This window comes from Solea senegalensis, linkage group LG13 (genome assembly GCF_019176455.1).
Source record: "Solea senegalensis isolate Sse05_10M linkage group LG13, IFAPA_SoseM_1, whole genome shotgun sequence".
Classification (NCBI taxonomy): Eukaryota; Metazoa; Chordata; class Actinopteri; order Pleuronectiformes; family Soleidae; genus Solea; species Solea senegalensis.
In genome coordinates, this window is record NC_058033.1 from 18,636,716 (window position 1) to 18,758,611 (window position 121,896).

Consider the following 121,896-nt stretch of genomic DNA (forward strand, 5'->3'; position numbering starts at 1 on the left):
AAAACAAATTGCGTCTGGTGTGCAAAGGGCTTTAGGAGCCAAACAGTCAACAAAAAGGTTGGTTCTCTCTGTTAAGAAGGCTGTTTGTTGGTGAATAAATTCCCCATATAAAGGAGGAAAACACTAATATCAACAATGGATGGAGAGTTTGTAGTTTCTAGTCACGCTTTCTACAAGTTGATTTACTGGTTGAGAAGATGTAATGGTTTGTTTTGTCATTTGGCACAGTCGTGATTTCCAGTGCAAAGTTTCTTTTTGGTTTTCTCCAAAATGCTAAACTGTTGTTGGGATCATATTTCACAGCCTGCTCATGATCACATTTAATAACAAAGTGTGTCGTTAAGCCTGCTTCCTTCTCTAGATTCTCAAAATACCTGAAGCAGCCCATGTGTAGGCAGGAATCTGACACACCCCTCTGCATGCATAGCTGCTGCTTTTTCCACTTGGTTCAACATGCACACACACAAACAAACAAACAATCACCTGTCATGTTATAGCTGAGTGGGCACACATGACGGGAATGACAGATATGTGGAGTGCCCTGATGAGGACGAGGAATTATGTTCTTCTAGCACTTTAAAGAAATTCATGACGAGGGTGTACCTGGACTCGCTTGAAAGGTATTCATGCTAAAGAATGATCTGCACGCAGACGTCCATGCATTTTCCAGGCGATTTAGCAGACGAGACACCAAGTTCAAATGCCTGGCAGTGACCTTTAGTGCCCTTTGTGTGTTGAAAGGTTTTCCTGTGTTGCTCTCGTCTGTGAACTTGTAATGGTATTTTTCCACACCATTGTTGCCTTAGTTAAAACCTGCTTTAAATTCCTTTTTTTTTAATAACTGAACTGCACATCCAACTCTCACCTGATACAGCAGTTTTGTTAAAGTGACTTCCGGAGGGGAATACATAGATTACTGAAACACAATAGTTTTGTATAGAGCTGCATAATAAAACTTGTAAAGAGAAGTGTGTACATCCTACAGGAATATGAGTTTGATCCTTGTTAATTATCGTCTGGTGTGTCTAATGGAAATGTCTCCCCTCTGTTCCCTCGATGTCCACGCCAGGCTCTTTATCCTCTGGTGACCTGCCTGCTGTGTGTCAGTCAGAAGCAGTTCTTCCTCGGCCGCTGGCACATTTTCCTCAACAACTGCCTCTCGAACCTCAAGGTCAGACCCTCTCTCTCTGTCTCCATACCACCGTGAATAAAACAATTGTCAGATAGGGAGTGGTTTGTATGGATTACCAGGAGTGTGCAAATGCATATCTCAGTGGAAAAAAGTACATGTACAGTAAACAAGCGCCTGCACTATCATGACTCAGCATCTCTTTCTCGGCATCTCTCAGCATCAAGGAAAACGCTGCAGGTTTTCCATACACATTTGATTCTGTAAACGATACTTTACTCTCCCATTTCTTTCCAATGAATTGTTTTAGGTGAAGGTCTATGAAAAACTGTACACAATTAAACATTGTTTATTTTTTTCTCTCCATGTTCAAATGCAGAATAAAGATCCCAAGATGGCACGCGTGGCTCTAGAATCCCTCTACCGCTTACTGTGGGTTTACATGATCCGAATAAAGTGTGAGAGCAACACTGGAACACAGAGGTAACAGTTGTTTGATGCTTGCATTGAGTTTAACATCAATATCTAACATGTTATCTAATAACTGTATCAAATGACTCTGCTTTCGTCCCTCAGCCGCCTGACGTCCATCACCTCCACTCTGTTCCCTAAAGGGAGTCGAAGCGTTGTGCCCAGAGACATGCCGCTTAATATTTTTGTCAAGATCATCCAGTTTATTGCTCAGGTGGGTGTGTGTGTGTGTGTGTGTGTGTGTCTTTAGGCCAAAATAACAAGAAACCAAGTGAAAAACAAAATGTAGGGTTTCAGTCAATTGCATAAAAAGATTATCTAGAATGTAGGCCATCTTTTTTTTTTTTTTTGAATTTCACCAGAATCCATTATCATAATTGATTACATTTCATCTAATGGCTTCTTTAGAGGCTGAGGTTATGAAACTAACTGTGACGTTGTTAAAATGAGTGTATTATTAGCTCTTCATGGCTTTGTGGAAACGACTGTAACAGAACACCGTGTGTCATTTAGCAACAGAGCGAAAGCCCCAGCATGTGTTTTCATGACCGAATGAATTACTTACAATAATAACCTTACATCTTTTGTTTGTTCTTCCACTTCTTGCATTTTCTTGTATTATTTATTAGTTTTGTAGTTCACGTCCAACTTGCTGCCTCGGACACACCAGTATGTTTGTTTTCTGTTTAGGAGAGACTGGATTTTGCCATGAAAGAGATCATATTTGACCTGCTGAGTGTTGGGAAACCTGCCAAAGCCTTCAGTCTCAATCCAGAGGTAAAATAACACACAAGCACACCAATAAACCCTTCTGAATATTACACACTGGAACTTTAACAGACTGTCTGGCATGTAGTAAGGATGCTGTCCTTTGCGTTTGTTCCAGCGTATGAACATAGGTCTGCGGGCATTTCTGGTGATAGCAGATGCTCTGCAACAGAAGGATGGAGAGCCTCCAATGCCCAACACAGGGGCCACGCTGCCCTCTGGAAACTCCCTAAAGAAGAAGAAAACATATCTCAGCAAGACTCTCACTGAAGAGGAAGCCAAACTAATAGGTCAGTCTGTGTCTGCTGTAGACAGTCAAATCAGAGTAATTTGACTCTGGTCTCTAACTCCGTGTCCTGTCTGCTTCTGTTGCACATAGGCATGTCTTTGTACTACTCGCAGGTGCGAAAGGCTCTGGACAGCATCCTCCGACATTTGGACAAAGAGGTGGGACGTTGCATGATGCTCACCAGTGCCCAGATGCTCAACAAGGAACCAGAGGACATGATCACGTATGTATCTGCAGAGTTCACACCAATCAGTTATTGTTTACAGTGCGTAGTGCTGTTTAACTGTCTGAGCTTTTGTCTGGTGTATGATGATTGATGTCTTTCATAATATATCATTGTCAGGGGTGAAAGGAAGCCTAAAATCGACCTGTTTAGGACCTGTGTTGCTGCTATTCCTCGCATCCTTCCCGACGGCATGTCCAAACCTGAGCTCATTGACCTGCTGTCACGGTGAGTTCCCGACATGACTTCAGGTTAATGTCTTTGTCTAAGGTCTTTGTCTAAGGTCTTTTGTTAAATTGTGTTAAATAGGTTTAAATAGTGTCAGATACAACCACAATCACCTTAAGTTTCTATCTGCGTGTTTATTCGGCTTCGTCATTGTGTCTCCTTCTCTCCCGCAGGCTCACTGTGCACATGGACGATGAGCTCCGTCTCATTTCCCAGAACTCTCTGCAAAGTTTGTTACTGGATTTCTCAGACTGGAGGGAAGATGTCCTGTTTGGTTACACACATTTCCTTCTGCGTGAGGTATAACTGAACTTGACAGTAACCTGCAGCAACACTGACAGTACAACAGAAAATCTACAAGAGAAAAACTGCAGTACCAATTGAGAAGTTGAGCCTAGTTTTGACCAAGAGTCATTATGATACGGCTATATCATTTTATGGAGTGATTAGTGGTGATGAATCCTTTTTTTAATCACTTTTGAAATGTCAAAACAATTACAGTTGTATTTGTTCATTAATCATAACATGACAGCCAACGTGGATATAAAGCCTCACGTTTCTTTTTCAAGTGCTTGTTAATTACCCCATAAAACATTCCCGTTTCCATGGTTTATGATCCGTCTGCAAAGTTATCCTCTGTGGCACAGGAGACAAATTAGCAACCAGCAGGAAAATCATAATTGGAAGATTCATAAAGCATTAACCTCCCTGTAATGCTTGACACTGACGGCCCTTATTCACGTCTGTCCAAACTCTTTCAGGTCCAAGACACTCACCAGGGTCTGCAGGACGCATCTGTGAAGCTCTTGCTGCAGCTGCTCACACAGTGGAGGTTAGCGCTGCAGCTCCAGGGAAAGATGCGAGGTGGAGTTGAGGTTTGTAGGATTTAACTCGGCATCAGTCACAGTTCAACAAACTTTTCCCCTGGCGCACTGTCATAACATGACTTATGACATCTATTACAAATGATCTAGTGATGTGGACACTGATCTTCCTTCTCTGACTGCTCTCTCTTCCCTTGCCATTAGGCCAGCCCCAGACTGCCAGATCGAAGCCCTCATTGCTCAGTGCTTCACGCAGTTGAAGGCCTGGCTCTGCTGCTCCTCTGCTCATGTCAGATCAGCACAAGGAAGCTGGCAGTCGGCGTGTTAAGAGAGATACGTTGCCTGTTCACAGCTCTGGGACATGCCGAGGTACAGTACCTGTATTCAGACGAGTAAAACTGTTCAGTGACAGACAGCTGGTGGCAAATAAGTCGCCAATGTAAGAGAAGGGACACTGAAATAGCAGGGTGGCAGGCGAGGCATCTGATAGTAGGTGTGAATGGAAATGCACCACATGCTTCCTGTGAGTTTTCTCACACTGTATGATGCCGTTTTAAAAATAGCTGATTCTATAAATGTCTCTCCCTCCAGGATGATGACAAACCCATGATAGAGGTCATGGACCAGCTGAGTCCAGCTGTAATGGACAGCTTTGTTCACGTCGCTGTCTCGGACTCGGTAAGTGCATCTGAGTGCATCGGACGTAGTGAAGTTCGCCACATCGATTATTTATATCGAAGTCTCCCGCATCCGTTTTAATCTCTTCTCCCCTCCAGTCCACCCTGCCGCTCAGCCACCACGTTGACCTCCAGTGGCTGGTGGAGTGGACGGCTAGACTGGTGAGCAGCTCCTACGACGTGAAGAGTCCGAGCCACGTCTGGATCTTTGCCCAGTGCTTGAAGGACCCGTGGGTGCTCTGTCTGCACATCTTTTTGCGGCAGGAGCATCTACCAAAGCACTGCCCCACCGCTCTGGGATACGCCTGGCCCTACGCTTTCACACGTCTACAGCTGCTGCTGCCTCTGATTGACCCCAAGTACAAGAACACACATTAATGACCTTGTACCTTAGCATTAAACTGTCATCTGTGTCATATGTTAATAGTATTTTTTGTGATATGCTTATTAAAGATGTTATACCAAGCTATACCTCCCTTATTGACCTTTTCACCTTTTTTTTTTAGCAGTCCAGTGAATGCTAAGAAGACAAGCACAGCAGGCTCCAGCGACAGCTACATCTCGCTGTGGCGCAACTACTTGATCATGTGTCTCGGTGTGGCTAAGCCAAGCATCATGTCCCCGGGTCACCTCAGAGCTTCCACACCAGAGATCGCAGCCACCACACCTGACGGCAGCGTTACTTACGACAACAAGGTCGGTGTTCAGATAAAAAAATGAATGTGTTATACATAGTGACCATGTCAATACTTATGATTCTGTCTTTGTAATTCTTGCTCAGGTGATTGGTACTCCTTCAGTAGCCTGGCTGTTAAAGCAGCTTGTTCCGTTGATGCGAGCCGAGAGTCTGGAGATCACAGAGTCTCTGGTGCTGGGGTTCGGTTGCACGAATGCTCTGGTGTTCAGGTACTGCAGCAGCAACACGCACAGATACACAACTACAAAAAAACACACACACACACACACATTTGCAACTTGTATCTTGTACAATAAACATGGGTCAAGTCACAAATATGTCTGTAAACATGTCAAAATATAAGGGATAAATGGAGCGCTACTGTGTGATTAAACTGTATATACACAACAACAGATTTGATAGTCAAAGAACTCCTTCTGTGGAAAAGCCTTCACTATTTTGGCTAATATTAATACCATACATTAACTGCACTCGTTAAGGCCTTTTTTTAACTGTTCTCTTGGCTTTCAACTGTCAAATAATTTCTTTATTATGAAACTATGAAACTCAGACTTATTGACTGTTCCAGGATCATGAAGCATTTGTTTGCTGTTTTGACCCCGGTCAGTTCTTTGCGTGTGCGCCGTTGTTGCTTTGGCATTAAAAACACAACAGACTGACTGCAGGACTCATTTCAGATTTAGGTCACAAAAGAAAATGGACTGTGTGCCGGATTATAGTCTTTATATCCACCAAAAGAAAGTCACTATCCATTACCATCAATTTTGTGCTGCCTCGATCTATTAGTGTCTTCTGTGCATTCTCCTCATAACTGAGATGAGCGACATACCTCCGTGACATTCAGGCAACAAACTCCATTTCTGTTTTTCATGGGAATTATTCGACAAGACAGTGATGTATTGCATTTTTTTCACAGCACAGTGGTTCCATTATGGGAAGGAGATTTGTCATTTTGAAAGAGATAATCTATTTTTAATGTGAAACATTTTTTTCTCACATTTCTGTGTGAGAGGATTAGTGGTTTTACTGTAGGGCGTGTGGCATTTGGGTTGCAAGTCAAGTCTGTCACAAACACACTCTGTTACCTTGAGTAAGAGAATCGTTTGTGCACTGGGAAGGGAAAAAAAGTATTTTATCAGCTCAGAAGATTGATCTGTGCCCACTCTGATTCTGTGTGTCTACAGGGAGCTAGTTGAAGAACTCCATCCGCTGATGAAGGAAGCACTGGAACGGAGGCCTGAGGTAACACACACATAAACACACACAGAGTTTGGGAGAAAAACATTGAAAAAGTATTCATCTTTAACAGGAAACTGTGAGAATATTCCACACAATGTCAGCTCTCTTTTAAATTGTTATGGGTGTAGAAATCTTTCAACTTGAATGCAGTGTATGTTCATGGAGATTTCCCATAAGTGAAACTGGCTCATGCTAATGTAAAGTAATGCTACTTCTTACTGTAGAGTAAGGTGATCGTAAAACTTTCCTCTTCCAGAATAAGAAGCGCAGAGAAAGGAGGGATCTTCTCAGGCTGCAGCTGCTCAGGATCTTTGAACTGCTCGCTAATGCAGCAGTAATCAGTGACAGGTAGCACACTTTTTTCTTTTTTTTTTTTATTAAAACACAGTTTTTTGTTTTGTTTTTTCCTTATGCACTTTGTATTAAAGACCTATGCAGTTATACAAATATAAAATTTTTCTTCTTCTCCTTGTCTTTAGCACCAACGGAGCACTGGAGCGTGATTCCCTGGCACTGGGAGCCTTGTTCCTCGAGTATGTGGATCTAACGCGGATGCTCCTGGAGGCTGAGAGCGAAAAAGAGCTGGACGTGCTCAAAGACATTAGAGCCCATTTCAGCGGGATGGTGGCCAATCTCATCCAATGTGTTCCTGGTAAATTGATTGGTCTTTTAGTAGTTTACGTTTCTATAAATTGTCTGTATTCCATTTGACCTCCATGGCTCTCTCTTGCATTTGTGCAGTCCACCACAGGCGCTTCCTCTTCCCTCAACAGTCTCTGAGGCACCATCTCTTCATCCTCTTCAGCCAGTGGGCCGGACCCTTCAGTGTCATGTTCACCCCCCTCGACCGATACAGTGACCGCAACCATCAGATCACCCGCTATCAGTATTGCGCTCTCAAGGTGAGTGTTACCAAAACACACAGTTGTTTTTGTTTACTGAATCTGAACCTGTAATTGTTTTGTTTTTTGTGACTTAGGCGATGTCAGCGGTTTTGTGTTGCGGTCCAGTGTTTGACAATGTGGGTCTCTCGACTGACGGTTATCTCTACAAGTGGCTCGACAACATCTTGGCCTGCCACGACCTGCGGGTATGTCAACTCCGAGACCGACTGTACGACAGTACCTCAGGACCATACATAGAGTAGATACAGAGCTTACCACCGTTTACCTGGATACTGTTGCTCATTTTGTGCTCATACCAATCTTGGGAGTAGTCATTTAACATGGTGTTTGTCACAGGTGCACCATCTCGGGTGTGAGGTGGTGATTCTGCTGTTAGAACTGAACCCTGACCAAATCAATCTGTTCAACTGGGCCGTGGATCGCTGCTTCACGGGGTCTTACCAGCTGGCGTCTGGCTGCTTCAAAGCCATCGCCACTGTGTGTGGTAACAGGTAGGGAATCTGTCTGACCCTGAAGAAAAATTGTTTTCACCCTTTTATTTTCCATGTTGAGTTAGTTTTCATTGCAACACCTAACAGCCATTTCTATATTTTTTGACAGGAATTACCCATGCGACCTTGTGACCTTGCTCAATCTGGTTCTGTTCAAAGCCTCGGACACCAGCAGGGAAATATATGAGATATCCATGCAGCTGATGCAGGTACATGCACACACACACTCAACACAAAGATCCAATGTTAAATCCCACACGCAGGTCAAAAGGGGAGCACAAGCGCGAAGCCAAAAAAACCTGTCCGTCTACTTGTTTGCAGGTGCTGGAGTCTAAGCTGTGTGCGTACTCTAAGCGCATGGTGGAGCAGAAGCCTGGTAATATTTTATACGGAACACATGGCCCACTGCCTCCCCTTTACAGTGTAAACCTGTCGCAGCTCTCAATCCAGCTGGCCAGCATGTACCCGGAGCTCACTCTGCCTCTGTTCTCAGGTAAATACCTGATTTATCAGGTTATGTTTTTTCATGTATATCTGTTGGTTTGGATGTTTGTGAACAAGATTATGGGCTTCAGGAAAAATACATACAATTGGAAATAGTTGGAAATATGTTTTTATCGCTTTTTAAAGGTACACAAATAGCGTATTGTTAAATTTCAGGGGATTGTTGGTCCTTGGTATGGGTATGAACACCTTGAGTCAAATGTTTCATTGCGTTTCACCTGCTATTGAACACCTTTAACGACACTCAGCTTCCTTGACATTTCTTTGCTTCTTGCAGAGGTGAGTCAGCGTTTTTCCACCACCCACTCCAATGGCAGACAAATCATGCTGTCCTACTTGCTACCTTGGCTCAGTAACATTGAGCTGGTGGACAATGGGCTCCTACCGCCTGCCTCGAGCCCCTGCACCCCAGAGGAAGAGCCTCGGGGTCAGGCACGGGGCATGGGTCTGTCCCCGAGTCTGAGAGGAAATGGCTGGGGCTCCCTGCAGGCGACCTCGTTGGTGCTCAACAACCTCATGTTCATGACAGCTAAGGTGAGAAGTTTGTGTATGTTTTTTTTTTAGTCCCATTGATAACTCCTGCTTTTCACTTAACATTTTTTTTTCTTTCCATATCAGTATGGAGACGAGGTTCCTGGCCCAGAGATTGAGAACGCCTGGAACGCACTGGTGTCTAATGAGAGGTGGAGCAACAACCTACGGATCACGCTGCAGTTCCTCATCAGCCTGTGTGGAGTCAGCAGTGATACCACACTGTTGCCTTATGTAAGACATTTAAACTCTGAACTGTTGTTAAACCATCGCAAATGTCTAGAGATAATGAGAAGTAATCCATTGAATCTTGCATGTATTTGTCGCTGTCTAGATCAAGAAGGTGGTGATCTACTTGTGTCGCAACAACACCATCCAGACAATGGAGGAGCTCCTGTTTGAGCTCCAGCAGACCGACCCAGTTAATCCAGTGGTCTTGCACTGTGACAACCCTCCCTTCTACCGCTTTGCAGCCAGCAACAAAGCCTCCACATCGCAAACAGGTGATGGGAAAAGCACCCGCTCTCCAGTGCCTGTCTTTCATCTCAACTCTGACATTATCTTAGAACTTGACACATGATTGACAGTGCTTGTGTGTCTGTTGTGTGTAGGCACCACCTCCAGCAGTAACACAGTAGTGGCTGGTCAGGACAACCTGCCAGACACAGACGAGAACAAGCTGGTCCGAGAGGAAGAGCGGTCAGTATTAATGCATTTTATTTACAACTTCTTATGCCCGGAATTTAGCAAAGTATGGACCTCTGAAAGTGCTCTTGCATTGATACCGTTCTGTATTTCAAATTGCATAAACATCAGACTTTCTTTACTTTCTCTTTACAGAAGGGCCAGGGCTCACAACAGAGTAGAGTCTCGCTACAGCAACAGCTCTGGAGGCTCCTACGAAGATGAAAAGAGTAAGTTATCATGCAAATGAATGTATCTACACATTCTGCAATGGTGCCCAAGGGTACTCGCGGCTCGCTGTTGTTTATAGAGAGCTCTAGGGATATGGATTCCTCCTGTCAGTTATCATTCACACTCATTTAACCTTTTTGTATAGAATGTATAGAATGACAACAGACAACTGACACGGATTGCACTGCTGTCTGAACTAGTTAAGCTTGTGTTTTACATTTAAATCTTTGTAGTTGTTTGTTTGTCTGGACTCAAACCCAGAACCTATCTCCCAGATACTACACAGACACAACCCCGGCATTGGTATTTGGTCTATCTTCGGCAAGCATTTGTTTTGAGAGGCTTCCAGACATGAGTCTGCTGTCGTAATTCTTATTTGACTGAGCGCAGCCGTAACAGGCCAAGTTTTTACAAATTTCTCTGGAGCTTTAGTGCACTCACATTCTCCGTTTTGAATCAGTCTTTTAAAGTTGTATTTACTCTCATTTCTCATTTCAAAAGCAATACAATTCTTTAACTCTTGCATACATGTCTGTATTTTCCTTTTTTTTTTAAAAAAAAAAAACAACATTTCAGACACTTGCCAAATGTGGAACACGAGGCTCTCACCACAAGCTGGCAAACTTAGCTTAGTATAAATACTGGAAACAGGAGGAAACAACTCTCCTGCTTCTCACTAAGGGTATAAACCCATTCACCCTCTGGCTGCTCTCTCTAAAGAAGCGAAACCTTTTCTTCATCGAAGAGGATTAAAACTTACAAAGTAACATTTTGCTGTAATGTGGGTGAGATTATTTGTCCAACCAGCATGAGTTTGTCCAACAACTCTCTCTACCCCATAATCACCGTTGCTTACTGCAAATTACTGATGTTATGCTTTGGTTTTTGTCTCAAGTAAACCAACTGTATATAAACTGTTAATTACTATACTGTAAATGCATGATTGGTGTGAACGGGTGAATGGCAATACTGTTATGTAAAGCATCACCAAGACTAGATTAGTGTTAGATAAATACAGGCCATGTACCATTTAGATAAGTTAGACATGTGTTAACACTCTCTGTGTCTCCATATTTAATAAATATTGTTAAAAGGAGTCCAATAAATTGTCTGTTTTTGTAGCTGACCCACTCCCACCATATGCCGGATGGCTGCTGAGTGTTCTGGAGACCAACCACCCCCAGCCGTTGCCCATGCCCGTGAACGGAGGATGCTGGGCTCCTCTGGTCGACTACCTCCCAGAAACCATCACACCCAGAGGTCCACTGCATAGGTACGCACAAACAGACAGACAGACATCACATGGACTCACACCGCACCCAACAGACAGCGTTAACAAGGGCGTTATTATCAGCAGTAGCTCGGCAGAGTCAGCGGAGCGAGGTCATTTCTCAGACGGGCTTGTCACATCTGCTCACAGATGGTCTGATAAACTCCAGCACAGAATGACACTTAGTCCTTAGCGTGTTCTGTTTCTCCCAGGGAGAGAATACACATTAGACTTGAAATGACTTACTTGAAATTTCACAGAAATGACTTTCAGGTTGGTTGTTACACAAGTTCAATTGAGCTTTATTTTCAAGCAAATTAGCTTTCTGTATCTGGAGTTTGTCATGTCGATCACCACTGATTTATCTCTGTCTTATAGAGGTAAAAACCTCTAATAGTAAAATATTGTCACTGCTCTTGGACTCATGGAAGAAGAAAATACTGTTGATATAATTGCATGTCTGCATGTGTTGTTCCTCAGGTGTAACATCGCTGTGATATTTATGACTGAAATGGTGGTGGACCACAGCGTAAGAGAGGACTGGGCTTTACATCTGCCCCTGCTACTACATGCCCTCTTCTTGGGTACGTATGTGTACATACAGGAACGTCAAGTGTAGTCTTTGTTTGTTTAGTTTTGGAAAAAAGGAAAAAAGAAACTTGTGCATGACCCCCTAAATGTCATAATGTCATAATACATACCTGGGTGCATCTAAACTTCATCCTTCCATGTTCCTTTATACAAGTTGTTTACAAGAATAACCTTAAAGGTTGTAGATGTTGTCCGTGACGTTGTAATTAGCTCATGGCGTGACAGAGGTTTTTATCTCCATCCCACATAGATATGGTATTTCAGGACAGACCGCTCTCCTGTGTCATCGCAGACAGTAACACATTCTCCAGGTCCTGCATTTCTTGCCAAGACCTTATCTTACATGTTGATGCATACCTGCCCCGTCAGAGATGTATTATGTGCTGCATGTTCAGCATACTCGCCCTCAAGTTCCGGGTTGTTAATCATTCAATCTTTGTTCATGTGCGCATGAAGTTGTCCAAGAATCCATGCTGTATTGTTCCATGAACGTCTTACAAGCAGTGAATTAGGAGGAATGTATTATTTATAGTTTTGTGCAAACGTTTTACATGGAAAAGGGAGACAGCAGCTCATTAGTAAGGAGTTGTTGTAGCAACCATTGATGCACAACAAGGCATTGTGGCCTTTTAAGAAAGTACACGCCAGCATTTCTGGGCACAACAACTGTATTTAGCATTAATGCTGGAAAGGAAATCATTTCAAACTTTGATTTCAAGAGAGATGAGCACATAAACCCCTGCTAGATTAGTTTTGTTTCCGCTTTCCTAATCTCACTGGGTGTGTGTTTTATTTGTCAGGTCTGGACCACTACAGACCAGAGGTTTATGAACACAGCAAACGCCTCCTTCTCCACCTCCTCATAGCCCTTTCCTGTAACAACAATTTCCAGGTCAGTGTGGCATACATGTAATTATTAAACACAACAATTAAGTCTGAGTCATCAAGGCACTTGAAAGTCAAGTCAAAATTGCATATTTTCAGGTTATAGCGTCCGTTCTGATGCTGACGAGAGAGATTAGTGACAACAAGACGCTCACCATTAAATCCAGCTACCACACAGAGTACCAGCAGTCACGTGAGTTGTCTACATGTCTTCCTGTCCGTCCATCCATCTGCCATTTTGCAAATATTGCAAACATTCCCACTTATATGAATCAGACTGTGAAGTAGCACCTCTGGATATTTAGAGATAATGTCATCTCCTATAGGTTCTTTTCTCTTGAATAGAGACATTTACCGGTATATGGAAATTGCTGATATAACCTTTTGTCACAACCTTGAGTGTCTATGAATGCATAATTGAACATTCTGATACGGTTGTTTTACATAACTGAGCTACTGTAACATATTCATGACCTTGCTGTGACCTGTTGTTACAAACAAGTGGTTAGTGAAGTATTTATGTGATATTCAGGGTTTCTGGATAATATTGGATTTACCATTACTGAGCATTGTATTACCTCATCCATATTCATGTTCACAAAAAGCTGCTCATACAGTAGTGTACGGCGTGATAAATCCAGCGGTAACAATTAGCAACAGTAGACATTACCATCCCATTATGTTTCCTTAGATGCGCCTGACTTTCTCCGAGAGTGGCAGACGTCTCCGGTGGTCGACTCCGGGCTGAGCTCCACCTCCAACTCGTCCTCTGCCAGTCTGGGTGGCTGCAGCACTGCAGGCAGTGTTGGCAACTTGCCCCTGGTGACACCGGATGACCTGGAGGATCTTGAAGATGCGCCCAATGAGACGGACGAGAAGACAAACAAACTCATCGAGTTCCTTTCAACAAGGTACGCACACCAGACACGCTGTTGTCTACGAAGTCTACGAGGCACTGCTTTTTTTTTTTTGCTGTGCAGATGTTGGAGCAGGTGTATGCGTTTGTTTGTTTGTATGTGGAAAGCTCACTGTAGTGCGCACTGTGTGCACTGTGCACATGCTTCAGTGCTTGTGTAACATCTATGTGGTGGTACTGGTGGTGGGTATACAGTGCCTGGAGTACTGTGTTGTCGTTGCTCAGAGCTTTTGGGCCACTGTGGGCGCACGAGGACATCACACCAAAGAACCCGAACTCCAAGAGTGCCGAGCAGCTCTCCAACTTCTTACGCCACGTCATCTCCGTCTTCAGAGAGTCCAAGTCTGGTGAGAAAACATTCTAATTCTCATTCTCATCTCGTCTTTGGATTCATGTTACGGAAAACCTGTATTCCATTTTCCAATTTCACAAAATTTCATGTCTCTCGTATCCAACTGCTTACGCAGACTTCCACCTGGAGCAGGAGCTGAGTGACGTGGCTTTACAGACAGCCCTGTGCAGCTCCTCACGCCACTACGCTGGCCGCTCCTTCCAGATCTTCAGAGCCCTCAAACAGCCCATCAACAACCACGCTGTCTCTGATCTGGTCTCACGACTGGTTGAGGTGGTCGGGGAACATGGCGATGAGGTGCAGGTAAGAAATACATTGTAGTATACAGTGTAATGAAGATTCCAGCAGTCTTGGTCTGTGTCCTCATGTGTCAACTACACATGTTTCAGGGCTATGTGATGGAGGTGCTCCTGACACTGGAATCAGTGGTGGTGAATTTATCAGAATGTCTGAAAAACAGTGACCTCATGGCAGCTCTGACCAGGTAGGCCTCTGCGCTTTCAAAAAAATCTAGAAATACATTTAAAAAAAATTGATGGTGCTTAGGTGGTTATTATTGTCTTATTTATTGTCTTATTGTCCAATTTACTGTCCTGTTGTCTTATTTACTGTCCTATTTATTGTCCTGTTGTCTTATTTGCTGTCTTATTTATTGTCTTAGTGTCTTATTTATTGTATTATTGTCCTATTTACTGTCTTATTTATTGTCCTATTTACTGTCTTATTTATTGTCTTATTTACTGTCCTATTAATTGTCTTATTTATTGTCTTAGTGTCTTATTTATTGTATTATTGTCCTATTTACTGGCTTATTTATTGTCTTACTGTCTTATTTACTGTTTCATTTGTTGTCTTATTTATTGTTCTATTTACTGTCTTATTTACTGTTTGTTATTGTCTTATTTATTGTCTTATTTATTGTCTTAGTGTCTTACTGTTTCATTTGTTGTCTTATTTACTGTCTTATTTATTGTCTTAGTGTCTTATTTATTGTATTATTGTCCTATTTACTGTCTTATTTATTGTCTTAGTGTCTTATTTACTGGTTCGTTGTTGTCTTATTGTCTTATTTATTGTCTTATTTATTGTCTTAGTGTCTTATTTATTGTATTATTGTCCTATTTACTGTCTTATTTATTGTCTTATTGTCTTATTTACTGTTTCATTTGTTGTCTTATTTGCTGTCTTATTTATTGTCCTATTTACTGTCCTATTTATTGTTCTGTTTACTTTTTCATTTACTGTCTTATTTATTGTCTTAGTGTCTTATTTATTGTCATTACATTTATTTTTGCTGTTTTTTTTTTATTGACAGGACTTCCTCACCAGACTTTGTGACAAGTGACAAACTGATGAACAGAAAGAGCACAGGTCAGCTGAACTTCCCTGGCCCGGGATTTGTCGGGCTGTCATCACAACGCCATCAACGCTCCTACTCGGTCCCTAAGAAGTTTGGCGAGTGCGCCAGCCAGATGAGCGATCCTCCACGCAGTGCAACTCTGGACAGAATACAGGCAAGGATGGACTATTCTTGGTTACTTAATCCTCAAGGAGCCTTGTTGATTTCACTGGGCTGCTTCCTGATTTGATTTTCAATTAACAGGCCTGTAACAGTCACGGCCTCAGTCGATCGGGGAGAATAGGTGGCTCCTGCACGTCGTCCACCAATCGCATTGATCCCAGCGTTCTGTCGGATCCTGCCCATGTTTCCCACCCGTCATCGATCCTTGCCACAGTCTTTTGGGTGGCAGTGTCACTCATGGAGTCCGACTTTGAGTTTGAATATCAGATGTCACTTCGTCTGGTTCACAAGCTGCTTTCAAAGGTAGAACAAATGTGTAGCATAGGTTTTGTAATTGCAAAACCCAAAGTAACAGCTATGACAAAAAATGCAGTTGAAATCTCCTCACTTTATCATCTTCTGTTAAACCCCACAAAAATCCTTTAATTCCCAGGTGCCCATAGAAAGACAAGAGAACCGTGAGCGCCTAGAGAAGCTGCAGGCTCAGCTGAGGTGGAGCGGCTTCTCCGGGATTCAGCAGCTTTTGTTGAAGGGTTTCACATCCCAGGCCACCCTGGACCTAACCTTACAGCTCTTCTGTCAGATCACACCCGTCTCCCGTGTGCCTGTCGTCGACAGCTCACAGTCTATAGGTAAAATGGTGGACAACACAACGCAACACAACACCAACAACTTTGAACCTGCGTTGTTCATATCATCAGTGATACAGTGTGTTGTTTGTATTTACACTGGCTCAACCTGTTTCCTCTGGGCAGGTTTCCCTCTGAACGTGTTGTGTCTGCTGCCTCACCTGGTGCAACACTTTGGCCATCCAAATCAGTTTTGTAAGGAAAGTGCTGAGAGGATCGCACAGGTACAAGCAATTGCTTTACTTTAGCTCAGTCTAGTATTGGGGTATCTTTATGATTTAGAGAATGATATTCTTCTTAATTTCTTCTGCTGCTCTCCTTCACGCTCTCTGTGTTTGTCCGTCAGGTGTGTTTGGTGGAGAAGAACACAAAGCTTTCCCACTTGGCTCACGTGATGACTCTCTATAAGACGCGATCCTATACGCGGGACCCTTTTTCTTGGGTCAGTGTGGTCTGTCGCTACCTCCATGAGGCTTTCTCTGACATCACTTTGAGCATGGTCACCTATATGGCTGAGGTAAGTGTTCATCACTTGTATTGCAATTGCCATTCTGCCATTGACGTGGTACATTTTTTGAACCCATACTTTGTCACATGCTGTGTTTCCTCTTCACCTCATAGCTCCTGGATAAAGGCCTTCCCAGTATGCAGCAGTCTCTCCTCCAGATCATCTACTGCCTGCTCAGTCACATGGATCTGACCGCTGTTCAAGTCAAACAGTTCAATGCTGACGTCATGAAAACTATTGAGAAGTTTGTCCAGGTAGCTAAAGCTCATTCCACGACTGCCCCGCGTGTTTAAGTATGTATTTATTTACACTCTTTCTAACACAGTTGTGTTTGACATGTGATCCCACAGACGATACACTGGAAGGACGCTTTGAATATTTTAAAGCTGGTGGTGTCACGTTCTGCCAGCCTAGTTCATCCGGTGTATGGCCACTCGCAAGGTGACCTGTCCAACTTGGAGGTCAGCAGGGTGTGGGACGGCTCAGCCAAGGCTCTGCCGGGGAAAACGCTGGACTTTACTTTTGACATCTCTGAGGTGAGGAAGCAATGAAAAGAAAATGTGAAATAAGACCGGATTTACATGAGCTAAATGCTTGTGATATTTCTTGACAGACTCCAGTGATTGGGCGACGGTTCGATGAGCTCCAGGGTTCAGGGGGCAGGGAGGGAAAGGCCAGAGCCATGGCTGTGACTCGCAGTACTTCCTCCACTTCCTCCGGATCCAACTCCAACACCATCTTAGTGCCCGTCAGCTGGAAGCGACCACAGTCATCGCAGGTAAAATTAGACTCTGCTTTTATTGCCATCAAGTGAAAATTGCAGACCTGTCACTGACCTACCTAACATATATTTAACACCAACAGGTGTGAGTGGTACTTGGCATTTAAACTAGTTACACTGTAACTGATTTATACAGTGAATAACATACCAACATCTACCCTTTTTTGGCATCAAATCATACAAGGTTTATGCCTTACTTAAATAACACAAACAAGCATAAACTATGTCAGATTGTGTGATTGTTTATGTAAATGGAACTCATATGATTTACGGATGATTTAAACATTTGAAGCAGGTTAAAAGCAGCTGGAGCCAAGAACATGGAGATTTAATGTCTTGCTCTTTTCCTCCCTCATACAGAAAAGAACCAGGGAGAAGCTGGTAAATGTTTTGTCTCTTTGCGGACAAGAAGTCGGACTCACTAAGAACCCATCTGTAAGCTACGTCCCATCACTTGTTTAAAACAATGCTACTACTCATTCACTTGTACTTATTTTAATATGAACATCTTTGTTGATTTTCCCCATCAGGTGATCTTCTCGTCATGTGGCGACCTGGATATGATGGAGGTGCGGGAGAGCGGCGTGTCCTCAGAGGAGGGTGGAACCAGGGACGACACGCTCGAAGACACTGCCAGTGAGCAGCAGTTTAGGGTTTTCAGAGACTTTGACTTCCTGGACGTGGAGCTGGAGGATGGAGAGGTGACATTGATTTATCACTCATGCTTATTTCCATTAAATATAGTGATAAGTGTCTCTTTTCCTCCATTTTTTTGTTACCTCTATTGTGTGTGTGTGTCACTTTTTCTGCCTGTTCTTTCTTTAACGTAAATATGTTTGAAATGTATTTCCCTGCTCCTCACCCCATGTCTCTCTCTCTGTCTAACTCTGTGTCTCTCTCTCTTCCCCTTGCTACCTAGGAGCTCCAGGTAAGGTGTCTCATACTGAGTACTTACATTAGCTTGTATCCGTGCTTTGGTGTTGCTGGCTCTTTTGTTTCCCACTGGAAAATGTGTTGATACTGCTTCATTTTGCTCTCACAGCTTGGTTGCAAAACTACATTTCTGACTCAATGATACTGTAAAGGGGGTAAAAAGGATGATGTTATGATGGTGACTCCAAGCAGCTTTTTCCAGCATATTTCCATGCCATGAATAACAGTTAATTAATTGTGCATTGTGCTCGTCGTCAGGCGCTCTTACACGGCAACCATTCATTCATTTATCTTGAATGTTCACATGAAAATGTTTCCCTCACAGCAGTAACAGTGACTCCAAATTATGTCCTTTGCCCCTGTGTTCTCTTGTGTATGGTGTGTGTTTGATCCAGGGCGAGACCATTGATAACTTTAACTGGGGCGTGCGTCGGCGATCTCTGGACAGCACAGAGTTGGGTGACCTGTTAGAGGAGAGCCAGCACTCGGGCAGCACCCCCAGCCTGGGTCACGAGGACCCTCACGATTCAGATGAGTCGTCGGAGGAGGAAGAGTCTTCAACGAGCCAGAGTCTCTCTCACTCTCAGCTCGTGAGTACCCTGGATGAAAATACAAAGACGCACCCCACAAAAAAGTTTCAGAAGTAATTATTTCTGGTCAAATAACCCAGACTTTCAGCAGTTTGACGAGATTGATACTTCTCGCCTCCGCCCACCCAAACACTCTCTCAGTCAGGTCTGATAGTATTGCCTGACGGAGCAACATTTTGTAACATGAAGGACACGGCTTACAAATACACTTACATCATTTCTGTAGACTAAATACAGGTGGAAGGATAAGATAAAAAACAACAAAAATCACCAAACAAATGATTTGACAGAATAAGTCACAGTTTAATTTAATTTGCCTCTTCTGTTTCCAGACGAACCCTTCTCCATCAGAGGAGACAATTCACACCGATTCCTTATCCACTTCATACGACACATCTGCCGACCCGCTCTCCCTGAGTGCCATCACACTAGGCCACGCAGCCCTCCACGATGACCACATTGGCCTACATGTGAGTAAAACATCTTTAGTAAATAATATTTTGTACTAGCTGGGTATTCAATGACGCCATATGTCCTGTAGCACTTAGACCTGGACTCAAAGCAAAACCACACCACATGACCGGGAAGATAAACAGATAGAGTCTCTAAATTATTGTATCGTACTGACTCAGGAAAATCCTTTTGTCTCCATAGGGGAGAATATGTGGCGAGGACGAGGACACTCAGGTCCAGGATGATGAGCTCTCACTGAGCGCCAATGAGGTTCCTCAAGGCTCAGACTGCGGCGAGAGCTTCACCCTGGAGCTGCCGGGGCAGCAGCTGCAAGACCAGCTGCCCAACCTGGACCACAGGATCAATCCAGATTACTGCCAACCACCGCTGGACTTTCTAGACCCCAACTGTCTGCCCAGGTGAATGTGACAGATGGGAGTATAGAACAGAACAAATGCAGTACAATGGAATATTGTTTCACTGGAAGGCAGAAATTGACGGACAATGGGATTACGTCTGCTGTAAACACATATTAAACTACTGCTACACTTTATTATTATTTTTTTATTATAATTATTCCTATTAAATCAACCCTGGTAACCTTGGTCCATGTGGTGCATTTGTTATATTTCTGCTAATTCTTGCCAAATAAAATCAGATCAAAAGAAGTAATCACTCGATTGTGTTCATGTAAGCACACGACATAGCCGGGCACTTGATTTGGATATAAAAACCCTCTTTTAGGGGAAAGGTATCAAAGTCTTTTTTTCTTTGTGCCCCCGTTTCTTTCTCATTTCTGTGGTGGCAGCTTACGTGATGATGTAGATGACTTGGAAGACCTTGGTTTTCCTCCTCCCCCCTCTCCATTTTTCTCCGCCATCTTGGCAGCCTTCCAACCCACAGTGTGTGACGACGCCGAGGAGGCATGGCGCTGTCACATCAACCAACTTGTGACCGACTCGGACGGGTCCTGCGCCGTCTACACTTTTCAAGTCTTCTCGTCTCTCTTTAAGGTAACGCACTGGAACTGTTTATCAAATACAGCTATAGTTTGTCACTATATGGCTTTTAATGCGTTTATCTAAACATCCTCTCAAATAGAACATCCAGGGTAAATTTTGCACCCTGACGACTGATGTTGCCACTTACCTTGGCGAGGGCCTGAGGGGCATAGGATCCAAGTTCCTCAGGTCCTCACAGATGCTCACGACATGCTCAGATTGCCCCACAATCTACATTGATGCTGACACGGTGAGTGTTTTCGTCATAGCGATGATTGTACAAGGTCACGGTGGTTGGTCACCTCACTAAGTTTCCACCGCCTCCATTTCCTTTGTTGGTTTCTAGATCATGTCCTATGGTCTCCTTGAGAAGATGAAGTTCAGTGCACTGGAGCTGCAGGAATACCTGGATACCTACAGCACCAAAGAGGAAGCTGCTGTAGTTGTACGTGATCCATTCAGAAGCAAAATGTTCTTATACCGTGTATGCCTGTAGGCTCACGAACAAACTTCATCTTCCCCCAATCCTTGTTATCTTTTCCTTCAGTGGTTGAGGAACTGTAAGGACACGTTTCCCAGGTGTCCCGGGGACAGCGTGGTCACCTGCCAGCCTGGAGACTCAGAGGAGAAGGTACACACACACACACAAAACGTATTCACTTTAACAAACATAATGGCAGGAACTCAAAAGCAAACTCACTCTATATACGTGTAACTTCTTCACCTTTGCTTCACATTTCAGTTTCTCTTTGCCACTTTGCTCCTGTGTGATTTTGTCACTCTGAACGATTTTTGCTCTCGTCGCATGTTGTGCTGTGTTTTTCTATTTCATTATTCAGACTGAGAACTAACTAAAATGTACAGTTTGTGCCTAATTCTTGGTAGCTGGATTGTGAACAGTCGTGTTGGTTTATACTGTGCTGTGCATGTGTTTGATTGACGCTTTGTCTTCCTCTCACCTTACTCTGACGCCCTAACACGTTCTCTCGCTGTCTAGCAAATGGAATCTCTTGCAGTAAGTTCTCTTACGAGTTTCTTCTCTTCACTGCCTTTTTGATAAACGATAAACTGCTCAGTCGACTGTGCACAGGACACCCGTGCATTGATAGTCCTTTGCATGTGCACATGTGCGTTACCGTGCCTGTACTAAATCTGACTCTGTTCCTTTTCGCCGATGTTTTCTAGCAACTGGAGCTTTGTCAGAGGCTCTACAAGCTGCACTTCCAGCTTCTCCTACTCTTCCAGTCCTACTGCTCGCTCATTGGCCAAGTCCATGCCATCAGCTCTGTGCCTGAGGTGAGCCAAGTCATGCTAAAGATTTTTACCACAGCAGGATCTGTAATTAGGTGCCTGCTGCTGCAAGGCATACTAGTCAGAACCCTAGGGTTCTCACTAGAATGCATTGCAAAGCAAGCATCTATTGATATTCCTACGCGTTTCTTCTTCTTATTCTCGCGTCCGCCTGTTTTTTGCCGCGCTACTCCTCCCGCAGCTTTGAGAAAACCCAACACAAGTTACATCAAAACGTGCGCCTTGACCGGGAATGGTGTACTATGACTTTTCTAAGACTTTCGCGTAACCATGGCGACAGAAATCGCAAAAATTTAAAATAATTTCCACTCACACAATAATGGGAAACGACCAAAAACCAAGCCCACTTTGGAGCATCACAGTGTCGTCATACTTTAACGCGGAAACGTGGTTGGAACTTTAAACGGGTCACAAGACTTGGGACTTTTCTGACCTAAGTCAAAGTTTTGATACATGTTACGGTTTTTAAACAATCGCAGTTTACGTTTTGTACTTTTTTTTTTTACGTTTTCAGATTTTATAATGGGTGTTTGAGTGGTGTGTAGGCGGCAGCTAGAGTGGCACACTCTAGCGAGAACCAGCAAAATAATCACCAAAAATTTCTAAACAAACTCCTCTCCTGCCCACAATTTCCAACCTACACGGACAAATTTTACATCAAAACGTTGCCATGGGTGTCGTGTAACCCTGTGTGTGTTTTCATGTTCATATGACTTGTAGTTATTCTTAAAATCACCTCAAAGCGCAGACAACTCGGGTCAAAGCTCCCATAGGCTCCCATGTTAAAATATCTGCTTTTGGGTTTTGGAAAAATCAAGACGAGGGTGATTTTAAAACTGTGATTACTCTGTCAATTCACGTCCGTTTGTCACCAATTAAAATGTGGGAGTTGCCGAAAGCCTCCTGACGCTCACAAACCAAAAATTTTATCTCTATCATCAACCGTTACAACTTTAAAACATGCTGTTTTCTCTGCTTTCTCTGCTGGTTTTGGAGAGATAGAGACAGGTGTGTGTGTGCGTGTGTGCGCGTGTGTGTGCGTGCGCGTGTGTAAGGAGCAGAGGGGACTTTGGGAGGGGCTTGTCAGTCTCTCTGTATTCTTCCACCCAAAACTTTGACGTCTAACTCCTCCCACAGTTTTGAGAAAACCCCCACACATGTTATATCAAAACGTGCGGCTCGACCGGGACTTGTGTGCTATGACTTTTCTAAGCGTTTCAAGTAACCATGGCGACAAAAATCGCAAAAAACGGCCATATAACTTTCACATGCCGCAAGAACTGCAGGCACCCTCGAAATTTCGGCACGGAATTGCCGATCTAGTTGCTTCTGCTTTGTATATGCGACAAGATACATCTGTAAACACAGGGAGCAAAAAGTGAAATATTTGCTTGTCATTGTCTTGTATCAAAACAACACTGCCAACATTTCTTCAAAAGCATTTTTGAATAGAGCCATGATAGCTCAGAAGTCATCATGTGGTCAGGTCCCTTTTAAAACGTCTTAAAAGACATTGAATTCATGAATCTAGAAACGAGGCCTAATTAGTATTAAAATGTCTTAAACCCCACTTTCAAAAGAAAATGTGAGCACATAGGAAGTAGGCTTTTTTTGTAAGTGAAAATATCTAAAATTGGTAATTGGTTACGGTTAAAAAATATAACGGTTTATAATAAATAAATATTTGCAGTAACATCATGCAGATTAGGACAGTGGAACAGTTTTGGGCCAGGATGTCACAATACCAACACCGGGAAGTAGTTTGCACTGGACCAAAAAGTCATGTTTTATGTTGAAATTAACATTTGGGCAAAGTTGTCCCTAACTAATATGTTTTGGGCAGCTTTGTTGTTGTTGTGTATTGTGAAATTGGTCTTAAATTTCACTCACAAGTGGCATTTAAAAAGTCTGAATTCCAATTGCCTTAAGCTGTAGGAACCCTGTAAAGACAAGAAGAGTTACGACAACATTTTGTGTGGACCTTGTGTATTGAATCAAACAATAAAAATGCACTTTTGGTATTATGAAAAAGGTTCTTATACACACACACACACACACACACACTCAACCACCATCTGTTTCCCCTTCCCACCCTGTAGCTGCTGAACATGTCTCGGGAGCTCACTGATCTGAAGACCAGCCTGCAGGCGGCGGAGGCAGCTGTGGCCAGTGACCTGGAGCACAAACTCCTGGCCCACACTCACGCACACGCCACCCAGGTCGCAGCCATGGTGGTGCCCAGCTTCCCGACCTCCGAGGCAGCCGTGCAGGCCATACTGGAGTGCCTTAAGAACCACGAGTTCACCAAAGCTGTGCGCTATATCCAGGAGTGCAGGTGAGTTCAGTTCAGTTCAGTTGTGTCTGTTCAATTGGCTACATATGATATGTGTGAATGTGAAAGCTGCAGTTACCCATACTAATGCAGGACCCACACCTGTAGTTTTTATCCAAACACCACCAAAGTTGGCACTGCACACACTGGTGTCCTTAGTAAGTTACCTGCCAAATGTGAACTGTTGGACAGTTACAGTTTACAGCTCATTTATTTTTATTTAATTCATTTTAACTTTCAGGAGGCAGTGGCCCACTGGAGTGTTTGGTGGCAGCTCAGAGACCGAGGTCCAGACCCTGCTCAACATCTATTTCCGACACCAGACGCTGGGTCAGACGGGCACCATTGCCTTGGTCGGTTCCCGCCAGGACCTCAGCCTGATTTGCTCCAAGCTGTTGGAGCTCAACGGGGAGATCCGCGACATGATCCGCCGCGCTCAGGGTTACCGGGTCGTCACAACCTACCTCCCCGACTCCAGCGTCTCGGGGACCAGTCTCTGACAGGACTTCAGGAGCTCCCCGCCCCCTCCTTCCCCACCCTTACTTCACCCATCACTGACCCTTTCAAAACCACCTCCACATCACATGGTCCCCTCTCTGGCAGAGGAGCCTCAGCACCCACATACCTGGCCATTGCCTCCTCCTGTGTGTCTGCTGCCGCGGTTACACACCTCCAGGCAGACACCTGCCTACCGCTCTGCCCAACACTAGAACCAGAACCGCATTTCGACCACGAGGCAGACCTCTCTCTGCTCTCCTCGTCCTCCACTGCAGACTCAGATGCCTCTTGGCTCGATTTTCCCAAACCCCCAGATCTGTTTGCGGCGCATAGTTGCTCAACTACTCCAGGCCAACCAGATTATAGGAATAATTTAATAAGTAATCCTCATGAGAATACTGATATTCACTGTCCCCATAGAGGACGTTCATCACACAGTCCCTCGCTGTCGCGTTTACACGGCAACAAAAAGTTCATATCATGTCTGCCATCTGACACACTGATGACCGTATCATCAGAGTCGACCTTACTCACACATCACGACACAAACACATCACCCGTGCCTCCTCCGGGCTTCCATCTCCCACATTTCCCCCAATCTCCATACAAGCACTCAATCCCATCACGTGTTATAGCCTCAGGCCGTAACACAGTCCTAACCCACGGCCCTGCCCCGTCACCACGTCCTCCTCCCCCTCCTCCTCCTCCTCCTCCCTGTCCCACCGGTCCAGGAGCGGCCACAGCATGGGGTTGCTGCTGCTCCCTTGGTGGAGCTGCTACGCCCTTGTCTCGCTACCTGGGAAAGGTGGGGCATGCCGCTCTCCCGCTATTAAAAGTTGGGGGGCTCCTGAAAGCTGAACCGTCAGACGTCCAGACGTGAGATGTCTCACCATTGACAGAGGAACTTAAGAGCTTAAGAACCAAACACGAAAAAAGGTCACTTGTTTGTGAACAACTGAGATCTTTGTATGTGAAAAGAAGAAGGCAATATGGCAGAGAGATCTGAAAAATGGTGAATCACGGCCCTAGTGTAATGGGATGAATCACCGAAAACCACTGGATACAACAAATCACTGTATGCTGACAAAGATGACCTGATGTGACACTATCACGAGCATGAGCTTCGCTTCACAGCACCATGTAAAAAAATTGATGTTGCTTCTCGTTCGAGTCCTGCTCGGCGGTCAGTCATCCATCAGCAAGCCGATCTCCCCTGCTTTGATTTTTCACTCAGCTCCGCCGAGGAACTCGAGAACCTGATTGAACTTGATTGACTGACGCTGTCTCTTTCGGCAGCGAGGACCTAAGTGTGCTGGTTGCATCACCAGAGACAGAGAGGAAACTACCTTTGACGCGACATGACATCACTGGTACGCTTTTCACTATTGCACTAAATGGAGTTTTGACGTTACGGAGAGTCAGTTCTGTTACTGTGTTGTTACTGTGAAGGGAAAGGCCCCCGTCGCATTTCCTGAAACAGAAAATCTGGAGTCGCGTTTCTCTCCTGTCGTCCACTGTTTTGACAACCTGTGCAATGCATGACCCAGCTGAATGCAATATCTACTGTACACCCGTGCCCCCCCCCCTTTTTTTGCTCCTTCAAGGTCTGCCCACTTCGGGACTGACGGAAAGACTGATCGAGACAGAGCGGATGCAGAATACGAGAGTTATTCCCTACGCTGCCCCGTCGCTCTGTTTATATTCCGTGTCAGTGAACCAGCTTGCCCTTCTCGCTGCTGTCGTGAACCTTGGTGGACTAATAATGCCCTTAATTGTGCGGCACACACTACTCCGTGGCTAGTTGTAGCATCGTTAGCGAGCGTGCACTCTGTATATTTGTCACTGTCCGACACTGTAACACTTTGACCCCTATTATGTGTTCACATGCCAAGAGGATGGTGCATGTATACGCGCAGATATTTTGTCAAGTCTGTATAGTGTTAATAGTTAGACACACAACCATAGTTAGCATATGTTTGTGTGGTTTGTAGTTACTTTTAACCCGTAAAGGGAATGCTGACATTCAGCACTCTTTGTGGATGTTCAAAACAAAACTTGTGCTACTACTGAAGTTGAACACTTCCCCGTCGTCAGCTCTTTCTGTGACTCTCCCCTTGTTCCCCCGCCGTACAAATGTCTTTTCCTATTTATATCCGATCAGCTATGAATCACTCATTTGACTTAGGTTTTATATCGATGTTTGTCCTCTGAACTCAAACTGCCATGCATGCATCTTCTGTGTACTGTATGGAGTGTTGGAAATAATATTTATTAGTCTAAAAGATGTGTTTGTATGAGGTGTAAAAGGGAGCTTTAAGCTCACGCGGGTATGTCCCCCCCCCCCCACCTCCGTGTGGGAGACTGTGCGTGTGCATGCCAAACATGAAATTGCACATTTTTAAAGCTTTTTAGATAAAGACTAGTTGTTTTTTTGTTCCATCATGTAAATACTTTTACAGCCTTTGTGAAGTTGTTCTTTTGAGTTGATGCTCTGTACAAGTCGGTGTCAAAGTAAAGACATGTCAACCATTTTATTGGTGTGTTTCACTCAGAATCCTCACGTCACATCTGCACATTTGATGTCTTTGCTTTTAATCACCAACACAATTTCTCAGTAAAAAAGGTCAGGGTTTTGTTTTTCAGGACACATTTAAGTCAAATCTACAGGTGTCAAGTTCTTCAAAGGTTTGTGCCAAAGTTAACACATCAAGATCTTTGATTAACACTCAATATCTACAAATATTTACATTTAAAAAAGAAAAAGAAAAAAGTGCAATTTAAGTTCATTCTTTATTTATTTATGCAAGAAGTTTCCATGTAAAGTTATGCTCCAGGAATGATGCAGGGGGAAACAAAGACAGTCCTTTTGAGATTCAGCCACTTCTCAACTCTGTTACTGGAGGCTGCTTCCATTTACGACATGTACACGTGCTACATGTGGGCTGAAGAGGTTCATTCAGGAATTTGGCAACTACCAACAGCCCCTGGAGCTCAGACGATGTATTTGAAGCTGTAGGTGGCGTCGCAGGACAGTCTCATGCACTTGCAGCGACAACACAGGTCCTGGCGGTGAGGCCTCTTCATGTTTATGTGCCTCTGCTTCTTCTCACAGCTGCAGGACGTCTGAGAGCAACCCTGAGACCACAAGGAGGCGACAGTTTGGGTATATGTTGTGCCAAAAAAGGCCCTAGAAAGTCAAATATATATAAAAAAAACCTTGCAGGTACCTTGCAGATGATTGGCTCCACTCTGTAGGGGTTAAACCCCACCTGACACTTCCGGCAGAGCTGCTTGTAATACACCTGACAAGATGGAAATGACTCAGAATTAGCATTATGAACACAAACATGGAGGTAGTGGTTGTTAATCATACCCCGGATCACTTCCTTACCTTACTGGTACCAGAGATGCACCATACATAAGCACTCTCCCACCGGATGTTGCACTTCTTGCAGTGGAAAAAGCCATACCTCTGCTCCAGGAACTAAAAAGGGAAACCGATTTTTACCGAGTCTCACTTGTTTTAGAGACTTTGTGCCAGATGATATTAGGTTAAACTATTTGGCATAGATGTCAAACTAGAGCTGCAGAGAACTGGAACAGGGATAACCTGACTTTCAATGGGCACAAAAGCTCCAGGATTACTCTTACATTTTCTACTTTAATCAATTTATTTCTGACATCTATCGCAATAATTATCGACATGACTGGACCTGTATCGATCGAGATACACGATAATATAATATTTTTGTTCCAAGCTGGTCTTAATTCAGGAGGAGGGGTGAGTTATAAGAAACCCACCTGAAAATGTGAACCCTTTGAAGACTGGCGGGACGTTGTGTTCAAGTCCTTCACCGTGTCTTCACCACTGTGTTCCGCTGCAGCATCTTTGTCAGACTCCGTCTGTTCGGCTGCTTCAGCTTCGTCTTCACTTCCACCGTCGTCGTCGTCGAGTTTCTTCAGGAAAAGCCTCCGGTCAAACACGGGAGAGTAGATGGACACGGGCCTCAGGAAGCGCAGGTGGCTCACCTGCGGCGGCGGTGTCTCGTACTGTGACCTCCCGCTGGACACGGACAGGTCCGGGCTCTCCGGGGACTTCGCGGACACGGGGAGCTCGTTCTCCAGGCCGAACAGCGTCTTGGGACCCAGCGAGCACTGAACGACTTTATCCACTTTGGCGTTCACCTGCACTCCGCACTCTCTGGTGTTCGCTCGCTTCAGTGGCGGAGGTAACCCGGGGTTGACCTGGGACAGAATGACCTTGCAGAGCTCCAGGTAGTTGAGGCCATTCGGGGTCATGAAGCGGCCCTCCCGCTTCCCCCAGCTGGTACCCGGAGGCGGCGGGGCGCAGGCCGGGTTACCGTAAACGTTGAATGGAGGAAACGTGGTCAGGAATCCCTCCATCCTGGAGCCATGAAACCAGTCCAAGTTCTTCCTTGTTGAGATTTATATGGCCGACATTTGCACCACTAATTAGGTAATTAGGAACAGGGCTTGCAAGTTCCAAATGGTCTGCCATTTAAAAACAACATAGGGAATATCCAAGTTCTATAGTTTAACCCAGAGTTTCCCAAACCTCAGAGGTTTGAGGCTTATTCTGAATCTCATGCACATATACACTGGCAATATTTCTACTCGATTATAGTTGATTATTTTAGTCAGTAAAAAGTAGCAAAAGGTCACAATTTGGTAAACAGGGGACTTATTTTGGCCCAGTCAGGGGCCCACCTGAGAAACCGAGGGCCCGCCAGTGAGTTGTGCTCCACCATTTGGGAAACACTGGTTTAAAAATGATGATACTGAACAAACAGTTCCCTCAGTGTTTGCATTGCAGTTCATAAAAGGTCATGTTAAATGCCTTTTTAATGTTTTCTGGGTCATTTTCAAATGAGAAAGTAATTAGTTTAATGTTTAACTCGGGCAGTTTAATGTGAATATAACATCTTAATTTGACTTAAATGTTCTGCCATTTTCTGCACCATAAGTTATCATCAATCTAAATCTTATTCAATCATTCAGAAGCATTAAACCCATGTTTCATATACAGTTTTATTTGTATAGCCCAAATTAACCAATCACAGTTTGTCTCTGAGGGCCTGACATTATTCTGTACATAGTTCATGTAAGAAGCAACTGGAGAAACCAGAGGCAATCAATGCAAAGTACTTTTAATTTAATGTAGTACGTTAAATGTGTAGGCCTAATGCAAATGTAAAACATTATATTGGAGCTCCCCCTGCAGTTCATGTTGACTAGACCTCCTTCATAAAAAATGGCAAAGTAATCTTTGATCTATTTTCCTTTTAGAATATCAAGAATATCTGCGTTTCAAAGTCATCTGGAAAAACAGTGCTCCAATCAGTTCTGATTAAAGGAGTGAGGTGAGTAGGGTGAGTAAAGAAAAGGCTCAAAACATTGCTATCTGGGCAAAGGCTGCATGAACATAGAGGTACATTTAACTTAAAATATGAGTATATCATGATGCACAGTTGATTGATTATTATAATGCTTTACACAGAGGGAACTGGGTTTTTGTGGCTTGATTATATATGAGATTATTGTTGCACAAAAAACTGCTCTCAGAATACTAAACTGACAAGTTTATTGCAAAAGACCGAAAATAAGGAACAGCTGTCAGAACTGTAAGATGTTTGCATTTCATTCTCTATAAACACGACTATTTATCGTTTGACTCAGGCTAACGTATTATAATAGAAATCATCGTTTGTCACAGTATTGTGCACATGGCGAGAGTGCATTGCTGAAATTAATGTAAAAATAACTTATTTTACAATAGTAATCTGAAAACATACCTACTATAATCCATAATAAAATCCAATGTACAACATCATTATTAATAAAACTAGACATGATTGATACATGTTTGCATAAACGAAGACAAATGACAAGATCATTTAAATACATTGGAAAGAACAAAACAAACGTTTAAATTGTCTTGTTTTATTCTATTTAATCACATTGTTTTGTATTTGCACCCATATATCAAAGCAGTAATGTGAATATATATGACATTATATCGAAAAACACAGGTTTGTAATATTTTTTGGTAATTATGAATTCGACTGTATCATATTGCCTAGTAGACGTATATGGACTCGCTCTATAGGTGGCGCTGTGCCCCCACGGATGGTTCGTACCCCTGGATCCACTCACATATTGGCGCCATTTTGGAGCTAGGAGGGGGAAGAGAGCTGCAGAGGAGGACACGATTGATCGCAATTCACCGTAACAGGTAAGAAAATGCATTAAGACGCGGGTTGTTTTTGATTCATATGGGGCATTAATCTCAGACGCTGCCGTGAAAAGCGGGGTACAGTCACGGATGTGCCCGCAGAGCAGCCCGGTTACCAGCACTGCGTGGTTGAAGAAGCAGCCCGCCTTGCTCGCCTCTGTTCTCGGGCAGCCGTGTTTGGACTCACGGCGATGGTTGACCTGCTGTTGCGGCGCTAGCTAGGGGGAAAACAGCCCATTATTTGGACCCAAACGTCCCAATAGCACGAGTAAACGGTGGCTTAACTTAGTCGTTCATCGATACCGGTATATCGATATAACGGCATTAAACCGGGATGATAAATCGGTGTTGCGTTGTTTGCCGTCCGCCCTCTGTCACTCGGATTGTTGCTAACGTTAGCTCCGCTGCGCTAGCGAAGCTAGCTGGCTAACTAGATTAGCAGCGTAAGACAATATAGCAACAATGAAGCCCGATAACAGCACAGTCCCTGGCCCTGACAGGCGACTGTACCATAACAATAAGAACCTTTGTCCGTGCCATATTCTGTCCTCTCTCGGTAGAAACGTATGCAATGATAATAATACTTCTAATAGAGATTATATCGCGGTGGCTCGCAGCGTTCACTGCAGTCCTCGTCTCGAAGCGTGGTTTGTTTTGTGGTTAATCGGCTGCATAACTTAACACATGTGTCACATTATACGGGTTGTTATCACTCCCCTAATGAGGACCTCGTGTTTTGGAAGCCGCACGCCACACAGTCATTGTTGTCTTCTCAATATAAGGTTTACAAACAACAAAAGGGTTTGAGCGAGGCAGGAGCGACACAAAGACAGAGGAGACACATTTATAAGACCGGGCACCACATGGTGTTCTACTCGGGAGACAGTTTTGACAGCTATCAGCTTCGGATTATTGATTGTTTAGTGTCAGATCATTTGACTACGTATTTAATAATTGGATTTTTAGACAGTAATGTCATTAGAACTTATAAACCAAACATGAACCTATTGATGTATTAACACATGCTGGTCAGAAGGTTTTCACGTGGTTGGTCACCAGATGTTGTTACAGTTAGGAGTCAGTTTTGACAGCTATCAACTTATGATTATTGTTGGTGCGTGGTGATCACTGGTTTACTCAGACTTTAGAAAGCTTCTGAAATATTGGACAGTTGCGTCATCACATATCACTTGTCAAATCCATTCAAGATTGTCCAAGAAAACGAACATTTGGATATAACATATTAACACATGCTTGCCTAGTAGACATTTTTGTAATCAAAGTTGTTGTGCACAAACACACACAGACGTAGTGTTTAATCAGAGACCACTCACTCTGAAGCAGTTCCGATTAACTGTAGTGTTTCATCCAGCAGGCATCCTGCCAACTTCACTTTCCCCCAGCTAAAAGAAAAACATAGCGAAATTATTATAAGGCTGGACTCTTCCTCTGCAAAGCTCCTTGTTTGTGTTAAATAGATAGTGGCGTGGGGAATCGCTGCACTGCCTAGTCACTGTAGATATGTGATTTAGCAGTGTATTCTGTTTAGTATTTACTTGTCATGGTGTTCCTTTAAGTGTGGCTTCCTTTGGGGCCTAACTCTGATCTCAGGATCACATTTTTGTTACATTAGGACATATTTTAGTCCAGCATTAGCTGCTTTATTATTATTACCCCTGGCTGTTCTTACTTTTCACCAATTTATATTTTGCAGAGATATGGTTGTTCAGTAAATTCTGTTTATTTTATGGTTTTCATCTGGGGAATCGTTCTCATCCTTCTTTAGTTGGTTGCCTTCAATATGTGTTTGTACTCGTGCCTGTGCTGAGGTCACTGAGTTCATCCTCTCAAACAGCTGGTGTCCAGTCTTCCCCGTTTGCTGCTTTGCTGCCGGTCACAGTCTTACCTAGACACCCACTGGGTTTAAAAATCCCAGTTCAGACATGGGTTAGTAGAGCTGCTCTCAGGCTTCATATTCCTCCTGGCATTTGTGGTAAATGGCTAAAGTGAGGAAGCAGCTGAGCCAGACAGATTGAAAATCCTTACTGGGGGGATAAATGTGTTTGACTGTGATAAACTAGTAATTGGTTTAAAGCAGCCCATGTTCAAGATGTTAAGTGTAGGTTAGAGCCTGCCTGGGTGTTGTTCTTTGGTGCAGCTTCTCAATCAAAGTGAATTTTTCCCTGACTTTGATTGGCCGCCAGTGCTCTCTGTGTGTCAGTGCGGTAGATGGACAGAGATATGGATAGACTTGAGTTTGGCAGCAGCTGTGGGGTGGAACAGAAGGTCAGAATCGAGCAATTTGGCAGCCTGCCAGTGTCCACTGTTTGTGTGTTTGGCCGCTCGGCGCTCATGGGTTTGTGTTTATAAAAGCTCAAGTACAGCTGCACGGAACAATTAAAAACTCAGGTAATTCAGTCTGGCCTCTTAATCAGATCTTCAAAGCACTTATGTCAGATGGTGAACCTATTGACCCACAGGCTGCTTCACAATAATCAGTTGTCCTTCAGTTTCGATTGAGTAATCTCTCAAATGATTGTAGTCTGTCTCTTTCCATTCAGTTAAGCATTTAACATTGCATTTAATATATATTTAAAATCTAGGTTGTGGTGGTTACCTAGGCTACCTTTGATGAAACACTTGGTAGAGTTGGGTTTTGTGATTTTTTTCAGAAAACAGTATATTTTAACGGACACTGATACACACTGCATTTTAGATAATCTTTGTACTTTATCAGTGAAGGCGACAAACAAATCTTGAATGGCAAACAAAGTGAAGAGTACTGATGAAATCATGTGGCGATTGTTGTCTGTGCGCTGTAGTCTGAAATCTTTAATTGAATATGAAATGGCCTTTATGTAAGCATTCCTTTCTCAGATTAGTCATTCATATAATGTCTCTTGTAAAACCATAATAATAAGAGAAATGTATAACTATATGACAAATTAAGGCACTGCATTTTACAACATTAAATGCTTGATAGTCTTTGCTTTAACTGACCACAAAGGTTTCATTATCAGATTAGTTGTAGATTAACTTGCCACTCGACATAAAGATAAGTAAAGATAAGCAAACCATCTTCAACATCCTTTGTCCAGTGTAATCACTATCCCTCCTCTGCACGTGACCAAACCATCTCAACCTGAGCTGTCTCTTGAACGTTCTCATTTCTAATCCTGACCATCCTGGTCACTCCCAAAGCAAATCTCAGCATCTTCAGCTCTGCCACCTCCAGCTCCACCTTCTATGTTTTCGATAGTACCACTGTCTGTAAGCCTTACATCATAACACTCTCACTACCATCTTGTAGACTTTCCTTTTCACTGCTATCCTGCTGTCACACATCAGCCCTGACACTCCACCCACTCCACCCTGCCTGCACTCCAGGCTCTCTTCCACCTGCTCCCCTACTCTCACTTCAGATTACAATATCATCCGCACACAACATAGTCCACAGTGACTCCTGCCTGAACTCAAGTGTCAACCTGTCCATCACCAGTGCAATATTGGCTGTCCCACTTTTCCTTTGCTGTCCTCTTCCTTTGGATACTTTCCTGCACTTCCTTGTTCCACCACGTTTCCTTGTCCAGAGGATACACTAGACACCTTCTTGGCTGTATCCCTCACCACTTTAGCTGTACTTTCCCAGTAATCTGGCAACTCTTTACCTGAACTGCGCACAACCTTCGTCAACCTTTTTCAGATTCCGTCATTTAATCACCAGCTCTCTTCCTCATAGTCCCTACTCTCACTTCCACACTGCTACCCTTCCTTCTCTTTTGCTTCATGTCATTGGCGAGCAATAATCCACTTTCCATTGGCACCCTGTTGGTCAGTAGCATCTGGTGGTGGTCCTTGTTAACCCGGGCCTTGACTGATCCAGTATGGCAGTAATGTTTTCAGTTATCTGTGATTTTTTTTTTTTTTTTGATTTGCCCTTCCTGACACAACCCTTGCATTTGGGTGTATTATTCCATCATAACTCAAAAAGTAAAGAACACGCATAGATGTGAGTTTTTTGCAAGATTGACAATAGAATGTATTGACAATAGAATTGGCTGAGGTTTGCACTCTCTCTGTATATAATAAACAGAATTGGCTAATTGTTAGACAAATTAGGGCACAGGATAAGCTTTATGTGTTTCAAGGCAACTATTTCAGTTTAATCAATAAAAACATCAGTAAATGCAGCCACTTATTTAAAGTTTTGTTGATGATGTGGATAAAAGTTAGTAACTATGAATTAAGTTTCAAATTTGAGACTTGCTTGTATATTACTCAGTGTTCGGGATTTGCTCCTCCACTCCTCATGTTGTCCTTTTTGCAAGGCACTGATCCCTAACTGTTTTCTGGTTGTTTAATAAGTTGGTCAACAGGCTACTCAGGTTGTGAATGTTTGAGACCAAGACATGATGCATGCAGGCTTGTTGTTGTTATTCATGTGCACGGTATGAAGTCTTACAGATATTTACAAAGTTTAAAACCTTATTTCTTTTTTTTTTTAGTAGAAACATATAAGTAGACATTTTCCATTATTTATGTGAAAGATTATCCGGTCAGTAGTTGTGTAGCGTTACGCAGCAGACGGGACAATAACTTTGACGGATAATCTTGCTTTCTAGAATAAAGGTAGAGGTATTATCATGTGTGCAGTCAGTGGGTTTAAGCGAGAGGCTTTCATGGAATGAGAATGTTTTGACCATCAGCTGCAAATAAGATGGGAATGTGAATGCAAAGAGCTATATAAACCTTTAATCTCCTGCCCAGGAATAAGGAAATGTGCGGTGGCCAAAATCCTTAAATATGAAGAAGCCAGCGAAGCGTCCCTATGTTTGTGCGTTTAGTTTTGTTTAAAGCAAACCTACTAAAGATCACCCAGCACCAAGGCGTAAGGCGACGTCGGCAGTGGCAGGGAAAACCACAGCTAATTATGATTATGTGTTGTCAGTGGTCTGAGTTGGTGTCCCAAATAACAGTTGGTTAAAACGCTTTGAGTCTTTCCTAATTTTTTTAATCGAGAAAAAGCAGTGACAGTTTAAATAGGGCCGGTTTAGTAACTGTTGGCAAAGAGCCTCGTGGAGTGCGGTGTTAATTATCTGGCCATGAACACAAAAACACATTTGCAGAACACCCCAATTTGAACGGAGCGTAATCCTTGACACATTCGTGTTGACAAGAAACTGAAATGTGAAACGATGCAGTTTGTCGAATGCTGTTGCTGTGCCCTGCTGAATATTTCATAGCTTCTTCTTGAGGTTTTCAAAAGATTGGCTGTGGGTTTCCAAATGATTACAAGGTACTTTCTCCCCCTGTATTGATCGGTTGACTTTCAGCACTTCTTCTCATGTTTCAGGGTTTTTATTCCCGGTTTCTGGTCTGTCTCGCCTTCTTTTCTTGCTCCTAGATTGTTAATTACAAACAAAGCATTCCCTTCTTTTCTTAGGCAGTGAAGAGCTAAAGAGGATGGCTCACTCTAAAGCTCGAGCCGTGGACGGGAAGGTGACCTACCCCCCGGGGGTCAAAGAGATATCTGACAAAATCTCCAAAGAGGAAATGGTCCGCAGACTGAAGGTCAGTATCTTCTACCCATCCGCTGCAATTATTAGTCATAATATATATGTTTTAGTTTAAGATTTAAATACTTTAAAGACATTTTTGCTGTGATTCATGCTTACAAATCACTGGACTTAATTAATAAACTAAATGAAGGTTTCAAACTAACCTTTGGCACCTGTCTTCCAGATGGTCGTGAAGACCTTCATGGACATGGACCAGGACTCTGAGGAGGAGAAGGAGCTGTACCTGAACCTAGCCCTCCACCTGGCTTCAGACTTCTTCCTCAAGCATCCAGACAAGGACGTGCGTCTGCTGGTGGCCTGCTGTCTAGCAGATATATTCAGGATTTATGCCCCAGAGGCGCCGTACACCTTCCCAGAAAAACTCAAGGTACAATACTTGTCTCCCGTCACGTCTGCTCCAGAGTGTTTACCTAACAATAAGTGACAATTTGATTTGTCCTCTCTGAAATTTGTGCGGTAGTCGACTGAAGACTTGTCATTTTTATACATCTCTCTATACACAAGCTGTCTGATAGACAAACAGAGACCAGTCTCAACTTGCAGCTAAAATTACTTTTCTTTTCCATGTTCTATGGCAACTGTAAAACACAGTCTTTTTAATTTGAAACCTTTAAATTAAACAAACCCTTTTCTTATTCACAGGACATTTTCATGTTCATCACCAGACAGCTCAAAGGACTGGAGGACACGAAAAGCGCCCAGTTCAACAGATACTTCTACCTGCTTGAGGTGTGCAACTGTATATGGATTGTTGTTTTTTTTTTTAATCCCTTGAGCCTAAATACTTTATAATCCGTAATTCAATTTTTGCCATCATCAAGTATCACCTTTTGTTGAGTGAAAAGGAAGGAGCTTTTAGCAGTGCTCACAACCTGTTGCTAGGTGAAAAGTAGATGAGAAGAAGTGTTCGTTCTGTGTGGTAGAGGATGTTGCTGCTGCTTTTCTGTTTTGTGCTATTATATTTATATGAACAGGGAGATTAACAAGGTTAATGAGGACAAATTAAGCTGTTAATGACATAAATTGACATAATGACATAAATTGGTATATGAATGTTGATTTAGTTGCTCATTTTATGCATAGAGAGAGTGGCAAATGTATTCCTTTCCTGTGATTTAAAATTTTCTTGGTATTTTACTTCTGGGAAGTTACTTTAATGTAGTTGTGTATTAAATAATAATGTGAAAGTGGAGCGTAGAGACACGGAAGGAAGCAGTGGTGACAAAAAAGACAAACACACACACTGTCTTCTGTGCTCCAATTGTCTTCTGTAGTCTGGCGGTTTTATTTTATGCTGCAGTTGATTCTCCATCTCATTTTTATTCACCAAGTCAAAACAAATCATAAAAATGTTATGTCCTTAAAGCTTTTACGTTGGTTTCACGTTGGTTTCCCCCAACACAGCTCGTTGATAAGCCATGGTTCAGGGTTTAAGGACTGAATGTCCTTGCGTCAGTCAGTGAGTGAGTGATGGAGTTGAGTTTGAGATTAAACTGCACCGTTGGAGGCTGAAGTGCTGTTTGACCCTCTCCCGTCCCACCTGCTCAAAAAGTCGCGTATCGTAGGAAGAAATCAGTCAGTGATTTGACTTTTAGGAACAATTCCTTCTCTCCTTTCACCACATTTTTTTTATTCCACTGTCCTAGTTTGCAGTCCCAATGTATTAACTGCATTGTTATTAACGTGCTGCCTCCTCTCATTGTTCAGAACATAGCATGGGTGAAGTCCTACAATATTTGCTTTGAGCTGGAAGACAGCAATGAGATATTCACCCAGCTTTACAGAACACTCTTCCAGGTCATCAAGTAAGTTGTTCCCAAACTCAATTTTTCTGTAATATATTCTGTTCATGTCATGTTGTAGTGTGTGGGTCTCGCCTATATTTCATTTTCTATATTCCCTCCTGAAATGAGTCAGTTCTTAACACCTCGCTTAAAGCTGCTTTCGGACATGGACCGAACTCTGAAGATTGTGTGGTGGTGGGTGGGTGTGTGGGGATGTGTGTGTGTGGAGATTCTCCTGCCAGCTCTGTGTAATCTCCAGTTTCAGAGTGAGCTTATGTGAGAAACTGCTGAGGAATGGGCCCAAATCTGCAGACATTATCCTGAGTTCATGTCTGAAAACGGCTTTAGTCTCCACTGCTACAGCTCAAAACACCACAGAAGCAGTCTGTTGTGCCCCCACCCCCCCTCCACACACACACACACCAAATTTCACTCTGCTCAACACAACCTTGTGTGCTGATTTCTGCAGTGCCAAATTTGGCTCTTTGCCACTGGAACCGAATCGTTGCTGGTGTGTGTCAAGGTTGTGTGTGTGTGCCAACACAATGCTCTTTTATGTAGGAGGTATCTAAAGAACTCTGCTTTCCAGTTTCCAGTGTTTGCGTTGAGCTTGAACGTGGGGGTTGCAGCCTTGTGTTTTCGAGTGCAAGTAACACACTCCGTGAAAAGGGTTGGTAATGAGAATAATAATAATGCCTGGCAGCGTGTTAGGGACGCAAGCTGAGATATAAATCTAGGTAATAACACTTCTCCTCTCCGTGTAATGTACATCATTATGAGCAAATGGAACCCTCCCTCTGCGTGTGTGTGTGTGTGTTCAGTGCATTACAACCTCATGGAAGGTTTGTGTGGCCAGTCATTTTTCGGAATGAGTTAATTGAACACACTTAATCCCCATCACCTGCTGTCTGTAAAGCAAATGTTGGCCTCATTATTATTATCATTATTATTATTGTTGTTGTTGTTGTTGTTATTATTATTAGGGTCCCTATTAGCAAATGCTTTTTCCACAACGCTAAGAATGCTATGTGTTGTGTTTTAAAATTACACGGCAATGTCTCTTTGACACTGCCTGCTTTGTTTTCTCGTCTCCCCTAGCAACGGGCACAACCAGAAGGTGCACATGCATATGGTTGACCTAATGAGCTCCATCATCTGCGAGGGAGACACTGTGTCGCAGGAGCTGTTGGATACGGTGTTGGTCAACCTGGTGCCGGCACACAAGGTATGTGGGTGCACATGCACTCAGCAGGGTCTACCATGGTGCTTAATGAGTGCAAAAGGCTTAGTAAAGAGATGATGATCTGAATTGAAGTGGTACCATGGCCAGACTAAAGCCAATATCATTCTCCATATCCTGTCATTCATTGAGACCCCTGCAGGAGAGACGTGGTAAAGCAGCTTTTGCACAGATGTGCGTCTGCTTCAGTGTCTACTGAGTGATGGGTAAAATAACAAAAAATTATGGCGTGCACACCTTTTAACAGTCTTTGTTATTGTACTGAAGTCAAATTTTGACATATCTGTACTTTGCTTTGTTATTTATTTTTCTGAAAACTTTTACTCCTAAAATAAATAAAATGTGCACTAGTTGTTTTTAGCGGCACCAGCTGTTAGCCACAGATTTTGGCTCCAGCTGGACTTAAAACACCCCGACAGGCTCGTTGTTCACTGTGTCCGACACCGAGGCTCTGGTCTCCTGTGTCCGGCTTTTTGTTGTTCACTCCGGAGCTCACGCAGATCAACCTGCAGATTTGGTCTTCAATTTGAATTTAAACACAACAATTACTGAAAATTACTTCTGATACTTAAGTAGAGTAAATGTCAGGTACTTTAAAACTTTTACTCATGTAATATTCTAAAAGGTGACTTTAACTTCTACCAAAGTCATTTTCTGGTCAGATACTTTTGCTCAAGTATCGCTTTCAAGTAATTTGTTCAAGACTGCTTTTTGACGCCCTGACATTTGTATTTTGTATTTCCTGACCTGCTGTTTTTGTTCACAAGTTGTTGTTTTTTAATTCCATCTATCTAGAATTTGAATAAACAAGCGTATGACCTGGCCAAGGCTCTGCTGAAGAGGACTGCTCAGGCTATTGAACCTTACATCACCAATGTAAGATTGACTGTTCGACTTGCTTATTGTTTTCTATACATGTTATTATTTATGCTGGATACAGATAATGTTTCTACACTTCTACCGCAGTAATAGTCATACAATATAAAAAAAAAACCCAGCTGTAATATATTAATGCACTGTAGCCTCAGAGTTTGGCCCTGTGTGTCTTAATGGGATTAATATGACGGTATCAGTGCCAGAGTGTTTGAACCTGGCCTGGCCTTGCTGGAAAACGTCTTGGCACTGCAGGAGGCAAGTTTTGCAACTATAAGTGATACATTAGGCATTAAAATGTGGCTGTGGAACATTAAGCAATGGAAGCATTCTAATATTTATGCACAGCACAACATCGCAGCCTCAGTGGTCGAGGTTTGGATTTAATTGAGGTTGCCTGATAAATGGTATAATTATTGGTTATAGAATTGACAGACCAAGGTTCGTGTAGAACAGCAGTGTGGTTGAGTAATAAAAAAAATGTCGTTTTTAGTTTGAGTTGCAAGATTGTCAGTCACCATTATTTCATCTTTTATTTTTTTTTGTTGTCAGTTTTTCAACCAGGTGCTGATGCTGGGAAAGACGTCCGTCAGTGATCTGTCGGAGCACGTTTTTGACCTGATCTTGGAGCTTTACAACATCGACAGCCACCTGCTGCTCTCTGTGCTGCCACAGCTGGAGTTTAAACTCAAGGTATCAAAACAACATTCGAGTACAAACTGCTTCATCGTTAAAAAAAAAAGGTCATGCTGGTTGTGATAAAATGGCATTGTAGATATCAAAATTGCATTATAATTAGATTTTATTGTGATTTTAATAGCTTTTACACAGACACAAGTGGCAGCGATTCTTGTGTCAATGTGTATTATGAATTTATCAACACACCGGAATTCTATGACCTATTTGTCCACAAATGTTTTCTCTGTAGATGCATCCTTGTTGTTTCATGTCAGACAGATAAAGCAGCCAGCCAGTCGACTTCATGTTGCCTCTGCAGCGTCTCATAAAGGCATCCCGCTGATGGATGACGCTCATTAACTGTTCAGAGGGAGCGTAGATCATTGCCGTCCCCTCAAAAATAATAGCCGCGATAAAGTCTCTCCCCCCTCAGACTACATAAGAGCTCTGTCTTGCTCAATCTTCCTTACTTTTGCTCTTTTTCGACACTGCTCTTGCCGCCTTGACTCCTTTCTCTCCCTCTCATCTTTCCCCCTCTGAACTCTTGTCATCCCGTGTCTTTCCTTCTCTGCTTTTTTTCTTCTTCCTTTCATTCATCTGGAAAAAGATTGTGCCAAATAAACAGCTGCCTCTGTGTGCTTTGAAAGGACAAGTTAATGTAAATGACTTGGCACTTCTCTCTCTCTGCCTTTGTCTCTGCAGAGTAACGATAATGACGAGAGGCTGCAGGTGGTGAAGCTGCTGGCTAAGATGTTTGGAGCCAAGGACTCGGAGTTGGCTGCACAGAACAAACCACTCTGGCAGTGTTACCTGGGCAGGTAGGCTTCACTGTTGTGAATGAAAATGTCTATGCATTTGTGAGATTGTCTGTTGTCAGGATGCTTGTGTACTGGTGTCACCCTGCTGAGATGCTGATGTTACTTTGTTTTTCCTCTCCCCCCCCAAAAAAAGGTTTAATGACATCCACGTGCCTATCAGACTAGAGTGCGTCAAGTTTGCCAGTCACTGTCTTATGAATCACCCAGACCTGGCCAAAGACCTCACAGGTAAATCAGCTGTGGAAAAACTCATCGACTTCTTCTTTGGGAAAATCTGCTTTTGTTTTTACACATCCCGCTCATTTGTTCCCGTTGTTTCTCTCCCAGAATTCTTAAGGGTCAGGTCACATGACCCGGAGGAGGCCATCCGCCATGATGTCATCGTCTCTATAGTAACCGCCGCCAAGAAAGACTTGTCCCTCGTCAACGACGCGCTGCTCAACTTTGTGAAGGAACGAACGTTGGACAAAAGAGTGAGTTGCAAACGCTGTGTATTTGTATGCTTGGAAATTAATTTTGTGTATGTGTGTGGGGGTCGTGGTCAACGGAGGCTTCAATCTGCCAAAGAACCACCTACCAGTTGTTACCTTCTATTATGCACAACAGCTGTAGATTGTTATGGTTTGCTGTTGCTTTCTACTCTGTAAACTCCACTGTGAACGGCTGTTCGTTGCCAATAAAGTGCTATATGTTTGGCAGGAAATAGCCCTGCTATAACATGATCAATTTTGTAAGGCAGACTGGATGTCCTGCACACTCTATCACTTCTGTCGCCCTCCCTTTTTTCTTTTGGGGACTGCGTAGAATCTCATAAATGTCTCATTAAACTTGTTGTCCTGATTTGCGGCGTCTCACCATTTACTTTAATCCGCTCTCTTCCCCTTTAATCGCAGTGGCGTGTGCGCAAGGAAGCTATGATGGGCCTCGCATCAATCTACAGGAAGTACTCGCTGCAGGGAGAAGGAGGGAGAGAGGCCTCTAAACAGATTTCCTGGATCAAAGACAAGCTGCTCCACATCTACTACCAGAACAGCATCGATGACAGGTCTGCGTGCACGTTTTTCCCCCTTGAAGGATGAAAATGCCCTCATGAATTGAAATATCTCTGGTACGTGTTTGATTAGATGTAGAGTATTTCAATCTCTAAATCTTCACCTCATGTTTGCACAGGTTGCTGGTAGAGCGCGTCTTTGCTCAGTACATGGTTCCTCACAACCTGGAGACCTCCGAGAGGATGAAGTGTCTTTATTACCTCTACGCCACCCTGGACACAAATGCTGTCAAGTAGGTTTTTCTTAATCACACGTTCTCATTTTCAGTCTTGTTTATTTGTTTTTTGACATGAATACACAACCTATTGTGCTACTATCAGTGCTCCGCTTCATTTATTTCCTTCCAACCTTTTCCTCCTCCTCCTCCTCCTCTGTGGCTCTCAGAGCTCTGAATGAGATGTGGAAGTGCCAGAATCTGCTGAGAAACCATGTCAAAGATCTGTTGGACTTGGTCAAAAAACCTAAGGTATTTACAACCAAAGAATAATGACTTCATAAAGTCATTGTGTCCTTCTGCTAATGTTCCTAAACGTTGGTTGTCTTGTTTATTATGCATCTGTTGTAGTCGGAAGCTTCCAGCAAAGCTGTGTTTGCCAAAGTCATGGTGATCACAAGTAAGGGACCCCTGTTCATACACACTAAATATTTGTATCTAGTATTTTATTGACTAGCACTGAAACGGAAACTTCACCCACTCAAAGCTTTTAATTGTGCGTGTCTAAAGGGAATCTTCCAGACCCGGGAAAGGCTCAGGACTTTGTGAAGAAGCTGGCTCAGGTCCTGGACGATGATGAGAGAATCAGAGATCAGTTGGAAACTTTAGTCAGTCCCGCCTGCTCCTGCAAGCAAGCTGAAGTTTGTGTGGTGAGTATTGATTTTTTTTTTTTACTGTTCCAGGACATGGTGTAGAAATGCTCTGACCTCTCTCCACTCGCTCTTGTTTTTTCCATTTTTATTTAAGTGGCGTGAAATTAGTTGGGACTAAAAAAAGATTTTGTTCTTCAATGGAATTTTTTGCTCGTCATCATAAGTCTAAACAAGTTTGTTCAAATACCATTGGTCACCTAAAAATGACCGTCCAACCCAAGATGGCGGCCTTCCTGTAGGTCTGACGGCAAAGCCCTCATCGACTTTTTGGACCATCCTGACGTGATTAACACGTGTACCAACTTTCATTCATGTACATGAATGTTTTTTTTTTTCCATTTTCATTAGCCCCTCCCACTTCAAATTTTCCACGCTTTTTCAACCAACAACTTTCTGATGATGCTTTTCCCCATTATTAATTTTTATAAAAAAAAAATTTTAATTCATAATTATTCATTTGTCTTCATCTCTTTTTAGAGAGACATCACCAAAAAGCTTGGCAGTCCCAAACAGCCAAGCAATCCGTTCCTGGAAATGGTCAAGTTCCTCCTGGAGAGAATTGCTCCCGTACACATCGACACAGAGTCCATCAGGTACTCGTCAGATTAGACGAGACAAAAAAACACCTGTGCCGTTTGAAACCGAACTGTGCCGTGCTTGACCTTTTTGTCTCTTTCATCAGCGCGCTGATAAAACAAGTAAACAAATCTATAGAGGGAACGGCTGACGATGAGGAAGAGGGCGTTCCCACAGAAGAGGCCATCAGAGCGGGACTGGAACTACTGAAGGTAAAACCTCTACATTTTGCTCTGTGTTTACTGTATAAAGTCACTTTTAGAGCTGCAACAAATGAATATTTTCACGATTGATCACAAAGAAAATGTTAAAAACTGCTCATCAGTGTTTGTCAAACCTAGAAATAATGATGTTCTCGAATGTTTTGTTTTGTCCACAAACAAAAAATGATCAGTTTTTAATGTTTTCTTTTTCGGAAAACTTATTTTGGAGCAAAGAAACTAGAAAATATTCACATTTAAGAAGCTAAAACGATCGGAAATCTTGTTTTTAATCATGAAAAAAAGCTTTGAAGCGATTCATCGATGATCACAGTGGTTGGCGACTCATTTAGTAATCGATCAATCAAGTAATTGTTTCAGCTCTAGTCACTTTATCTTATGTTAGTGCTCCATTTAACAAAAAAGTAAAGGCGATACACTCAAGATCATCTGAAACCTAAATATTAAATTTTTTCTGGTTGAGTTAAATCATTATGGAGTGAAATTACCATTGTGTGATGGATTATTCCACCCTGCAGTTTTCCCATGGAGGTGCTGGCCCACAGTAATCAGTGTCATTAATATGAAATAGCACGACTGCGAGTTAATGCTTAGTCGCCCTCCGTACGATTAATTCGGTGCGACGTAAGCGACGCCTAAATCCTTTGTTTCGTTTCCTCGCAGGTGCTGTCGTTCACACATCCCGTGTCGTTCCACTCGGCGGAGACGTTCGAGTCTCTGCTGGGATGTCTGAAAATGGACGACGAGAAGGTGGCCGAGGCCGCGCTGCAGATCTTCAAGAACACGGGCAGCAAGATGGAAGAGAGTTTCCCTCACATTAAATCGTACGTCTCTGCTGTAAATGCAGCCGCACTGTTAACGCTCACGTCACCCAATGCTGTTTTTTTTTAACGACATGTTCACTTCCTGCTCCCTCCAAGTGTTTTACTACCGGTACTGCAGGCCAAAGCCAAGAGAGGCCCCCCTCGCCAGGCTAAGTATGCAATCCACTGTATCAATGCCATGTTCACCAACAGAGACACACACTTCGCCCAAATCTTTGAGGTCAGTCAGTCCTGTCTTTTACCTGCATAATTTATAACACATAAATAATGATCTCTAGAAACAAAATCATGTTTTATCTCAGATGAATCAGTCTTTACTCTGTGTTTGTAGTTTTAATAGGAAAATACATTTCTGACACACTGAAGCATCAGAATCAGTGTGTGTGTGTGTGTGTGTGTGGCTTTGACGTGCCGATACACCAGTCTCGCCTTGACCACGCGATGAAATGCTCTGTGTTCCTTCAGCCTCTGCACAAAGGTCTGGACACGGCGAACCTGGAGCAGCTCATCACTCCTCTGACGACGCTCGGCCACCTGGCCCAGCTCGCCCCGGAACAGTTTGCGGCACCGCTCAAATCGCTCGTTGCCAACTTCATCGTGAAGGATCTGCTCATGAATGACCGGGTAAACACAAGTCTGTTCTTTTCAGTTGTTAATATTATGGTTATTTATACAAACACCGAGTCAGTGTTTCTCTTCATGCTATTCGGTTTTACAGATTCCGGGCAAAAAGACAACCAAACTCTGGGTTTCTGATGAGGAAGTGTCCCCGGAGACTCTGGCTAAGGTCTGCAGTGAACTCTCTGTGAAACTAATGTCAGAAAGATTGATTTTTGATTTTTTTTAATTCACTGACTCAGTAAATAAAAAGTGTCTTCCTCTGTTCAGATCCAGGGCATAAAGCTGATGGTGAGGTGGTTGCTGGGCGTTAAGAACAATCAGAGCAAGTCGGGCAACTCCACCCTGAGGATGCTGACGGCTATTCTACACAGTGACGGAGATCTAACAGAGCAGGGACGGATGGGGTAAATGATAAAGCTTCTTTTTTCTCCATTAGATTAAGTGTCGGTCAGCCTCTTGAGTGTCTTTTTTCTTCCGAATCATCTAATATTTAGTAAGGTGCTGGATTTTTATGGTTATTGTGGACCCTGAGGCGAGATCAGCTCAGATATAAGGAAATCCTTGTTGACCCCCCTCTTTCTCTCACCTTGCAGTAAACCAGACATGTCTCGGCTGCGGCTGGCGGCGGCATGCGCCCTCCTGAAGTTGGCACAGGAGCCGTGCTATCATGAAATCATCACACTGGAGCAATATCAGCTGTGTGCTCTTGTCATTAATGTAAGCTTGTTTTCAAATATTGTACAAGTAGCAATCGTTTCCTCCTCAGCATCTGTCACTCCTCCCCTAATCACTGCCATTTTCTCCCTCTCTTGCTCTATAGGACGAGTGCTACCAGGTGCGGCAGTGTTTTTCCCAGAAGCTCCACCGCGGCTTGTGTCGCCTCCGTCTGCCTCTGGAATACATGGCGGTGTTCGCTCTGTGCGCCAAGGACCCCGTTAAGGAGCGGAGGGCTCACGCTCGCCAGTGCCTGGTGAAAAACGTGAACATACGCAGAGAGTACCTCAAACAGCACGCGGCCATCAGTGGTAAGGAAATAAAATCACACGATAATTGCAGCTGTATTTCTTCTACAGGATATGTGCCGTACTGTGCTAAGGTTTTTTTTAAGGATTGTTAAGTCTTTTTAACTGATCTACAGTTAACAGCATAGTTCAGCTTGATTCTTGTGTCGGACGTCTCTTCCCGTGACGGCAGTCTGGCGATGTCCCGCATAGTATTGCCTCAGCTCGCTTGGAACCTCATCAAAACAAAAGTACCTGGTACTATGCTAGTGGAAATGCAACTTAACGGTGCATGGTGTTGACATCAAGGCTGTGTTGGGTCCTAACCATCTGTTGCTTTATGGTGTGACGGTTAAGAAAGTGACACATCTAAAACCTCTGCACAGATGCTTGGCCTGAAATCAGATTTAAAAGTGGAATCAGAGTAACTGAGTTAAAGGCGCTCATTTATATACCATTGTGTTTGGCAGTGTTGTGATGAGGACAATGTATTTACCACGTGTGCATCCACAGATAAGCTGTTCTCTCTGCTGCCCGAGTATGTGGTTCCTTACACGATCCACCTCCTGGCACATGACCCAGACTACATCAAAGTGCAAGACATCGAACAGCTAAAAGAAATCAAAGAGTAAGTAGTGAATGGGATAACGCTGGTGATAGTTAATAGTTTGTGTAATAAGAGTGATAATTTGCCATCATGCTTCTACCACAAACACGAGCGCTTTTTGCGTTAAAGTGGGAATCGCCGTTAATTTCAGGCCGAACATAACCAGTAAAATAAATAAATAAAATTAAATGTGGACTTTGAAAACAGAGATAAATTGCAAAATAACAGAATTTTAAGCATCATTAAATTCCAATTAAGGAAAGAATAATCGTTTGACAACCCTGATTACTTTTTGATTATTGTCATAACCTTTAGAACAGCATTTTACTTAGTATCTAAGATGCTGTCACACTTCCCGTCATTGTCAGGGCTCTGTGGTTTGTTCTCGAGATCATCATGGCCAAGAACGAGAACAACAGCCACGCCTTCATCAGGAAAATGGTGGAAAACATCAAACAGACGAAGGACGCCCAGGCCCCCACTGATGTCAAAACGAACGAGGTACTCACCCCACTCTCGAGATAACATGACCGGCATAAGCCAGTTAATGACCCTCTGACCAGGTTTTTATGTCCATTTACAGAAGCTCTACACGGTGTGTGATGTCGCCATGAACATTATCATGTCAAAGAGCACCACCTACAGCCTGGAGTCCCCAAAAGATCCCGTGCTGCCTTCGAGCTTCTTCACCAAACCAGACAAGGTTGGTGATTTTATTCAGAGCATTTATTTTTCCAGGATTAAATGTCCAAATTGTTTCTTTACTGTTGTTTTTCTATGTCATTAGCTGTGCATGACCTTCCAAAGTAATTAATACAAATATTTATTTCACTTTGTTAATTATGTTTTCGGGATACACACTGTTCATGGTTAAGGTTAACACAGAATTATTCCGAATTAAAACACTTTTGTACAAAATCATGTAAAGCAAGCTCTCCTCATGCATAAAAAATATCTTTTTCAGAATTTCAGCAACACAAAAAATTATCTACCGCCAGAGATGAAGTCGTTCTTCACACCAGGGAAGGTAAGTTTAATCAAGCCGTTGATCATTACTTTGATTTGTCGAAACGTTGAAACGTGTCAAATCTAAACTCTCGCTGTCGCACATTCCTTACTTCTCAAGCCCAAGTCGGCCAACGTTCTGGGCGCAGTGAACAAGCCGCTGTCGTCGGCGGGGAAGCAGCTCCAGAGCAAATCTTCTCGGATGGAGACGACCAGCAACGATGACCCCTCGTCGAACCCAAGTTCCCCACAACGCAGCAAGATTAGGTACAAAAAGCCATAATTAGGGATAAAAAGGCATTTACAAGATGCTGTCAAGACAGATGCTATATCCATTTTCAATGGATCTGTGCAAAAGTCTTGAGGCTCCACCAGCTTTAATGCTCTTGTCACTCAATTGGGCACATAAACTAAAAGCGTCCTCCGCAGCGACAATACTCGACACACAAGAGCATCTGAGAAGTGGTGTGTGTGTGTGTGTGTATATGAATGTTTAATTCTACATCACGATGGCGAAGTAATAAACAAATCCTGTTAGCTCCCCCAGTACGGCTCACTTGTTTTGATAGTCTCTTGATATCTGTGCAGAGGACACATGAAATAGGGATGTAGTGATATAAGGATCTTGACGACTCAATAGTAGATCATCCGAATGAATCATTAAATCTTTTTTTATTTATCTATTTATTTATTAACTCAGCCCTATAGCGTCATGTCTTGAATAAACCTGGCACATGACATAGAGGACCAACACAGTTTCTTACAAAGAACATTAATTAAGGTTCCACTTCAGGGTTGTAAGGGTAGGTCACATTCAATACTTGACGACGACAACAACAACAAATCTAATTGTGACCCCAAGACTTTTGCACAGTGCTGTAATCTCGGTTTATTCAGGACAAATGGCTTTTTGTATTTCTGTTCTCAGTTCATGAAATGGTTTGTAATCAATGGCCGTTTGTTTTATCTCAGGCACGACAGCAAAGAAATGGATCACAGTGAAAACGAGGACTTCAGCCTAAAGAGAGCCGACAGCACTGACAAGGTATGAAACATCTTTTATGTACCGATGAATCTACTCTATAAAATATGAAATAGTTTTGTGTGTCCAGTGTCATATAAAGAAACTTAAGTATTCTGTTATGTTGCTGCTTCAATAAACAGAAACGACACAGTAGCTCAGCGCAAGTAGAGAGACGGCTGTGTTGCCGTGATCCAGTGAAGAGTTGGCGACCGTAAACCCTTGTGTGTCTCTCTGTTTTGATTCCACTCTGTAAACACCAGCAGGATTTAACTTGAGATTAGGATTAGTAAGAACACGCTGTATAAACGATCGTAAATAATGGCCTTCAACGAGCATCTTTAAACTCTGTTTGTTATATTATATTGTATATTATATATATATATATGTGTGTATATATATGTAAGTATGTGTGTATATATATATATATGTGTGTGTGTGTGTGTGTATATATATATATATATATATATATATATATATATATATATATATATATATATTTATTCATATTCATACCTTATGGTCCTTATTTCCTGGTCTTTGTTAGCTGTAACACAACCTACGCTGCTTTTCTTCATTTGTTGATGTTGTTATCATGTTTATGTTCTTCTTTAGTTACCTTTTTAGTGTTTATCCTGAAATATTTTGTCTTATTCCATCAATCTGCCCATACGGACTACAGATGTAAATTAGCCATTATGCCTATAATCTGGCATATGAACATGAATAATAAATAAATATATACAAAGGTGGATCTAAAGTGGGTTCTCTTCACAATGAGGACTTTTGGCTGAGAAAATCTGAACAAACTCTGCTTCAACCATTTATTTGCTCTTTTACAGGATATTGAAAAGCCCCGCGGTCGCAAACGGGGCGTGGCCTCGTCTGACGACCAGGACAGCAAACCAAAGCGCGGGCGCAAAAAGGCGGTGGCCAACACGACTGCGACAGCGGGCGAGGCCGAGGACCAGTGGGACGAAGACAACCGGCCGGAGGACGAGCAGAACAGCCCGCCGAAAAAACGCAGAGGCCGGCCCCCAAAATCCGCCGCCAGTCAGGACACACCCGCCAAGGGGAAGAGGGGGCGGAAGAAAGCGGCTCCTCCGCCAGAAAACGACGAGGAGGAAGAGGAGGAGGATGAGGAAGAGGACAGGGTCGAGGAGGAAGCAACGGCGGAGGAGGAGGAGGAAGAGGACGACAGGAGCAGTGAGAATCTGGAGGTGAAGACCAAAGGAGGAAGACAAACGAGGACACCGCGGCGGTCACAAGGGTAAGAAAACCTGCCAAGCGTGCAGTTTTTAGACCTCATTCACACTGAATGTGTCACTGTTGCGTTACGTGACTGCAGCGTGTGGGTGTTCACTCTGGCGTGTGTGTGTGCGCACGTCAGCATTGTCCTTTTATAGCTATTAAAAATCGGTCACGCATTTTCTTAAATTCTCCTGCTTGTTTTTAGCAGCTGATTGTCGACAAAATTCCATTTGTGCAGAAAGTAAACTTCAGACAAACCTAGACGGTGGTCTGAGATAGAAGGAGCGCACGAGCGACAAAGAATTTCTCAGCTCTTCTCTGTCGACTTCGAGTGACTGTTGTAAATAAACACAAATAGCTTTATCGCTGATGACACTTGGGTATAAATATAATTTATCTGCCCTTGACCTGATTAAAACATCGCCTACACAAGGTTTTCCTTTAGTTGTCGTCTCCTCTCTCTCACACGGCTGCTCAAATAGTGTTAAAAATATCATATTTATGTTTTTTCATTGCCGGCACACTGCCAATATTATTCACAACAGGTGTCTATTTATGCAGGGAACTGTGTGCATCACACGTGGAAAATAGGCCAGAAGCATGAGCTCGAAAACAGCACCTTTGCATGTGCAGTGTGAACACTGCCCCCCCCCACTAGCTACTTTTTGGCAAACGTCGGCAGTTTCTCTTCATGATTCACTTTTTTGACCGACTCTGACTCCGCGTTTGCCTTCATTACACAGCACGGAGTCGACAGAGTCCACACCACAGAAGAGAAGAGGACGTCCGCCCAAATCAGCTCAGCCGCCTGCCAAGAAACCAGCGTAAGATGCTCACACACTCTTCTCATCTTCCAAATTCCATTGCACATCTCTACACCACCATGGAGATTTTTACTATCTGATGGAGGAAGTGCAGTCGACCAGCCAAGGAAAAAGTTACTAAAGTTTTTAGCTAGTGGTTTGTTTGTTTCATTTGTTCATTCTTAAGTTATGGACATGATGAGCGTCTCCTTTTTAAACCCTCTTATGACCATCAAGAAAATCAGGCTGCCTGGATTTATTTTGATAGTATTTAGTCAGACTCCAGCTGTGTTCCTATATTTCTAGTCATCAGATTTTTTACGTGATGTTTCACTGTTGCATGTTCGAACCACTCTAAATAATAATGTGTGTGTGTCTCTGCAGGCGTGGCGGGAGATCGAAGGCAGCTGCTGCTGCTAAAGAAGACTCTGAAGAAGAGGATGAAGAAGAGGAGGAGGAGGAGGAGCAGGAAGACGAGCCAACACCGAAGGTACGGAATAGAGAGTATTAATCATTTCAGGGAATTCTGCGTCTCTTAACTAAATCATGTGGCACATATTAATCTCTAAGTCGTTTCCTGTCCCGTTCTTAATGACTTCTATCTTCTCCCTAGGGTCGCAAGAAGGCAGCGGGGCGAAGAAGATGAGTAAAGAAAAGAGAGAAAAGAAATGACACCATCTACTCTAAAGTCGTAGAGGAACGATGTAGGAAAGAAAATATGGACTTTGAACTTTTTAAACTTTTCATACGCAGATGCTCCCTACTGTTACACACACACACACACACACACCTGCCACACTGCATCAGTACATCTGTATCATCCGCGGCGGGTTTGTTGCCTGGTGACGATGTTTCCGCCCACATTTACGTAGAAAGAGATCATTTTAACGACAAAAAAAGATCACTCTTGTAAATAGTCTCGTGTCTGTTCCATGTTCTGTTGTTGTGTTTTGACGCTGACTGGGAGGACACCGTGAAGCCCTTTACCCACTGATATCATTATTCTAATTATTATTATTATTAGTCTGATGAAAGTGCTCCCGCAGATCAATCTTCACCCACTTTTAAAACCCGAGAAACGACCGATTAACCCGCATCTTTTTGTGTGACGTTCAACTATGCCATACTTCAAAAAGACGACAACATGCATTTTTTTGTTCACAGCTCTGTATATTAAATAGTTTTTTTTTTTGTTTTTTTACTGTGCATTGAAAAGCTGAAGAGTAAAAAAAAAAAAACCCTGTCCAAACATAGAGTTGTCTCCGGAGACGATGACGGTAGTGTGTGTGTGTGTGTATGTGTGCGCGTGTCTCATTTTAGCGATAGACACGAGTCATGAGCAGCTGTGGTCGTAGTGTTTGTCACTGCTAATTAACTCGGCTTCACGTCCTCCCAGTCAGATCCTCTGTTGTATCAATATAATTCTCTATAAAACCTGACGTGCTTTGAGTTCTCTTTATTTTTCACTCTGAAGCGAAGTTGTTGCATTCAATTCCGGTTTTCCAGGTCGGATGAGATGATGATTTGCAAGATTCTTTGTGGGAAATCTACGTCACATTAAGACTACACCAGGTACTTACTTGCTGATCCACAAACTTCTCACTGAAGATGAGCAATTAATGCCGTGCATCTTGTATCTTTTGTCTGGCCAGAAACAGAAAAGAGAAAACTGGTCACCGCAGCTCCTAAAGCGATGAATCCTTTCATCCAACCAGAAGGAATTCATTCGTTCATGTCGTGAAGGTATTGCTGTACACAACACGGCACAGCACACATCTCAGTATTGAGTTTACCTCACCCCCCGTCTGTTCACATACAGTTTATACACTTTTATTGTGTTCTTCCTGTGTTTATATATGGGACACCTTACGTCGACGAGTGGAAAAACACAACGTTCCGGGCCCCGGGTTATGATTCATGGCCGATCATAATATTCACTTGCACGCTGCTTGGCTGCCAGGTGACCGTTCAACAGCATCATAAAAACCGTCTGTCTGAATTTAGAGGATGACGACGTCTGTTTTCACGTCCGTCCGGTGTCTGAAACGTGCCTGGACACATTCTCTGAACCCGAGAATTGGTTTAAATAAATTGTCGGTAACACTTTATATTAAGGAACGCATATTCACCTTTAACTAGGTGTAAGTAGCATTCTAGCCCTTTATTAGTAAGTACAAAGCACGTGTTAACACTTTACTCTACATAACCTTATTCTACCTCGATTATGAAACAATTAAGGTGTTAATAATATTGTTATTAATTAATATAATTGTAATGTTAATAATATGTGCTTAATAATAAAGTGTGTTAGTAAGCACCTAGTTAGTGGTGAGTATGTGTTCCTTTTATATAAAGTGTTACCAAATTGAATAATTATTGAAGATTAATGGCGTTTCATCAAGAGGTTTTGGATTTATTTTTAAGAATCTGAGACTGTCATTTTTAATTTTACCCTCTTTACATTTGAGGTTATACGTATTATTAGTTTTAGGTAGATTACTGGTTTATGCTTGAGGTCAAGTAATGATTGGCACAGACCCCTAACTGTGCATGACTTAAAACGCGGTTTTGGTTTTTGGTGCGTGTTAGGTTTGTAATTTTAATTAGGGATGGGATTCGGCATCGGTCAGATATTGGTCAAAATCACTGGATCGGATATCAGATAAATGTAAATAAAAAACAAGTTTTGTTCACGTACGTTAAAGCCAACACCAGTTGACCCGATAAAAGTATTTTTGCGTCAGTTATTAGCTCCGCCCACTTCCAATATTCCTCGATTTTTCACCGAACGACCGCCACGCATAAGTTTTCACCGGGATTGATACGGTCTCAAAAATCCATGAGTTTTGGTGTCTGTTCAGGTTCTCAAAAATGCGATTTTTGTCCTTGGACCCGAATCAGCAAAAGCATTTTTGCTGACTCGGCAATGAAAAAATGTGAATATTTTCAAGTTTCTTTGCTCCTCATAACAAAGAAATCATTAGAAACTGAATCATTTTGGTTTGTGGACAAAAATGAAATTTTGGAGAACATCATTTCCAGGTTTGAGAAACACCGATCAATATTTTTCAACATTTTCTCACATTTTATGGATTAATTGAGAAAAGAATTGACAGATTAACTGATAATGAAAAATGAAAACAATAAATTAAATGAGTTGCAGCCCTGAACGCAATTTTTACTTTGATTTAAACTGCTTAGTAAGGGTTTTTTGCTGTACAAAAATCTGTGAAATTGCCTATCACACAAGTCCTTTTCATTTTTTTTGTGTTAGATAAGCAAATTGAATCTCTGCTTGTTTCTTTTTTTATCCAGTAAAGCTAAAAGGATTAAAATTGCCTTAGCTCAGTTTCTGCTAGGTCATTATATTAATATAAAAATTCGCTGCCATTTAAAATAATTGCAAAATGCCCTTTATAGTGTTTTATAACATAAATATTTTTGCCAGGCTGTCACACTTGGTAAGTTAACACTCGTCTCACACCACCAGCCAACGGGTTCACACTCCACAGATATTTATGCCGCTGCTATTTGCACCGAGGCGAACCACGAGGCAGTTTAGAGGCCCGGGTTTCCAAGCAACCGAGCTGAGAGCTGGAAGATAAGGAAGTAATGTGACCGTGGTACAGCAGGTTACGCTCACTCTGCTCTCTGTTTGCATATCCCCTCCTCATCCTCATCCCCTCCTCCCACCACCCACCATCCTTTTCCTGCCTGTCCTCTCCCGCTCCTATAACTTTGATTCAGTGAAAGATGCAGATGAGTCATTAAGATGCACTTGCCATGTGACACTTAAATTGAGTTATGTGATTATCTGCCAGTGCAGGATGTATGGTAATGGTGATGTAGTTGAGAGCAGAGGCACCTGGGTCACTCTTCATGTCTGCCTGCAAGACGGTGGCCTCTGTTTAAACAAAAACAAAGCAAAAACCATACGTTTGTGTGGGATATTTGAGCTTTCAGTACGATTCTGCTCAGGCCCCAAAAGGCCTCTGTGTCTGAATGTTTGTTCTTGGTGTTTCTAATGTCAGTTAGCACTTTTTTCTCTCTCTCTCTTCATCATCTTCTTCCTAATCTGAGTGCTGAAATGGCAGAGATTATGTGTTTGGCAGCAGTTGGCATCTATAATGTTGCATCACTGCCGTCCTCCTCTTTGCCTTTTATTTTTCTTCCTTGATTCCCTCTCTCTGAATGAAGTTTTACGCGTAAATTCTCTACTTCTGTGGTTAAAAATACAAACAAATGTCATCAAAGTGAAACCTAAATTCACGTGGATGGTCCTCGTGCTGCCCTGCCCCCGCTGCTTTGCAGATGATTGATCCTTTGGGGCTTTTAACATCATGTTGAGCCCGCAGACCGTCGTGCGTCAGGTGCTCTGGCTAATGATTGACAGATTTGTCAGGACTGGTGTGGTGGTGGTGGTGGCTTCACAGCTGGCTGCCTGCCTCACAAACACTGCAGTCTTATCCACCGAGAGCCTTCCTCAAGCATGGTGAGGTGAAGAGTTGACGTCCCTATGCAGCACAGACCGGTGCCATGAGCGCTCTGCTCAGCCTCCTCGCAGGTGTCGTCCTCGCGGCCTCCGCGGCCGCGATACCCAACGCGGGTCTCAAAACGTGGGGTCGTTTCAGTAAACTGCCGTACCCCGGAGACCAGGCGTTCCTCTACGACACGTTCCCCAGAGACTTCATATGGGCAGTGGGCACGGCGGCCTACCAGGTGGAGGGCGCGTTTGAGAAGGACGGGAAGGGGCTCTCCATTTGGGACACTTTTACGCGCGGCGGAAACCGGATCGCCACCGGGGACGTGGGCAGCGACAGCTATCACAACATCCAGGCCGACGTCCGCGCCATCCGGCTGCTCGGGGTCAGCCACTACAGGTTCTCCCTGTCCTGGTCCAGGATATTCCCCAACGGCACCCGCGGGAGCTACAACGAAATTGGCACCAACTACTACCGGACGCTGCTCAAGAGGCTGAAGGAGATCCGCGTGCAGCCCGTGGTGACGCTGTATCACTGGGACCTGCCCGACCACCTGCAGCAGCACTTCGGCGGCTGGAGCAACCCGGAGCTGGTGGACATTTTCAGGGACTACGCCGATTTCTGCTTTGAAACGTTCGGGGACGACGTCAAGTACTGGATCACCATTGATAACCCGTTTGTGGTGGCGCGCCATGGTTATGGCACCGGGGTGGTCGCTCCCGGGATCAAGAGTGACCCTGATCTGCCGTTCCGGGTCGGACACAATCTGCTAAAGGTCAGTGTTGGGTAAAAGTTTGATGATATGCTATTATTATATTATTAACTGTGATATTAGTAATTAATAGCACATGTGTTACAGTTAAATAAGTGTATATAAATGAAATGCATTTATCTTTATTTTTCTTCTGCATTGTGTTAATTTAACTATAATAATTCATGGTCATTTTTACATAATTATTCTCATTTTTATATAAAAAAAACCCCACATTTAAAAGGATTAATGTGTGATATTTGTGCAGCGCTGTGAGAGATTAATATGTTATTTTCAGTCTGTAGAATGATGATGATGTGTAATAATAATTCATCTGAAATTATATTTTTACACACATTTTGTGGCTTGAACAAATATTGCATTTCCTGCGATTTGAAAATTGCACTAAGCTGTATTGCGATTTCGATTAATTGTTCAGCCCTAGTAGAAACTACATTCCAGGTCAACAAAATGAATGTTTGAGCCAGGAGAGTAATAATTGAAGCAGTCTGGCCTTGTATAGCCACTCATTTGATATTTTACGGATTTTATGCCAATTAGATCTGTCAAAAGAAGTTTTTAAAAATATCTGAAAGTGTGTCCCTGAAAATGATCAAATCTAGAGAAAAGATGTGAAGTTTTCCCACTGCCTTGTCTTCATTTCATCTGTCATCACTTAACACGCCTGTCTCTTCCCCCTGTGTCTGTCCTCTCTTGCTCTGTTGGTCCTGCAGGCTCACGCAGCCGCGTGGCATCTCTACGACCGGCACTACCGACCCCGTCAGCAGGGCAAGCTGTCCATGGCGTTGGCCTCCCACTGGATCAAGCCCAGTCGCACCCGCCTGGAGAGCCTGCGAGAGTGCCAGTGCTCCCTGGACCATGTCCTGGGCTGGTTCGCGCGGCCGCTGTTCACAGACGGCGACTACCCCCCCTGCATGAAGGCCCGCCTCGGCTCCCGCCTGCCCTCCTTCACGCAGGAGGAGAGGGAGCAGGTGAGGGGGACGGCGGATTTCTTCGCCCTCTCTCACGGAGCGGCCCTGAGCTTCCAGCTCATCAACGACAGCCTGAAGTTTGGGCAGCACGAGGATCTGGACCTGAGGATGCTGCTTTACTGGGTCAATGCCGAGTACGACAAGCCGCCCATCTTTGTGGTGCAGAGCGGCTGGTAGGTTTTAGATGGTTGTCGACTGCACGATGAGTTTTCCTCGGTTCTTGCCACGTTGTGGAACGTCTTTTTTTGACGCAGGTACGTCCTCGGCAACACCAAGACGGAAGACCCAAAACACATGTACTACCTCAAGAGATTCATTGCAGAGGCGCTGAAATGTGAGTCCTGACACAACAGCAACAGCATGAAGATACACAAGTGGAATGTTAGAAAAAGATGAAGCTGAGCATCTATTTTCCTCCACACAGCAGACAAATTCTTCTTCTGCTTTATTCTTTTGTAACCTTGCATTTTCCAGTATTGTATGAGATGGTACAAGAGTCTATACACTAGTCTAAAAGGTAAATTGTTAAGATTGTAGATTGACAGAACCTCTGATAATCTGTCAAGGTCAAGTACACAGTGAAAGGATTTCTTTGTGTGTGTGCTTAATTGTATTCTTTTGTCCGCTTTAATGTGTCCATTTATGTCTTATGCAAATTGGAGCTGCTATCACAAAAATACACTATTTTAAGATCCAAATCACTTTATTTGAGCATTCAGGATTTCACACAAAACACAGACAGACGTCCCAGTATTGTGTTTTTGTGCTCTGCAGCGATCGTCATCGATGGCGTGAACGTGATCGGATACACGGCCTGGTCCCTGATCGATGGCTTCGAGTGGCACAGGGAGTATGGGATACGACAGGGGCTCTACTACGTCGACTTCAACACGCCGGACATGAAGAGGGAGCCGAAGACGTCTGCCACCTTTTACAGGTAACTGTGGCAACGATTTTTATTTTACTCCTTTTTAAAAAAACAAAAAACACATCTGCGCATTTACCGTAACGACAAACACCGTTCTCACTCCTCCTGAAACCGCTTGTTGTTTTGTTTCCGTCAGGAACGTCATCCAGAGAAGTGGTTTCCCAGAGCTCCCGGAGAACAGACCGGCACAGGGAGTCTTCTCGTGCGATTTCGCTTGGGGCGTATCGGCCAACTCCATACAGGTACACACCTGTGTGTGTCTGTTGTGTGGTGTGAATGTGTGAGGATGGAAGGGAAAGAGTGTGGTTGGGAAGGAGAGACACTGGGAGTCATTTGTGACTTATACGATTGGACAAAAGACCGGGGATGTAAAACACAAAGAAAACACCTCCTCTGAAGGCCCTGTTTATCATATATATTGAACTCCCTGCTAATGTTTATTTTATTTATAAAGCTGAAATAAAGTGCTGTGTACATCAGGGATAAATAAAAGAGACCTAATAGACACAAGGAACGCACAATAAAACACACCATAAAATACTGTAGAAAGTATAAAAACAACACAAATAATCAAATCATACAATAAAACAATAAAAAAGATAAAAACCAAAGAGTAAAAATGGCTTTTAAAATCGTCCGTCTCCTTTCTTTCGTCGTGTCCGTGGCGTTGTTTTGAAGTTGCACTTTTCGTGGTGAAAGTCCAGCTCAGAAATAGCCGTGACGATGAATCGTCTCTTAATCATAAACCACATTAACCTCACAACGTCTGCTCACTGAGCTCAGCAGCACCGTCGCTATCTATCTGCCCTGTTTATTTGCCTTTGCATGTGTGAGGTAAACGCAGTGTGAGTCGGTCAGTGAGTTCATGTTTACTCTGGTCTGTTGACCTCTCCTCCTCTTCTTCTTCTTCTTCATCATCATATCGTAGGTGGAGACCGTGCCCAGCCAGTTTGCAGACCCCAGCGTTTATCTTTGGAACATCTCCAACAACGGAGCTCTGACGAGGCTGGAGGGCTTCAGTGCCCCGACGCTGCGACGCACCGCACACTGCGCCGACTACGCCACGATCCGACAACAAGTCTGTGTCTCTCCTCATCGTTTCAACTGTCGTGTTTTAGATGTTTAGATTCAATATTGTCCTGACCTTAGCACTCCATATTCTACAGACCCTTTAGCACATCAGACACATATGTCATATATTCATATGTTTGTACAAGTGTATAATTGCACTAAAATAACTCATTTATTGCACTAAATCACTAAATCTTCCACACTGGGCCCTGAATGTACCACAGTGACAAAGAGATGTAGGGACATGCGTCAGTCAGTTTTTCTGTGAGGGATCGCATAATTTTTGTTAATAAACACACATTTAAATGAAATTAAAATGACAGCACATTGATTTTTTCATTATTCCCCGATGATTGCTATTACTTCTGGTATATATTTGTTAGAAAATGACTACCACAAAATAGTTTTTGGCACATGTTGTCCCTGTAAAGTACTTTTTAATGAGTAATGATTTGATACACTTTGTGGTTTTAAGTACGTTTACTATTATATGTGTTAATCTTCTCTTCTCACTCTCTCTCTCTCAAAGGTGGATGAAATCCGGCAGGTGGGCGTGAACCACTTCCACTTCTCTCTGAACTGGTCGGCCCTGGTGCCGACGGGCGACGTGTCTCGGCCGAACGCCACGCTTCTGGGCTACTACCGCTGCTTCACCCGTCAGCTGCTGAAGGCCAACGTCACGCCCGTCGTCACGCTGTGGCACCACACGCGCCAGCGCAGCAGCCTGCCGGCCTCGCTGGACACGGCCAACAAGTGGTTGAACAGGTCAGGTCATAAAAGGGACGATAAAATGACATGAGAAGGACGATGGAAGCAGGTTTTCATGGTCGTTGATACCTGAATTTTTCCCTTTATCAGTCTTTACATTATTATATTTTGAATATTTTTGATAAAATAGGTCCACTCATTGTGTAACCATGTTGTAATATATTGTTTTAAAGGGACATTAGCAGGAGCTAAAACCCTACAACAATTATAATCTATTGAATTTACATTAGCATCTATATTCCATTTCAGATAAACGTCTAAAATGTTCATCAATAGTGTTTTCATCATATCTATCATCTGATTTCAGATGTTTAGGCATGAAAATTAACTGAAGCTAAATAGCTTATTATTTTCACTGAGTTGCCACTGAATGAGATTTCCTCTCTTGTGTGACTTTTTTCGCTCAGAGAGACGCCCGAGGCCTTCGCCGACTACGCCAGACTCTGCTATAGAGAACTCGGCGCTCACGTGAAAATGTGGATCACCCTGAACGAGCCCAACGACGAGACGGTGAGCTACGAGGAGGGTCACCAGATGCTCCGCGCGCACGCTCTGGCCTGGCGGGCGTACGACGGCGAGTTCAGACACACGCAGAGAGGACAGGTCAGCAGAAATACGTCTTTATTTTTTAATAGTAATTACTTCTTTAATTGAGGTTGTGTCTGTCATGTTAAGCAAGGGATCTGAAAACGGCACTTTTGCCGATGTTTTGGCTCAAATAGTCAATCGCTTACACCACATTAACATGCCGATCCATGCACTACGCTCAAAAAACTGCAGCTGAGGTCGGGTCGGGTCTGTTACCATCACACATTAGCAGATTTCTGTGTCAACCAGCCATGACGACTGTTGCAGATCCTGCTCAGCTGTGAATCGTGGGTAAAATCGGACAAAAAAAATCTTGTAGTGTGTCCCCATCTTAAGGTAGAAGTGTTATCATTTGAGTAAAAAAAGTGACTCGTCCCGCCGTGTTTGTTGTTGTGTCTCAGGTGTCTCTGGCTCTGTACATGGACTGGGTGGAACCAGCCTTCTCCTTCAGCCGCGAGGACGTTGAACCCGCTAAAAGGGTCTTAGACTTCCGCGTCGGCTGGTTTGCGGAGCCCATCTTCGGCAGCGGGGACTACCCCGTGGGAATGAGGAGCTGGATGCGACAGCTCAACTCACTTGAGTACAAATTCTTCACATCACGTCTTTACAGTTTATGTGTTGTTGAACAGAATGAAGGATCTTAACCATGTTTTGATGGATTCTCCAGAGGATGAACTGCTTTCATGATCCTCTGACTTTTAATCAAGCACCACTGTGAGATTGTGGCGTTTGAATAAAATTTGGGAATTAAAACGCAGAGATAAGAAAAACACACCACACATTGTTGTAGAATAGATTATTGAGCAGTAACTCATGCTTAAACATTTTGAAAGCTTTGCCATACATTTTACTGTAATTTAAATGTGCACTTAAACAGTTTGTTGTCGTGTCTCTTGTGTTTTTTCCTTCCACAGCCTGCCTGTCTTCAATGAGGAGGACAGACAGCTGGTTAAAGGGACATACGACTTCTTCGCCATCAGCCACTTCAGTACCAAGTTGGTCACACATGCCAAGGAAGACTCGTAAGATTCAGTCCTCTTTTTTTTTTCTGTTTCTTTTCCTTTATTTTGACACAACAAACCGAGACACTATCGGTTTCTGTGTCGTCTCCACATCTGCAGGTACACATACACGGAAATTTTAGAGGTCCAGCACATGATCGACACCACATGGATCATGTCCCCGAGGCCTGTTGTGCCCTGGGGGCTGAGGAAGGCCCTCAACTGGGTGAGACTGGAGGGACCCAGGGTCGTGCTCTCTGTTCTTGTACACAAGTGGGACGTGAGGGACTTCCACTCGGATTGTTGATTCTTCAATAAGAAAGAAGTGGTCGATCAGACACAAGCTCTCGTTCAAGTCTTGAGTATCTGTAAATTACACTGACACTGCTCCTCTGCTTTGGTAGGTGAAGGAGCACTACTGCGATGTGCCCGTCTACGTGATGGCTAACGGGGTCCAGGAAGACCCGGCCCGCTTCAAAGACAGCCTGAGAGTCTACTACCTGTACAACTACATCAACGAGGCGCTCAAAGGTCAGAACACGGAACACACGCACACACAATATTTGCTGTTGAGACTGCAAAAAAAGAGAAAAAAACTCTCATTCCACTGCCTCTGCAGAGCTTAAATATTAGACAAGTCTTCAGGTCACTGACCCACAAATCGTCAGCTGACTTAAAACACTGGTATCATCAGAGCTACACACTCACCTCTGAATCATAGAGTCAAGGTTACTTACTATCGATTTCCCCGTCCTTGTAAAGTTCGACTTAAAGTGACATAAGGTTGTGTACACACACGTGTCCTTATCATCATCATTATTATTATTAGTAGTAGTAGTAGTAGTAGTAGTAGTAGTATTAATATGATTATCATTATTATTATTATATGTCGCAGTGTCTTCTGTCACCACTGAGTGGCAGTACTGCGCACATTTGTCACTTATGACCACATGTTTGTGTGTTTATAGTGAGAAGAGGACAATAAATGGAGGGAGGAATAATACATCTTCTACTCAATATCAAATAGTAATGTAAAAGTAGATCAAACATGACAGTGTGCTTCATTTTTTTGCCACAATTTTCCTTAAATAACTGACTGAATTTCGTATATTTTGAAGAATTAGTGGCACAAAACTCAACATAGACAATATGGTATTCAATACTCAATAGTTCAATTGTAACTAACCAGTTTTCAATAGTACGGTAATTTTAATTTTAACCAGTTTACCCTCCTGCTTCCTAAATATCCCACAGCCAAGGGGAGCAGTGTCATTCTCAACCGAGTGGGTCAATCTGACCCACACAAGGTAGCAGGAGGGTTTATTTGTTTATTATCAACTTATTTTGAAATGTATAAGCCTATAAATATTTAACAAATGGCTCAAAACACACCAGTATTTAAAGATATTTATGAATCTAAACCTCTTAACGTGTACATGTGCTCAAAAAAGTTAGATTTGTTGAAAATACATTACAACAATGAACCGTAACATAACCATATATGTATATCACAATACACAAAACACTCCAAAAAGCACAAATAACTATCTAAAATGGAACATACGTGTTTAATAAACACTCTAATACTCTGATATTGGAAAATTTACACTGTATTTTTACATATGACCGTATAAAAGGGGTAGGTTAAACGTTAAGAGGTAAATTTTTTCTCTGAAGTAAAAGAAAATGACGCATAAGTTCAGTGTTTCCTCCTCCTCCTCCTCCTCCTCCACAGCGTATATCCTGGACGGCGTCAACCTGAAGGGCTACTTCGCGTACGCCCTGAGCGACCAGAGAGACCCCGGCTTCGGTCTGTACGGCCAGGTGCACGAAGAAGTCATCGACAAGGCCTCGCTCTTCAACTACCGCAACATCATCCAGCACAACGGCTTCCCCATCCAGGGCGCGGCGCGGCAGCAGTGTCCCAGCTCGCCGCCGCCATGCCTGGGCTGCTACGTTCTGGTGAAGAGGCCCGTGGTGGGATTCTTGACTATCGTGGGTTCGGGCGTGCTCATCACCCTGTGCCTCATCATCTACTACACGGCCAAGAGACACAAGGAGTCTTACTGAGGATTTTGACTCAAAGACTTGTTTTTTTATATATATATACTGTATATATATATTCTCCTAATGTGACGAGTTTATTCTCGAAAGATTAAATGTTTTTTTTCCTTTTCAGTTTGCCCCTAATACTCTGTTGTAGTTTCCCAATCCTGGTCCTCTTATGTCAGATGTTTCCTTGCTCCTCGCAACACACCTGATTCAAAACGAGTGCGTTGTCGTCAGGCTTTTGCAGAGCTCGACGATTTGAATCAGGAAACCTCTAAAATAAGAGGACCAGGATTGGGAAACACTGATATAGTTATAACTGATCTGAGGTAATCTCTACATTTCATTAACACATGTTTTTAGTGGCTTAATTGTACGTCTCCCTGAACTGCCGTGTGATCTGATTGGGGATTAAATGGGGCCCAGAGGAGTTGCAGAAGTGTGTCTTGGATTACTTTATTTAAATTATGCTGAAAAGTTATTGTGGAATTGTTGATTATTAATTAATCTGTAAACCTTTTGAAATAAGTACTTAATAGACATACCCTCACATTCCAACTGTTAATAAATGTTATGTACCTTTGGTGTACATTTATTTGAAAGGAGATTTTTAACAGCTGATGTGGTTTTGTTATGTGATGTGTTTAGAAATGACTGCTATTGAATGGCAACTTACTAAATGTTTTAACGTCCAGGCTCAACCTTCTCCTCCCCCAGCTCCAAGACAAAACTAGAGACAGAGACGACGAGAAAAAGCAACTTTCAAAGCATGATGAATCTCAACAGGAGTGTCACAGGATCGACGGCTGATGTCAACGACACATTTAACCAACCTGTAATTCCCTGATGAATTGATGGAAAGTTCAGGTACAAAGTATCAGTCACATGTGAATTATCTGCACATTATCTGTCCTAGATGATGCGTGTTATAAAATGCTGCTTGTTTGAGTGTTTTACTCTCCAGAAAGTGTTGTTTTCTCATATAATTCAAAGGAGGAAGAGGCCAGTTTGTTTAGTTCAGTACTTTAATGAATATGTGTAAATATCTCTTGCTTTTGCTCAAATATTGTAGACAGTATTGTGACTGTTGATGTGTTCTATATCAACAGGAGTGAAGGTCATTGAGGGTAATGAGGTTTATTCGTTTAATATACAAAAGGAAAGAAAGACGTCAAGAAAAGTATCCGTATTTACGTCCGTTCAGAGTCAAAACATCATGGCCTCCAGACCGTCTTCCATGAACTTCTTGTACATGGCCATGAACTTGGCCGTGAAGGCTTCCAGGTGGTAAATGGCTTTGTTGCCCAGCTGCAGCCTGTGTTCATAATAAGCCGCCATGTGGGACACTTCTGTCTTCAGCTGGCCATCGCAGTTCCTTAGCAGCTCCGTGACCAGTCCCTGATAAGGAGGATTTAGACAAAAGGGAAGGAATAAACTTGACTGCAAACTGCTTGAGTGGAGAGGAGGTGTGGTTAAACACGCGTGGTACCTTCATAATGATATCGGGAGGAATGCAGTGAGTCAGAAGCTCGTACAGTCTCGCTCGAACCTCCAACAACCTGGAACGGAGACAGACAGATTCAGGTCCAATTAGCTAGACGTCTAACAGGATCCGTTAACTCTCTCTTCTCTCAGCCTTTCCTACCTCTGAGGGCTCTGCTGGCTGACGATGGCATTAGCTGTTTCTCTGAGGTACACCTCCCAGTCCGTCTCTGGGACATCTTGGTCCGCTGAGAATGGATACCTGGAGAAGATGACCACATCCACAGTAAGCACACACACTTTTATTTAATACTACATATTAATCCACAGATAACGCTGTCGGAGAACTTACTGCTGCACTCTGCAGGCCTCGCACATCAAAAGAGCTTTGCGGAGGTTGCGCCCCGACTTCTCACTGATTTGCTTGGCCAGCTCGGGTGGGAGGAGCAAACCCTCCTTTTTGCAGACTGATGTCAAAACATTACAGACCTGAAAAGGGGTACAACATAAGTTAAATGTCCTGATTTATGCAGAAAATGTAAAGACTTTCTGTGACGCTTCTTTCAGATCGTGTCCACTTCACCTCTTCCGTGCTCGGCAGAGGAACCCTGATGGCCAGGCAACGGCTCCGGATCGGCCCGATGACTCTGGAGGTGGAGTTGGAGCAGAGGATGAGACGGCAGGTGGACATGTATTTTTCCATCGTCCGACGCAACGCGTGCTGGGCGTCCTTTGTGAGTCTGTCCACCTCTGTCAGCAACACCACTAAGAACAAACATTGTGCCAATTACGACAAGAACAAATCTGATTTATGGCTCATAGAGCCAGGAGATGGCGTCACAGGATGACCCTCAGCGATAGAGATGATTATCTGATTATCAGAGACTTCTCACAACATTCCTATCTGCTCTCAAAACAAAGGTTCAGCAACAGAGTGATAATAAAAAGGCACAGTTTTCACCGTTACAAAATCAGTGTTCAATCAAAGTTATTTTAAGCTTTTTTAAAAGAAAAAGATGCACAGTGTTGCATTAAATGTCTCTTTTCTACCTTTGAACTCCCTCTGTGTGCTTGACTGAATCTGCTGAGACTGAGCGACAGTTTTAATCAGCTCTTGAATCACCACGCGGTCCTGGTTTCCTGCGTCACTGTACAATACAAGACAGAAAAACTTAGGTCTCGTAACATACAATAATACCTTTCTTTAAATGCAGTAAAGAAAACGCTTTTAATAATTTCATTACAAAAGTGGTACCTTGCATTAACTTCCAAGTGATAGTTGCTCGCTATCGTGTTGATCTCAATTTTCTTCTTTGAAGGAGCCTGCAGTGGAAAATAAAGAGCAAAATTAAATTAAACTGTGAGGCAAATGTGGACAGAAACACTGCATGTGAGTTATGTAATGGTTAGTGACTTCGTCTCATTATTTCTCCTCTCACCACGATGGTCTGGTGCTCTATGCGGAGCTTCTCCACTCCAGCTCCGTACAGCTCCCTCAGCAGACACATGATGCGCGTCTTCTTCCCCGCGCCTGACGGACCGTACACCAACAAGTGTGGAAAGTCTCCACACTGGACCTGAAACAATCGTTTAAAGAGGTTTACGTCACCTAACTGGAAGTGATGGACACTGACGTTCTCCAATAACCGAGGTAAACATGAGACAAATCTCACTGATCAGCTGTAACAAAACAGTTATCTTGGAATGGAAATTATCCATTCGTACCTGTCAGGGCTGCAACAATTATTCAATAAATCACCAACTATTTTAATAATCGATTATTCAGTTTTAGAGCTTGTTTTTCTCTCGCTTGGTTTTGCAGCTTCTTAAATGTGAATATTTTCCAGTTTCTTTGCTCCATTTGACAAAGAAAGCATTAAAACTGAATCACTTTTGGTTTGTGGAGAAAACAAGACATTTGAGAACACCGATCAACATTTTCTGACATTTTATGGACCAAACAAATACTCGATTAATCGAGAAAATAAGACAGATAAATTGATTATGAACATAATCGTTAGTTGCAGCTCTCGTGTCTACATTGGCTTCTTTCTGTGTGTAATACGAGTTAATCGTTAAGTATTGTGCTTTTGCAAATGCTACAACCTTCGTACATACATGTTGTGACTTGTACATATACATATACACAAATACATGCATACATACACACACATATATATATATATATATATATATACACACACGGTCTACGTACTAAAAGAACATTAAAACAAATAAATATTACATTTAATGGCTTAGCGTTATAGCTAAACTCCACTTGTTGTGTGGGGCCTGAGCTGCTAACAGAGAAGATGCTAATATAGAAGCTGCTAACTCGTTTCTCTTCTTACCAGGTTTTTAAGCTGAGACGCTTGATCTTTGTGATAGTCGAGTTTCCCCAGAGAAGTCGGCCGATATTTGTCCACCCACAAACTCATCGTGGTTTGTTTGTTTGTCTTTTTTGCTACAGTTTTTACTATGCTCCGTGTTGACAGCAGTCGCTAACTGTCTGACACTGTTGAGCTCCCGCGAATATCGTTCACATCAACTGTGTCGCAGTTTCCTGTCCAGCTACGGAAAGTCGAAGGGGCCAAATTAGAAACAGGCGAGCGGGAAATGCACGATGGACGATGGACGATGGATAGCTAGATAAAGCACTTTTCATCCAGAATGGTACAGAGAAGAAAAATATAAAACTACATATGGACAAGAAAACAAGTTTGGGTTTAAAATAAAAATAAACTACAAATACAAAATATGTAAACTTAGTAAGTAATACAATTTACAAATAAATGAATAGATAAACATATTTCACCTTGGTGGGATATTTATATCCATTTTATATTATGCATATTTGTCTTTCACAGTTTCATGTCATTGCATTGTAAGTGCCATTTACATCTAATGATTATATCTTTTTTGTTGTATAATATTAATTATTTTATGTTGTAATGTTGAGAAACCACAGCTGAGTAATTCAGATTTCTTGTGTTTTTTATTTAATTGGAGTTATTTGTGTCTCATGAGGCTTCCGTAGTTTACTTGTAGAACAGGAGAATTAGGATTGGGATTATACATTTTTCTGTTGTGATTAAATTAGCAGGCAGCGCAGCGAAGCTGTCTTTGTCGTCCATATGAGGCTATATAATATAACCACCACAGTACAAAGATCAACTTCTGTTATTGTATGAATATTATTAGAGATTTGTGTGTGAAGCCCGGGATAGTCATTGTGTGGGTGGTGGATTAAAATCGGCTCACGTACAGACTGTTATGACTGCGTCCTGTATTGTACTGGAAAGATAACATCATCGTTTTTTCTGTTGCAGCAGATCTGCAGATGTTTGCACTGAAGACACTCAAACTGTCCGATTCCTCCGAGGAATGTAACAACAGAAATGTCACTGCATGTTCAAAGTCATAGTGACAGAAAGAACACAACTGTGAGTGGAATTAAAATGCATTTATATATTTGCTTATTTGACAATATACACAGATTAATTAGGTTTTCCTGTCTTTCATATTTATATAATTCAGTGTATTTTACAGTTTTGTTTCCGCCGTTAATGCACATGTGTACTTTAGCATTTTCTTTTCCGTACTTGTTGCATACCGCACGTACCTGTCAAATTCACTCCACCTTACCTCCATCTCTCATCACTTTTGTTGCTTTTTCTTATTCCTGTGCAGGAATGTTCCATATGGAGGAGCGTGCCTCAGCAGGTCAGTGGTGCTTGTATTGAAATGTTTGAGTTAAATTAATATGCGTCCATCATTGTGTAGGACAGTGTCAAAAAAAAAGAAAAGTGAGGTGGCCTGAGGGTGGTGGAGTTTATTCATAAGTGAATAGATGAGTTTTGATGAATCAACTGCCTAATAGTTAAACTTGTGCAGACGCTCCACTGACTCTTAAAACCAAGTATTTGACACGATCACGTCATCCTAAAACACAGAGAAACTTTAATTTGGATTTTTGCTCTTTTCTTTGTTTGACTGTCACAAAATCAGAGGTTGAAAGTAATGAATTAAATTTCAGAAAGTTAAAGCATTTTTTGACCTTTGACCCATTTTGACTGACACATCCTGTGTTTACATATTTTTTTTTGTCATCACTTTTGTAAAGGTTTGCCTTTAATTTAAAAACATTTAATGAGAGATTTGTATCCTCTTTCCATCCGTATTACACTATACATAAGAAAGAACCCCAACCTTTGAACCCCTAACATTTTATACAAGCTACTACTACTAAGTACTTTTATTTGTACTTAAGTAAAATTGTATCAAAAGAGTGGTATTTTTACTTTAGAATATTTCCGTACTATTTCCACCTCTGCACAAAACTCCAAAACCCTTCAGGAAATCCATTAATAAATAATTTTATTGTTATTTCTTTTATGCTATAAACCTACTCTACCACTACTAACCACTTAATGAATTCCAGTGTCCATAAACTGCAGTATCTGTATGGTATACTATATCTTTATGTAGAAAATATCTGAAATTTGCTAGATAGTTAACATCACTAGCACTTGTGTTTGTGGATGTGGAGACATGACACTAAACACTTCAGATACGCATCATTACACTCAACCTTGGCCACGTCTCCCGTCCACCAGCACCTGGATGGTCAAACATGCCTCGACAGGCACAGTCTCCGTCTCTTTAGACTTGACCCAAGACGTCGTCCTCGAAAAACATGAAATTCACTGTTTGCTGGGGCATTCCACAGTCTGTCGACATCTTTTCTTGTTGATTAAGACTTGCTGTAGTTGCCAAACACATGAAAGCAGAGCGAGAGATATTTGAAGAGGGCCACGTTTAAAGCATTACCTCATGTGCTGTCAAGGAATGTGCGTCTGAGGTAAAAAAAAAAAAGAAATCCTTTGCCTTGAGCCACGTTATGCAGCAGTGAGTGAGTGGGAAAGGAGGAATGGGGATTTTAATCAAAGTCTGTTGACTTAACACTAACGTACATGCAGCTATTTAATCCGGTTTCATCGTTTCTGCAACAGAGCTTTGCTTCGAGTGCATAATTTTCTCCCCTTGTGCAGCTATTATTCTGAGGTCACTGCTTTTGGACAGCCTGAACACAGTGTTACCCTCTAATTTAGTGCCTTAACCTTAAAATGAACCTCACCACAAGTCAAATCTTAGCCCTAAACTTCACCCGTTCTTCAGAAATCAGGTGCTGCCTCATTGGGACCCGCATTTTAGGTTTCATTTTCTGACTTCTGCCAAAAAAGGTCCTAAAGAGGTCACAAATATAACTACACACACAACAAATGGCACAAACACCTGCCTGTGGAGCTCCCTGTCTTCTGCACTGAGGTAATGTAGGAGGGGAAAAACATTCCATAGCCCTTTTTCTCTCTCTCTCTTTCTCTTTCTCCTCCCCCTCGCAGCATTTCATATACTTTCAGACATTAAGTCACTCATTCCGCATCATCTGTGTCATAGAGTATACCAGCTCTGTGGGCTGCTGCGGCTGGATCCTCGCGTTATCTCCGGGGTTCTTCCAGACTTCTGCTGCTGGTGGACTTCTTCCTTTGATGACACAGCTTTCGCCAGAGAAACATCTGGTATGTTCATGAATCGTGACTTTTTGAGCTTATTTAAAGTGTCCTATAGTTTATTTTAACGTGAATGTGCCCTTGTTGATGTTGATTGTTAGGCATTTATCTGCAGTCATGGATAAGACATTCTTCACAGACTGACTGACTCATGGTCTGGGTATTAAATTTGTGAACAAGCATGTACATTGGAACAAAAACCTAAGATCGTCCGTTTTTTTGTTTTTGTGAGTAATAAAACTGTCAGGAATTCAAGGCAAACCATTGCGTGTTTGGAAGACAAAGGGAATGTGTCAGGCAAGGAAACTTGGGTGTGTTTGCTACAGCCAAAAATATCCCATCAGGAAAAAACAATGAGGCAAAAGGCTTTTTTTTTGGACACGCACAAGTCTGACAGTTTCATGCTGTGCGAGGGTTATGAGGACTGTTTCTCTCCCCTGGAGCAGTGACTTATGTGGTTCGTTTGGCCACAAATATCCCATTAAACCCTCATCCAGTCAGAAGAGTTCCACTGTTTCTACACTCTTGAAAATAGTGTTCTCTAAATTCTGTAAAAAAGGATGTATTTATTTTAGTGTGGCACACAACAGGGCCCCGTCTTACTCTCTTTATGAATAGACAAAAGTAGGAATCACACCTAAATTAAGACGTGCAGTATAAATTTGAATCATATACATGCTCATGTGTGCATGTACGAACACGAATCCTTCACCCAGATTTATGTCAATTCTCCTTCTTTCTCTCTTTCTCCAAGATTTTGACGGGGAATTTAAATGACACGGCACCAGAGAAGAACCAACAATGGATGAAGGTCCAGTAGCTGCACTGCCTGTTCAGCAGCAGCAGTCGAACAGGCTTGTTTACCCCCAGGCTGTGGGTGTCTCACCGGATGGCCTGCAAGGTCAAGTTCCCTTCCAGACTCAACGCTCCGGCAGACGTGAAAGAACCATGTCTGAACGCGCTCCTTTGTTGAACTGCGCTCCTGCTCTTGTGGCTGGTTGTGGCCAAATGTGTGATGAGCAAAAGATGGATATCAGCTCCTTTTGTGAGTCAGTCAAGCAGCGAAATGGACACTGTGGAGACACTGTGGTGTCTCAGGTGGAGGCACAATGTGGAGCCACATTACCTCGACAGCAAGAAAAAAGAACCACCATGTCCTCCCGTCCTGATAAGTCAGTTTCTACCTTCTCGCCAGTTGAGGGAAAAAGTGCACGCAAGCATCTGCCAACATCAGAAGACTCTTCACTGGATGTCCTCAGAATAGTCAAGCACCAGCCGAGCGTCATTGTGTTCTGTGACTATGACGACCAGCTGTTCCTGTCCAATGGGAGCTCCGACAGTGGCGAGGCCTCCTCGTCCAGCGCCGGCGAGGGTGACAGCGACGAGGATGACGACTTTCCTGAGACGTTACAATATAAGGAATTCCTGGTCAGTCGTCGCCGGAGAAACTTGAGCAGGAACAGGAAGTGCTTGAGGAAGAGACAGGATGCCCAGCCTAGTAGCTCTGCATCTGACCGGCAGACGCACAGCAGCCAGAGCAGAGAGGAGTTCACTGCAGGTGGCGAGGAGGACGAGAAGAGCAATGGAAAGCAGGTAAGAAAAGAGTTTTGTTATGACAAAGAATGTGAAGAGTTGACGGAGAAAGGAAGTCAGTGCCTGACCTGTCACAGCTGGACATTTGTGTGGTCACAGCAGCTGAAGCACAGGCATCACTGATAACTGCAGTGATTCATCTAACCTCAGTCAGTGACAGTGAGCCAGCGCGGACACACACGTCAGTCGATTCTAACTATCTACACCTGTGATGTAACGACTGCCACATACCAGTCATCTCTCCAGTGAGTCCTTCTCACACCAGCAGAGGGCAGCAATGCCAAACTCTTTCAGAATGAGTTCTCCAGTACAGTAGGAACATCTTCTTTGATGTATTCAGTCCTGTATTCAGTCCTGGTCCAGTGAAGCAGATAGTTCCAACTGCAGGCTCCAACAACTTTATTACAATGCACAAAATTTCTATTTTGGGTTTGGTCAAAGTTGCGAAATGAAGGAATGCAGACATGTTGTCGTAATGTCCCTGGCTCCTGTTGGGCAAACCTTTAGATTTAAAGCTCCAACACACAATTTTTGTCGTGGATTAAAGTGTTCTGCCCCTCTTTGGTCTTCATTAACAGAAACGATGTAACATAAACAGCAATGCTGTCACACGTGACTGGTATGATGTTTGTGTTGTCATGTCAAACTGCTGAACAATCATGTTTCAAGCAATAGAATTCAATTCTGAAACTGGATGGTGGATGTGGTCCTGTAATGCACTGGTGACCTGTCCGAGGTGTAACCCCGCCTTTCACCAACTGGGATTGGCACCAGAGAACCCCCGTGACCTTCATGTGGAGGATAAATCAGTAGAAGATGGATGGATGGGCGATTTGGTTGTCTAATTCCTGTTGGTTCACTGTATTTGCTCTCCTAAAAGCTTATGTTACCCCTCGACTACTCCATTTGTCAAAGGATTGGACAATCCAGACTCTTTTCGTGCTACCTGAAGCTCTTGAAGACCCAGCTCTTCCAAGAGCATCTTCTGTCCTATAGCACTTACTTCTGCACGCTCACCCTCAGTCAGTCCACTGTTCCTATCGAGTGGATTTCTTTCCAAGACTTGTGTGCTGAATAAATGGGAATGTTTTTGTTCGCTGTGAAACTCTTAATGATAAATTCCTCTCAGTTTTCTCCTGGCCTCTGCTGGCATCTCCGCCTCCCAGCAGGCACTTCACCCACTGGGCGTCTTTAATAGTGTGAGCGGGCTCCTGAGCGTGTTCTCACACCTGTCAGAGCGGCTCTCGGCCGCTGGTGCTTTCTCATCATGGTCCACTGGCACACTCTCTCCCCCCTCGACCTGAATTGAAAGGATTTGTTCTCGCCGCCGCCGCCGCCGTGCTCCTTTTGTGAACTCGTTCTCTCGCCGTTTGACCAAGTGGCCTTTAAAGTCACTCGCTGACAGGCCTCGGCCAGTGCTCATTTAAATACCTGTTAAGTCAAAGTGGTCCCATTGTGCTCGCACATTCCTGGAATAGCTTGGCCCGGGTAGTTTCGTCACACTCCTCAGCGTGGGTAGCTAGATGAAATAATTTGAGGAATTCAGGGTAAAGATGAAGTTATTAAGCGGCGTTTAATGGGACATGAGATTTAGGAGCTTCGCTGTGATGCTGGGCGACGATCTCGTGTCAGTGTCTCCTCCTGTTTCAGCCTTGATCTCTGTGAGATCTGTTCAGTCTATCATAATATGATCTGTTATTACAGGAGGACACGTGCCTGTTGGGGCTCATCCTAAATTCCTGTGGTATATTTAGTCGTTTATCTCTTTCATCATGAGCAGGAATATCACTGCTGCTTATTTATATATATCCACCACTTTAATAATTGACAACAGGACTGAAATATTTCCCATATTGTTGTGTTTAGGGCTGTGGAGTCATACGTCAGACACAAATGACCCGTCATCATATAAGATAAAAAGATCTTTGAAGGGATTCTTGGGTTAATATTACACACTTTATAACTGCACTCACACTGTGATGCATCATATTAATTCAAGCCAATAATAAAATGATCTTAAAGTGGAGATACAGATGCATTAAGAGCCCGGTCTGCTGTCGACAGGAGCAGATTAACAATTCATGAACTTTGAAAGCACAGTGTGTGTGTGTGTGTGTGTGTGTGTCGTGGTGTGTATTTTTTTGGGTTGTGTGTGTTCATGTTTGCAGTCACTCAAACTCCACTCCGCTCTGGTTCTGTCCCTCATAGTGAGGGGTAAAAATAGCACCCTGGTGCACATAGACAGGCCACTGTGTTCCTGTGTGAAGGAATCTGGAGATGTGGGGGCTGCAACACACAGGAAATGGCTTTACTGCCAAAGCCCTTTCTGCAGATTTTTTTTTTTAACTAGCCAGCATGAAGAAGGGTTTGGGAATAGAAGTGGACAGAAGGGTGTGTTTGTGTGCGTGAGTGGGTGGATGGGTGGGTGGGTATGCATGTGTGTGAGAGAGAAGGGGGCTTGTTTTTGGACTCCCAGCTCCTCAAAGAGGCCCTATTTGTGCTATCAGTCTCCGGGACTCTCGGGGATTGTGCGGCCGAGCCCAGAAAACAAAGCGGTTTGTTCATTTCCTGCACGGCCAGTGAACAAGTGTCTCAGTCAGAGTCAAACGACCAAAGGGGGTGGAGAGGGGAAAGCGGTGAGGGTTTAGGCGCAACACATTTACACGACGTTAAAGCAACATATTCCTCACAAGCAGCCGGCCTTATGTTTTATTCTTCATCCTTTTAAAATCATCTGATTAAAAAGGTGTCACTTCCTCCTCCGTGTGTGACCATAAGTAGACGTAAAGAACACAACCTTCATCTGTTATGAGCCTGGAGGCAAAGACGTGTGCAGTGTAGACATCTCCATATTTACCTCCTTCAACCTCCTCTTTTTTCTCCCCATAATGCTCAGGTTGCCGTGTGTGACTCCATGACCGTGCTCATGAGCAAGTTGGATCATCTCAGTGACCGGAGGCGAGACGACGTCCAAGGAGCCGAATCGTCCAATCCAGACGTGACTGATGCTGAGGCGGGCGAGCAGCAGAGCAACATGGTGAGTGAACGTCACTTCACCTAGGGTGGGAAACACAAAATAACATCAGTGATCACTAATCACACTAATCACTCTAATCCGAAAAGATGAACCTAAAATGTCGTTTTCATGTAAAGACATGGAGACCAACAGGTGAGCTGCGAGAGGTCACACAAATAAAGTTGGTAAATAAGGTTTAAGGGTGTTTAGTTTTGTAATAAAGCTTCAAATTATGTAAAAAATAAAAAATATTAATTCTGTTTAAACAAGTTTATTTATCTTGCTATTTGTAAGTTGAAAGGATTTTTACAAAATGTAGTAACTTCTATTAAATCTTGAGTAAACTCAACAGGTCAATATTAAATAAAACAAGTATATAATTGTGTTTAACTACATTTTTTTACCGGCAGTTAGTTTCATTTGTTGTTGTTTTTTTAAGCAAAATGCACTTGAATAGTGTAGATATTCAGAGGCCTGATTTAAAGTTCAAATGTGTGTTTTATGTTAATGTATAATTCAGTTTTGCTGGGCCACAGCATTCTTGAGATTGGAAATTACTTGTGTTGATTATATAGATGTACACACACAGATTATACAGAGTGTAATTGCATGTTAAGATGAGCAAATTAATTTATATGACATAGTTCCAGCTCAGTTTATCATTTAGAGAGTTTGAATAACTGTCTGATGGGCTGTTTTTTTTTTTAACATAAAACATCTTTAAATCGAAATAAAAGTGGATAATGTTAATTACATACAGTAGTTTTTTCATTAACATGCAGAATATGCAAATCAGAACACCAGTGCCATTACTAACAGTCTTTACACACACACTATTTATGGCCACACACACACTCAAACACAAGCACAATTTACCATGAAGTCATACTGAGTACCACACGCATGTTTGACAGAGAGCCGACTCAGGGGGAACGGGTTGCCAGGTTTGCAGTCTCTCTCCTATGGGGTAGATAATTAGGAATAATGGCTTGGATGTTTTCCAGCTCTGTTGCTTTTACCTCCTTTCGTAAATCAGGTCGTTTTCTGATTTTTGTCTGGCGTCCATCTGGAGACGCGGGCGTTAAAGCTGCCACCCACCCAGGAAACCACAGATAATATATTTTCTTTTTTTTAAAAGGTGCATTTAACATCATTTCTGGAGGAGTCTGTCGACGGTTGCTGTGCTCCTCTGTTTTCCTCTCATGGGGCATTCCAGCTGCCTCATTATGCTTACCAGTGCTAAATGTGCCAACCTCAAATAGCTCTTTAAACCAACAGCACAGAAGTTGAGGAATTCTTATATTAAAAAAAAAAAAGGAAAAAAAATGCTGCATTTAAAAGCCGTGAGTCAGCGAGAACACGTCTTATCTTATTTAGTCGAAATCCTCTTCACATCCTGAGAGCCATCGATAAATAGAGTCCAGACTGGACTGTGAGTATTCAACAGAGAACCTGTATTATAACAACAATACTAATAATAGTAATAATAATAATAGTTATCAATACAACTGTTATACAGAATCAACACAAGAACACAGAGTTTGAACATGTAGATTCTTATAGATATAGATTCTTAATTCTTTTTAACCCTTAGAACACAGAGCATTTTGGCTGCTTTTTTCCTTTACTATGTTAAAATGTACAGTGTATACAGATGCTATTAGAATATAAGTGCTCTATAGAGTGTCTTATATCTTTTTTTCAGCACAACATATAGTTAATCTGTTCAAACACCTGAGCAAAAAGTACTCAAAAAGAGTGAATTTGTGAAATTTGGAAAATACGCGACTGTTCAAAGTTCGCTCGGCTCGTTTTTATTAACAAAAAGTCTAATTTTGTGACTTTTGCACAGCTATTGCTACTTTATATCACAACAAAAAATGTGATATAAAATGAATTATTATTTGGCTCAACAACACATAAGAAGACGGAAAAACAGACATATTTAGTTTATTCAACACTAAAGTAAACTTCATTTTCAGCAGGCATGGATGTTTTTTGTTTTTTGCAAAAGCTGTAATCAATAAAAAGAAAAATCATTACAAATGTTCAGCAGAGGAGGACGAGAGGAGCAGAGAGAGAGAACAACTCTCCCCAAAACTGTCAAATATTTAGAGGGTAATTCATATTAAATGACCTCAGCACAGAATATTCTTTTCTCGCTGGCAGGAAAGGTCGTCCGGCTTCGGACAAATACAATAATTAAGCATTACTTCACCAAACGATGATGGGAAAAAACAGTTTGACTAAATGCTTATTTTAATTTGGAAGAGATTGAATTTAGAATTGGGGGAAAAAAACAAACGCACACATACAGTTAAGATGAGACATTTATGAACACTTACTGTACAGCATCATGTCATCTCTATTAGAAACTAAACAATTACTCAAATCATCGATTATTATTATTATCATTATTATTATTATTATTATTTTGATAATGGATTTATCAGTTTGAGGTTGGGAATGCCCCACAAGCTCAGGAGAGGGACTTTTTCTACACAAGCGAGCATTGTATGTTGTGATGAAGGGAAAAAAGTGTCGCTCTAAGCATGCATTTTTGGGAAAAAACACACACATGCTGCTTACAGAAATAATGCCACACTCCTCCTCCTCCTTCACTTTCATTCTCACACACACACACACACACACACTGCGTCATGGGGGTCAGGCTGAGATGGACTTTCCAGTGTTGTCATCGAGCAGAGACGGGACGAGGACAGTTTAAGATAAGAGGGGATTTTCCCCCCAACTGTAGAGTCTCATAAACTTCAAACCGCTCTTCATCTCCAGAGAGACACAGAGGGAGACAGGTGGCATGAAGACAGGCACTGCTGGGGTAAGAGACTGACATGAAAGACATTTATTTTGAGTTCATTTGAGACAGAACTGTAACGAACATGGGGCAAAAAAGACAACAGGACGCTCGAAAGCTCTAGAAAAACAGGAGAGTGGTGGCATCAGAGGTATTTATAATGATACAAAGCAAAATCAATTTCTTAAAAAGTAGAGTTTGTGGGGGTTTTGTGTGTGTGGTTATAAGAGATTCTGACATTATGATATTATTTTAACAAGTTTACTGCTTTTTGAAACTGTCACCGTTTCACTCCCTGCACCAAAGTCCAACTATTTTTTGGAGTGCTTTTCCCTCTATGGACTTTGGTGTAGAAGAGTGAGAAGAGTGAGTCCAGTCAGAAAAGGTTGTTTAAGAAGCAGCAAACTTTACTTTAATTTTACGATATCACAGACTTGTGTGTCCCTTGCTTGTGGAGATGGCGGCAAAGTCAAAGAGGAGCATCGAGTTTGTGTTCCGAGCATCAAGAATGAACCTTCAACCTCAGCTTGTTTTGTGTTGGACTCGCACAGGTCGCTCCCGCCGTGGGCAGGATAGCGAGCCGAGTCCTCCCGAGTCAGGATCAGGGAACCGGCCGAGCTCCGGACAAACACGAGCCACTGACCCGGCGGCGCTCGCGACCTTTGACACGCAGCAGGCCGCTCACTCGCTCGTCCCTCTCGTCCCCAACTCATCTGCACGCTCGGCGAGTCAGGGTGAGCCGGACTGCCTTTGTCTGCTGTTGTCTGTGTCGGGGCTTCTGTCGCTACTGTGAACACAAATAAGGTCGTTCGTCATGTGTTGCCTCACGTGCCGTTGACAGGATGATGGACGGATGTTTTGGGAGAGAAACACTCGTCGCGAATCTGACTGGTTTTGCAGTTTAACCACATACAGTCTGATTTATTGTAGTTGTTTGTGCTGTTTATATCCACCAAACTCTATTTGAAACATCTGAAGCCTCAGGCTGAGCTGTGTATTTACCATAACTGAGTAGAATAGGAAATCCTTTTGACTGTGTCTTGAAAAACCTCCCACTCTATCTCCCTGTTTACTGTCCTCCTCCTCCACTTCCTCCTCCTCCTCCCTCGTTTCTCCCTGGGTTTCCAAAGTCTAGTCTGTGTGTTTCCCACTGTTGTGTAAATAAGGTGAAGGTAAAAGGATGAGGCAGCTCTGCTCCGTGCAGTCGGTGCAAGGTCATCAGCGCCTGTGTCAGCACTGCAGTGCGGCGCACCACAACATCTGACACACAGACACACACATAAAAACTCACACACAGCAACACGGTTCAAAAGTCCGTCCTCGTTCTATGTTGTGTTGGAGCAGGGGCGTCAAACTCATTTTTGTTTCGGGGCCATAAACTTTTACAAATCTTTTTTTACAGTGTTTGTTTACAGTTTAAAGTGCAATTTGACCAATATTATGCCTAAATGTACCATTCACACATCACACTGGATCTATAAAGGCACACACATTTCGTCACAGGTAATATTTGATCTTCATGAATCAAGAAGCAGTTTGATAAAAACTGAACCTAATATTCAAGGGAAAAAGAAAGGAATGTAATAGCAGCAACTGGTTCACATGGACTTCACGTTCACTGAGAGTTTTAATAACGTGTTTTCAGTTCTGTTCCAGCTTTACCCGAATGGCAACACTTCATATCAAAACGGGGGGAAAAAAGGAGTTTTGACCTGGTTTTGATTTGTTATTCATCAAAAAAACACTACATGCTCATTCGGATTTGACATTTTTGGTGATTATGGGTGTAAAACTGTGGAAACCACATCTCGATGCTGGATTACTTTTGTCACAAGTGTCAGAAATGTTTGTCGTGGACAGACAGAGGACAGAGGACATTGCATTGACTTACATTCATTTGCCTGGAGACTTACTCTAACCTTAACCATAACTACTACTGGCCTAACACTAACCTTAACCCTAACCATAGCCTCATCCTAACCATATGCGACGATGTCTTCACCTTAAAATCTAATGAGTCCCCATGATGTGACTGTGTAAACAGACGCAGAGCAATGCAATGTTGATTTAGCTCAATTTTCTTTAGAGATTATTGTATATTGAATTCAGTGTAGCTATGAAATCAATGCCATAACAAGCTCTGATAGACTGTGGAGTTAATCTGCAGACTTAATATCAAAGATATCACCTTTATTTTCAGGTTTTTGCACTCAGAATGACTCTCTATGATCTGCTACAGTAGTTACAAAATAACTCGGACAGAACTGAAACTGCACATAATCTCCAGTTTTACTTGGTAATTATAATCTAATTTCCTGCAGCTTCAGACCGGTGAAGCAAAATCAAAATGACCTACTTCATACTATGAATTAAAAATGACAGCTGATTGTTAGTTTGGTTCATTTAAGAGGTTAATTTGTTGAAAGTTCAGGTTACTCATTAGGTAAATCCCAGCTTCTGTAAGGATGTGTGTCTTTCAGCATTTATGAATCATGATACCATATCTGCACCAGGATTATGTTTCATACAGCACATACGCACGGTTAGGAAATTAATGCCATTTCCTGCAGGATTCTGTGAACTTTTATAATTGTACTCCACATGATTCGTGTCCAAGCTTTAATTAGCTGGTTCTGTTTACTTTTACTCCTTCAATCCTCTTTGTCTTGTTGTCCGTCATTTATTATGTACTATTTTCTTTTTTTATGCCATTTTCTTCTTCTTCTCTACCTCTTTTCAAACCGGGTCACTGAATCTCAAGAGAAAACCGTTCAATTAGCTCCAATATTTGTCAAATTTATCAATATCACATAATTTGGGTCATTTTCCCAACGTAACTGTGGTTAATATTGAGTTGATATAGCAACGTTTGAGTGTGTTTATGTCCATGAGATGGGTTTATATACTGTATTTTATTGCTGTTGTTATATTCTTATTCTCTTTTTTTTCCATTTCAGGCTGCTGGGAGGATCACAAGTGCATCAGCAGGTATGATAACCCTGAAGTGACATTGTGTGTGTGTGTGTGTGTTGGTCAGAGGATTGTGTTCATTTGCTATCCCTCTCTGTTGGATTGTTTGCATTCCCGCTTTGGGATAAAACTGGACTTCTGGGAATGTCTCCCCCACAGGATTCCGAGCCTGTATGTCAAAACCCCAACCACCCAGAAGTCATTTCTGCAACAACACGCACGCACACACATGCACACACACACACACACACACACACACACACACACAAGCCTTTCTATAACATATGCATATTCACAAGCACAATAATTTTGTACCTGAAAGGCAGCTGCATCCGTTCAGTCCAGCATGTTTCAGAAGACGTGAGTGGAAGTGGTTTCCATAGCTTGTTTTGCTTTTGGAGTTTTTTTTTGCTCTCCACTGTTTTCCGACACTGTGTACAGCAGGCGTGTTCAAAGTCTGGCCCGTGGGCCAATTGCGGCCCTCTTGTTGGATTTTATGCTTTCCGCAGCTTCAGTTTTAGAATGTAATATTTATGACCATGGACGGACTGGGACAGAAGTTTGGCCCAGTCACGTGTCACATGACTGACAGATTCACAGACTTTATTGTCATTCAAATATATGAAATTTCAGTAGCAGCAGTAGGCATACTGCCTTATATACCTTATACAATAAATGTATATATGTATATATACATATATGTATATATATGTATATATATATATATATACATGTACTGTGTGTATATATATACATATATATATATATTCGGTTTAATTGCCACTTAAAAATGATAATTGTGACAATTAAAGTCAAATTATTATGAAACAGTGCATTTGTATGCAACTTTTACTGTTTAAAAAAAAAAGATCTAAAGAGACCATTGACCCCCGGGAATCTTCATATTATCAAATCTGGCCCTCGTTAAAAGAAAGTTTGGACCCCCCTGTTGTGCAGGTACTTCACCAGAACCAAAACAATGGACAACATCTATCATGTTAAAATGAAGATTAATACAGTTTTGTATTAAGTTTCCAGAGAAGATGGACTTAAGTTTCCAGAGAAGATGATTAATGAGTCCGACTCTGACCTCTGTCCGTGCGTCTTATCATCAGTCTGTGTCCACTTTGATTGACAAGCACAGGCATCGGCGGTGTAGTTAAGTGGAGTCCGGGGAGATGGAGTCTTTGGCGACAGGGTCACATTCGCCGCGCTGCGTGATTGTTTATTTTTGTATGTTTTGTCTGCGTGCCTGCGTGTGTGTGTGTGTGTGTGTGTGAGACAGACGTTACAGTTGGGGTGTCTCCAGTGTTGCACCACCGTCAGCTACAGGGTCGCATTACTGTCTGTGGAGGAGTCGTACACTGGAGGTAATGAGGCCCCAGAGGTTGCCGGGAGGTCAGAGGTGATGTGTGATGAGAGAGTGTGTGTGTGGGTGTGGGGAACACTTAACCCAAACGTGACAGTGCTCAGGGAGGAGGAGTGTAGATTACGTTCATTGTTTTGGCGTACATGCCTCAGGTTTGTTTTCTCACTCTCACTTTTGTGTATTTTTCTCTCTCTGATACGAGGAAACACTCTGGCCCGTTCGACAGAAATCTCGTCTAATCAGTCGCCGCCGGTTCGGCCTGTGTGGTCTGCGTTTCACGAGATATGATACGTACGTATCTCCGCTCGCATAGCTGACATAGCTCACTCTGCTCTCAGCCAGATACGCAGGGAAATACCTGTTTCTGCTGGGGTCTTATTTTTCTAACCATCCACAGCAGAGTCCGGGATTATAAAAAGCATAATTATTGTCCATCAGATATGCATGTTAGTGAAAAGTCTGACTGCAGGGATTCAGTTTCCGTGTGTGTGTGTGTGATGCGGGAAACCTTCACTGCTGCTGCTGCTACTGTGTGTTGTTGTGCTTCACAAACCTCACACACAAAAGCAGTCAGCTCAGCAATTAACTGCCAATAAATCTCCATCACTTAATGATGGTGACTCAGTGTGTGTGTGTGTGGTAAATATCGTGCAGCACTGCTTTAACAAGTCTGGAAGTCGTCTTGGCTGTAGTCCCAGTCTCTCCTCTCTTCCCTTCACCCGTTTCATTTTCTTCTCTTCTTCCGCACTCTTTTGTCTCCTCTCCTCTGTCCATTCAAACTTTAATTTTTTTTTATTCCATGCCTATTTTCCACCTATTTTACAGTAACTGTTGTATTCTCGTCTGCAGGATGCCGCGTCTGTCTCTCTCAATCTCATTAATTATGAATTCATTGTCTAGCTGGTGTCCCTTTTCACTTGAACCCTTAAGTTATCTCCTTAAGTGATTGTTTATGTTATAATTTGAATTTGTACACGGAAGCTAAATGAGTAATGTTTCAAATTAAGATGAATTTAATGCAAAAACATCAACAGGTTCTCGGTCCACTGGTAAATCCAGATCTCTAACTCAAGTTATTTGTCAAATAAATGATATGTCACCATACAGTATGAGCCCTTAAATAGGTTTTACTTGCAGTAAACATTCAGAATGTGCTAATAATAGTTGGTGAAAAGATTTTTTTCTGCCGTGGCAAGAAATAATGCTGACGAGAGCTGAACCAACACAATGAGCTGAAAGATGAGTTCTTCATCGTGATTCATTATAACCTCTGAGTTGCTATAACATTATAATAATATTTTTTTTCTCTTTAAAGGACCCAGTATGTGAGAAATGGTGACAACTAATGGTGAGACTGGAGATTGTAACAGACACAGAGGATGTCATTCTACTTTGCTTGTACACTAAACTTCTGCTTCAAAACACAAAATATGTCTGGTTTGTCCTTTTGGGGCTCCTGTAGAAACATGGCAGCACGTCATGTCGCGCTCTGTAAAGCCAAAACAACAACAAAAACACTTTAAATAAAATATAATCAGTGGTGTTTTTCAATTTCTCCCAGTAATCCCTCCTAAATGTTCCTTTAATTATCCAGACATGATGTTTGTAATAATATTCAGTTAGCTAGTATATTGTATTAGGGGTTTATTTGTCATAAAAATACCTCTCGACTCAGCTCTCACATGAGACTCTCGTACTTAGTGTTTATTGTTGTGTTTGTTTCAAGCTGAAGTGTGTGTGTGTGTGTGTGTGTGTGTGGTCCTGCAACCCTAGCTCCAAGAAGAGTCTTGAGAAAGGAAGTTGGCCTTTTTTTTTCTACTCAAATGCTTATTTTAACAACTTAAAACCCTCACAATATGTATATTTCACTCCTAAGTGCCTTTTTAAAATGAGACGCTCGGCAGCAGGAGCTCCTATCAGCATGTGATCTGCACTCTCGTGACCTGTGGCGTTTCCTCCTCGTCCATTAGCTATTGTTTCCCCCTCCCGGTCCTGCTCCGGGTCTTCCTAATGCCATACCACAGTCTGGGCCCCGTGGCCCTCTGCACTCTGAGCTCCGTGCTTTCTCGTTCAGTCGCATACTTTTTTACCTCAGGCTGTGTCTGGCCTCACTTTCCTCTGTGTCACCATCTTCATCGTCTCCCCCTCTTATTATTGGCTGTGACCTTTTTTGCTTTGTGGGCTCTGCCCCACTCACTGATAACCATCTCCTGCTGAAGGTGAGGTGGGACAATGTCAACACACGCTTTATCTACGCACAGGCCGGACAAGGTGGTTGTTGTCGTTGGGGCGAGTCAGTGTCGTGCTGGACGGAAAAACACCCCCAATTAGCTCCTCCCCGACCCACTTTCCTCCTTTCGGGAACTCAACTCCTTGACAGCTTGTGCAGAAATATCCATATTGTTGACTCAGGTCCACGTGAACACTCGGGTATGATCTCTGCTCTCCGTGATGTCGCTGCTTTCGGTGTCGTGATGACACACGGGAAGCATGTGGGTGCTAGAAATATGAGAAATATGTCTGCAGATCAAACTCAGGAAAATGTGACTTTTTTTCCCACTCCATCTTCCACTGGACGGAAAAATCAAAACATGTTCAAACTTTCTTAAAACTTTTAGTTTGCATTGTTCCGTAACATCACCGCACGTCCGCTCCTTCCTTTTGTAGAGTCTTTCTTCTGCTTAATCACCTGTCAGTCACTTTTCTCTCTCTGATGTGTTGAAGTCAAGGGTCACATGTCAACGTTGGACAGCTTTATTTGTCTCACGCAAAGTTCCTAATGATGTTTTTTTTTTTTTTGGTTAAATATGCTGTTTTCAAGTTGAATCCAAAGAGTGTGATGTCGGGTAAACTCAGGAACAGATGTTGTAATCTGAATCCTGCTCACTGCAAACATATGGAATTGCTATGCGATCCATACGTTTTTGTGGGTGTGTGCGTGTGCGTGAGTGTGCGTGTGCGTGTGTGATCACTAAAAACAGAGATAGTATGAGCTGGGAATTTAGGTCACATTCACACAAAACCATCTGTTCACTGGTTTCCTTTCACAGTTTATAGGAAGAAGGGTTTCTACCTCGATTTGCTCATTTGTTTAATGTTGAAAAATAGCAGCTTTTAAATTTGAAGCGAGCTGCTGTGGAGGTGACATACTGTACAGTGTGTGTTGTTGCGTGTGTGTGTGTGTGTGATTCAAGCTCCCGAGCAGCTTGGCCTGAATGACTGAGTGTTGCTGAAAATAGAAGACAGTGGCAGGGATGAAGAGGAGTAAAAAAAAAATGAGCAGGAGGACGAGAATAGGGGAAGAGAGGATACTCGGTTGCTAAGCAGATATTAGAGTAGGGATGCTGGGAGAGAGGAGAGAGGAGAGAGGATTATCATGTGATCTGCTAAATCATTGATTCGTCTCCTTAACTCCCAAATCCAGACATTGCAAGCACACGCAGCTGTTGACTTTTTACAGTGTTGCCATAATGATGCAGGAGAGTCTTTTAGTGGAGAATATTAAGTGGTCAGAATGAACTGAATGTATTCTATAATTAGTTTGTGTTCATGTTTTTGTTGTCATTGTGTTTTTTAAATCTCCTTAAATAATGAAAAATATGGGCAAGGACTTTAGAGTAGTGCTTCTTTAATAGTTTATACCAATATTGAGCTCTAGAAGAATCCATGTATCGTTTGTTTTTCAAAATAAAACAGAACAATGAAAAAACAGATAATTAGAATCATTTCTTTGGCCAATTTCCGATATTGTGCTCAAATGAATAATTAAAGAAGCGTTTCCCAATCGTCCGGTTTAGATTTTTTCACAGGAGACCGATTTTTATTCCCAATAATATAATTTTATCTCTCGCCATCCTCCTCTTCCTCACATATACTAGAGAATATGTGAATAGAGAAATTAGATTAAGATGGAGCGAGTGATAATATGTTCCATTTTCTACACACTCAAAGTCAAAATTCCTCAACTCCTCTCAGATCACATATCCTGGTAAATACAGTCGGAACAGTATTTCTAGAAAGTTCACGTACCACAGTTTGAGAACCATGGCTTTAGAGAGTCTGTGTCCGTCACATTGCGTTTTTTTGTGCAGCCTTTTTTTGACTTCGCCTCATCCGACACTGACCTCAGAAAACCTCAGGTAGAAGCATGAGGAACTCAACCATCTCCTCCTCCTCCATCATCTCCAAACATCTCCAAAGTCTGTTTTTGTAGCCACTGTAAAATGTGATTACTCTGCCTGTGGAGACACCCGTGATGTGCTGTGTGTTTGTTCTGAAAGATCAGATCGCGGGTCCGTCCACGTCCACGTCCGTCTCGCTGCTTTGATCGGCCGTTTAAGGCCCTGGAATGTGTGAGGCTGGTATTTTGATTGGGCCACTGCTGTGAGGCCGCGTTCCCGTGGTGTTTGCGCTCTCTCAACGCTCGTAGCGGAGGTCGACCTCAAGGGCCGGGCTCATCCCTCCACAGAGCATAGTCGTGCACATCACAGAGGAGAAATAATAAAACTGACCCCCGGATCAAAGTCAAGCCACACCGCACTCGGATGGTTGTGTAGTTTTCACACAAAAGTGATTTCTGACCTGGGGCCACTTTTCTTCCACAAGTCCCGTCCATCTTCACTGTAGAGCAGCCACTGTAGCTGTCTCTCGTTTCTGTGGCACGATTGTCCTTTCATGTGTCACTTGTCTCTTATGTTATGGACATGTGTGCAGGACGTGAGAGGCCAATTGTTGTCGGTTCCATGAACATCTGAGACATCAGGGAAATTGTCAGTATTTTCCATTAGAACAAGATCTTTCTCTAGTACAGTATTGCTGCAGGGTGAAGCACCGTTTGCAGCTTTAAAATAATCACCTTAGTACATGCTTTATAGCGCTCATATAGTATCTGGATTCTCTCGTCTCCCGCCGTTGGTTCTTTGTGAGTTTTTCCACCTCCTGCCTTCTGGTTCTTCTCTTCACAATAATGAAGTCTCGGACTCACGATCTGAGCCCACACACCTGCTTTCAATACCTACGCTCTCCTTTTGACATCATTGCTCACAAATCATCATCATGTCTCGAGCACCGCAGATCCACATTCTTGCCAACTGCAGGATCCGCACAACTCCTACTGCATAACTCAGGTCTTTTCAACGTTTTCTAGTGATTTCAGCCAGTTGTTACCCTGAAATCAACCGTTGACGAGTCATTGACTTAAGAATCTGAACTCCCGTTAAGGAGGCTTGAGATGAGCAGATTAGCGGCAATTATTGGTGTTAAAATAAGATGAGAAAGTCCTTTATTAATCTAGAAGTGGGGAAATTTACATTGTCACAGCAGCAAAGATGCTAAAGATAAAGGTAATAAATAATACACATGCATTTCCCACATAATTATATTAAAGTACCCTGCCCACTGCTGTGATGGTGTCCTGCAGGGAGAGGTCATCCACCACAGTTTTTAATCAGTCTGTCCAGCCTCTTCCTGTCCGCAGCTGAGATGCTACTCCCCAAAAAAAGATGGCTGATGCCACTACGGAGTCACAGAAGGTCTTAAGGAATTGCTCCCTGCTCTCCATAGCAAGTGGAAATTCACAGACCTATTGACTTTACATCATATTCTATTAAAGAAGAACTGGAATGGAACCGTGTACCCCCTGGTGGCTACTCGGTATATTGTTACTTCCTGGTTAGCTTCAATTATTTGTTTATAAATTCTGAAAGACGCGTTTCAATCATGTCAAATCACTTAAACATTTTCTGTTGTCTGAATGCTTGTGAAAATGCTTGATCACTCCATTAATACCTTCTTTATTTATTATTTTCTCATCGTTTGTCATGTTTGTCTGACTGACAGTAGCAGCCACACATCGTTATTGGACACCAGGCATTTGCTGTGTGTGCAAAGTTGGAACATTACCTCTAAATAACCCTTCCCTTCAAAAACTGTTTGCTATACGTTTAATAAGGGAATCAGTCAAACTGAGCAGACGTCACATTCACATGATTCTTTTTACCTCCTTACTTTCCATGATCAACTATCCGGACGACGACCACCACATTAGTGAAGTGGTGTTCGGTGTCCAGATAACTCCAGGATTGTGCTGACTGCTCGGGATGTCGGACACGCCTCAGCAGGCTGAAATGTTGAATCAGGTTATCTGCTCATGGATCCATGCTGACCTGCAACTCAACACCACAAACAAACAGGACGACGTCCGACGGTGTCGTGTCGTGCAGACGGCAGCTGAGGAGCGTCCCGGGCCGGTCTGGCATTCCTGGGATGACACCAGTGTTTGTGCACTTTCACTTTCACGCTTCTCAGGCTGACTCAAAACAGCGGCCGCATTATTCCGATTGTGAGGAAATGGTGCGGAACCTCAGACCCACTAAGAGCCACTTTTAGTTTTCTTTTGTTCCGTTGAGGTCCCCAGGTCACTGATACCCCTGGAGTCTTTTGAAACGCCTCTTGCGTGATGTCATTACGTCTTTAATGAGATTTAAAAACATTTGTCAGTTGGAAATGGAGGTATAAGCAAACTAAGCAGTTGCCTGGGGGCCTCCCGATCACCATGGGACCCCCAATAATGTGTGGAGAACGGAATCTATACTTATCTTTACATATCTTTAGATATTATTGAAGATTGCTCATTTAGTGCACATTTTTAACTCCTAACTGGTTTAATTCAAGTTCAGAATCACCACACATGCACATAATGCTTCCCCTTGAACATGAAAGCGAAAAATTAATTCAAGGCCACTTTTGTGATTTTACTGCCCAATAACAATAATTTATGCTATTTATATTATTACGTTTGTATCAATAATAGTCAAGCACGGGCTCCTATGAGGGGGTCGGCGCGTGGCCCCCCATTTTATCCTATTCTGCTTATAGGGCCCCATAAAGGCTTAGGCGTAATAAAGAATATTATCAAAGTCATTTGCTGATGAAATCCCAACATTTCTGTTGAGACAATTTTGTTGAGTTTAAGGTCAGATTTGTGACGAGAGACGCCAAGAAAAGCATTTACAACACAGGCTCAGTTTCGTGTGTGTGTGTGTGTGTGTGTGGGATTGAAAGAGATCCTTGTTTGGGTGAGTGGGTGGGTTTGGGTCATGGAGAATGTGTGTGTGTGTGTGTGAGTGTGAGAGGGGAAGTGAGAGAGAGAGGGAGAGAGAGAGAGAGTCTTGCACATGGGGAGTGAGGGGAAACCGCCTCTCACATCTGGCTCTCCTTGTCAGAGTTCCAGTCTCCTCTAATGAAGAAGTTGTGATGCAAACAATTCTGCACCTTCACACACACACACACACACACACACACAGATGAGAGGGTTATAACACCGGCTGTATCAGTGAGATCAGGACAGATTTGGTGGCTAAAACTCGCGTCAGTCGCTCTCCGTCCGCCTGCTCTGCTGCAGGGACGTGACGCAGCGCGAGAGGAGCTCCGTACCAGGTGAAGCGGTGACGACCACTGCGGCAGCTGAGCCGGGACACCCCGCTCCTCCTCCTCCTCCTTTTCCTCCTCCTCACCACACTGGAATATAACGAAGAGCACCGCTGAGGGGTGGAATAACGTGCGTTGGCTGGCGGGACCCGCTGGGTTTCAGTGCGGAAAATGCGTCCCCAGGCGCCGCAATGACAACCCGGCGCAAGTCTGCCAGGCTACAGCTGCGGCGGTCGATCAGCGAGCAGCTGCGGGACTCCACGTCCCGAGCTTGGGATCTGCTGTGGAGGAATGTCCGGGAGCGACGGCTGTCAGGTCAGAGAGCCAACTCGTGAAAACTGAAACTTACTTTAGTGAATCAAGTCTGTCACATTAGCGCGGATCGTGGACTTATTTATAGGCATCTTTAAAACTAGGTTTGGCGTGTTTTCATTTTACGCGTCCCTGTTTGAGGTCATCATGTATTTAATTACTCATAAGGAGAAGTTTGGAGACTATAATTAGAAGCGTATGGAAGACAAAAACTGTCTCCTGCTTTTATAGACTGCTGTGTTGGCTCGTGCTCGCAGAGGCATGCGCTGCGCGCGCTCACTGATATTTTTGGGAAGGTCATTGTCAAATTTAGTGCTCACAACAGCGCAGGCATGTGCAGTCGACACAGTTCCTGCGTTCCTGTCCTCAGAATGGTTCCATTCATTTAGAACTGGATTAAAAAATGTGCGGCAAGTGCGGAAGGAGTCAGTTTGCTCTGTTTTGGCCTGGACGCGCATGTTTTAGATGTCCCTCTCTTACCAGTGCGTCAGAGCAGCAGCAGCAGCAGCAGGAGGAGGAGGAGGAGGAGGAGGAGAATTTTGGGGGAAAGAGACGAGAAGAGAGAAAGATATGCAGAGAGAGAGAGATGCAGCTGTCTACTCACTTTAATATAATTACCAAGATGCCCACCACTTAAGCAAATTAAGACGCTTACATTTTCCAAACGCACACAGTAAACCATTGAGTCTGGAAAATCTTTCAAGTTATTTCCACTGTTGCAATTTGTGATGACTGTTGCTTTGGTGATGCTTTTACGCACAATTACCACAGGACACCTGCTGCCCTCGCTAATCCTCGTCCCCCTTTTTCCCCTCACTCCTTCCTCCTGTCGTCTATAGCCAGATTTCCCCAAACTACCCTTAAACTTACAGCTCCTCACTTACCCTCACTCTCCATCACCACCACTGACTGCTTAACCCATCAGCTCAGACGGCACAGGGTTCACATGTGTGCGGGCCACATTTTTGGAGATGGCGTGGATCCTTAAAGTGTGCACATCTGGTCATGTTGAGTTTAGTCAGCTGTAATAGTTCATTTGTTTTTTGTTTTTTTTTAATTTCTGCTGTTGAATGTGAAGTGTTTTCATTTCTGGCGTGAGCTCATGAGGCTAAAGATATAAAGTTTAATGTGGAAACACAGCTGATACACAAACAGAACATATATCATCATGGAAGAAAAAGTATAAATTACATTTGGTGAGATGCTGTGCTGACCAAATGGACAGTTCAGTGTCCTAAACATGAAGTGAATAGGTTTATGATTGCATTTATGGCTCCATTTGATCGTATTTGCATTAGGGATGGGAATCGGTATCGGTCAGTATCAGTATCGGTCAGATACACGTCAAAATCACTGGATCGGATATCGGACAGATTAAAAATGTAAAATACAATACAATCCAGAATCTTGTATATCACATGCTTCACTATGCCCAGATAGTAAATCAGCAAAAGCATTTTAGCTGAGTCATGTTTGGGCAGCAATGTATCGGACTAATATCAGTAGATACCGGAGTTTGTGATATCGTATCAGACACCAAAAATTACACAGATACCTCTTTTTGTGTGTGATACCAATATCACAAACTCGAGTATTCAGTGATATTAGTCAAATACAGTCATTTTATTCCACTTTTTTTTTGTCCGATACTGATACCGATATCACAAACTCAAGTATCTACCGAAATTAGTCTGATACAGTCATTTTATTCCACTTTTATCACCTATTTCCAATACGTCATTGTGTCACTGAGGAAATATCTTTCACTGCTTTTGTAAAGATACTCAGTTATCACTGTAAATGAAATCGGATGAATTATATTCAGGGATTCAAGCTTTAAGCAACATTCCAACATTCCAGATTATACAAGAGGCTGCTTCAAGCCTTTTGTGTAGGATTAAAGGTCCAGTGTGTGACATTTAGGTGGGTTTATGCATGGCATGCATATCTTGAATATATTATTACCAGTATTTTCTGGATAAAAGTATAATTGCTTTACAACATCCCTCTGGTACGTGAAAGCCACCGTTGTTGAGCAGAGGAGCGCTCTGTTTCTTATAATCTGTAGTCTCATCATTAGATGTCACCAATTCTTCCACACTGGGCCTTTAAGAAAAAATGTGCATAGGATTCAAGTCAATTCTCTTTTAGAAGATGTTTGTTTTTGTCGAGTCACATTTAGGTAACGTGTTGAAGGATAAAACTTTGTCATGACTCAGAAGTTTGGAAATACTCTGACTGTGGAGTTTCGATTGGTTCCATTTGTGTTATAATATATAACAAATATGGTTATAAATAAACAATCCATTATTAGATCTGCAACTGTTTCACTTGGGCTTGAGTGACGTCAGTAAAGAGAATCTTTTGTTTTGCATCATCACATATTTGTGGCTGTTTTTAGGTCACTATCTCTTTGTTTAGTGTTTAACGTTATTTTCTTCTGTCAGTTAAACTGATCACTTTTTCAGAGATTGCCTGAAGAGGGCAGTCTCCTCAAATCAGATCATGTAACGGTTTAATATTTCGCATCTCTGACTTAGTTTGACTGAGCATGACAGAGTGTGGAATCCCTCTCTGTAACATCAGGATTGTGTATGTGTGTGTGTGTGTGTGTGTGTGTGTGTGATATGAGAGACACTACTGACCTCAGACTGACTTTGCTGTGACCTACTTTTCACGCGAGCCCCCAAAACTGCCCTTTTCCTCCCTAAGATGAATTAAAATGACCTGCTCTATCCTCGACTCCTTGAAATCCACTCTTCTCCTAAACTAGGTCAAAGAATAAACGTGCCGCCTCCTCCTCCTCCTCCTCTTACTGCATTCCATAGATTTATCTCCTGACTGAACTGTATGACAGCGTTCACTCAGCGTTGCTCCCTGCAGCTGCCATAGGACAGATGTTTTTGTTTCATGCAGGGAATGTGACTGTTGTATCTGCTGTGATACATTGTCAACATGTGACACTTGACGGCATGAATTTAGAGAGCGTTTCTCAATGGCGTTACTGTCCCACGCAGCGTGAGCAACAATAGCGATGGTCAAACGTACATTCCTCTCCCACTCCCACTCGCTCTCTATTGTTCGGCCCTTTCCCTTTCACATTTTCCACGACCGTCCTCTCTCGTCTTTCCCACACTCCCTCGCTCTCAGATACACAAACACACGCCCGAGGCATGAACCAAGTGGTCAGGAAGTCGGGCGCTGTTCCCTAAACTCTCCCGCCATTGGCTGCAGGTCATGTGACCACAAGGGGGGAGGGGGAAGAATAAGGTCTGTCATCTGCGCCAGGTGGTGCGATGAAGCCTGTGTGTTTGTTGGAGTGTGATGAGCAGAGGGGAGGAGGCAGCCGGGTGTGGAGCTGACTCAGCTTCCAGTGAGGGCATGTTAGAGGCAGGAATTCACAAGGAGTGTTCACAAACAAACTTATCAGGGCACGAGGGAGGAAGGCTTGTGCATTAGCAACGATTGTACTGCAATGTTAGGGAGGTTGTGGGCATCAGTGTGAGCGTCATGGACCGTGTGGACGCAGCAAGTGCTGCAGGGACTGAAGGGGCAGTAAATTCCAGGCTGGACAGCGTGGACGATGCAAACACAGTGGGAGCAGGCAAAGATAAAGACGTTATCGGTGCTGTGGTTTATGGCAAAATGAAATACCCCACGAGTGCAAGCGTCGCTGGCCGTGTGGACGAAACACCAAGTGCTGAGGAGGATAGTGTGGACAGTGGTGATGATGTCTTTGTGGACAATGTGGATCAAAGTGCCAAGGGCAGCAGTAATGACGGTGAGAGTGACGGTGACAGCACCAATGAGGGCACCTGCCTGGAGGCCATGACCCCTGACGGGCAGGACCACTACCTGAGGCTGGGTGACAGCCCTCGGCGGCGTTCTGCCCTGCGCCTCTCGCGCATCATTGCTCGCCAGCTGCTGCTGCGGCGGCTGGCACAAGGTAGAAATGCAAATGATTCTATTTATATAGAAAAGTGGCTGTTTAATAATAGTTTTTTATTTAGGACCAGAATTTGACTTGATTAGTCTCTTCTATATCCATCTATCGATCATCTATCCATCCATCCACCTACCCTCCTATCTTCTTACCTACCTACCTACCCTCCTAACTTCTTACCTAGCTACCTACCCTCCTATCTTCTTACCTACCTACCTACCTTGCCAACCATTGCCTTACAAACTTTACAGATACCAATTTTAAACAATGTAAGTTTTGATGGACATTTAAGGATTGTTTACCGTCTCCGTCTCTGACTTTCTCACTGAGCATTTCCTAGTATTTTTTTCTTTACCACTATAAATTAATATGTTAAATAAAAATACTGTGTCTATCTTCTGTTTCAACACTTTATTGGCAAGAGCTCACACGCATGAAGTTGCCAGAACTCCCACTTCTTTCTGCTTTTCTCTGTTGGATTTAATATGGAGGGAAAATGTCTTTCAGAAATGTGAAAGAAATCACAACAAGCCCTGCAGGAGTAGTGGTATTATTGTTTTTGTCTATGTCTCCTCGGAAACCTTGTCAGCTTTGTATCCCATAGTTAACTTCCTCGACTTCCTGTCACATGACGCGTGTTTCTCGGCGAGTAAACAGAACATTGTCGTGTTCATGAAACCGTCACAGCAGAGGATTTTGGGTGCGATTCTGGCTTAAAATATTACCTACTGAATCTCTTCTCTTCCTTTTAGTGGATGACATGTTTTGGGTTACTGTAATAGAAGAAATTGTATTGTATTATATTGTTGTTTTCTTTCCCCAAATAACCCCGATGACTCTGGTGAAGGAGCAGAAACGTGTAAAGTCTTGTGGCAGGCATGCGCTCTCTCCTCACAAATTTCACAGTGAAGGAGACAAGACAGTTACAGCAGGTGTGGAATGTGAATAGAGGAGCAAGTTTATGCCTGTGCTGTGTGATTGTTTCACTTATTTAACTTTCACTCACACTCCCCTACTCGTCTTCAAAATCAGTGTTTGAACCAGAAAAGGTGTTAAAGAATTAACAAATACAGTTCCTGATACAATACTGTTGAATTGTGCTTCTCAGCCCCAAGAACACGTCGTCCTTCACTGTTTAATTTAATTTCATTTCATTTAATTTAATAGATGCATGTGAGGTCTATTTCTGCAGATGGTTGACAATCAATATTCAACATGATTTACTTTTAAAACATTTTAAAAATTGTGGCAAAAGGGCAAAAATAACACAGTTATACAACTGGCTAATGAATGGTGCTGCAAGTAGGTACACATAAAGGTCATAATATTTGCCCCCAAGGAGGTGAAGGAGACATAAACCTATTCAAGTTTTAATAGAACACGCTACACATGACCTGTTTCCAAATGTGTTTAGAGACAGGAAAGTTAGGAACCCAAAAAGTCTTAATTAGGAACTAAGGAAGCAAGCAAGTAAGTGAGCTCGTTAGTTAGATAGAAGACAAAAGCAAATTAAAATAACACATTTCCCAACATAACACAAACATACCATAAAACCAAGCCACCACACAACTGAGAAGCTTGTCTAAACAACAGTGTCTTCAGCTGTTTTTTTCCCAGTCTTTTAATCAGGCCGCATCTGTCTGTCGATCTGCTGTACTCCTTCTTTGGATATGGACCAACTTTACTGAATGCAAGTTCTTAATTTGCTGGAGGAAATTTGGGAACGTTACTGGACATTAAAGCTCCTGGGAAATTAAAGCTCCGGGAACATTTGGTGGAAAATGGGCCAAATGTGTCACGTTCAGCATAGAAGCTGAAAAAATGATATGTTATATTTAAGTGTCCTGTTGATCAACACTCTTCTCCCGTTAGTAGCTGCTCTCAGCTGCAAATAATTAAAACAAGAAAGCCGTTTACAGCAGAGATTTTTGACTTGTAAATTTTCCCAGTGTTGGAAATAGGAAAACAACTATTATATAATTAAATGTCTGTGTGCATTTTTTCTAAATTGCCAGTGACATTATGTGATCATCACATAAATTAATCTATTAATCTAGAATGAACAGGTTTTCCTTTCACAAAATGGAAAACTACATAAAAAAACACCTTAATTTAACCATACCCGTGTTAGAATTAAACAGAAATGTAAATGTGTCACTGTCATGCGTTACTTTAACATCCTCTGCTGGGGGAAAGGCAGCATAACAAAACATCACAGTCAGCCTATTTATTATCACAGTGGTGAAAATCCCAGTGCTGTTAGTTATTACGGTCAACTGTTAAGTTACACTTAAACTCTCCGAGTCTTTGCTTGAGGGAAAAACAGAACATGCATCTTCCTCTTTAACATCCTCCCTCTGTCTCTCACATCACTTCCTCTGACTTCTACACAACCTTTTCTTTTTTTCTTTTGACCTTTAAGTACTTGAGCTTATGTGGGAATATGGCTGCTGTCCAGGCTCTCCATGCCTTACACATTCTGACTGAAAGGACTCGTTCAAATAACTGCGCTTCAAACACGACATAATGACGTGAAATTAATTTAATAATCCCAAATTTCTGTCCTCTTGGGAAACACTGTCATTATTCATTAGTGGGCCTCGCCACAATTACGCCAGCTTTGTTCGGTCCGAGGACTTCCTGTTGCTGTTCTTAGCTCACATGCCGCTCTGGACACATGGGAAATCCAGAGCAGGAAGTGATGTCATCCGAGGCACTTTAGGGTCCTTGAGAGCCAGAACTTACACAGACAAAATACTGAGGAATCAAGGTTGCCGTGGGTGATTAAACCTGGTAGAATGAAAGACATGGTCATGACAAAGGAAGGATATTGGACTGTTTGTTATGACGTGTACGATGCAACATCCCGTTATGTAAGGAGTTAGCCTTACAGCCCCTTTATTCCACACATGGACGTCCACATCCACACACAGTGATGCACATACCATCTGTGTGCACCTTCCCTGCTGTTGTTCCAGTTGCTCGCTGCCTGTTGTCATATTATATCCTACACAGCGTGACCCGAAAAGCAAAAGCCCAGTCGGCAGCACGGATTAGTTTCTGTGTGTGTGTGTTGTGGTCCCCTAATAATAGTGTTTGTGTACTAATTAATCTCTTGATTAAATTCTGCACAGACGAATAGTGGCGCTTTGTTCCCACAGTGACGGAGGCTCTGTCGCGTTGGCACAAACATGAAGACCCATGTGCCATGTCACGCGCGCACAAACAACAGTGAAGTACACACAACTGTGTGCTTTCTTATACTGCAACGTAATCCAGGAAAGTAAATTAGGGTATAGTGAGGTTCTCTGTAGCATACAGTATGGATTTACAGTATATTATGTATCAGCTTGTATTACCAGTGTGTACAACTGTTTGCAGCACAGTGGCTGCAGAAGTAAGAGTCTGTAATTTAGCTGAAAAGAAGGAATCTGTAAGAAGCTTTACAGCATTTTAAAAAATATATTTGAAAGCCACATGATCCTCTGGTGTTTTTTTTGTCTTAATCAAAAATTCAGCAACAAATACAGCGAAAAGGCCAAACCCAACTAGTTTTTAAAGACTCCCAAACTCTGTGGCTCACAAAAATAATCATTATTATTCATTAATGTATCCTAATGTAATCTTTTGTGGTTCTTAAAGTAGTTGCTGTGCATTTTTTTTTTGGACATTTCAGAATTCTGATTCTGATCTGTGACGGAATAAATCTGGAAGAGTTCGGGTCGTCGACGTTGTACTGTTTTAGAAAAAAATGTGATGTGATGAGGTTTGGGCTTCCTCCCTGTGGTTTTCTCACAGGCTCTGTCCTTCTCAGCTGCCCTTCCCACCCCAGCTGTCTGCCTGTCTCATCCCTTTTTGCATTTCTCTGACTCACTGGGGCAACATCTGGATCCCGCTAAACCTGCTTTTGTGAGTGTGTGTGATCGGACAACATTAAGGACGGAGGACAGGGACAGAGTCTCCTGGTTGGATTCGTTGGCTGACGTGTGAAGTGACCGCTCACCAGTCGACATGTAAATCGCCAGCTGAGATGAAGCATTTCCATCATGGATGAGACCGGGCAGCAGCACATCTGGTTACAAAGAGGATGTGGAGTTATGTTGGCTCAGAGAGGAAGAAAGCAAAGAAAGCAAGTGAATGAATGAACGTGTGAGAGAAAAGATAAAAAAGTCAGGATGACATTTTAATTAATTGTCAAGGAAAAGCTTAAAGGAATAGGTAAAACAAGGAGAAGCTGCAAGAGAGAGAGAGCTGTAAACATAGAGAGATATTGTATGTTGATCCAAACGGGGCAGAAAGTGCACAAGAGGAGGCTGTGGAGGAAAATTAGAGGGAAGAGAAACCCTGCATGGGGCAGGCTGGTGAAGGGAGGCACAGTTGTAAACACAAGGATCTGAGAGGCAGTGAGGAAAGAAAGCAGAGCCGAGAGTCCACTCCTGATGGAGAGCTGGGTTGTAGAGAATGGATGTGAGGCTGGGATGCAGAGGAAACTTCAGTCTGAGTAAAGGAGAGAGACACAGCAGCGTGTCCTCGTCTGCACCATGAGGGCACCAAGTAAGTTTTCTCTTCTCTCCGTGCGTTTCCTCGTGAAATTCTTCGCCTATTTTCGGACCCTCGGAGAAAACAAAATGTTATTTTGGTCGCCCGAAAACCTTTTGCGTTTTGCTTCTCGTGTGATATTTAGACCAGAGCAGCTATGCCGGGAATGTTGGTGGAGGGATGTAATTGCCGGACTGCGGTGACACAGCATCGTTTCCTGTTACCGTTCTCATCTCTGATGGTGAAAATGGAGGCTTTTTTTTTTTATTGCCATGCTGAACTTTGTCCCCTGTGTTTCTGCGGTGTCGCTCCCATTCACTGCCAGCACCTTTTTAAACCAATGAATGAGAGCAGTGAAAGTGAACGAGTGGAGTAGTGACTGAAGAGTGAGGCAGGAATAGTGTCGCTGTGTGTACTTCTGGCTTTTATTGTGTTTATACCTAATAACTTTGTGTGCAAGTTAATAAAGTCAAATAATAGAGGTTTATGGTTGTGTTATTTTAGCTTCAATGATATTACAATGGATATATTTGATTTGTGGACAACAAGCTGTTGATAAAGTTGACATTGTGAAGTTTGGGGATCACGGATCAACATATTTTCACTGTTTTCTTGGTGAAGATTATTCACAGATAATGAAAGAAATGGCAATTTCTGTGGCATCATTCAAACGGCAGCTCTGCAGAGCGGCATAATCAGCGCTGTGTCTTCAGTAAACACAACTTATATACGACACGTACATACTGTACATTCATATGCAAGTGGAAAAAAGTCGTAAAACAAATGCCTGTAAAACATGTCAAGATGCTGGCGGCGGCGGCGGCGGCATCTAATGGGGGGCGTGATGCGGAGTTGAAGGCCTGTTAAATTTATATTTGCATTAACAGCTGAAAGCTGACGGCTGGTTCCTCTGTGTCGTTTTTTCTTTGACAGACAATGTCTGGCTTATTTCCAGGTTTTCATTAAAACTCATCATTCCACCGAATTTCCAGAGGAAATTCAGTTCTCGGAGACGTTATTTCCCCATTTCCCCAAATACATTAGGGATAACAGACAAATACAGCGTTATGTTTGGGTTTTTTGACCTTCACTCTTCATTTAGGCTTTCATGCTCTTTATTTTGTTCATAGTGTCTACTCTTTGTGTGTGTTCATGTATTAACTGCTTTATTTTTTTTTTGCTTTTCAGAGATTGAGGCTAAGGAGGCTTGTGATTGGCTTAGAGCGGCGGGATTTCCACAGTATGCACAGCTTTATGAAGGTAACACACACACACATGTCCAATGTCCAGAATTTACTCCTTGCTGCCCTGTTTCAAACAATGAGGCAACTCCTCTCATTCCTGCCTTTCATTGTTGCTCTCTCACTGTCTTGTTTTTTTCCATCCTCACTCTTTCTCTTTTCCCTCTCTGTCATCCCTCCATCTTTGTATCCCTGCTGTCTCGGCCGCTGCGTTCTATTTCCAGTCTTCAGTTCCTGTCCAAAGGGAGGGGTCATGAGAAAGGCCTTGTTATCACTGCTGGGACTCTCGCAGCTTCTCTCTCTCTCTCAGTTCTTTCTTCCACCTTTCTTCCTCTACTGCTTTCACCTCGCCCACCACTTTTCTGTCAGCCAAAGTTTGCATGTTCTGAGCGTTTCTTTCTTCTTACTCAGACTTCTGTCTTCCTTCTCTTCTGCGTCTTTCTGGACAAAACTGCTGGCATTCATTCATTCATGTGATGACCATCATGCCACTGAAGCACAAACAGGAAATGGCCCCAGTAATCTCCAAAGCAGCTCTTAAAATCCAGCAGTTCCCCTTAAGTAGACACACACACACACACACACACACACACTCCACTGCTCCGAGAAAGTGCCATGAGCTCCAGTAATGTGGGGTTATGAATGCCGGCCTCTGCGACTCTGTGGCGGCTTCCGCCTGCATGTTGTAACTCCACTCTGCCACTACATACACAGAGGATCGCCAAAATAAAAGGCTTGAGTCATTTTTGGTGTTGGCACTCATTGTGCTTATCAAGTTATTTTTGGATTTGGAAAATGTTTGTTTGTGTGTTCTGTAAACTGCAGACGCCAATGACAGGTGTTCACTGCAGCGTAGCATGGGTTGCGTCATAAACGTCACACTTTATTATAAGTTGTCCAGCTTTTATCTCCTGTCAGTGATTTACCAATGAAACGCAGCGTCTCATTGTCTTTGTTTCGTCTTCTTCGCTAAATCTTCTACAGATTCCCAGTTTCCAATTGACATTTCTTCAGTGAAAAGGGACCATGACTTCTTGGACCGGGATCTGGTGGAGCCCTTATGCCGGTAAGGCTAGCTAGCTAGCTAGCTTATCTATCTTATCTAGTTTATCTATCTTATCTTACTTATTGTCTGTCTATCTGTCTGTCTATCTGTCTGTCTGTCTGTCTGTCTAACTATCTATCTATGTATCTAGCTAACTAAGCTAGATGTCTAGCTAGCTGCTCTGATGACATATTATGTTAATTTTATGATAAAATACAACACTTTTCTTACATAATTTTACATTTTAACACTCATCCACATATACAGGCCTCATTCTCTATCAATTTGAGTCACTGAAACTGTTTTGTTTTTTTTTGTTCTCCGACTCATCCCCGTGGTTTGGTGCTAACCACTAATCACTAGTTGTCTGACCCTGAACCTTAATGAACTCCCCATCCCTGTCTGACACTCAGACGCCCAGCCTTTGATCATGTCACCTCCCCACCCCACCGCCGCGCTCTGATCTCCCCACTCAAAGAGCGGAGACCCTCAGGGGGGCAGCGGGGAGGGGGGCGAGGAGGGAGTAAGGGGGAGAAAAGTCAGCGTATTCCACCAGATGTGTGTTGTTAGTATCTCTGCACACATCTATCATCTCTACAATCTTACAAAAATCTTCTCACTGAAATTTCCCCTGCTTACACCCCTCCCAAACCTTTTTCTTTTTTTCCCTCTCATTCATCTCCATCTCCCCAACGTCTATGCCAGAGCAGCGTGTGGTAATTAAAGCGTTGGTGAGTCCTGACAGATCTGAAAACACGTCAGACTCCCTTTAGATTTGTCCCAGGAGCTGGTGGAAAAAAACACAGAAAATGACGTCTCACTTGTTCATGTTTTCAAGAATTGTAGACATTTGTACTTATTTCCCTTTCTGTTATATATAGTGTGTGTAGCATAGAAGTCTAAATTTGTAAGAATACTGCGCACGAAATACAGGGTTTAGAGACAATAATGGCTTCCTCTGTGTACTTTCCAACTTGAATGTTTTACTTGTAGCTAGAAAGGCAGTTGATATTATAGCTTGGTGCTTTCTGCTAGTATGTTTATGGTTTATACGTAGCGACAAGATGTATTCTGTTGGGCGAATGAGGGAGGTGGCAAACCCTCAAACATGTGTGTAAAGTTCCCATCAGATCTCCTATGCAGCTGCAGAGAGACACTGCCCCCAGCACGCCAGAGTATGGAAGTGAAAGGAGGAGGCAATGGGTGAAAGATGAAGGGAGGAGGGAGGCATGAGTGGGGGGAGGATGAAGCCTACAAATCCTTGAGGGTGAGAGCAATGTCAGGGGAGTAATAAAGGATGGGAGGAGAAAAGTCGTTTTTGGAGAAAATGCGATAGGCGGTGTCAGAAAAGATGAAAGCTGGGGGGAAATGAAGAGAGCTTTTTTGAGAGTGAATTAGACAGGAAAGAGAAAGTGTGATAAGAGAGTGAATGTGAATGGGAGACAGAATACTGTACTATATATTCAACCGAACAGCTCCAGCATGTTGACGTGGCTTTGTTTCTGTGTTGCAGGCGCCTAAATACGTTGAACAAGTGTGCCTCTATGAAGCTGGACGTCAGTCACCCCAGGAAGAAAGTAAGTTCATGTGCTTATTTCACTGGTGCAGGGTGGATTATATAGTCTTAAACTGACTAAATCAGGATTTGTCAGATGTATATGTTTCCACGTGTAACACAATTTTCTTGATTGACATTTTCGCCCTCTGCTTGCCATTCTTGACATAATCCCACCCTTGAAGAAGTTTGGTGAAACCTGGATTAAGAGAAAGTAATAAATCAAAGCACCGAAATACGGATGGAAATCAATGGAAATAGAAAATGTTGATTCTTGATTCCTCCACAGGGCGATGACTCTGATGAAGATGACCCGCTGGCCATCAGCAAGCGGTGGACGTTTGAGTGGAGCAGCCGACGCTGGTCTCGTCTGCAGGACTTCCTGTTGGACAGCACCTGCGAGAGCAGCCCGACGGGTCAGGGGGAGGGGCTACGCAGCACAGTGAGCAGCGAGAGCGTGCTGACCGACCTCAGCGAGCAGGAGATCGCGGAAATCTCCTCGCTACACAGCGAGGACTCCACCTTGGCCATGCCCGACTCCATATCTATGGCATCCCTGTCTGCTTCCTATCAACCGCCCCGGGATCTTCCGCACTACAACTCCCTGCCAATCAAAAGCAGCCGCCAGGGGCAGGGAGGGCGGAGCAAAGCCAAAGAGTTTCTCCGTCGTATGGAAGTCATGCGCACTTGGGGGCCGTCGACAAGGCGGAAGAGTTCAAGTCGCAGGCCGCCGTTGGTCATCAGTGGGCCCGTGTTACAGGGGGAGGAGCCTCAGGCACTACAGGTGCTGCAGTGTACGCCAATCAACCAGTTAGAACTCAGCCCTAAACAGAACCACCAGACGGATGGCGACACGTCCGCTCTCACCATTGCCGGTGATTGTAAAGACCAGTCCACAGAGAGTGTGAGTCCCAGTGGTGAGGTTGTGGTACCCGATAAGATGGAGGCGGGGCCTATGAAACCGCGCACTGCCAGCAAGAGAAGCAGCATGTATCTGGAGGACATGGAGCTGCCGTCGCAGGGTAAGAGGACAGACGGGCAGAGCCACTTTGGCAGGAACCAGTTTCACTCGTATGAAAACCTCCTCATTCACATCCCGAAAGACCACAAACCAGGCACCTTTCCAAAAGCTCTGTCCATAGAGAGTCTGGCGCCGTCCCCTGGTGATAGTAACAATGGCAATCAGACTCAAGCCCACTCGTTTCCACCCAACAACAACGGCCAGGGTGAGCCGTGGTCTGATAAACCTCTGTCCAAGCCTCCCTGTCCTGGCGCGCCGCGGGGCAGCAGGGTGAGCGTGTACGACAACGTGCCGGGCTCACACCTGTACGCCAGCACCGGGGACCTGCTGGACCTGGAGAAAGAAGACAACCTGTTCCCTCACCTGGATGACATCATACAGCACGTGAGCGGTTTGCAGCAGATAGTGGACCACTGGAGCCGCAGTGTTCTGCCAGAGGGCGAGATGACGGCGGAAGGGGGGGAGGAGGAAGGGGAGGGCCGGACCACTCCCAGCGAAGGGGAGAGAGACGGCGTCTCCTTGAATGACACTGATTCAACAGGGACCAGTCGGGAGAGGCGGGATTCTGGGGTTGGGGCCTCGCTGACAAGACCACGGTGAGCAGCTCTTATCATCACAGTTTTACTTATGAACACACAGTTGCAGATATTAAAGGAATAGTATTTTCTCTTAGTCCACTTTGAGCCAAGTGTGATGGTTGTGTTCCCTGCAGTGTTGGATTCCTTTATTCTGGATTCCAACATCTCAGCAGTTAACGATGACAAGGAAATGATCACAGAAAGCACAGATGGCGATGACGATGATAATAATAGGGCCCAAGCAATGAGAAGCCAGAGTTGTTGTCTTTTTTAACCAGACATGGCCTTGTCTCATGTTTCATTCATGTTCTCCACACCCCCAGTCTACGATGGCCCAGTTTCAGAACCTCTGATCATCTCAACCAGCCGGCGTCTTCGCTGCAGATCAGCAGCCAGTCGGCAGGACAGCTCAGCCTGCTGCAGAAGTTCTCTTTGCTGCGTCTCACCGCCATCATGGAGAAATACTCCATGTCTAACAAGCACGGCTGGACATGGTGAGTACAGACACTGCCACAGATTTACTCTAGCCTTCAACTAGCTCCTGTTTAATTCCACCCTGTGTTGTGTTTTATTGTTGTATTTACTTTTTAATTATTATTAATGCCTCAATTATAGCTTGTCTTTTTCCATATTTTTGGACAAAATCAGCTCATTGTTTTGAGCAGTTCACTCATAATTGAAGTAAGTTCAAATTTGGGAGTTGGATACATGATAAGTTTCCAAAATATTTTCTTAAATTTCTTTTTCAGATCTTATTTCTTAGAGTATTCTCATTTATACAACATGGATAAACCTCCTGCCACACTCTCATTGCCTTCTTGTTTCCAGTCTTCCATTAAAACTCAGGAAACTGAGGCAAACACAAGCACATCCTTGTTTGGTTAACAAACAGGCCTGTTCACTTTTTATTATCCCCAGTGGGGAAATCCTGACCAGCATCTACATGAAGACATAGTTAACAGTTAGAGCACAGGCCTCTCTTTCCTCCCACACCCTTTCCTAATTCTTTTACTTTTTCTGTCTCCCTCTCCTCGCCCAGGTCTGTGCCCAAGTTTATGAAGCGCATCAAGGTGCCGGACTACAAAGAGAAGAGTGTGTTCGGTGTTCCCCTCATTGTGCACGTCCAGCGCTGTGGTTTTCCGCTCCCTGTGTGTTTACAGCAGGCCTTCAGCCACCTCAGAGCACACTGTCTGGACCAGGTTAGAAAACAGCTTTTACAAGAGTGGACTCCGGGCTAATGAGACAGCTGACACAAAGCCTTGTTCTTTTATTGTTATTCATGTTATTACGTATTTATAGATATTCTGGGCTGAGAAAGAGCATTTTATCGTACACTTGGACTGAACCTCTATCATCCCTCCACGGCCTCTGTCTTTGCTCCCTCTCTCTCAGGTCGGACTGTTCCGCAAATCCGGCGTGAAGTCTCGCATCCAGGCTCTGAGGCAGCAGTGCGAGCTCTCCCCCGACGCCGTCAGCTACGAGGATCAGTCGGCTTACGACGTGGCCGACATGGTCAAACAGTTCTTCAGAGACTTGCCCGAGCCTCTGCTAACGAGCAAGCTCGGGGAGACCTTCCTGCATATTTACCAGTGTAAGTCGCCGGTGGCAAGTCTGAACACACCTGTGTCTCTCTGCTTTCCCCAGCCACAAACTGAGATTTAAAGTAGCGTCAGTTGTGAGTGTAGAATATACACTATACACTATACACACACACATCTTCTCATTTCATATTTTAAATGTGCATTTAAAGACTGATGAAAAGTGTTGAGCAGTTGGATTTGGACGCATAATTCCTGAATTCCTTTCAAAATAATTTATTCAGTCCATTAAATGCAAAAAAAGGGTGAATGTAAGATGTTGAAATAGAACAAAAAATTAAAACTTAACTGAATATATATAATTCAGCAAATAATAAAGGAAGTACAGTCAATTACGATCATTCTCATAATCAATTAATCTGTCTATTATTTTCTGGTCCATAAAATATCAGAAAACGTTAAAAAATATTGATAATTGGAAATGATGATGTCTCGTTTCGTCTTCAAACCAAAGTGATTCAGTTTTTAATGATTTCTGGATTCAAGAAACAAAGGATATATTCACATTTAAGAAGCTGAAACCATCAGAAATCTTGTTTTAATCACGAAAAAAGCTTAATTGATAGGAGACTCTTGCCTTAAGCACATAGAAAATGCTTATTCTAATGCTTTAAAATACCCAAAGGATTTTTATGTAAATGACATGTTACACACAGCACCTTTAAGGTTCATGAAGTCCACAGTTAGATGCCTCTCTCTCCTTGTCCTTGTTTCTGTCTGGACTGTCAGCTGTCAGATATTCCTCTTCAATCCCCCCCTTCTTCTTTTTTCTCCCCCCCTTAGACGTCCCGAAGGAGCAGAGGCTGCAGGCCGTCAGAGCGGCCATACTGCTGATGCCGGACGAGAACAGGGAGGTTCTGCAGATGTTGCTCTACTTCCTGCGCGACGTCACGTCTCTGGTGGAGGAGAACCAGATGACCCCAATGAACCTGGCTGTGTGTCTGGGACCTTCGCTCTTCCACCTCAGCATACTAAAGAACGATGCGCTGTCGCCAAGGTGGACATTAGTTCCAAGCTGTTGATTTTGGAAAAGCTGTGTTTTGATTGTGTAATTCATTGCAGATGTTTTTATATTTGCTTAATAGAAGATAATCACATACTAGCATTAGCGTTAATAATGTCAATTACTGATAAAACTGATGTTGTTGTTATCATAGTAATCATTAGAGTAATCTAATACCAAGTCAATATTAAGCTCTTCTCATGTGAAGTGCATTGTTCTAGTACCTAAGATAAGATACTTGAGTAAAAGTACAAATATCTTACCAGAAAATCACTTTTTTATAATATTAAAAGTCTTAAAGTATATGAAATTTACTGTACTTCAGTGTCATCTAAAATGTACTTAAGTTTTAGAAGTAAAAGTATTAAAAAAAAAGAGTTCGGGTTGAGTCATGGCGGCTCAGTGGTGGGGCGAGTTGACTTTCAACTGGAAGGTTGCGGGTTCAATTCCTGGCTCTGCTTGTCTGTGTGTCCTTGAGCAAAGACACTTAACCCCATGTTGCAGCATGTGAATGAGTGAGTGTGAAGCAGCTCATCAAGACTAGAAAAGCGCTATATACTGTAAATACAGACCATAATACCAACTTCTTCTGAATTTATTTGGTAGTAACGAGTTACATATAATCATATTTTGTTAAATTTCTATTCCTCAAGGTCAATCCAGAGGAAGTACACGACGGGGCGCCCGGACCAGAAAGACCTGAATGAGAACCTGGCCGCCACTCAGGGTCTGGCCCACATGATCACCGAGTGCCAGCATCTGTTTCAGGTCAGGATTTTACTCCTTTAATTTGCAGCCGTTTGTTGTTGACAGCAGACGACAGCGGATGTTAAAATGTCTTGTTTTGTACCAAATACTCAAATCTCTGTGGTATATTCTGTTTCACACAAACACTGATGGGTGATCTGATTTAACGCACGTTTGCTCCAGATCCCAGAGGAGATGGTGACGCAGTCCCGCAACTCCTACATGGAGGCTGAGCTGATGGTGCCCCCGCTGGACGAGCTGTGCAAGTCTCACGAGGAGGAAGTGGACGAGTGTGAGGAGGAGGAGGAGGAGGAGGAAGGGTCCTACCACGCTCACATAGAGCGCTTGGTGCAGAAGCTGCTGAAAGAAGCCAAAGACAAGAGCAAAGGCTGGGTGTCTCGCTCCACTGCTGACAACACGGAGCTGGCATTTAAAAAGGTAATACATGTGTGGAATAAAACTTTGTTTATTTTAGGAAAATAATCTTCATATATTTTTACACAAAATTACCTTTTTATCACGGACAGCACAAGTCATTTATGTGCGTATACATTCAAACAGTTTGGATAATGAAATCAAGGGAAGCAGAAGTATTATACAATTAAGAAAATGATTAAAAATACTATATTTTCAAGTGTATAGTATAGTAGTAGTAGTAGTATACAGTATAGCAATAGTAGGTACAGTATAGTTAGTATAGTGCAGTACAGTATAGTGTAGTAGTATAGTACAGTAGTATAATAGTTGTAGTAGTATAGTACACTATAGTAGTAGTATAGTATAGTATTGTAGTAGTATGGTAATATGGTATAGTATAGTTATACTACAGTAGAGTATAGTATAGTTGTAGTACAGTATAGTATAGTAGTAGTAGTATGGTAATATGGTGCAGTACAGTATAGTATAGTTGTAGTACAGTACAGTATAGTATAGTTGTAGTACAGTATAGTATAGTTGTAGTACAGTATACTTGTAGTACATGTACATAGTACATAGTATAGTATAGGGCATGTGCTTCATCCTCTTTTATTTTATTCATCTTTTTACTTATTTAGTTTGTTGAATTATTATTTTATGTGTTTTTATTTCGTTTTGTTTATAACGTTTAAAATAAACATTCATTAATTCCTTCATATGATACACAATAATAAAGCTCTTTATTACACAGTGACATGATGATGACGATGTGTCTGTCTCTCAGGTGGGAGACGGTAACCCTCTCAGGCAGTGGCGAGTGTGCGCGGAGGTGCCCGCGGCGCCCAGTGAGGTGCTGCAGCGGCTGCTGAAAGAGCGCCCCCTGTGGCAGACCGGCCAAGACAAGGAGAAGGTTCTCGAGATACTGGACAAGCAGACCGACGTGTACCAGTACTCCTGCCGCAACATGGCACCTCAACCCGACTGTGACTATGTGGTACTAAGGTCAGTATCACAGATTTGTGAAGTGTGTTTAAATCACTGAGAAATAGAGATGTTTGTGTGGAGCTGATAAACTTAATCAGCATTGTGACAGTAGTTTGAATATAACGGGCATTACTTCATTTAAAAGGTACACACTATAGATTTAGTCAGTTTTTACCTAAAAAAAATGATTAATCAAAATGTCATTAAAGATCAGCTGTGAGTCCATGTACTTTTATGCTGAAATCCTGCCAAAATACAGGAACATTTCAAAATGAAAGTCAGAATTGTGTTTGTTCTCAGTCAAGTATATTTTATTTCTGTAGCACCTTTCACAGATATGGAATCACAGGCCTTTACAAGTAAAATACTGAGTGAAAACACAGTAAAAAACAATGAAACAGTAGGAACCCCAGTGTAAACCAAAAGCCTCATTAAAAAGAGAAGTATTTAACTGCTTTTTAAGTCTTAAAATGACTCTTTGGGAGCATGAGTAACATCTGACGTGTGGATATAATTAGCATCTCCAATTCAACCTGCAAGGTTACTAAAGAACATATCACATTGCTGCATTAATATCGCACAAAACCCACTCGTGTTTCCCTCTCTCAGATCCTGGCGCACAGACCTGTGCAGAGGCTGTTGCGCGCTGGTGTGCGTGTCCGTGGAACACGACGACAGCCCGCGCATGGGCGCCGTGAGGGGGGTCGTGCTGGAGTCGCAGTACCTCCTCGAGCCCTGCGGGACAGAGAGGACCAAGCTCACACATGTCTCCAGAGTGGACCTTAGGTGTGTGTCGGGGGGTGGGGGTGTGTCGGGGTTTTCTTCCGCAGCTTAGCCTCAGTTTATGAATGTGCTCGCTGTTCTTGTTACAGGGGGAAATCTCCAGAATGGTACAACAAGGCGTATGGTCACCTGTGTGTGAACGAAGCCCAGAGGATCCGCTCCTCTTTTCAGCCGCTGGATCACACTGAGCACTGAGGCCTAGGTGTGAACCCCAGGAAACCCAGAACTTAAAGAGCGAGTGATCCAGGAGGGGGACGTGGGGGGGGTCATGCTGCTGCTGAGTCTCTGAGCTTCACTGTACCATCACAGTACCGAGTTACAGTCATTCACACACAGAGCGTCAAGTCTGTGTCATCACCTTTGAACAACAGGTCACTTATTTATTTTGTACCATAGAGCAAACATTTGGTTTCTTATGTCGTTACACCAGATTGGCTCTGAATGATATGCATTTTTAAAGTTGAAAGTTTATACAGTCAGCATTTGGGAATATTTAATACTCCACCGCTATCTCGAAGCCTAAACAACCACATGGCCAATGTTTCATCTCAGTCGTTTTCCTGAACACACCTGAAACAAACTTTATCCAGTTATTATGTGATGCGCCACTTTTAACAGATGATGTAAACTGGACGTCGTGACATTTTCACGTTTCTATAGTACGCACTTAATAACTTACAGAGCCCTCTAATGACTGTAAAGACACTTGTCGGTGCTCTAAAAACCAAACTCTCTCCATAGGAACGCCCAACACGAGTCCATTACTGGTACATGACAGCTGGTATTTTTGGGAAAATCAAGTACACGAGGGATCCGGGGATCACAGGAAGCCAAGGAGTTTATGGATGGATCACTGTTTGGCGTAGTAGTAGTTATTTTCAGTGTTAATCTTATCTAAATTAAAATGTCATTTTTAAAGTTATTATTATTATTATCGTTATTGTCATTATATTTCTGTATTATGGCATCACTGTTTTTGTTCTATTTTTATTCATTTTTATACAATGTCTAAGACATGTGACCATTTCACTGCTTCTGGGAAGCTTGTTTGAAATTTTGCATGTGTGTGGGTGTGAGCGTGGCTGCACGTGTGTATCTGCATTTTTAGATACACGACGCACAGCCACGTGTACAGCATATATATATATATATATGTATATATATAATGTACAGTATGTATGACCTTTCTGTGCCGTGCCAGCAGATCAGACTTCATAGCTTTTCAGAGTGTTACTATCATATTGATATGCTGAAATGTGAACTTTCAACACGGTGCCCGACTCGAGCAGAGGCTTCTTTTTGTTATTGTTGTTGTTGTTGTTGTTGTTTTTGTTCCAGCAGTGAGCTGTGTTGTTGCTACGGTGTTGCTATGATACAGTTTCTCGACGGTGCCACCAAAATCCTTTGTGGATGTTGCTTGCTGGAGAACAGAGTGAGTGAACGTGTGTGTGTGTGTGCGTGCGAGTGAGTGTGTATGAGAGTGTGTGAGTGACTTTGACATGAGCCCTCGGCTTTGTGCGGAGAGTGGCCACGAATGGAGCGGAGTAGATGATTTTGTTGCTTGGTTGTTTTCTGACAAAGTGACAGGAAATAGAATCATTGTAAACAAGAAAATAAAAAAAAGCTTTAAAACAGTGCAACATAAACACATGGTCTGTTTTTTTATTATAATGCTATTTGGTAACACTTAATATGGTGAAACCATCTTATCTCTAAGGCAATTTCCAGCTTGGCAATAACAATACAGTCAAAGTCATACCCAGGTCATGAGAACTGCTATAGTCTGACATCATTTACGTCTTTTAATAACAGATGACCTAAGAACACCAAAAAACGTCACATTGATGAAGTATTTAAGAATGTCTGTGCAGGACGCTGGGCTGCACGACTGGTGTAGTGGTTAGTGCTCTTGCCTTTGAAACAAGAAGATCTGGGTTTGCGACCCAGTTGGAACAAGAAGACTAGAGTTTCTGAGGTCAGGGGTTCCAATCTTGGATGAAGCAACTTTTTAAGCACAATATTCAACACAGAGAGTGAATTGGTCTGAGAAAACCAGTGGAGGAGTGTGGACAGTTAGCTCGGCTGGTGAGAGAGTCTTTATGTTGATGGTTCTGTTCCTTTATACTTGAAGGTTTAAGGTTCCACAGCCACAGTGAAGACTGAAAACCACCAAGAGCTTCTTCCAACTATCAAAAGGGTTTGTGGCGTGGTGGATTTGTTGGCACCTGACATGGAAATGTGTCACATTATTATTATTAGGGATGCACATTATTATCGTTATGGGCCGATATGACTATGACTGCACTCTGATATATGGGCTTACCATTATTATTATTAAAACAAAGACATAATTAAAACTGAATATTTTTTGGTTTGTGGATGAAAAAAAGAGATTTTCAGGTTTTCCAGGTTTGAGAAACACTGATCAACATTTTTAAAACATTTTCTGGCGCAAACAAATACTAGATTAATGGAGACAATAATAACATTAACATTTCCTGGATTCTTTGTCTTTCTGTAAAAACAACATCATTTATATGTGAAGAGAAATGAAATGAAAGGTGTGTGTGTTTACATGCGGAGCAGTGACGTCACATTAGCATGAGCAGGTGTAATCTGAACACCTGTGATCGGATGTTAACGGCAGGTGCGAACAGAGCGTCAACAGAAACGTGTGGATCATTTAGGCGGCAGTGACCACATGTTCGTCTCCGCTGTCCTCGTCCTGCTTCTGTCTCCTGTGGAAGAAGAAACTCGGACTGATAAACACAAAGTGGAACATTCCAAATATATCGACACAGAGGGGAACAGTGGAATGTACCAAGTCACGGAAAGTATATCATGGCCTTCACGTCAGTGTCGCTTTGTGCAGGAGCAGCTCCATCTGAAATTAATCAATGTTCATGTTTGATGCTCATTGAATGCTCATTGAAATGCTGCCACCTGCTGGACGAACGTTTCCCCTTCACCCAGCTGCTGAAAGGATCCACTTGTCGTTCTTATCTTAAAAGTATAAACATAGATGATTCATCTCAAAAGTTGTGTAAAATGTCACAGTTGTTTACTGTCATGAGACTGTTACTGTAGAGAATGGAGTGCATTTCATAGTTGGACATAAAAGCGAATAACTTTTTTTTCTTAATATTATTTCACTTGCACACCTTAGTGTCACCAAAGATGGACAATCGCAGTATAAGCACTTAGTGAGTTGAGTTGAATTTCTTTAAAATAGATAGAGAATTTGGAGAATTGTAGCAGCACAGGATTATATATGTCAAAAATGTCCAAATATAAACTGTCAAAAAAAGTCATACTATATAATATGTTGTCCAAAATCACCAAAAAAGTCATAGTATAGTATGTCGTCCTATTTCTACATTTCTGTTCACTTACATTTATTAATTTATTTCTGTGTCCATATGTTAATGAAGTAGGAGGTCAGCATGGTTGGTCAAATCGAAGACCCAGACAAACACAAACGATTCCCGATCCCAAGCCTTACTCCCTGTAACGTAACATTGCATTAGAATAACATTAGCGATCAGAGATCACTGGCAGACCTTCCCAGTATTGCCAACGTATCACTCTGCAGTTACTGTGCTCAACAAGCTGCGGGTGCTGCTGGGATCTCATCCCCCTCCCAAAGCACTCACAGGCGGTCAGTCTCACAGTAGTCTCTGCAGCAATCCTAGCCTGCAGTCACAGCAGACCCTCACCCCCCCCCCATATAGCCAAAGTGAAGACTGAAAAACAAACAGCTTCTCCCAATTATAAAAAGGGTTTGTGGCAGTCCGGCTGTGGCTAGTTCAAATCCACCACGCTCCGAATACCTGGCCCCCGGCGCTGGGGCCAAAGTATGCGTGCTCTCGCTGCGATTGTAGTGGTGGGGGGTTGGGGCTGGGCTGTGCTCCCACAAAGATTAGGGGGTTATACCATTTTTATTTTATATTTACCTCCCAAAAAAGACAATAAAAATTGATAGGGGTTCACTCCCTGGACTGTTGACCACACAGTTGGGTCCAGGTGTCCAGTAACTGCTGCTTAAAAATGATGAGCACATGAATTAGACTTCTGGTCTAAAGTTTTATGGGATATGTGCGAGGTCTGCTGATATGACTTATAGGTAGGCTTATTATTGTTATTATTATTATTATTATAACAAATAAATAATTAAAACTGAATATCTTTTGGTTTGTGGACAAAGTTTAAAATCCAAGTTTTTGCACCATTGTAATAAATACTGGTCGACACTGCTTTGTCCACTGAGGGGTGCTGTTGCCCCTCTGGATTCTGAAGGTCATGAATGAATGAATATGGAAAAGTGTGCCATGGAATATATTTTTAGATAATTGAGTGACTGAGAAGTCATCAAAGCATCAGGGGGTTCTTCCTCCCCCCGAGGACGGTTAAACTGTTCTGTCTCTGTGTCCTCTCTCAGACGATGAATGCGGGTAAAACTAAACTAGTGCAGCTCAGATCAATATTCAATCACATTTACCTACTTAGCCGCGTGAGATGGGGACTCTCGCAGAGGACGATGAAGGTGTTTGGACACCAGCGCCGCTCTCCCCTGTCGCCTGTAAGCTGTTAGGTTTGTAACAAACGCAGCGACGACTGTACGACTGCGTTAACTTGTAGCTCATTTAACATGTCAGTGGTTTTAATGAGAAGTGGCGCACACTGGGCCCCATGAATGTCAATGATCCTCTGTACCGCGGGGCCACTTAATCTCCACTACTGCACACGTTCTGACAAACAAGGGACATTATGTTACAAATGACTCTGTGGAGAAAAGAGAGGGTTTGTGGTCAGGTGAATCCAGGATTGATTTTCTTTCCCCAACTCTATACGTTATAGATGTTAACTGTGGTCTGTGTGTAAACTGGATGTGACAGTGACAGAGGATCATCTGTGTCCTTTCATACACATCAGTGATCCTGTGAAATCATTTGAGGGTGACCTCTTCTGGAGAAAACAGGAAGAACAGATCCTTCTTGAAGAAATGTGTATATACATGTTTTAAGTTTAGACTGATGAACTTTCCCTCCCCCCCAAAAAACCCACAAAGTATATTAATGTATAGATAATGAGAGTCAGTGCACCAGGACTTTGACAGGAATACAAGAGCCATAGCATACCATACTAAACCAAACCAAACCATACCAAACCATACCATGCAATGCAATGCAATACCATGCTATGCCATATCATAGCATACCATGCAATGCGATATCATGCTTTGTCATGCCATGCCATGCCATAGCATAGCATAGCATAGCATAGCATGGCATGGCATGGCATGGCATACCATGCAAAGCGATACCACGCTATGCCATGCCATAGCATAACATACTATACCAAACCATGCCATACCATAGCATAGCATAGCATAGTATACTATACTATACTATACTATACTATACTATACTATACCAAACCATATCATAGCATACCATAGCATACCATAGCATACCATAGCATACCATGTGATGCCATGCCATAGCATACCATAGCATAGCATAGCATACCATACCATACCATACCATACCATACCAAACCATGTGATGCTATAGCATACCATGCAATGCGAAGCCATGCCATGCCATGCCATGCCATAGCATAGCATAGCATAGCATAGCATAGCATAGCATGCAGTGTTATTTATTTATCTATCCGTTCCCTATTTCTGGTTCAGCAGCAGTATTATAGATTGGTGGATGAACACAGCTTTCTGTTTATTGTGTTTAAATGTGGGGGATTCTGAATCTGAGTCTGTTTGAGGGGAGGAGTTGGTGTTCACTGTTGGATGAGACATCTGATCTTCAAAGGTGGGAATATTGACGATATTTAGAGTCTGATTTAAAATTGTTGCTGAAATAATCATATATCACTTTCTGTTCCTTATATTCAAACCCCTGGTCCGAGAAGAGAACTCTTTTTGAAGGACGTTCTTATTATTGAAGCTGCAGCACAGAGACAGAAGGGTGGGTGTGTGTGTGTGTGTGTGTGTGTGTGGAGAAATAACTGCATCCACTGTCTTCATCCAGACAACCCTGATAAGGTCATAAATGAATAAATTATCCAATGAATGAATTATTGATAAGATTACAGTATGGTCACAGTTGTGTGTACTTGAGTGTACTGCCTGGTATTAATACTGAAAAAATGTGTGAAATAAAGGAAGCCACATTTCCCAATTAGTTTAGCAGGTGGAGTTTAAAAACAAAGGTTAAGCATGACTATGATAAAACCACTATAGAGCTATGACTCAGCATTATTAGAGTTCAACTGTATATACCATGATTGTGCAGTGATTACTTTGCTTTATGTTTCCTTTACTTACCCCCATTAAACTCGACAAAGTAATTATTTATTTGCATTTGTAGATGTTGTTGTTAAGGGGTTTAAAGTGATAGAAATTAAATGTGCAGATGCTGAAGCAGCTCATATCAAGCAGTGGATCAAAGAACATTAATAAATGAAATCAGTGATTTTTCTTTTTTTTTGCATGAGAAAGAAAACATTTATTTATTGGTTTAAATATACTTGTTTTTATTTTAATTTAGAAGCAAAAATTCAAATGCATTAAGGGCTTAAGTTTACAAAATATGTAACTTCTGAATGAAGCTTAGCTCCATAATTCAAATGTCAAATAATTCCTGAAATACAGATTATGTGAGTGCTGCAGTCATTTGATTATACTGTGTTGACTTGGAATCATCTCCCATGGTCCATGGTCATCGCTTTATGTATTTATTGCGTAATCTAAGAGGCCTAATTTCTCCCGTGGGCGGCTTTAAACGAAGGCCTTTCTTCACAGCGATCAGCGTTCTGCCAACAGTCACATTTCTACTAAAGACGCCTCAGGGTGAAACACCTTAAGTAAGCTTTTTTTTCATCAGACTGAAGTGCTTGTTTCATCTCACCTGGGTTGTTGGGTTTATTCATGGCCAGCGCCAGGGTTCAGGAGCCCAGTCAAAGAAGAGATGAGTCGTTGATCTCGGAGAGTGACCACCCCCCCCTCCCATGTCAAAGAACTGGCTCCTTCATCTCCTGTGTGACAGCTTTCCGTGACAAATGGAGTGGCATCGCTGATGGATAATGAAAAATGAGGGGAAAAGACAGGTTTTTCTTTTGTTTTTATGGGTTGAATAGATAAATTGTTTGCTTGCTTGATTCAGACAGAAGAGACACGGCACATTTCTGACTTAATATAGATTTAATAATCCTTAAATCATGGCAATGATCAATATTTGTGCTATAAGAGATATAACCTTTTGCCTTTCATTTTTTTTAATGTAGCTACTTTACTGATGTCTTTTGACGCCTCGTCCACTGCGTCCTCCACCGGTGTGGAAAACAGTAAAACTGAGTGAATGTGACCCACTTGTTGAAACTAGTTATTCCCATGATTGGAGACAAAGGAGCAACGGAGGAAATGTTGTCTAATGCCATCAGAGCGAAGAATATGTGGCTTTGAATTCTGCACAGGCCACACGGTTGCTGTGGTGGTTAGCAAATTCTCTCCCCGTGTGTGCATGGGTTTTCTGCGGGTTTGCAATATGGGGATTAGGTAAATTGGGCAGTAAATTGACCATAGGTCAGAGAGTTGATGGTTGTGTACCCCATCTATCCCCCTATGTTAGTTGAGATATACGGCACCCCCTGTGACCCTCCTGTGGAGGATAAAGCGGTAGAAAATGGATGGAATTCTGCATAATTAATTGTTTTTTCTGTGTCTTGCTGCCTCACACAATTCCCCAAATGATGGAACTTACACATTGGACCACACTGACTTTTTGTATTGTATTATAAAGCCATGGGAAGAGTAGAAAAATCACAATTGAACAATATATTTATTGACATTTTCTTCTATATACACATACACTTGTATATATATTAGAGCTGCAACTAACGATTATTTTCATAACCGATTAATCTGTCGATTATTTTCTCGATTAATTGATTAATCGCTTGGCCCATAAAATATCAAAAAAACCATTTCCAGGTTTGTCAAACCTGGAAATGATGATGTTCTAAGAAGTCCTGTTTTGTCCACAAACCAAAATGATTCACTTCTAATGATTTCTTTGTTATGTGGAGCAAAGAAATTAAAACAATAATCACATTTAAGAAGCTTAAACAATTTTAATCAATCATGAAAAACACTCCAAACCGATTTAATCGATTATTGAAATAGTTGTTGATTAATTTAGTTAAAGATTAATAGTTTCAGCTCTAACATATACACACTCAATTATGTCCATATGTAGACCTCTGCCTAATTAAAGAAAACCATACACATCACAAATTGTCAACTTCAACCGAACATTTTGTTCATAATTGAATGACCTAATATAATAATTACAGGTATTGGAATGCATTAATCCTGTTATAATAGTGTTTTTCTGCTAAATCAATGCTTTTAACAAACACATTAAACGGTTCACATATCTTTTCTTCCTTTCCCAAAACATTACGATGGATATTTGGCATCTAATAGATGCACATCTATGATTATTCGTTCAACTTTTGCTGGGCTTGTTGACAAAGTCTAGGATCCATTGGAATAATTTAGTTTTTTTCTACTTATTTTCACACCTACAGGCAATTTAGAGCCTCGCCTGCACAGGAAGCTGCTGCAGAAAACCAACACAACCATGGAGAGAACATGGCCAAAGGCTGTGAGGCAGTAATGACCACTGTGCACCTCCGTGCTGTGGAGGGGGAAGAGTACGTGAGTGGAAACAAACATGATGAATTAACTTTGTTTTTTTTTGTTTTTTTGAAACAAAACAGTGTGATAAGAACAGACAGAGACGTCATCTAAAATTGCTTAATGTTTCTTTCCAATCGCACCTAACTTCTCTCTCTCTCTCTCCCTCTCTCTCCCTCTCTCTCCCTCTCTCTCTCATACACGTGCACTAACATGGACTCGCATCGCACATGGATGCACAAACCCCCACGCACGGCCATCTTGGCGATGACTCACATCTGTCTGTGAAAACAGGAAGCCATTACCTGTGTCTCTATCACTGTCTGAGGTCAGTGCTTCATCTGATTTCCAGTTGTCCCTGGTAACACTGGCGAAGCTGAGCTGAGCTGTGTTGTGCTGACAAAAAGGAGAAAAAAAAAAAACACATCTGTCTGTGACAAAATACCCTGCGACTTGAACATCTAACTGATCAAACCTGTCGTTTAAGAGAGAGCAGTAGATATTTTGTCAAACTAAATCCTGCCACCAGCAGCGTGCAAACACACAGAGGGAGAAAAGCCAGCTGCACTTTCCTCAGTTTGCACTCATCACCTGACAGGTGTCACCTCTGTTGCACTCGCTTCGCCTGATCCTCGCCAACTCCTGGTCCCTTCTTATGCTCTCGTTCTCTGATCATCAGCCCACACACGACACTGGCACTACCTTCACACATCCTTCTCCAGCAGTGTACACAGAGCAGAGCAGAGAAGGATGGGGAGGGGGGGGAATGACTGCCTGTCTGCGAGTGCAGCATCTCTCCTGGAGGAGAGAGACACAGAGGGAGAGAGGTGAGGTGAGGGGGAAGGAGAGGGAAGAAAAAAATGAGCAGAACAATGTTTGTTCTTTTACCCAATCACCAAGGACATTCCTGTTAAGACCTCTCTTGCTGCTAAAGAAGTCTTTTGTGGAATCACGACAAAGCTGCAGAATCGAGCCTTTGTCTGAAAACAATGGGGAGTGTGTGTGTGTGTGTGTGAGTGTGAGAGAGAGAGAGCCTGCCATGTGTGTGTGTGTGTGTGTGTGTGAACTTGTGTTTGAGACCTCTTCAGGACCTTTTTCGAGAAAAAGCGTTGACCTTGTCACGACCAATGGTCCTCATTGGTTACAGGTTATGTAAAATGCTTTGGTTTCAAATGGATATAAGTCAGTGAGAGTCCTTCAAAGGATAGCTGCGCAAACCTGTGTGTGTGTGTGTGTGTGTGTACACAAGCGTGCATTAAGCGAGTGTGCCTGTGTGCAGTTGTGTGTGCAGACTGTGTAAGAATGTCTCTTTCATTTCCTTTGTGTTGACGATCGGGTCGAGAGAAAACACGATGATGGCCTCTGCTCATCTGTAAAATTCTCTAATGATCTTTTGTGTGAACACACACACACACACACACATACAAAGGGTGTGCAGCACTCATAGTGAGGACACACATAGATGTTCCTGAACCTACACACTAACACTAACCCTAAAAAAAATGCCCTCATAAAGCTACAAACACACACACACACAATGAGGCAGAAGCTGTCACTCCCATGTCTCCCCCTCCTCATCACCCCTGTCAACAGTGGCCATCTCGAGAGAAGCAAGGAGCGAGACATCAAAGAGACACGCTGCCATTTCTTCCTCTATGAAAACGCACTCTGACAGAAACACAAACACACACACGCAGACAAACAGAGGGCCACAGACGAGCGTGACAAATCATCGTCTGTGACGTCCTTGCTAATGGAAAATCCTGCCGGGCCAGATGTGTCCTGGTGGAAGAACACATACGAGTGTGAAACAGACTTTTTGTGTGTGCGTGTGTGCGTGTGCATACAGGTAGTGAACCAGTGGCAGCCGCCGGAGGATACTGTAGCTGCATGAGTGAGTATATGTGTTTATGAGAGACACCAGGAGGTGGACCTATGTGTATTTACACAGTCACATGCAAACGAGTGTATGACCTAAAGAAGTGTCTAATAGTTCTTTTAAACAATTTAGAAATAGAAAATAACAAAAAAAAAAAAGAGAATCAGTTCTCAAAAGAAACTTCACTTATATCAAGGGCCTCAAACTCAAAATGACCTGGGGGCCAGTGAACTTCTAGGCTGGTCAAACAATGTACTTAATGTAACCTAATGTATTATTGTCATTATGAAAAATGTTCTCGACGGGCTCAATTTTCATGATCAATTTAAAGTAAGTGCGGCGCCACAGGACATCGATTGGGGGGCCACGGGTTTGAGACTTCTGACTTAACTATATGGAAAGATATGTGCATATAAAAATATTTATTGCCTTTTTCAGACTAAAATAAAGATTTGTTCTCAGAATGAAATCATGAACATGTTTACAAATCTAATTTTTTCTAAAAATTTTTTTAGGGGTTCTGCTTTATTTAGATCCTTTATTTTATTTATTTAGTTTAATCTCACATACCCCCTGGAGTAAGTCTTTGGACTACTTCCTGCAAATTTCTGCTGTCAAACCCCAGCTTTAGAACTTTAGTCTTTTATAATCTTGATGTATTTTTTTTTTATTTGTCTTTTAATTATGATTTGGGACATTGCGTACTAATTTGAACACAAACTGTACTTTATGTCAGGACATTTCCTGCAGCCAGTAATTAAGGACACATTTAAAATGTACATGAAAAAGTGCATTAAAATATCATAAAATGACTAGCAATACAATGTTTGTTTTCTCTGGTGCATCACAAAATGCATAAAATGAAAAAGGTGCATGATATTAGCATTTGTTTCTCTTTGAAATAATGTAAACAAGTGTCATATATGACCCACAACTGAACAGACTGAAACGTCAGTCACGGCCTTTTAAAGGGATGAATGTTCCACTCATTCACAGATGATTGGCCCACACCTGTGTGTGCAGGCAGAGTGGGCGGAGCCTGATCTATTTAAGAACGTCATTGGTGGAGGTTTTTTAAAATGTTTGACAGTTCTTGACAAAGGGCATGTTGCCTCATGTTTTGACA

The 121,896-nt window shown here is 42.7% G+C and overlaps 6 protein-coding genes across 20 annotated transcripts in view; 4 read left to right on the forward strand and 2 right to left on the reverse strand.

The window, feature by feature from the left end:
• Nucleotides 1-26,997, forward strand: part of fryb (furry homolog b (Drosophila)) — a 52,381-nt gene extending 25,384 nt beyond the window's left edge. For 4 of the 11 annotated variants that reach the window (XM_044042900.1, XM_044042892.1, XM_044042898.1 and 1 more), the window contains exons 11-67: nt 1,070-1,171; nt 1,509-1,612; nt 1,706-1,814; nt 2,291-2,377; nt 2,487-2,658; nt 2,748-2,880; nt 3,001-3,108; nt 3,282-3,408; nt 3,870-3,983; nt 4,137-4,301; nt 4,524-4,610; nt 4,709-4,968; nt 5,116-5,305; nt 5,391-5,515; nt 6,491-6,548; nt 6,802-6,893; nt 7,025-7,197; nt 7,287-7,447; nt 7,525-7,635; nt 7,787-7,941; nt 8,051-8,150; nt 8,263-8,434; nt 8,723-8,979; nt 9,064-9,210; nt 9,311-9,479; nt 9,588-9,675; nt 9,817-9,890; nt 11,014-11,164; nt 11,642-11,745; nt 12,553-12,644; nt 12,737-12,830; nt 13,329-13,548; nt 13,749-13,900; nt 14,021-14,208; nt 14,295-14,389; nt 15,221-15,419; nt 15,509-15,730; nt 15,861-16,059; nt 16,183-16,280; nt 16,403-16,573; nt 16,678-16,818; nt 16,915-17,100; nt 17,178-17,342; nt 17,706-17,780; nt 17,876-18,046; nt 18,265-18,273; nt 18,674-18,868; nt 19,201-19,338; nt 19,523-19,740; nt 20,130-20,334; nt 20,423-20,572; nt 20,669-20,767; nt 20,870-20,953; nt 21,320-21,337; nt 21,508-21,618; nt 23,733-23,968; nt 24,207-26,997. In XM_044042900.1, coding sequence (XP_043898835.1) covers nt 1,070-1,171; nt 1,509-1,612; nt 1,706-1,814; nt 2,291-2,377; nt 2,487-2,658; nt 2,748-2,880; nt 3,001-3,108; nt 3,282-3,408; nt 3,870-3,983; nt 4,137-4,301; nt 4,524-4,610; nt 4,709-4,968; nt 5,116-5,305; nt 5,391-5,515; nt 6,491-6,548; nt 6,802-6,893; nt 7,025-7,197; nt 7,287-7,447; nt 7,525-7,635; nt 7,787-7,941; nt 8,051-8,150; nt 8,263-8,434; nt 8,723-8,979; nt 9,064-9,210; nt 9,311-9,479; nt 9,588-9,675; nt 9,817-9,890; nt 11,014-11,164; nt 11,642-11,745; nt 12,553-12,644; nt 12,737-12,830; nt 13,329-13,548; nt 13,749-13,900; nt 14,021-14,208; nt 14,295-14,389; nt 15,221-15,419; nt 15,509-15,730; nt 15,861-16,059; nt 16,183-16,280; nt 16,403-16,573; nt 16,678-16,818; nt 16,915-17,100; nt 17,178-17,342; nt 17,706-17,780; nt 17,876-18,046; nt 18,265-18,273; nt 18,674-18,868; nt 19,201-19,338; nt 19,523-19,740; nt 20,130-20,334; nt 20,423-20,572; nt 20,669-20,767; nt 20,870-20,953; nt 21,320-21,337; nt 21,508-21,618; nt 23,733-23,968; nt 24,207-24,465 — 8,085 coding nt within the window. In that variant the 3' untranslated portion in view covers nt 24,466-26,997. The remainder of the gene's footprint in view (nt 1-1,069; nt 1,172-1,508; nt 1,613-1,705; nt 1,815-2,290; nt 2,378-2,486; nt 2,659-2,747; nt 2,881-3,000; nt 3,109-3,281; nt 3,409-3,869; nt 3,984-4,136; nt 4,302-4,523; nt 4,611-4,708; nt 4,969-5,115; nt 5,306-5,390; nt 5,516-6,490; nt 6,549-6,801; nt 6,894-7,024; nt 7,198-7,286; nt 7,448-7,524; nt 7,636-7,786; nt 7,942-8,050; nt 8,151-8,262; nt 8,435-8,722; nt 8,980-9,063; nt 9,211-9,310; nt 9,480-9,587; nt 9,676-9,816; nt 9,891-11,013; nt 11,165-11,641; nt 11,746-12,552; nt 12,645-12,736; nt 12,831-13,328; nt 13,549-13,748; nt 13,901-14,020; nt 14,209-14,294; nt 14,390-15,220; nt 15,420-15,508; nt 15,731-15,860; nt 16,060-16,182; nt 16,281-16,402; nt 16,574-16,677; nt 16,819-16,914; nt 17,101-17,177; nt 17,343-17,705; nt 17,781-17,875; nt 18,047-18,264; nt 18,274-18,673; nt 18,869-19,200; nt 19,339-19,522; nt 19,741-20,129; nt 20,335-20,422; nt 20,573-20,668; nt 20,768-20,869; nt 20,954-21,319; nt 21,338-21,507; nt 21,619-23,732; nt 23,969-24,206) is intronic. The other 7 variants (XM_044042896.1, XM_044042893.1, XM_044042895.1 and 4 more) reach the window with 7 other exon arrangements.
• Nucleotides 26,998-27,234: 237 nt separating this feature from the next.
• zar1l (zygote arrest 1-like) lies at nt 27,235-28,897 on the reverse strand. The gene is made up of 4 exons (XM_044042903.1): nt 28,265-28,897; nt 27,855-27,947; nt 27,691-27,765; nt 27,235-27,598 (listed from the first exon to the last, which is right to left on the reverse strand). Exons 1-4 carry the CDS (start codon nt 28,865-28,867, stop codon nt 27,455-27,457), a joined length of 915 nt encoding a protein of 304 aa, XP_043898838.1. The 5' UTR covers nt 28,868-28,897; the 3' UTR covers nt 27,235-27,454.
• Nucleotides 28,898-30,634: 1,737 nt separating this feature from the next.
• Nucleotides 30,635-52,976, forward strand: pds5b (PDS5 cohesin associated factor B). The gene is made up of 35 exons (XM_044042257.1): nt 30,635-30,716; nt 36,160-36,287; nt 36,459-36,662; nt 36,938-37,024; nt 38,003-38,100; nt 39,178-39,304; nt 40,115-40,195; nt 40,745-40,885; nt 41,573-41,688; nt 41,822-41,916; nt 42,016-42,161; nt 42,582-42,733; nt 42,859-42,972; nt 43,125-43,206; nt 43,306-43,354; nt 43,465-43,604; nt 44,085-44,200; nt 44,290-44,395; nt 45,068-45,228; nt 45,325-45,448; nt 45,694-45,852; nt 45,947-46,015; nt 46,117-46,253; nt 46,443-46,566; nt 46,670-46,874; nt 47,364-47,478; nt 47,826-47,958; nt 48,041-48,160; nt 48,422-48,484; nt 48,584-48,729; nt 49,435-49,507; nt 50,326-50,753; nt 51,478-51,558; nt 51,922-52,027; nt 52,151-52,976. The coding sequence occupies exons 2-35, from the start codon at nt 36,180-36,182 to the stop codon at nt 52,181-52,183; spliced, it is 4,239 nt and encodes a 1,412-aa protein (XP_043898192.1). The 5' UTR covers nt 30,635-30,716; nt 36,160-36,179; the 3' UTR covers nt 52,184-52,976.
• A 2,011-nt stretch (nt 52,977-54,987) lies between these two features.
• On the forward strand, nt 54,988-64,771 carry kl (klotho). The gene is made up of 13 exons (XM_044041646.1): nt 54,988-56,793; nt 57,504-57,934; nt 58,016-58,095; nt 58,536-58,698; nt 58,826-58,931; nt 59,618-59,767; nt 60,290-60,525; nt 60,936-61,131; nt 61,518-61,696; nt 62,031-62,138; nt 62,238-62,343; nt 62,522-62,648; nt 63,853-64,771. The coding sequence occupies exons 1-13, from the start codon at nt 56,074-56,076 to the stop codon at nt 64,185-64,187; spliced, it is 2,937 nt and encodes a 978-aa protein (XP_043897581.1). The 5' UTR covers nt 54,988-56,073; the 3' UTR covers nt 64,188-64,771.
• Nucleotides 64,772-65,177: 406 nt separating this feature from the next.
• On the reverse strand, nt 65,178-68,204 carry rfc3 (replication factor C (activator 1) 3). Its single transcript, XM_044041647.1, has 9 exons — nt 68,000-68,204; nt 67,088-67,225; nt 66,904-66,971; nt 66,699-66,796; nt 66,232-66,413; nt 66,001-66,137; nt 65,812-65,910; nt 65,656-65,725; nt 65,178-65,564 (listed from the first exon to the last, which is right to left on the reverse strand). Exons 1-9 carry the CDS (start codon nt 68,084-68,086, stop codon nt 65,373-65,375), a joined length of 1,071 nt encoding a protein of 356 aa, XP_043897582.1. The 5' UTR covers nt 68,087-68,204; the 3' UTR covers nt 65,178-65,372.
• stard13a (StAR-related lipid transfer (START) domain containing 13a) lies at nt 67,129-110,435 on the forward strand. Of its 5 annotated transcripts, XM_044041640.1 has the most exons (21): nt 67,129-67,299; nt 68,978-69,091; nt 69,339-69,371; nt 71,106-71,227; nt 71,973-72,811; nt 75,708-75,848; nt 79,194-79,376; nt 81,600-81,630; nt 100,392-100,463; nt 101,429-101,510; nt 103,003-103,066; nt 103,334-104,661; nt 104,967-105,137; nt 105,683-105,842; nt 106,036-106,234; nt 107,025-107,238; nt 107,898-108,012; nt 108,175-108,429; nt 109,193-109,410; nt 110,002-110,178; nt 110,265-110,435. In XM_044041640.1, the coding sequence occupies exons 5-21, from the start codon at nt 72,020-72,022 to the stop codon at nt 110,368-110,370; spliced, it is 4,308 nt and encodes a 1,435-aa protein (XP_043897575.1). In that variant the 5' UTR covers nt 67,129-67,299; nt 68,978-69,091; nt 69,339-69,371; nt 71,106-71,227; nt 71,973-72,019; the 3' UTR covers nt 110,371-110,435. The 5 variants fall into 5 exon arrangements, with proteins under 5 accessions (XP_043897575.1, XP_043897576.1, XP_043897578.1 ...); XM_044041641.1 differs by lacking the exon at nt 79,194-79,376 and having other exon boundaries at nt 67,221-67,299; XM_044041643.1 differs by lacking the exons at nt 67,129-67,299; nt 68,978-69,091; nt 69,339-69,371; ... (3 more) ...; nt 79,194-79,376; nt 81,600-81,630 and adding an exon at nt 90,181-90,724.
• Nucleotides 110,436-121,896: the final 11,461 nt, after the last annotated feature.

Bases quoted from the DNA above. Each gene is read 5' to 3' on its own strand.
- zar1l (XM_044042903.1), bottom strand. From the start codon at position 28,867: ATGGAGGGATTCCTGACCACGTTTCCTCCATTCAACGTTTACGGTAAC. The intron at 27,948-28,264 runs GTGGGTTTCTTA...TTCCCTTTTTAG, and splicing joins CAAAGGGTTCACATTTTCAG to TTCCTGGAGCAGAGGTATGG. The intron at 27,599-27,690 runs GTACCTGCAAGG...TTGTGGTCTCAG, and splicing joins TGGAGCCAATCATCTGCAAG to GGTTGCTCTCAGACGTCCTG.
- pds5b (XM_044042257.1), top strand. From the start codon at position 36,180: ATGGCTCACTCTAAAGCTCGAGCCGTGGACGGGAAGGTGACCTACCCC. The intron at 43,207-43,305 runs GTATTTACAACC...CATCTGTTGTAG, and splicing joins ACTTGGTCAAAAAACCTAAG to TCGGAAGCTTCCAGCAAAGC. The intron at 44,201-44,289 runs GTACTCGTCAGA...CTCTTTCATCAG, and splicing joins ATCGACACAGAGTCCATCAG to CGCGCTGATAAAACAAGTAA.
- kl (XM_044041646.1), top strand. From the start codon at position 56,074: ATGAGCGCTCTGCTCAGCCTCCTCGCAGGTGTCGTCCTCGCGGCCTCC. The intron at 58,096-58,535 runs GTGAGTCCTGAC...TGTGCTCTGCAG, and splicing joins CATTGCAGAGGCGCTGAAAT to CGATCGTCATCGATGGCGTG. The intron at 60,526-60,935 runs GTCAGGTCATAA...TTTTTCGCTCAG, and splicing joins GCCAACAAGTGGTTGAACAG to AGAGACGCCCGAGGCCTTCG.
- rfc3 (XM_044041647.1), bottom strand. From the start codon at position 68,086: ATGAGTTTGTGGGTGGACAAATATCGGCCGACTTCTCTGGGGAAACTC. The intron at 66,797-66,903 runs GTACCACTTTTG...TGTATTGTACAG, and splicing joins CACTTGGAAGTTAATGCAAG to TGACGCAGGAAACCAGGACC. The intron at 66,414-66,698 runs GTAGAAAAGAGA...GTTTGTTCTTAG, and splicing joins CACACAGAGGGAGTTCAAAG to TGGTGTTGCTGACAGAGGTG.
- stard13a (XM_044041640.1), top strand. From the start codon at position 72,020: ATGGATGAAGGTCCAGTAGCTGCACTGCCTGTTCAGCAGCAGCAGTCG. The intron at 75,849-79,193 runs GTGAGTGAACGT...GGACTCGCACAG, and splicing joins GCGAGCAGCAGAGCAACATG to GTCGCTCCCGCCGTGGGCAG. The intron at 100,464-101,428 runs GTAACACACACA...AATCTTCTACAG, and splicing joins GTATGCACAGCTTTATGAAG to ATTCCCAGTTTCCAATTGAC.